Source organism: Camelus bactrianus, chromosome 10 (assembly GCF_048773025.1).
Source record: "Camelus bactrianus isolate YW-2024 breed Bactrian camel chromosome 10, ASM4877302v1, whole genome shotgun sequence".
NCBI lineage: Eukaryota > Metazoa > Chordata > Mammalia > Artiodactyla > Camelidae > Camelus > Camelus bactrianus.
Genome location: NC_133548.1, coordinates 45,965,718 through 46,109,896, shown reverse-complemented (window position 1 = coordinate 46,109,896; position 144,179 = coordinate 45,965,718). Strand labels below are relative to the sequence as shown.

General features: G+C 39.0%; 12 protein-coding genes and 3 pseudogenes across 12 annotated transcripts; 5 read left to right on the top strand and 10 right to left on the bottom strand.

Moving 5' to 3' along the window:
* The first annotated feature begins 591 nt into the window (after positions 1-591).
* LOC105067205 (olfactory receptor 51E1) lies at positions 592-10,484 on the top strand. Its single transcript, XM_010952681.3, has 2 exons — positions 592-1,143; positions 7,323-10,484. Exon 2 carries the CDS (start codon positions 7,365-7,367, stop codon positions 8,316-8,318), a length of 954 nt encoding a protein of 317 aa, XP_010950983.1. The 5' UTR covers positions 592-1,143; positions 7,323-7,364; the 3' UTR covers positions 8,319-10,484.
* Positions 10,485-12,096: 1,612 nt separating this feature from the next.
* LOC105067206 (olfactory receptor 51I2-like) lies at positions 12,097-13,107 on the bottom strand (annotated as a pseudogene).
* Positions 13,108-20,042: 6,935 nt separating this feature from the next.
* On the bottom strand, positions 20,043-21,118 carry LOC105067222 (olfactory receptor 51I2-like). The gene has a single exon (XM_010952698.3). The coding sequence runs from the start codon at positions 21,101-21,103 to the stop codon at positions 20,141-20,143; it is 963 nt and encodes a 320-aa protein (XP_010951000.1). The 5' UTR covers positions 21,104-21,118; the 3' UTR covers positions 20,043-20,140.
* Positions 21,119-28,550: 7,432 nt separating this feature from the next.
* LOC105067207 (olfactory receptor 51E2) lies at positions 28,551-29,561 on the bottom strand. Its single transcript, XM_010952682.3, has one exon. The coding sequence runs from the start codon at positions 29,559-29,561 to the stop codon at positions 28,599-28,601; it is 963 nt and encodes a 320-aa protein (XP_010950984.1). The 3' UTR covers positions 28,551-28,598.
* Positions 29,562-35,975: 6,414 nt separating this feature from the next.
* On the bottom strand, positions 35,976-36,920 carry LOC105067223 (olfactory receptor OR51C1-like). Its single transcript, XM_010952699.2, has one exon. It carries the CDS (start codon positions 36,918-36,920, stop codon positions 35,976-35,978), a length of 945 nt encoding a protein of 314 aa, XP_010951001.2.
* Positions 36,921-53,267: 16,347 nt separating this feature from the next.
* Positions 53,268-54,212, top strand: LOC105067224 (olfactory receptor OR51C1-like). The gene has a single exon (XM_010952700.2). It carries the CDS (start codon positions 53,268-53,270, stop codon positions 54,210-54,212), a length of 945 nt encoding a protein of 314 aa, XP_010951002.2.
* An 11,205-nt stretch (positions 54,213-65,417) lies between these two features.
* On the top strand, positions 65,418-66,367 carry LOC105067208 (olfactory receptor OR51C1-like). The gene is given in 2 exon segments (XM_010952684.2): positions 65,418-65,913; positions 65,916-66,367. Coding segments are annotated over 2 exon segments (948 nt in total).
* Positions 66,368-72,622: 6,255 nt separating this feature from the next.
* On the bottom strand, positions 72,623-73,571 carry LOC105067209 (olfactory receptor OR51C1-like; annotated as a pseudogene).
* Positions 73,572-77,663: 4,092 nt separating this feature from the next.
* On the bottom strand, positions 77,664-78,608 carry LOC105067225 (olfactory receptor OR51C1-like). Its single transcript, XM_010952701.2, has one exon. It carries the CDS (start codon positions 78,606-78,608, stop codon positions 77,664-77,666), a length of 945 nt encoding a protein of 314 aa, XP_010951003.2.
* Positions 78,609-88,274: 9,666 nt separating this feature from the next.
* LOC105067226 (olfactory receptor 51F1-like) lies at positions 88,275-89,234 on the bottom strand. The gene has a single exon (XM_010952702.2). It carries the CDS (start codon positions 89,232-89,234, stop codon positions 88,275-88,277), a length of 960 nt encoding a protein of 319 aa, XP_010951004.2.
* Positions 89,235-97,536: 8,302 nt separating this feature from the next.
* LOC105067227 (olfactory receptor 51F1-like) lies at positions 97,537-98,472 on the bottom strand. Its single transcript, XM_010952703.1, has one exon. The coding sequence runs from the start codon at positions 98,470-98,472 to the stop codon at positions 97,537-97,539; it is 936 nt and encodes a 311-aa protein (XP_010951005.1).
* A 13,193-nt stretch (positions 98,473-111,665) lies between these two features.
* OR52R1 (olfactory receptor family 52 subfamily R member 1) lies at positions 111,666-112,610 on the bottom strand. Its single transcript, XM_010952685.3, has one exon. The coding sequence runs from the start codon at positions 112,608-112,610 to the stop codon at positions 111,666-111,668; it is 945 nt and encodes a 314-aa protein (XP_010950987.1).
* Positions 112,611-125,493: 12,883 nt separating this feature from the next.
* On the top strand, positions 125,494-126,444 carry LOC105067211 (olfactory receptor 51F2). Its single transcript, XM_010952686.3, has one exon. It carries the CDS (start codon positions 125,494-125,496, stop codon positions 126,442-126,444), a length of 951 nt encoding a protein of 316 aa, XP_010950988.1.
* Positions 126,445-132,501: 6,057 nt separating this feature from the next.
* LOC105067229 (olfactory receptor 51A7-like) lies at positions 132,502-133,376 on the top strand (annotated as a pseudogene).
* Positions 133,377-138,435: 5,059 nt separating this feature from the next.
* OR51S1 (olfactory receptor family 51 subfamily S member 1) lies at positions 138,436-139,407 on the bottom strand. Its single transcript, XM_010952704.1, has one exon. It carries the CDS (start codon positions 139,405-139,407, stop codon positions 138,436-138,438), a length of 972 nt encoding a protein of 323 aa, XP_010951006.1.
* Positions 139,408-144,179: the final 4,772 nt, after the last annotated feature.

Below are 144,179 nucleotides of genomic sequence, written 5' to 3'. Positions count from 1 at the left end.
GTTGAAATGGCCCGATTTGACATTAATCTAATTTTGTGAGGCCGTGATAACCACTGCACTATGAAACTACATTGTCTAATTTTGGATAGCTTATGTCAGCATGCCGTGTGTTGTGAATTTAAAGCTTATAGTTGTGAAACTGGTCATTAAAAAATAGAGAGAAACCAACTAAAATTCACTTGGCCTTATTAAGAGACTTAAACAACTTATTTAAATATGTAAGTTATTTAGTGTCACATTCAAACTGTTCTCTAAACTCTCTAAAATGTTCCCTCACTATTTTTGCCCTTAAGAGAGAAACCAGATGGCATTGGTCTTAGACGGCTGCAGTCAGAGGGAGGGGAGGGTTAAGAAATCACATTCTGTTTCCTCAGTAAGAAGTCCAGAAACTCAAAGCCAGGGAGTGGAAGGTAGAGGCCGGGTCCCCGGGGATCCCTGTTATGAGTCAGCCAGACACAGGGCCCAGAGTCTGGGGGACACAGAAGGCGCATCCCTGGAGCTTCGGGGAAAGGCAGGTGGGGCCGTTGGAAGCCAGGCCAGCAGGGACCCAGGCAGGCGCCACCAGTGGAGAGAAGGGGGAGGCTAGAGAAAGCTTCAGGGAGGCCATGAGCTGGCATGTAATCATGGGGTCTCCCTGGATGCTTTTCCTTCCTTTCCCCTGGCTGAGTTCGATAGCCTGAGTAGAAACTTGGAGAAAAGCTCCTCCCAAAGGCCAAGGCCACACTAGTGAGTTTCTTCTAGCCTTTCTTCACTCATTCCCCCTAGCTTCGCATTGGGAGCTGCCATAAACGTCACAGCTCACACAGGGCCCATCTGGGGAGGGTTGTAGAGACCCCTCTACCCATGGCTCCGCCTTCCCCATTCCCCCAGGCACACCTTCCCAAGACACAGAAGCCAAGAAGGACACCAGACCCCCAGCTGGCTACAAGGGGTGCCTGCTGATAGACCCTCTGGGAAGCATCCTGCCGCCTAGCAGGGAGAAGCTGAAGGAGGGAGGAGGTAAGACAGAGAATAAATAACCCTGACCAGGGAGGCCCAAAGGAGGGGGTGGAGACAGAGAGGGCTGCTCTCCAGCGCAGCCTGCCAGACAGCTTCCGGAAGAGGACTGGAGAAAAGGGCCCCAGTGCCTTCGGTGCAGCTGAGGTGAGTACAGGAGGTTGGGGGGGGGGTCCAGCTGTGTGGGTTTCTTGCAGCTCGGGGTCCCTCTTTAGACCTGTTGAGTGAATGAGAAACCAGGACAGAAAGAACCAGAAAAGTACAAGGGCAGGGCCGGGGATGTGAAGGTGGCCCCTGACTCAAAGGACAGACAGACTCAGCAGTTTCTATGTTTGTGTGGTGAAGGGAAGCAGGGGTGGTGTTAGATGCTTCCTATGTGGTTTTCAAGAAACTTCCTAGTGATCAGGTTACTGGGTGCCCATCTAGAGCCTGGAAGGGGGTGACCTAAATGAAGGTGACAGGGACAGCGAACAGATGGGGCTGGGACTGGGCTAGAGTTGGACTAGGGTTCAGTGTGTGGACAGGGCTAGTCCCACCCAGGGCGTTAGTGCAGGCGAAGCTCAGTTTGTGTGCAGGGGTCAGACTGTAGCTTTTTTTCCCCTTTCTTTCTTTGACTTACAAAATCAATTTTTTTTTTTTTACTTCTGGTGTACAGCATAGTGATTCAGTTACACACACACACACACACACACACACACACACACACATTCTTTCTCATTACAGGTTACTACAAGCCATTGATTATAGTTCTGTGTGCTGTACAGTAGGACTTTGTTGTTTAGTTATTCTCAGACTATAGCTCTGTTTGGGGCATGGGCTCCAAGTGGGTTTGAACTCACTCTATACTTTGCATCAGGAGTCAGGCTGTGGCTGAGGCTGGGATTTAGCAATCTTCCCAGGGGGCTCTGACCCTGACCCAGTCTGGATCTAGGATGAGGGTTCCGTTTTCAGCCCATTTAAAAAGCGGATTTTGTGTCCACATGGTGATTTCCCCTGCCTTGCACTCTTTCAAACTGCATATCCCCCCTCCCCCTGCCCCCAATCCCTTCCCACTGAACCACTTGCAGCTTTTCAAACAAGGCATGTTCTCTTTCTCTCTGGGCCTTTGCATTTGCCGGAATGCACTTTTGAAAACAAATTAGATCAGGTCTACCGCTTAAATTCCCCAAGTCACTCAGAATTAAATCAAAGCTCCTTGCCCTGTCCTGCAGGCCCCTACGTGATCTGGCCCCTGCCCTCCCCTGACTTCATCTTCTACAACTCTCCTGTGATCTTGATACTCCAGCCACACTGGCCTTCTTTCTTCAGTGAACCCCCAGAACAGAAGACCTTTTTCTCTTACGTCCTCTGCCTACAACACTCTTTGCCTTGACCTTAGAATGGCTGGTGCTTTCTCATCACACTGTTTTATCCACTGTTTTTTCTCTAGTTTTGGGCACACAGTAGGCACTCAATACATTTCATTGTCTAACTAAATGCTGCTGTCCCCATGCCCCAGCCCTGCCCGATTAACTGTGCCTGGCCCTTCAAGTCTTGGCTCACATGTCACCTCTTCAGGGAAGCCCTTCGAGCCTGACAACTTTGTAAGCTACTGTCTGCTTTGCTCCTGAGGCCCTGGGACTTACCCCTGCCCTAGCATTTATCACAACATGTTATGGTAATGGCATACTTGTCTCAGTTTCTCCCCACCACTGGAGGGCTGATCTGTGACTTGTTTGCTCTGTGTCCCAGTCTCTCTGATGCTTAGCACAGAGTTGGGCGTACAGTAGTTATTTAATCAAGAATTGTTGAAAAAATCAGTGTATCAATCAAAGTCCCAGTGCATGTAGGCAATGGTCAGAGTAGCTCTGAAAGGTCCTGATACCTAGGTCAAACTTCGCAGGTGTGTGGGAATATTGTTGGCTCTGGTCCAGCTTGGGAAGTGGAGGAGGGTAGGGCTGGAGGCCTCACCCTGCCTTCTGTGAGCTAGAAATACACTCTCCCATCTTTCCATTCTCACTGTGGCCATTCTATAAAGAATGGCCAAGGCCCTGTAAGGGTTCATCTCCTCTATCAAATCCAAGCAAGGTGTGGGGGATAGACGATGCAGACGATCCAGGATGGATGTGATTCTGGGCCCACTGCCCTCATGGAGTGTTAAGGAAGGGGGTCCCTCCCTGTGAATGACGAGCTCTGATCATCCCTGCTGGCCACAGCATGGCCCCTGAAGTCTGCCTTCCCACTCTGTGCCTGGGAGTAAGAGCCAGAGGCTCCCAGGTATTCCTGGGCTTCCCTCCAAGGACATTTTCTTCCAGATGTTCCCACAGAGGCAGGCAGGGGCACCTGAGGCTCTCACCCCACTGATCCAGGCATGGAACATTCTGTGTGCTTAGCCTGATAATGGCAGTGACCATGGATCTCCTCTCACATTCCCTCTCTTCACGCCCCACACACTGAGCCCAAATGCAGAGAGCTGGTCAGGCGTCCTGAGCCCTAGAGAGGCCCTCTGGACTCATGGCTCTACAAATTTTGGATTCATTGGAATTAACATTGAAATAGTCCGTATAAAGCACTGATTCATTGTAAAGGAGACTGGGAGAGAGGCAGGGCTTGGCCTTGTGGAAAGCACATGGATTTGACACAGAGAGCTCTAACCAACTCTCACCATCCTCATCTGTCAAATGGGATTACTGATACCTCCTTGTATTGAGGCTTGTATTGTATAATAAGGAAGTACTCAGAAGAGGATAAAGCTTTTTACTTTCCACTGTGGGCTCTGCCCAAGTCACAGCCAGAGGAGTCGGGGCTGAAAAGGAAAGAGTCTTCAAGTCCCAGAGGGTCCTCTTTACAGCTCCCTTGGTTTGCCTTCCAAGGCTCTAGCTGGGCCAGGTGACTTACATACCAAGCCCTTCTTCTCCTCTGCCTCTTGGGCAGATCTGATTAGCTTTCAGGAGGTACAGCACATTAAAGGCAGTTCAAAGGGGAAATACACAGGCCTTGGAGCTGAACAGTCTAGGTCAAATTTCTGTTTTACCAGTCAACTGGTAAACCCTGGAAACATTTTTTTAACTCCTTGAGGGCCTCAGTTTTCTCACCTATAATATAGAGAAGATACATAGAAATCCTATTATGCAGAATTGTTCTTGGGTTAGGTACTCTTTATTCAGTGTCTGCATTCAACACTATAGGCATACAACGATTTCTGTTATAATCGTAAAACCGATAGGGCCCCTGTTGGGAGTGACCCTATTGTTCTCTTGACTCTGTCCCCCTGACTGCTTTTCCATGTCTCTGGGAAGAAGGGAGTTCAGAGAACTCGGGGGAAGGATATGAGGATGGACTGGTAAGGGGGCTGAGCTGGACAGGGGCCAGAGTCCTGGAGGCCACGGGGAAGGAATGAGGAAGATTTAAGGCCTCAAAGTGGATTTCTCGGTATCACTGGAGGCTTCTGTTCCCCCATCATCAAGAAAGGGCTAAGATGTCCTTCACAGTTCTCCAAGAAGCATTTCTGGGATTTGCTAAAATAGTGTGACTTTTTCAGAGGAAATTTCAAGCACAGAGAGCTATTCCCTGGGGGTTAAGGCAGTGAAGGCTTCCTAAAAATGAGAGAAAAAAGAAAAAAAAAACCTCTTTGTATATTTTTCCTGGATTATGTTTTGTTTTCAAAACAGAATGATTTAGCTCCAGTTTTCTTTGGAGTGCCAAATATTCTCTGGGTGCATGCGATGGCTTTAATTACCAACAGCTGCTCAGGCTGTCTGTCAAGTGGGAGACTGGGCTGCTTCAGGGCTGACAGACTGAAGGGTGATGCTTGGGTCCTGGACCTGGCTCCCCTCTCCATTCCTTCATTTCTCTCCTGCTGCTGCCTTCTGAGGTCCAGCCTGCTGTTACCTCCAGCGACAGTTGCCCACCTCATGCTGTCAAGGCGCCTTACTTCCAGGCCAGCTGCATCCTCCTCTCTTTGATTCCTGGTTATCTCCATATCAGTGCTTGGTCTCTGTCATTGTGAGAGACTGACTGCTAGTCAGATCTGTGTGGACACAGACACGGAGGGTTTGATATGTTTGAGAGAAAGCTAGGTGAACGCTTTTAGTGACTTTGGAATGATGAATCTGGATCACAAAAGTTAAGTCAGGCTTTCCCAAGTAGACTTGGGGTCAATAGTTTCGGAATCAATAGTAAACAAGGGGGTTTACTGAAGGGGAAGAGATAGTCCGGGGAGAGTATCTAGAACAAGAAGAGCTCTGAGGATACAATTCTGAGAGCATTATCATTTAAAAGTATGCTTCAGGGTCAAGGGGAGGAGGCTGAGGATCCAGAAAGACCTAGTGCTCGGAGATAGATGGGAAGCAGAAGGGGCAAGGAGAAGGTTTAAGAAGGAGGAAACTGATCACAGTGGCATACGCTACAGAGAGGTCAGTACAGAAGAGTTATGTGATGTTGATGACTTTGGCCTCTTAACCTGAAGTTCTTGGATAAGTCTGGCTCCTTATATCTTCTCCCTCGAGCAGTTTGAATTAAACTCTGTCACTCTCTGTTCTAAAACTCATGCTGCCAGTAATTCCCCTTTTGTGCCTGGTCTGAGGGGACCTCTGGGGGACAGCTCAGTGGTGGAGCAAAGATCATCAGTGTGTCCTGAGCCCAGTGAATGGTGTGAGCCCCTCCTGATGCTGGCCCTGAGCTCTTCTCCACACTCACCTGCTCTCTGGTAGCCCGTGCAGAATACCCTACCCTGGTTGTCAAGGGCCAGGTCTTAAGAACCAACCCTTTCTCTTTTCTTGCCAAGATAAAATTATCTTAAATATACTCTAGCAATAAATGTTACTATTTTCATAACGGGAAGAGGAGACAGCTAGTATATACATAGATAGTATGTATGTGAAATATACACATACACTGTGTGAGTAAATATATACAATTTATATAATCTAGTGAAAAGTAGGAGCATGTGAATATCTGTGAATGAAAGAAAGGGAAAAAAAGAGAGGAAGTTAGTTAACTCTATAGTTGTTTCATCAGAGAGATATGATCTGAGAAAATGCAAGTCTGACATTTTCTACCTCAGCAATTCCTACTTATATCCATCACCTTAATAGCCAGAGTCGGGGATACCAGAACCCTGGTACAGGATTTATTGTTCCTCCAGTGCTTCTGATACCATCATCTATCAGGTTTAGTCCTCGGTGTCAACCCCACTCTCTTAAGCTTGGTGAGTCTCCTAGAAACAGAGCTTGAAGTAGAAATTCTTGTTTAAAGGAGATATGAAGGACTACTGTCATGAGAAGAGGGGTGAGGGGAGTGGGATAGAGAAGGGAAAGAAAGCTAAGTAAGGCTGTGGTCTCAGCTGTACACCAGCTTCAGCTCTGGTTCCTCAGGAACACTGCATCACAGATTTGGTCCCACCCTGAGGCAAGGAGGCTAAGCCTTTGTACCTTTATGTCAGGCACTCATTGACCTCTAGATGTACCCTGGTAGGGAAAGCATAACTTTCTGGGTGCAGTGCCTCTCCTTTGATCTGGGGAAAGTGGGAACTATGAGCCTTTAGCATTCAACACTCACTGCAGATGAAACATAGATGCACTGACTTGATGAAGGGGATTTGGGTGGGACACCAACAGCACCCACTGCAGCCATTGTTCCTTTTATGATATAAACTAGGCGTTCTGGACAAGTGTAAGACTTTGGATGGACATTTGGCAAGAGTGAAATGTAGAGTTCAGGATGAAGTTAGTATGTCAGGTATTTTTATTGAATTAAAGTTTATCATCATTAAATAGATGTTAAGTTTTAGATTACATTAGAAATAACTACTAAAACCTTAGGTTAATGTTAAAGTTGGGGTTAGAGAGATCATTAGGAGCAGTGAAGAGGTTAGGTTTCAGTGTTAACTATGTTACTCTTAGAATTACTACATTGGACTGGGATTAGTCTTAAAGGTAGCCTAATGATAGATTTAGAATTACGGTTGATATTAAGCATAGGGGAGCATAAGTATAGGACAGGACAGAAGAAGTGATGGCTGTTTTTATCATCTAAGTCTGATGTGTACTTAGCCAATAACCTATCCTTGGTGAACTAAATGGTTTAAAATATGCTTAGAATTTTTGCCTTACTATTTCATTTGTTTTCGGGAGTAACTTTAGAGGTGGAGTTAGTAAGTAGGACTGGGTAAATATTCATTGGTCCTTCAGTTATGAAGGATGGCTAGGTTGAGTTTCGAATAGAATGAGTTTAGATAAGCAATGAAGTTAGAGTATGGGTCAGAGAACAGGTCATCAGGATGAAGAGAAATAAAAATGATACTGGAATTCTAGAGGATCTAATAATGGTTTATCTCTGTATTCCAGCCTCTACTCGTCAGGCACTGGTCACAGCTCAGCTTCTTCAATATGGTGGGCTCCAATGGCAATGAATCCAGTGCCACATATTTCATTCTAATAGGCCTCCCAGGCCTGGAAGAAGCTCAGTTCTGGTTGGCCTTCCCGCTGTGCTCCCTCTACCTTATTGCTGTGCTAGGTAACCTGACAATCATCTACATCGTGCGGACAGAACATAGCCTACATGAACCCATGTATATCTTTCTTTGCATGCTTTCTGGCCTTGATGTCCTCATCTCCACCTCATCTATGCCCAAAATGATGGCCATCTTCTGGTTCAACTCCACTACCATCCAGTTTGATGCTTGTCTGCTACAGATGTTTGCCATCCACTCCTTATCTGGCATGGAGTCCACGGTGCTGCTGGCCATGGCCTTTGACCGCTACGTGGCCATCTGCCACCCACTGCGCCATGCCACTGTGCTCACGTTGCCTCGTGTTATCAAGATTGGCATGGCTGCGGTGGTACGGGGTGCTGCGCTTATGGCACCCCTGCCTGTCTTCATCAAACGGCTGCCTTTCTGCCGCTCCAATATCCTTTCCCATTCCTACTGCCTCCACCAAGATGTCATGAAGCTGGCTTGTGCTGATATCCACATCAATATCATCTACGGCCTCATTGTCATCATCTCTGCCATTGGCCTGGACTCACTTCTCATCTCTTTGTCATATCTGCTTATCCTAAAGACTGTGTTGGGCTTGACACGTGAAGCCCAGGCAAAGGCATTTGGCACTTGTGTCTCTCATGTGTGTGCTGTTTTCATATTCTATGTGCCTTTCATTGGATTGTCCATGGTACACCGCTTTGGAAAACGGCATGACTCCCTCCTGCCCATCATCATGGCCAACACCTACCTGCTTGTTCCTCCTGTGCTCAACCCTATTGTCTATGGAGTGAAGACTAAGGAGATCCGGCAGCGCATCCTCCGTCTTTTCCACGTGACCACACATACTTCAGTTCCCTAGGTGGCAGGGATCAGATTTCTTTTTCATGCAAAGTCCTTCAATTCATTTTTTTAATATCAAGATTTTGGAAGACAGTATTAGGGAGAAAATTCTTAAAAACGCAACTGATCCTTCAAAGGTGAAACTGGTTGGAGAATCTCCATGTTGGTAGAACTGTATACTCTCAATCCCCATTTTTCAATATTATTTTTCCCTTTAGTTCTTTGAGGTAGTTGTGGTTGGAGGGTTATGATTTCCCACTTAACCTTTCAGTCCAATTCTTAAGTCCAAATCATTCAGACTATCACTTGCCCTGATAGTCCACAGCATTCTGAGATGAGGATGATGCATCTAAAGACCATTTACTACCAAAGGATTAAGCATGGCAAAAAATAAAATAATATAAGAATATAATACAGTTAGATAATCTGGCTTCAAACTATGCTTTCCTCTTCAGAATCTCCAACCACTTTGGAACTTAGGAAAGAGTCGTACCTAGATTTCCTTCTTCAAAATGACCTCTATAGAGAAAAAAAAAATTTCTTCTGAGTACCAGTTCTTAAGAAGAGGCTTAAAAGTAAATCCACAGGAAGATTATATTCATCTACATTAATGAAAGATGACACATGGTATTCTGAGAGTTAAACAGACCTTGGATGCTTTTCCTTATGTAATTTTCTTATCAACATTTTGATTTAGGTAGAAATATGATTAGTACCCTCATTGTACCAATGGGGAAATTGATGTTTGATGAGATCACTCAGGCTCAAAAAAAAAAAAAAAAAATTAAATCTTTTGACGCTCTAGCCATATTGTTAGGAGGGACTGTTAGACTAGTTGGGTAGTGAGTTAGACATTCCAGAGTTTTGCATTTTCTAGGGGAAGTATTTAAGTTCCTTTCTCACTCAGCCAGTATTGTATTTAGGAATTTCCTGTTAATGTTGCTGATGGCTTTAATCCCAATAGTTCCTGGTCTGTTTGCCATTGTATTTGTGTAGTAGCAACAGGAGTAATTTGCAATATGTAGTAGCAATATGAGTAATTTCCTAACAGCGGCTAGTTTGGGAAACAGTATAATCAGCAGTGGGCATTCACTGGATTTCTGGAGAGACACTTCATGGAGAGATGCAGCTGGGAAAATCTAGAAGCTCACAGTAAAAATGGCTGGGCTGCTTACCATAGACCAGGGAGTCAAGAGTAGGAAGCACTTTGAGACTAGCCAGGAAGCAAGGTGAAGGCAAGCATGGGTCCACAGAAAGAGAGTAGAGCATGTAAGTGGACACCATGTACTCTGAGGGCTCTGAGCTACCATGTAGGGGAAGCCTGTTGCATCAAGGTTCAGAGAAGAAGACCATAGGCGAGACCAATAATAATGACTGTGTCCTTGATAGCTGTACTTAGCATGAGTATGGTTCCGGAGGCTCACTCAGGAGCCCCACAAGCCAGGCACAGCACTTCCAGAAGGAAGCAGAATGGGGAGGAGGTAGCATTGGCACTACAGGAGTGCCATGGGAATGAATGGGGCAGAAATGAGATCTCCAGTCACAGGGGAGTGCTAGTCAGACCTAAAGAGAGGTAGGTAAGTGTGAGAAGCAGGTAGTAGAGTGGAGAGCATGGTGCATGGCCCGCCAGACTTTCTGGCCATAGCTAGTAGCACAGGGCTACTCAGTAGAAAGGCTATGGAGATTGAATACCCAGTTTCTTGAACTAGAATCCAGAAGATGAGAATTGTGACAGCGTGGAATCTGCTATGCCCAGGTGAGTGCTGGCTAGGAGAATGACGGACATAAACTAGACTCAGTGCTGGTCACTTTGAACTATGTGGAAGATCATATCAGTTCCCAGTAGTGCCCTGACACTGGGGTTGTAATAAAGAAACAGAATGAAAGAAGGGAGAGAAAGAGACAGATTTTTTTCTTATTAGGAAAGCAATATGTGATCACTGTAAAGAAAAATCTTAGATACTTCGAAAATATGAAATAAATAAAAATATAATAAAACTCCAATAAACTTGTCACCTGAAAAATACTGCTTTTTGGTGTTTATTCTTCCAGATTTTTAATAAATGCTTGTGTACATGCTTCTGTATGGACATAGGATGAATGTGTATATTCGTTTTATATTTGAAATTTTATTGGAGACACACATAGATGGATAATAAAGAGATAAATCAGACACATTTTACTTTTTTTTTTTTTCTGGGGATGCAGCCATTATCCTAGATTTCAAAAGGGATTCCAAGTCTATGATAGTTAATAAGCTCAGGATAAAGTTTCATGGGTTGGATCCTAAATGGGTTAATCATTTAGTGAATATAAACATACACACACATAAATCCTACCACCACCACCACCTTCCTGTGTTTCTCAATAAGTATTAAATACCAGACCCAGAGATAAAACTAGAGCAAGAATCTCCTAATTTCTAGACCAGATGTCTGGTCACTTACTTCATGAACACTCATCAGGTCACCGAGAAGGGCCTGGAATTAAGAACTCGAATAAGAGAGAGCGCTGCCTCTTTTAGGTGATTTGGCAGGCAGTTAGGGTATCTTCCGGACAAAGACCTTCATCATATATCTTTTACATGGGCATCCTTTTACCTTTCCCATTTTCTTTGTTTGGATATTCCTGTCTCTGCCTCTACCATCTCAGCTACTTGGACCTTTGCTGGGTGCTAGAGAAGTCTGAATGATAGGAACTCTCAGTCCGTAAGTCACTTGCTCATTTATTTTTGGTTTTATCTAGAAATGTTTCATAAACATGCCTTGTGTTCTCCATTCTGACTGCCAGCATCCTAGTCCAGAGACCTCTCTCTTGCTTGGACAGCTGTCAAAACCTCCATGCTGGTTATATTCCAGCATTGGTTTAGGATTTCAGAGTGGATGTTCATTGCTGATCTTTTAAACAAGGTACACTCAAAGTTCTTCTTGTCCATTCCCCTTGCATCTAATAGCTTTTTATCTTAGATTCAATCCAAAGGGAATGAAGCTGGTGCAGAACCAGATTATAATCTGCCTCTTCCATTCCTAAGGAAGCCAACAAAGAGGTAGGGCTTTTAAGAAGGTTGAAGAATGAAGGTATGGAGAATCTGGAGGAGATCTGAAGTGGACATAGAAGACGATGCAACTGTCACTGTCAGACTTTACTATGGAATCTGTCAAATAAGGGAGTCTCTTGGAGAACAGGACACTCCTGAGATGAGTGACAAGAAGTCAGTGCTGGGGCCAGTGGAATCCTATCGTCTGATCAATACATTTATTTATTCACTTGTTCAATACAAATTTATGGAAAAAATATAAAAATGCCTTTTTTGTGTTGTTCTTTTTTCCCTACATTTTTCTCTTTCTTAATTCTTACTTTGCGGAGAAAAACCCTACACATGTTCCAAGATGAAATAAAGAGCACTCTCTGTAGTAGAGGTTTCTCCAATCTTCCCAGGAAGGTTCTGGCAAGTACCAGTTTGCAATCCCTAGTAATCTCTTGCACAGAACTTTGTATGGTACGAATATGTCTAAATTCTGCTTGTGTATTTACATGCTTTATCCAGGCACAAGATGGTGAGTTCCTAGAAAGAAAGGGCCATGTTAAATATATTTCTCAGTCGTTAATCCTCAGCACTGCTTCCAGGACAAAGTAAACAGTGAACATACATTCATAACATGAACAAGCCTGATGGTCTTTCCATTGTATTAGCAAAGACTAGGAATTGTCAATACTTGCTGAGGGTAGCTGGTTCCTATGAGGCTACAGCAAGTGTCTTTTATGGTGCTCAGACCCTGTTATATTTCATAATTACATCAGCCTTGGTCTTTTCCCCTCAGGACCCTGAGCATGGCCTCCTTGATGGGCTTGGATTTGACACTGTAGATGATGGGGTTGAGCACAGAGGGCACCACCAGCTACACATAAGCAACAAAGGCATGTGTAACGGGGAGGCAGGTGCCTCCCAAAACGGTGGATCATGGACATGGTGATAACTGGAATAAAGAAGACACAGCCAGGATATGGGAAATACAGTTGTTGAGGGCCCAGATGTGCTCCCTGGGAGAAGCCAGTCCCATGACCATGTGCAGAATGAGACTGTAGGACAGGACAATGAGCAGGGATTCAATGCCCCCAGTGGACACAACCACACAGAGCCCATAGTGTATACTGATGCTGATGTCAGCACAGGCTCTCCTCATCACATCAAGGTGGAAACAGAATGAGTGGGACAGGAAGTTATTTCCTGGGCAGAAGTTAAGATGCTTAATCAAAAATGGCACAGGAAAGAGAGACAGGGTAGCATGGGCCACAATGGCCAGTCCAATACTGATGATGACACTATTTGTGAGGACAGCTGCATAGCGCAGGGGGTTGGAGATGGCCACGAAGCAGTCAAAGGACATGGCCAGGAGCACTGAGGACTCCACCACAGAGAAGAAGTGGAGGAAGAACATCTGGACCAGGCAGGCATTGAAGCCGATGAGCCGATGGTCAAACCAGAGCACAGCCAGGGTGGTGGGCATGGTGGACAAGGTGAGACCCACATCGGTGAGGGCCAGCATGGACAGGAAGTAGTACATGGGCTGGTGCAGGCTGGGGGTCCTCCTCACAGCCAAGAGGATCAGGCCGTTTCCAGTGAGGGCCACAGTGTACATGGAGGAGAAGGGGATGGAGATCCAGCCATGAATGGCTTCCAGCCCTGGGATGCCAATTATCAGGAAATCAGGGGGCCGGAAGAGGGAGATGTTGATGAAGGACTGGGAAGGGAGCATCCTCGGGATACGGATGAGGTCTGCAGATAGATGTGACCTCTTCAATCTGGGCAGACACTGAGAGGATCCAGGATGATAGGAAAGAACAATCTAGTATTGAATCCAAATTCTAAAAATCAAGCTCCATAACTGGTTATACCATTTACTGATATGTTCAAAACATAATAATAACAACAATTAAAATATTCACTGACTCCCTATTATGTTATATTCCAGGAACTATGCCAGTGCATTTGCCTAGATTGTCTCATTTCTTTTATGAACATAATAAATTTCTTTTGTAAGGCTGTTCCCTCTCATCTACAGCGCCTTAAGAGTCACATCACTACTACATAATCTTACCTATCCTGCAAAAGCTTATCATCCCCAATGTTGACACCTGGTATGAGCTGATGGCATGAAATTTCTCTCCAGGAAATAGTGATTGGAATTCAGAGAAACTAGTGATTGTCCACTTGCTGCCCAAATTGAGGACGTGCTATTTCCATGTGCATAGGGAGAAAAGGAGAATACCTCTTTGGAAAGAGAGGATAATGAATCAGATATGCAGAGAGAAGCAAGCATGAGAGTTCATGCAGTCCCACAGAGACAGAGTCTGAGGGAGTGAGAAGCTGCTTTTTTCCCCCTATGGAGATGGCTCTGTACTTCCTGAAACTGAGTCTTCCTAAAGTCACAATTTTTCTGGCTCTTGAATTTTGTATGATACACTTTTTTTTAATGAAATAGAAAATTGTACTACCCTTCAGTGACAATGCAAATGTTGAACAAAATCATTTACCAGGTAATTTTTCATCATACAGAATCTGATTATTTTAATAACAATGATAATAATATGTATGATACACTTTTGCTGTAGAATAAATTGCTTGATTTGTGCCTAAGTATTTTTGACTAGATTTCTCCATCTCAGAATCAACAGAGACTTTGGATAATACCATCTTCCCCGTCCCATTATACAGATGAGGAAACTGAGACTCAACTGTAGTGGTTGACCTCTGAATGAACAGCTCATATACTGTAGTCCTGGACATTGAATCCAGGTCTGTCTCATTCCAAATCCTTTGACCTTTTCTTTAGATGAGACAAAGTATGTAAAAAATTATCTCAGGTGCAAAGCACCATAGCCATGATTTTTGTTATCTTTACTGTATTGTCTAACACTTTACATTTCTCTAAATCTTTCACTACATATTATTCATTTAATCTCCACGATCATCCTGTGATGTAGACCCTGGAAAGATTACTACTCCTACTTCAGGGATAATGTAACTGATGTTCAGGGAAGTGACTGGTTTATGTTACTCCCTTTTTTAAAACACTTCAGTCATTCCCCAACGCACTTTGATAAAATAGTTGTGACGTGATATGTGATATATGTTGATACTGACCCATATCTTCCAGTACCAGCCTAACCCTCCACCCTCATCACATAGCAGACTACCTCTTGCTCAGTGTTCTTTAACCACACTGACCTTATTTCAGTCTATTAAATAAGCCAAGCTATTTCTTCACTTTGGGACTTTCATGTTCATTCCATACCCCACTCTTTGCTTTTTACATGGCTGACTCCTCATTCCTTAGATCTTAAGCATCATTTTCTCAGGCACCATTTGGGATGACCCTCACTAAGTAGGTGTCCTGAGCCACATATCCCACCCATTATCCTCACACCACACATTCTTAGTTTCCTTTATACCACTCAACACATTTTAACATTTTATGATTGCTCCTTTCCTTGAAATCTTTTGTTCTCTCTCACTAGACTGTAAGATCCATGAATACAGCAGCCATATGGTTTTATTTGCTGACACATGGCTCTTGCATTGTGCAGTACCCGGAACAGAGTAGATTCTCAGTCACTATTTGCTTTGTTGAATAAATAAATGGCAGGGTCAATAACCAAGTCTATAAACTCATGAAAGGAGAGGAAGTAAAAGAAAATTTCTGTTCCCCTATGCTCCAGATATTAGGATCGTGGCTGATTTTGAAGAGGTGGGTGGTTGAGGTCTTATCCCTGGCAATGATGCCTTATAGAATTGGAAACACGTTGGATTTATGGACGACAGGGCACAGAAGAAATCTCCAATAAAGTGTTTGGTTAAATTTCTGAAAAATAAATTCATAACAGGTCCACATGAATATCAAGTATTTGAGTCTATCCCTACCCTGCTTTGAGAAGTGTGATGGGGGCTCTCACAGACATATGTGTACTTACAACCTTACTATTGGATGATCTACATAGAATTAAAGCTAATGGATGTCTTTTAATCAACTCATTCAATCTGCCCAATGTGCCTTATTACATCTATGCTCTCCTTCCCAGTATTCAGTCCCTAATTCAATTGCTCATAATCTCGTCATCTCTCTTAGAGTTCCTTAGGGCAGCTGTTTGGCTGGTATTATTTCTCTCAGCATACACCACCACCTTCCTCTCTTTGCAGATTTTCCAAACTGCTTCAACCAGCTTAATTTTCGTAAGGTACCACATTGAAATCGGCACATTCCTGCCCCACTGAACTGTATAATCATCTCCTAGGCCAGTCCATCAGTGCATTCAGCCAGAGTTCTGCACCGTCACTTGGGTGCACATCCCTTCAAGGCTCTAGCACTAGAATCTCTGGGACAACTGCAAGGGCAGAGACCCCTGGTTCTCTCTCCATGGTTTGTAATTGCTGGAGGAGCGCTAACATACCTCATGAGGCAGATACAATGCACTTCAACTTACTTTAACGTAGAGGATTAGAGAAGAGGTTTCTGGATCCAGCTATGCCACTGTATTATTGCGTTATGCTTGTTATATAAGGTACATATTAGAGATTAGTCAAGTTTTGATGATCAGTGAATTCCCTCAGCTCTGAAACAATATTGTAAGATAGATGTAACTTTCTCCATGTATATCAATGAAGATCCTGAGGATTAGAAAAGTCAAATGTCTAGCAAGGAGACAGCACAGAATGATCTAAACTTGGTTCTGTTTGGTACAAAGTACCTTGTTCTTTCAAATAAACTGCACTGTTTGTCACAGATTGTACCTGGTGCCATGCATACTAAACATTGTCAGTTTCTCCTTTTGGTCCTCAATTTCCTCATCTGTAAAATCATGGAACTGGACTAGATTATCTATCTTTCTAATCCTGGCATTCTATGATTGCAAAACCTAGTGTTCCTGAAATAGACTTATTTTTACTTTCCCACCTCTTCACTTTTTTCTGTTTTTTTCCCCCCTCTGAATCTCCTTCCCCTAAGGTTTTCTTGCTCCTAACCTTTTGTTTTTGCTGAACAACCCTCCCCATGCCCAAATATTTTTTTTCTTTCCTCTGTTTGTCCACTCATGTGTCTTAGAAACCCCATTCAATCATTTACATGGTAATTTCAAATTTCTCTCTCAACTAGCTTGAGTTTGCCAAGAACAGTAATTCTGATTTATTTTGATAAGGCTCCCCTCAGCACAATGTATGGTAGGTACATCTTAGGAATTCAGTTGTTTTGGTGAATGAATGAGTGAATGAAAAATTCACTGGAGACGTCTGTGGACTATGCTCGCGTGTTGCCAAGCATGAACATTTCTGTTTTTCTAGAATGGAAGCCCAGAAGAGATTTAGGTACCCTTAACCATTACCACTTTGGATCACAATTTAGGCATCATTCCTAGAAACAGATTATGAGATTCTGTGCCCTCCTCTGAGCTAATCCATGAGCCACAGGAAGAGATTCTCCTTGATCTCTCCCTGATGCAAGACATGAAACCACCCGTGGGGATACTCAACACTCTCATCTCCATGTTTCTCTGCTACCTCTGCCTTCTGTCATTTCTTTCTCTTTGACTCTTATTTTGGAGGAGGAAAGGAGGAGGTGACAGAGGTGCCCCCCAGGACTCTGGACACAGAGAAAGACCTGAGTCTGAGCCCTGCTACTTACTCTGGCTCTTCCCCAGGCTGTTTGGTTGTACAATATCCTACAGAAGCCTGGGAAGACCCTGAAACCAAGATACACCCCTTTTATGCTGCTGTAGGGAAATGCACCAGTGTCTGGGGACAGCACCCAAAGCATTTGGGTCACAGACAATTACTCTCTGCTGAGCTTCATCCCTGGGATGGTGACATGCGATGGCAGGGTAAGGAAGATGGAAGAGACTGAAGGGAGCTCTGAAGAGAAAGGAAAACTCAGAGATTAGAGATGTGAGCAATTGTAACTCTCTGGAATGTGGAGACTCTGGCTTTCTAGCCCAGCCCTCTCTAAGATGTGCTCTCAACAGGTTTCAATGCTTCAGTGGCCCATCTATACCGTTCCCCTCATTTTTCAAAAGAGCATCTTTCTATTTGCTGGGAAGAGGCAGAGTTAGCCAACACTGGGGTGAGACTACTTGGGACTAATAAGTAGATCGAACATTCAGTAGGTCGTGAGAAGAGAAGTAATGTCTATGTCACAGAAGGAAAGGTGCTTTTCAAAAGAGCTCTCAAGAACTGAAGGAACATGGTGTTTGGACATGGATATTGAAATTACTGACCAAGGTTTTGGAGACCAGGAAGTGGTTAAGTCCTCTGAATGCCCAGGTAAGACATAAGCACACCAGAGGGCGAGGATAAAGTCCTCAAATACTAACCAGCCTGACACGTCAGTGAAGTTCTTACAGGTCTAGGGCTCTGTGTCCTGTTAGCATATCCCCTCTAAGGTAAAGGGCTGAATATTGCACCTTGTACTTCCTACGGTTAGCAAAGAGGCATAGCACCTTTTAATTTCCCTTGGATTTTAGAGATAAAACATTTACTGTTGGGAATAATTCTTTGATCCATTTATCAAGTGCACAGCAGGCTGTCGGTTTTGAGAGGGCATAGAGTGACAGACGGCTTTGCAGAAGGTCGTCTGTGATGCAAGAATCTAAGTCACTTTGGTCATTTAAGTTGGCCAAACCATGAGGCCAGTTGTATCTGTGAGAAATAAATATCTGTGAAGTCTCCATAAAGCCCCAATAGGATAGTTGCAGCACAGACTCCTAAGATTCCGGAGCAAGGCCATGCTGTCTCCAGCAGAGTTTTCTCTGTTCAAAAAGCAGGTGCTGGAATGTTACTGGACCCTAGTAGGGATTAACCCTCTGATCATGGGACATCACGTGACTGTGACTGAAATTAAGTATTTTTCTTCTTTTTATTTATCGATGGTCCATTTACAATGTTGCGCTAATTTATGGCGTACCACATCATGTTCCAGTCACACACACACACACACATGTATTCCATTTCACATTCTTTTCTTTACAGTTTACTACCAGATATTGAATAGAGTTCCCTGTGCTGTACAGCAGAAACTTGTTGTTTATCTATCTTATATATAGTAGTCAGTATCTGCAAATCTTAAGTTCCTGATTTATCCCTTCCCACCTCCTTTCCCCTCTAGTAACCATAAGTTTGTTTCCTATTTCTGTGAGTCTGTTTCTGTTTTGTAAATATGTTCATTTGTGTCTTTTTTTTTTTTTTAAAGATTCCACATATGAGTGATATCATATGGTATTTTTCTTTCTCTTTCTGGCTTACTTCACTTAGTATAACGATCACCAGGTCCATTACCTAATTTAATGGCTACTGTCAGGCCCACCCATGTCATCAGGGTGAGTACAGACAGCAACCATCAGTTACATTGGTACAAGATTAGCAGGCACCAGTGAGTTAACGTAAACAGGTGGCCTGCACTTCCTGCCACCTACTGCTTTTGCATCAATGCCTTTTCCTCAGCTTGCACGTGGGGTCTCATGGGACTCTCCCTACATCTAGCTGATAGAGGAGCAAGTGACCTGGTTGGGGTGTTTTAATACATTGGTTGAAGTAAAACAAACAATGCTGCCTCACTACAGCTTCATTCGGAGGTGGTCCTGAAGAACAGTGATAAGGCGTGGAAGAAAAAAATATTGGAAGATTGAAAACAAAAAAGTCTACGGAGGACATGTGAATGGCTGTATGAGAATGTAACTACAGTGTGAAACTCTGTATGTCTCACATTAATGCTCACGAGAGAGCCTCAACCCTAAAGGGAGCCCTGAACAACCAAGTAAAGAGGACGACTGGAGGACACACCTAGTGCTCAGCAAACTTCTGTCCTCACTCACCCAGTGTCTGCATAAAGGGCCCTTGATCTGAGTGGCCAGGGTGGCAGGGATGGAGGTGAGCAACCATCCAGTGGAATATACAGACATTGAGGTTTAGTTGTGTGTATCTCCCTCACTCTCTCCTCAGTCCCTAGGGTTGTTCATGCAGGTTAAGCAGTCCCACTTCCTGTGTCTGCTTCTCATGTGACACTGTGAAAGCTCCATTATGTTCCAATCTCCTAAATGCCTTCCTTGCACTCTTTTAACTCCTCCACATTCACCTTCCTAATTCGTACTGCACAGCTAAGCCTGTGCAACCTTTCACAGTGCAGTAGCCTTTCCACGGCTGACTTTTAAACAAAGAATGAAGGCCAAATGTTTCAATCAGATCTGAAAGGCCCCAACACGTCTCACCACTGTCCGTCATTCCTGCTCATCTCCCGTCATTCTCCCTCTGACACGCACACAGATTATGCGGAGCCACATCACCTTCCCACAAGCTCACCGGATAATCCCAAACCTCAGTTTTTTCATGTTTTATTATATATGCTCTCCCCTTGCCTACCTTTTCTGCCTGACAAATCCCCACTTACCTTTCAGCCTCCTTCTTATCTTACTCCTTTCTCATTTTCTCTTGGCAAAGCAGCAAACTCTCTTCTGGGTTCCTGTAGCACTTTGTGTGAACCTCTCACAGCCTTATTACACTTTGTTGTAATGGTGCATTTAGAAGCTTCTAGTCTTCCATGGAGGGAAGAGACTACATGTATGGTTCATTTTAATATTTCTTTTAATGAGCACAGATTCTTGCACCACTAAACACTAAAAAACAAGTTGAGGTTAATGATTGCAGGAAAGAATCAGGACTGTTTTTCACCCACAAGTCTGAGTCTGAGCATGGGCAATTGCTTCTCATTCTGTTGATAACCTGTCCGGGTCAGGGCTCTGAATAAGGGCCTTTTGGATATAAGATATGATAGTTTGGCTTCGTTTTCCTTCTTGGTTGCATCAGTCTTGCCTCTTGTCCCTCAGCACCCTGAGCATGGCCTCCCTGATGGGCTTGGATTTGACACTGTAGATGATGGGGTTGAGCACAGGGGGCACCACCAGATACACATAGGCAACCAGGGTATGTACAATGGGGGGCAGGTGCCTCCCAAAGCGGTGGATCATGGACACACTGATGACAGGGATGAAGAAAACCAGAACAGCTAAAATATGAGAAACACAAGTGTTGAGGGCCCTGGTGCGCTCCCTGGGAGAGGCCAGAGCCATCACTGTGTGAAGAATAAGGGTGTAGGACAGGACAATAAGCAACGAGTCTATACCCATCGTGGACAGAACTACATACAGCCCATAAATGATATTGACAGTAATGTCAGCACAGGCCCGTTTCATGACATCTGCATGGAAACAGAATGAGTGGGACAGGAGGATCTTGCCGGGGCAAAAGCTTAATCGCTTCAGTAAGAAGGGCAATGGGAAGAGGGACACAGTGGCTCGAGCTACAATGGCCAGTCCAATCCTAATGATGACACTATTTGTGAGGACAGCTGCATAGCGCAGGGGGTTGGAGATGGCCACGAAGCGGTCAAAGGACATGGCCAGGAGCACTGAGGACTCCACCACAGAGAAGAAGTGGAGGAAGAACATCTGGACCAGGCAGGCATTGAAGCCAATGAGCCGATGGTCAAACCAGAGCACAGTCAGGGTGGTGGGCATGGTGGACAAGGTGAGACCCACATCGGTGAGGGCCAGCATGGACAGGAAGTAGTACATGGGCTGGTGCAGGCTGGGGGTCCTCCTCACAGCCAAGAGGATCAGGCCGTTTCCAGTGAGGGCCGCAGTGTACATGGAGGAGAAGGGGATGGAGATCCAGCCATGAATGGCTTCCAGCCCTGGGATGCCAATTATCAGGAAATCAGGGGGCCGGAAGAGGGAGATGTTGATGAAGGACTGGGAAGGGAGCATCCTCGGGATACGGATGAGGTCTGCAGATAGATGTGACCTCTTCAATCTGGGCAGAAGAATAATACAAGACAAAAACATTGGAAAAACAGCTGTGATATTAGATGACATGGATTCACGCACAGTAGCAAATATGAAATGAGAAGGAGATCGAAAAATGTACTCCATCTAAAAAGAAACTAGGGGATAAGTATAACTTAAACCTATTGACTATGAAAGTATCATTTCATAGTGTGAAACACTGATCTCTTCACCTACTGAAGAAAGCTTTCTTTAAAAATATGAGATGAAAATAAAGAATCTAATAAAAACACTCTATTTTAAAGAAGAAGCAATGGCCTCATGGAAGTAAACTGCAAACATACTGCAGAAGCCTGAAGGGTTGACAGCACGGGCTTGTTATTATTTTTTGGATTGCCCCTTAAATCTCATTATTGAAACAAAAACATGTAAGTAAGCAAACAAAAGCCACTTTCAAGACAGGTCAAAAAAACGTAAGGGAAACAGCCACCTAAATATATTTTAGCAGAGACTTAAAACCCTCCAAAAATAGGTCTGTGTGCTTAAAAGAGCTTTGCTCTGAACCCTGGGGGCTGCAGTTGCGTTATTTCTAGCGAACATAATCGGCTCCCTCTGAAGGTAGGCATGATCTTCCCTCTCCTTGCCTTGCCTTCCCTTTTTCTCTCAGGGAGGGTGATTAGCATTGTGCCTCTCAAGTGGAGGACTGTCCATATTTTGTTAGAAGATTTTTAAAGTAAATCCAGTGAAGAAAAGTTGCTGACAGTGTCAGCTGGCACCTTCCATCCCTTCTCTCTCAGACACTACTTCTGAGAAAATATCAAAACTTGATGCAACTCATTCTACGCAAAGGTGAATAACAAACAGAGATGTTCAAACACAGATCTTGTGCAGCATATTTTGTAAAAATTAAAAGGGATAAAACAAGTTAAAGACAGGCAAAAATACTCTTTGAGATAAGGAATTATTCAGGAAAGAGGGAAATTCTGTATAATTTTTTAAATAAAGAAATTAAATAAATTATGAACCAAATTAAACTTCTTTGATATTAGAGTATAAAAATAGTTGATAATAAAAAAGAAAGTGAATGCCAGGTACAGAGTGAACTTGACATCCTCTCATGTCTTCCCTCTCTTGAAAGACTATGAGGGACATCTCTCCCTGGAAATGTGGTCTAAGATTGCAGTTCTTTGAGCTGTCAACTCCCGGACCCCAGGAAGGGTCTCTCTTTGAGACTCTCTTCTTCAAGCAAAGAATAGCACTGCTGTCTCCTATTGTCCAAAACTGGTTATTTCTCTTTCTTCTGCTTTATTTCTAGATCTTTCCCACTGATATCTCCATCTGAGGTGGAGGTGCTGGCAGCCATCCACCTGGGAAGTGGAGAAGAGGGTGTGCTGAGGGCCCAGGTTACTCACCCCGGCTGTTGTCACCGGCTGCTCTGCCACTCCATATCCTGCAAGGGCCCCGATGTCTCTGCAGCAGAGGGATTGAGTTTTATCCCACTGCAAAGGGATGGTTTGGGGCAGTGCCCATCTCGTGCCCATCTCTAGGGAAGGCCAGGCTTGAGCCACAGAGGAGTCACTCCACACAGGTCCCTGGGGGGTAGGGAGTTTAAACAAGTTGGGGCTAGTTTTTGGAATCAGGAAGTGGCTGGAGGAGCTAAACAATAAGGGGTAAAGAAGATGGAATCACAGAATCTACAATATCCCACCAAGTTTAAATTCTCTTCAAAGACTATCAACTTCACCAGTACATCTGCATTTGAAATCCTTCCAAGACAATTTTCCTGAAGTCAGCCTCCTCTGCGCCAGGCCCCAGGAGGAATCCTGCAGGATGAGCACCTGGGTTTTGTAGAGGGTAGGGGTATGGAGTGGTGTGTTGGGAGCCTAGTAGTGCTGGCCTAACCCAGCCAAAGGGAGTCAGGGAAGGCTTCCTAGAGGAAGTGGGGAGAAGGCAGACTTCCGAAAGGCCCACAGACCCTGTTCTAAACGCTCAGCCCTCGTGCTGGGCAGACTCCAGGACTCTAGGGCTTGCAGCTGCAGACTGGGGCTGACACGGATGCTGCCCGCACCCCAGTCCTGGGGCTGACCTGCAGCATCCAACAGATTCAAAAGGGAGGGAACTGAGTGGAAAGAATACGAACTACAGAGCCACTCAGAACTGGGCTTGAATTCTTCTCTATTTCTTGCTCAATTTCTTACCACGTACAAGGTCCATGTCCCTTCTTTCTCGCTTTCTTGAGAGTTTTACTCCAGAGCTCTGGCCTTAGCTTATTCCTAAATCAGTCTGGACTACAGTCATTCACCTGGAACTGCTTTCTGTGAACACATTTGGCTTTTCTCCTCCTCGATTCTAGCTGCACTCTCCCAGCCGAAATGGGTCCAGCCTGTCTACCTTTCTCCTCTGAAGGTGATAAGTAAACTTGAGAAAAATTAGTCAACTTAGACATCTTGTATCAAAACAAATTCACGGTTATTAACCTGAGCTGAGACTTTAGCAGCACTCCAAAATTCTTTTCCTTTCAATTTTTAAATTGTCCCCATTCTTCTCAAGCTCTTTATCCAACCTGCCAGCTCAATTCTCAGTAACTAATTAGTTAACGTATTAAAAAATACACATTGGGCATAAATTCTGGCACCAGCTGGGAGAATTGGTGGTGATCATCACTGGAAAGAATCTCAGATATGTGATGCTGGTAATCCCTGGTAATAAATATTGAGAGTACATCTCTCTTTCCAATAAAAAAAAAAAAAAAAGCCTGGGGAAATCTCTATCCCCCTCTAAACAAACAAACTTGTGCTCTGTCCTTATTTCTTGTCATTCCAGTCTTAAGTAAATGAAGTGCTACTCAGAGATGGGGGCTAAATGTAATTATTAGGGGGGTGGGGGCTGTCCTGCTTAAAGGGCAACGTCAGGCTCTTTGGCTCTCGGGGGAATGGCTACCCAAACTGGTGCCATCCACTGTCCAGGCCAACATAAACACGGCTGGGAACAGGGCAGCGCTTTTATGGCTCTCAGTCCCTGGAGATCCTTTTTCACTGGGAAAGATACTCTCACTACAGTGAGCACTTGCCTGAGACCCAGAGGCCTCTCACGGCTGGGGCTGCCTGGGACCACCTCTGTGAGCTGACTCAGCAACTCAAGCACCCAGAGGCCTTCTTCCTGGGAGCCCTTCCAGATCACTGGGAACCAGAAGGCAAACACTCTCCCAGGATCTTCATCTGCGTGAACACGGAATAAGCAATGGCCATAAACCCCGTTTAGTTTGCCACCTTCTAGAATGTGACAACTTTGAAAACTACGGCTTTTGTGTTTGTCTTCTTCCTAAAGGAAGTCATTTCAATCTGGTCAGAATCTCATTTAAATCCCACCTTCTCCACCCACCACACTCCCTTCCTTTTTCCCATCTCCCAATCTTAGTCCTGTTACTGGTGTTAAAGACGAGAGAGAGAGAGAGAGAGAGAGAGAGAGAGAGAGAGAGAGAGAGAGAGAGAGAGAGAGAAAGAGAGAGAGAGAGAAAAGCCCAGTTCTTAAATTCCAGCTCCCAGGCTAGTGTGACTAGCTGAGTGTTTAAAAAAGATCTGTATGGTTTGCTTGCCAAAGGCAGAAACCCACATTTCTGTCCCCTCAATATACCGGTGAGGCAGGGATTATTATTCACCCCCTCCATGATGATAATGAGTATTTACTGAGTTCATACTATGTGTTAAACACTGTGCTAAGCATTGCACATGGGTTATTGCCCACAATCCTCACAAAAGCACTGAGGGTAGACACTATCATTGCCCCTAATAAACCCGTGAGGAAAACGAGCCTCAGAGAGTGAGCTAACTTGATGGGTCACAGAAATGGTTTGCTCTTTCTGTTGGACTGGCCTTCCTTTCAGAGAGCCCGTGAATACCTCCTCAGTGGAAAATCCCCAATCTTTGAGAGCAGGTTGAATTTTTGGAAAGAGCTATAACTGGCAGAAGCAGGGGTTAGGAGGTTGAGTTGATAAATGCCATGTTTCAGTAAACAGCAGGTGTGGCCTCAGGAAAGGGGGTTGATTTTCTCAAGTGGATCAAAAAGCAGTTCCCAAGGAGTCCCTGGAGAGTTTTTGCCTTGGAGCCCCTTTGGAATTGTTCCTGGCTTCTTAATATTCAGAGTATATAAGATTTAGAAGAAGATGGAGTTAGGGTTTATCTAATTTAATCACCATGTTTTACAGAGTACATTCAAAAAGGTGATATAGTTTAGACAAGGTTTCCCACTAAGTGGCAGAACAGGAGTTCTGAACTAAACCCCATCCCAAGGCTCTGCCCTCCTCTCAACACTGAGGATTAAATACCTTCTTCTTTGAGATATTTTTAAAAAACCTTAATAATATGTTTTCTTTAACCCAGTGTACCTAAAATGCAATCATTTCAACATGTTCTTGTTTATAAAACTGATGATGAGTTATTTTATTCTTTCTTTGGTGATTACTTATTATGGTAAAACATACATAACATAAAATTTACCATTCTAACAATTTTTTTAGGTGTATATTTCAGTGCAATTAAGTCTACTCACATTGTTGTTCAACCATCACCACTATCCATTTCTAGAACTTTCTCATCATTCCAAACTGAGACTCTGCACCCATTAAACAATACCTCCTCATTTCCCTTCCCCTCAGCTCCTGGTAACCTCTATTCTACTTTCTGTCTCAATGAATGCGCCTGTTTTAAGTACTGTATATAAGTGGAATCATACAACATATGTCCTTTTGGGTCTGGCTTATTTCACTTAGCATCATGTTCTAAAGGTTCATCCATGCTGTCAAATGTGTCAGAATTTTATTATTTTAATGGCTGAATTATATTCCATTGTATGTATTTACTACATTTTGTTTCTCCTTTCATCTGTTGATAAACACTTGGGTTGTTTCCACCTTTTTGGCTACTGTGAATAGTGCTGCTAATGAATATTTGCATATCAGTCTTTGGACTACTTTTAAAAAATGAAAATTTTAGGGCAGAAGGAGGAGTAGGGGAGACAGATAGAACATGACTAAGTTGGACTGCAGTGAGGTACAGTGAGGGATTTAGGCACAAGAGATACGCACTTTATAAAATTGGTAATCTAGCCATGTTCTTAGGTGTATGGAAGGAGGCGGGAGGGTGTGACTTGAGGTAGAATAATGCACAGGAAGATAAAAGAGGATGGAAGTTGTGGCAAGACACAGAGGGGATCAGTCTCATAAAACGAGGCTCCTGACCTCATTATTTGGGGTGAGGAGGCCCAGTGCCTGCAGGGAGCACGAGCACCCCTACTTTCCTTTAGGACAGTCACCGCTACCACCCACGGCTCTTTCTCCCAGCCCTGGTCCATCTGCGTTGATCAGCCTCATGACTTTGAAGGCTGTTTTACTGCCTCTGAGCAGGGAGTCACAATGGGATGCTCACAGATACCTATGCTAGGAGGGCCCTTTTCCAGGAGAGAGGTTAAAAGTCTGAGGACCCCTCTCCTAAGAAAGAGCCCGCAGGTGGGAGTCTCCCCCATGGTTTATCCACCCTAGTCTCCCACCCAACATTTGCTCAGTGATTGAGGTCAGATTTAAGCTTCTTATCAGACCTGCTTAACAATACAATGGGAACAGCCCATCTTGAGAAAAGATTCATTCAAATTCTCTCACTGGTGGGAAAGAAGACCAAGGAACCCTCTCACATCTCCAAATCTGAGTTTATGGGACTCTATAAACGTGAAAGCAATAGGTGTAACACTTGGTAAAATTTAGAATAAGATTCATAATATGTCATACCTAAGTTAAAACTCAGACATTGGAAATGTCTGACAGATACAGAATACACTAAATGGAAACACGATGGAGCGGATGTAAGTAATAAATAGACAAAAATATTCTCCCTTCATCTGGAAAGCAGCAACCTGTAGAACACGCAAGGTGGCTGTGCAACATGAAGAATAACTTGGATTTGTTACTCTCAACACGAATACAGTCATTCATCTCGTAAGGCAGACAGAAGAGAGAAAACAAAATTTGCACAGACTGTGGAAATAAGTGCCAGATGTTAAACAGGAAACAATAGATCATGGACATTAAATAACTGTATTTGGTTATGAAATTTAATTTCAAATCATGGCACAGCACCACAAACTCTGTGACTTAGTTTTCTCACTAATGTAAACCTCGTTTCTCTCACTGGTGTGTGGGGCAGAAATTGTACCTACCCGGTAAAGTTGTTGTAAAGATCAGGCAAAACCTATAAAGCACTTATAGTCCTGGGACATTGCAAGCACTCAAAATATATTCAATAGCATTATTATTTAGGGCTTAAATTCCCAGATAACAAAGAGGAAAACAACAGTGAGGTCTGTGACAAGCCCTGGCTTATGTAAATTATCAGTTTCATTTTTTCCATTTTAAAAGTTGTACATCTTAACCAAACAAGACCTCCATAATAATAACAAAAATTAGAAGGAAGAAACAGAACTAAGTCACTAGCAATTTGAGCACATTTCCTTTAAGGCATAGGTTGTTTTTCAAGTTAGTTTCAATCACGTGTTCTTGTTTTTCTTAACATTATATGTATATTTCATTTTATAGCAGAGTCTTTAAAAGCCACATAATATTTGTTTAATATAGATCATTTCACATAATATTCCATTAAATGAATGGACCATACTTGAGCTTACTATTCTTTACTTTTATAGATCACACCTTAGGATTTCTAATATAGAACTACTCTAAATAATGGTATAACTGATATATTTTATGAAAAACTTTTCTGCATTTAGGGATATTTTGTTAGAATAAATTTTCAAAAATGAGATTACAGCATTAGAGTATGTAACTTTAAAAAAGTTCTTGCTAGTGGGGAGGGTGTAGCTCAGTGGTAGAGTGCGTGCTTAGCATGCATGAGGTCGTGGGTTCAATCCCAGTACCTCCATTAGAACTAAATAAATAAACCTAATTACCTCTCCCTCTAGCCTGCCAAAAAGAAAAAAAAAACAAAATAAAAAGTTCTTGCTGTATTTTGCCAATTATACCATCAGCTGTGATTGTCAAGGATATATGTTTCAACACAAGCTCCTTTTTCATTGTGATTTTTTTATTAATGAAAACTGCTAATTTAATAGACAGAATGTTACCTAATTATTGTTGTAATACAGGTTTCCTGTATTACTAGTCAAAGAGAACAGTCTGTCCCTTGTTTCAAAGCCAACTGTACTTCTTGTTACTCTTCTTCATGTTCTTTTACTACTTACTGGGCAATAGTGGATTTTCTAATTTAAGATTTTTATACAATAAAGATATCAACAGCATTGTGACCTGTGGAAAAGAACTATGGCAGCCTCAAAAATTTCACCCCAAGCAGAAGTATTTGGAGGCAAAATCAGAGAAAAGCACTGATGTGCTTATGGGCAACTGGGATTAAGCCAGCATTAGGAAGTCATTATATCCATTCATTAAGGATAAGAGTAAGAGGAGTGGTAAGGATCACTTGCCTCCCACAGCCTGAAAGTTCTTGTAACAGCTGATCTTAAACATAGCTAGCATCCGAGTCCTGATCTGTTTGGTCTTGACACCATAAATGATGGGGTTGATCACAGGAGGCAGAAGTAGACAGACATCACCCATGAGAACATGAACAATGGGATCAAGGCTGTTTCCTAAACAGTGCACCACTGAGAGGCCAATGAGAGGCACACAGAAGGCCAGTACCACAACAACATGTGACACACAGGTTCCAAAGGCTTTGGCCCGCTCTGACTTGGATGGCAGTTGTAGAACTGTTTGTATAATCAGAAAATAGGACAAAGAGATAAACAGAGCATCCACACCCATGACCAGCAGAATGGCAGTAAGACCATAGACCACGTTGGGCAGTGTGTCTGCATAGGCCAACTTCATTACATCCTGGTGCACACAGTAGGAATGTGAGAGCACACTGGAGTGGCAGAAGGCTAGCCGTTTGATGAGCAGAGGCAGAGGGATAAAGAAGAGGAATCCACGGGCCATGGCCACCATGCTGATCTGGGCTGTCACCATATTGTTGAGCACGGCAGCATGGTGCAGTGGATGGCAGATGGCTACATAACGGTCAAAGGCCATGGCTAGCAGGATGGTGGACTCAGTGGCTGTGAGAGCATGAATAAAAAACATCTGGGCCATGCAGGCATCAAAGGTAATCTCCCGGGAATCAAACCAGAAGAGGGCAAGGATCTTGGGCATGGTGGATGTGGACAAGGCCAGGTCAATGGCTGCCAGCATGCAGAGAAAGAGGTACATGGGAGCGTGCAGGCTGTGCTCTGTCCTCACGATGAAGACCACGAGGCAGTTTCCAAACACTGCCACGGCATACATAGAAAGCAGGGGGAAGCCTATCCAGAAATGAGCTTCTTCTAGTCCTGGGATACCAATAAGCACAAAGGTGGTATGTGTAAAGTTGCAGGGACTCATAGCTGGCACCGAGAAGGGGGCACTGGAGAGGGTGAGGTCACACTGGCAGTCTGCTAGCCTGCTAGGACATGAAGCACAGTCAGAGAGTCCAGCCCTGGACCCTGGTTGCTGAACGCACCTTAGCTCTCCCTCCCCTACTCTTTCCTCCCACTCTTCCAAGTCATTTGGGCTCTCTCATAAGCTCTGAAGCCTTCTGGTAAAGGGGGAAATGACAGCCAAAATTCATTTATCACCACTACTCTCAAGGTTCACTTACATTTATAAAAGGGAACCTGGAGAGAACAATGATTCTCCCCAAATCTATCCATCCCAAGTTCCGCAGACTCCTTGTCCTGGCCCATACCTTCACTGTCTAGATAGTGGGTGGCCTTTTTCTCAGATAGGTGGTAAGTGATACCTTACTAGGAACCTCTTCCGGATAGGCTGTGTCCTCCTCCCTTCTCTCCCCTCCCCTCCCCTTCTCTATCACCCATTTGTTCTGTAAGCATTTACTTATAGGACCAACCATAGACAAGGCTATTTGCTAGATGCTGATGATGTGGTCAAAGACACATCTTTTGCCCTTCTGATGCCGACTCGGGTAAAAGATAGACAAGTAACAAAATTATTAAAATCTTGGGATAAGTGTTAGCAAAAGATGTGCATATAATGCATGGGAGGGGGAGAGGCACAATCAGAGGAAACATCCCCCCAAAAAGATGATCCTTCCTTATAGTCTTGAAACATGAGTAGAAATTAAACAGATAGAGAAGGGAATAAAAGGAGTACCAAACAGAGGAGACAGGAGGGGTTTTGTTTTTGTTTTTGCAAATTTTCAGGATTTCAGGTCCCCAGGTCTAAGGTCAGCGAGAGAGGAAAGAAACACAGCCATGATTTAAAAAACAAAACAAAAACTAAGGAAGAAAGGCCAAGAGACAATCTCTTGAGGTAAAAAGGAAACTCATCTAGGGCTATTGAATGCAAGGCAGTAGCTCCCACCAGTGACTTCCCTGCAGATGAAAGCACTGGCAGGACCCTAGCTGCCTGGCATGGCCCTGTGCAGGCTCCTCTCTCTGCTCCTGGTTGGTGGGTTCCTCCACGCTTAAAGGCCGCCTCCAAGGCCACTCCCATTGCCCCAGAGAGAGCTTGATTAGCGTCCTGCTACTCCTAGAGCTCTATTTTTCCTGGAACCTCTCCAACGAGTCATTTATGTTAGGGGAGACATTTCTTTTTCTGGAAGCCCAGTGTGGCTGTGGCTCTGCCTCACCCAAACCCGACCTGCAGCTCTGGCCACCACAAGCTCTTTCCTTGATAGGCTCCCTAGGTGCCCTGGTATTTAGAGTTAATTGTCTCTAAACAGCCAAGGGCTTGACTTCTAGAAGAGGTTTTGAATCCTGGGAATAAACTCTGCAGTGGTGTTCAGGCTAACCTGTTCATCCCCCTAGGATTCTTCTTCACTCCTAACCTGGGTTCTTACTGCAACTGGGACATGCTCTCCTATTTGGCCATAGAGGAGAGGGTTTGGAGACCAGTAGTCTTAATAACATGACAAAATGAGAACTAGACATTTTGACTGGATTATCCTCATCTTGGATAAGCAAGGAAGAAGAGATCCAGGGTTCAAAGGTCACAAAATTCACGCCTCTGACTACTATTTGTTCTCCATTCTCAGAACATGTGCAAAGATATTACAGCTATTTTCCTTGATAGATATTAGATCCCAGATTTGGCCCTCAGCTGCTGTCAGGGAATGAAAAGCCTTTTTCAGAGGCAGATAATTATGGGCACAGAAGGTAGCAGGGGGAGCACAGTAATTAACACACTTCCCCTTCCTCAAGGCCTCTTGCCCACGCTCCTGCAGCAGCACTGGCAGACATAAGGGTCTGTGTTGGCCTTAGAGTCAGATACCTTCCTGAGTCTTCTGTCCCCAGGGCATCTTTTCTGCTTTGCTGGTAGCAGTCTAAGACTTTGGGCCATCATCTCATCTTCCCACTTACCTATCCCAGAAGACCTCATGTTTCCCTCCCATGTGGCCAGGCCCTCTGCCTAGAGTGAGCCCCGGCCAGTTCAGCTTCTCTTTGGGTCTGGATGTGGCTGCTGCATTTATTCTCACTTGCCTTTCTGGATGTTTGTTAATGCTCTGGAACATTTCTTCTCGGGCAATGAAGACGTGAAGGGGTGGCAAGGGCTTCCCCCTATCCTGCCAGGAGGCAGTTTGTGAGGTCTTCGAGGTCCCTTAGGATGGCAGGGACCTTGGGCTGCTGGGCCCCAGTGAGTGTGCATTCACTTGAGTTCGGTGCGGTCCTGATGAGATGCAGCTGAAGCTGGCTCTCCCCTTTAGGCACAGGTCTATTTATAACGCTGCCCATGAAGCCCATGGGGACAGGCTGTGGTAATATGGACTGAGGACCCCGGGGCTTGGCAGATAGGGTGTAGTATCTTCATGGCCACTTGTGTGTCACTCCCATGGGCTTCCCCTATTTCAGTCTTGGGGTGGGGGGCAGGCAATCACCAACGGCCCGCTGCCTCTGCCGCCACTCCCACACTTGCTCATGTAGGATTGTCACCAGTCTGTGTCCGCTCCTCCAAGTAACTCAAATGCCCTGTTAGCCACAGTGATGAGTGTTTTTTCTCATTAGCCACTTTGCTAGACACAACAGTCAACGTGAGTATAGTTACATCCTCGGGCTCTAGGAGTTCACATCCTTTTCACCCAGATGAGTACTCAAAATAGTTCAAAATAAGTTCATGCACTTCCTCAACTTTTCTTTTCCCAGATTTTCTTTCAGCTAATGCAACAGACCTTGAGGTAGGGAAGCCACTGTTCATTGCACCTGTGTTACAGATAAAGAACACATGACACAGAGGCTCTGTGCTTAGATCACATAGTTAATGAGTGATAATACTGCTCAGAGAACCCAGTATTCTGACTATTCATTCACATTCGACAAATATTTATCAAGCGCCTACAATGTAATGAGAAAAACAGACACCACACACACAAATCCCCACCCTCTTGGAGTGTTCTGGTAAGGAAGACAGACAGTAAATGGAGTTAACATAAAAAGTGAAATAAGATGTTAGGTAGTCTTAAGGAGAAAGAACAAAGGGATGAAGGAAACAGATGAATATCAAGGGGGTAGCTGAAATTTTAAATGAAGTTGTCAGTGAAGGCTGAGCATACTGAAGACATCTGAGGAGAAGCCAGAGGCAGTGAGACTTATTTCCATGGAGATATCTGACGAAGATCATTCCAGGAAGAAGGAACAGGAAGTACAAAGTTCCTGAGAAGGGGGTGTGCAAGGTGATTTAGAACACCGAGGAGGCCACTGTGCCTCAGGGGAGAGAGCAAGGGCAAGAGTGGTGGGGAGACAGAATCAGGGAGGTAATGGGGAACTGGATCATGTAAGTCTTACAGGACACTGAGGATTTTCACTTGGACTCTGAATTCAAGTAGTGGGACAGCGGCCATGTGTCTACCACTACTCTGGCTTTTAGGAAAGTCTCCAGTTAGTTGTGAACTTGTCCACTTGGGTCAGAGATGACATTTTCTTTGCAATCCCCCCTTCCCCAAGTGTCCAAATTACACACTCCCTTGGAATGGAAGCTTGCTAGTTTCTAGGAATGTTGGACAGGGACAGGGAGGTTAGTGTGGTTGGGGGTGAGGTGGGGGAGGACCATCTGTAGCAGCAGTGTGATTGTCTTGGCTGTCTGGCTTAAGACTGAAGTTCTATCTTCTCTTTCCCAAGTTTGGGACTCTGAGTACTTCATCCTTCTTCTCTAGCTGGAGCCCCTCTTTCTCTTTTTCTCTTCCCTTTCTCCATACCCCATCGTATATCATGTATAGAGACAGACAGACAAAAATGCAGTCTGTAAGTTCACATCATCTGAAATTTCACTCATTTTCAGTGGTGAAGAAGACATGCTCCCTGGTCTTGAGAAGTGGGCAGAGTCTGTTGTGGGGAGACTGGTTACAGTAGAGTCTGGGAGGGGATGTCATGAGGAAGACACATTGGTGCTTCAGGGGCACCTGGAAATGACACCAGACAGACTTGAGAAGTCATTAAAAAGTCTCTAAGGAAAGTAATTTCTAAGTCAGAAAGGAGAGCATGAGGGTGCTACAGGTGGAGGCAACAGCTTGTACAAAGGCTTGAGAATGAGGCAGAACAATCAGAGTTAAGGAAATGCCAGTTATTTGTCGTGCCTGGAGCACTGCTTAGAGGGGATGCAGTGAGGCTTGAGAGATAAATAGAGTCAGGCCATCCAGAGATTCTATTATTTTTCAATGTGGCAAGCCTTGTTTTAGGGTCTGGAAGATAGCATAAATGAAACAAAGTCCTTATTCTCAAAGACCTTTCCTTGTAATGGAGACTAGAAAAGAAATAAATAGGTATGTATGTAATATGTTGAGGAGGGGTTGTAAGTGCTAAAAGTTAAAACAAGGTGGGTAAGGAAGAGAGTGAATGCAGGCAGGAATTAGTGGAGAGGTGCTGCTGTCGTTTTTAGTTTTTATAGTGTAAAGGGCCCTTTAATGAGAGGACACGTAAACATGGAGCGAGCCTGCATGAAGTGAGGCAGTAAGCCATGTGGGCATCTGGAGAAAGACGTCCCAGGCAGGGAGAACAGCGAGTGCAAAGTCTGAAGGTGAAGCCTGCTGGGTGAGCATAAGGAAATATTTTGGAGGCTAGTGTGGGTGTAGCAGAGTGAATAAAGGGGAGAGTAGTAGGAGATGAAGTCGCGATGATGGAGAGCAGTCAGAACACATACATCCTTATAAGAGAGTATAATGACTGTGAATTTTCCCTCAGTAAGACAGGAGGCCACTGGGACATGCTGAACAGAGGAAGTGACACGATCTGTCTTGTGTATAAAAATACTCTAACTACGATGGGGGAACTAGACTGTACTGCAAAGCAAAAGTGGATGAGATGACCAAAAATGAGAATATAACAAAGGAAAAAATAGGTCTGAGAACAAAGTCCTGGACATTACAACATACAAAGATCAGGTCTTTGACGACTGATAATAATTGAGACTGAAAATTTTACTGTTGAATATGTTGAGGATTTTGACATCATCCTTATTATTAAGTGACTGGTACTGTAGTCACTTAATAAATTCCCTGTATAAATGAACGACTACTTCTGCTTCCTTGATGGATCTGAAACCAGCTACAGAGCCTGTCTTTACTGAGTGATACCAACGTGTCATTGAAATATGTCTTTAAAACTTTGAGATTTATTGGATATACCCAGATTGGAAAAAATAATTAAGCTGCTGGATTAAGCCATTACATGAAATATATGCCAGAGCTTTTAAAACTTCTAAGCAAATAACACAAATCGTAATTCTTTTCTAATTCTAGTCATTTTTCAGTTTCTGCTGGGGCAGAAAGCTGATGGAGCAAGGAGAGTATAGCTCAATGGTAGAGTGCGTGCTTAGCATGCACGAGGTCCCAAGTTTGATCCCCCGTACCTCTGTTTAAAAAAACAAAAACAAACAAAGAAAACCTAATTGCCTCCCTCCCTCAATCAATCAATCAATCAATCAAAGAAAGTTTATGGAGGGTGAAGAGAAATTCTAGAATATGCTTAGTTGGGAAAGACCATCAGGTAGAAATATATTTGTGAGGTTTAAAGATTTTGTTTTGAGCTTTTCCTCCATAAATTGGTTGAAAATTTCTAGAGGACAGAGTTTTAGTTTTTGTTTGCTTCTTCGATCAAATTATGTCTCCCAGTACAAATTAATTAATGTATAAATATACATTACAGTGCATATATATGTTTATATTATATATAAATACAGTATATAGATAATATATATAGTTTATATGCAGCAATACAGCATTAAATTTAAGAGTGGGTGGACCCTGGGGTCAGTTTGCATGGATGTGAACTCTGTCACCTACTAGCTGATTAAGCAAGTTACTTAACACTTGTGTGCTTCAATATTCTCATTGGTAATACAAGTAACTACCTTATGAAGTTGTTTTGAATATAAAATGTGTTTATATATAAAAAACAGAACTATGACCAGTCAAAGGAAATAATAAATGTTAGCTAAAATTATTATTACTGTTAGAAAATAGTACCTATTTCTCAAAAAGGAATGACATTTTCATAATGTGTCATTCTAACTGCTGTGAAGTGGATGAAGTAAGAAGAGAAAGGGTAATGGCAGGATAAACAACAGCTCAGAACAAACAGTGGTTGGGAAGACAACCTCCAGACTTAGAGTTAGGCTGCTCATTCCTCCCATTCTTATGTCTCTCGTCTCTTCATCTGTAAAATACAGGGATCAGTCAAGCTAATTTTCTAAACATATTCCAGCTTTGATTTTAAATATTTGCATCCTTAGCTTCAGCAATCACCAGATTTATTTTTCAATGGGTAGATAATATGACCTGACAGAGACCATCTCTAGAATTCTGTGACTCTACGTGTCTTTGGAATGGAGAATTTTTATCACAGCTTTGCGTATCTGTTTGGTCTTCACACTGTAGATGATGGGGTTCATTACAGGGGGGATCAGCAGGTAAGTGTTAGCAATCATAGTATGTACGTAGGCTGGGACTCGTTTCCCAAATCTGTGAACAAAGGACAGACTGATCAATGGAATATAGAAAACAGCAACAGCCCCAATATGGGAGATGCACGTGCTGAAGCCCTTCTTCCTGTCTTCTGGGGATGCGATGCTGAGGACAATCTTAGTAATCAAAACATAAGAAACAGGGATGAGGATTGAGTCCACACCAACGGTAGAGATCATGGCTGTCAACCCGACTGCATTGTTGATCCTGGTGTCTGTGCACGAGAGCTTCATCACATCGGGGTGGAAGCAGTAGGAGTGGTGGAGTACGTGGCTGCGGCAGAAGGACAGTCTTGTAAGAAGTGCTACCATTGGTGTCAGTGTTAGTGTCCCCCTGATGACAATTGCCACTCCAATTTGAGTTATTCTGGAGTCAGTTAAAATGGTGGCATACCTGAGGGGATTAGAGATGGCCACAAATCGATCAAAGGCCATGGCCAACAGCACTGAAGATTCCATGACAGTGAAGAGTTTAATAAAGAACATCTGTGACAAGCAGGCATTAAAGCTGATCTCCCCGGCATTGAACCAGAATATCCCCAACATGGTGACCAGAGTGGATACGGACAAGCCAAGGTCAGTGGTGGACAGCATGGAGAGGAAATAATACATAGGTTCATGAAGGCTGGGCTGGGTGACAATGGCATAGAGAATCAGGCTGTTTCCTGAGAGAGCGATTACATAGAGAAAGCAGAAGGGAGCAGAGATCCAGGTGTGGAAGGCTTCCAGCCCAGGAACACCAGTCAGCAGGAAAATAATGGATGAGGATGAGGTATTCTGGAAGTTTGACATGCTGGATTAAAAGTATGGAATTCAAAGATGAAATTTTGGAACAATCAAGAAAACCTACATTCAAAAAATGAATCCAATTACAAATAATTTTATTCAACCAAACACTAACGAAAGATGAGTATCTAGATACTATATGAATATGAGTGGCTCATTTAAATTTATAAAATAATTGTAAGATGTCAACTGCTGTAGTAGGTATCCTCAAAAAATGTTTTTAGTTTTGCATTTGCTCCTGCCCACAATTTTTCTTTCCTGAGGCCCTTTCCTGGTAGCTAGGTTTATACTATGTGATCTTTCTTCCTATTTCTTTAACCAGTGATAACTGGACTAAGAAAAGACACTTTACTCAAATTTGGCCAATCATATTCCATCCTCTCTGGAGTATTCAAAGTGTGATAAAGAGGTAGCAGGTTAGTTTTTCTGTATAGCTGGGATCAGAGAAAAATAGACTGGGGTTATGGGATGGCAATAGTACATTGGCCATGAAAACAGAAAGTAGAGAAATTTGCAGATAATTTGGGAAGCCAGAAAATACTGAGAATGAGATACTTATAATGCAAATCAACACTTATGAAGTGACAATAAATGGCTCAGGCACCAGCGCAGTCATGTGCAGGTGCCTACAGTATCTAATCTTTAAAGTCACCTGGCAGTACAGCACCTGAGGTTACAGTTGCGAGAGATGGAGAATGAGACATCTACAGAGGTCTCTGCTCCCCACTTTATATAACGTGCTGTCACGTTCAAATGTATTCTTTCTTCAGTACGCTTGGAGACTAGTTTTTCTCCAGAACACAGTTTCTCCATTTTGTTAAGACATACTTCTCAGGACATACCTAACAGAATGTTATTGTTTTGCTTTGGAGGGGGATATACAACATTATTGCAAACAGCATATTTCTTTTTTCCTTTAGCAGAGAATTGTAGACTAGGCAGATGGGTCTGTATGAGTGGGAAGAGGGGATCCAGGGGAAAACAGAGATTGGGGCTATAGCTGAAGAGGGCTCAACCAGTGAGAAGTATTCAATGCTAAGGTAACTGTTCCTCAGGGGAACCTAACTGTTTCCAGACCACATGACTTCATTCAAAGCGCCATCTCAAAAATTCCCTAAATAAGTCTCTTACTTTTAAAGAATTAGGAAAATTTTAATTCAAATTAATGGGAAATAAGAGAAAAAATAAATCAGTGAACTGAGTTGACCAAATAAGTGAACTATAACTTCAGCATCTCCAGTTTAGAGTAATGAGAGTATCCTCAGAGAAACAATGAAATTACTGTCAGAAATGCATTATCAAACCTCAACATAGAAAGAAGAGCTAACAGAAAGGGAACATTTAATAAGAAAAGGAGCATTTTTTGACACTGCTTCCAATGCTTATTTATTGAGTGTCATGAATTCAACCAACATTACATAGGAACAAAGCAGATATAGTCTTGCCCAACTGGCATGCATTTCCAATTAATTGTGAAAGTTTGGTAAGTTGATAAGGTTGATAAGGTGAAAGGCTGATAAGTTCTATTAGTGATTTCATAAATAGATTGATTTCTGAAAAACATTTTTAGTAGCTCTACTTAGTCTTTTGAAAATAATGTTGATCAGAAAGATACACTAAAAATCTAGTAAGTAAATGATACTTAAGCTAATATAAAATAATGGATTCACTGCTCACTTTCCACAAGTCTTTGACCTGTTTATTTATTATTAATTCACAGAACCTGGGACTCAGTTCTTAAAGTTACCAGCTTCTGGGGATTACTGGGAGGCAGGGTAATTACGAAAAAGGGAGCTTTTCAATTCTGTGTACAAAAAGTCTGGGGTATTTGGAGAAGAAGCCTTTCCCAGGAAATCAGTGCTTGAAAGATTGCTACGTTTTGGGTAAGTCGAGGTGAAAAATTCAGGGCTTTTCAAATGGCATATGTGAAAGTGTTGAGCTAGAATGTACTTGTAATATGTCTTCCTTGACTCTTGCCTTACACTCTCAGAGACATTTAGCAAGCACCTACTCTGTGCATGGTGCTGTGCTAAAAGCTAAGACAACACAAACAAAAGCCCTCTTAAAGAGTTTATAATCAAGTAAGGGAGAAAGAATGGTACTGTTTATAAATAACTTCAATATCCAGTGTATAATGATGAATAAAAAGTTATGGGAATGCAGAAGGCCTTCATATATGTCAGTTTTTCCTGTCACAATGACTTTCATGATCATATGTAATGACTGAGTTGTAATTTTTGCCACTGAGTTCTGGGAAACTATGTAAGAGAGCAGTTTAAAAAACTGCTGTCTGAACAATTTCTCTTTCATCTTAACTTCTTCATGGCTCTGCTTACATTATTGCATCAAACAATTTATTCATTGCTTATTGTCATACTTTTTGTCAGTTTTTAAAATTCCTTTTGTTGCTGAGTGATTGGAAGAAAAGTACAGGTTGAAATGATCTATGCTGAGCTGGCAGAAGAGAGCTCCCTCAAATTCCTTCCTCTCCATTGGTCTACAACCATGGATACCTTCCTGCACCCCTTCATCATCCATGCTGGGCTCAGACACAGGGTTTACTTTATTCCTTTTCATAGCCGATAACACCATCTAAGCTCTTGATCATTCATCGAAAACACTTTGTTCATTTCAACATCAACTGGGAGCTCACTGTGTATTGTGTCAGCACGGAGGGTATGAAGCAAGTCAGATGACAGTGGTCTGGAGCCTGAGACAATCAGAGAGATGGTCAGGACCTCACCTTTGTAAGGCTGAAAACCTTGTCTTTAGTAAGAGCCTGGTGACCCTTATGCAAATGAAAAATGAAAAATTACCAATGTTGAAACCCTAACTACATGCCAGGAACTGTATTAGGCACAACACGTATCAGAGGAATCAGAGACAAGAAATGCTGCTAGTTGTAGAGTGCACAAGGATGAAACATTCCTAAATGATAGTTAAGACAGAAATAGTGTGGCGTGACAGATTCTGAGTGCATATATACATGAATGTGTTTGGCTGTGTGTTGAGAGGAATTAGTTCCAAGAAATCTTAACAGAGTAGGTGAATTATAACTGTGTAAAGTTTGATGGGTGAGTATGAGTTCACAAGGATGGAAAGCAGGAAAGAGGTATTTTTGAGGTAGAAATGACATGAGCAGAGGCTGAATGGAATAATAACAACTCAATCTGTTAGATGACCACAGAAAATCATTGTGCTGGAGCCTTAAATGTGAAGCTGGGTGCTGTGGAGGTGAAACAAGAGAGGCCAGGGTGTGCGAGCCCAGGGCATGAAGATCTTGAAATTCCACGGAAAGGATAAGGAACTTAGATTTTAGTTTTAGAACATCAAAAGTCAAGCATTTCCAAATATTTTACGAGTAAGTAAATAAATCATTCTTCATCTTGTCTAATTTAACTCCAACAAAATTCCTTTCCTTCTTTAGTATCTTATTTAGTACCATTGACTCTCTTTCTGAAATCTACAGTACTTGAGTTCTACCCCATCTTGTTAATGAAAGCTTCCTACACTTTTACATAGATATTTTCAACACATCCAATTCAACCAAGATTTATTGAATATCTTTCATAATTGGCCATTGTGCTTAGCTAGTGAGGGAAATAAGACATAAACGCTGTTTCTCCCCCAATTTCCTGCCATATATTTTATAATGAAAAAAATGTACTTTGAGGGATAGTCTGCTTTTGCTTATTATTTCTTCACCTTCAGCAGCAAGCTGGATTCTTTCTCTAATAACTGTCAGAGCATTCTCCAGCTGATGTCACCAAGTCCAAAAGTTTATTTTCAGATTTGTTTTCCTCTCCTTCATCAGAAATTTTTACAGTGTTGACCACCTCCCTCTTTGAAACTTTCTCCTTTATTAGCTTCAATGACAGTAATTCTGTAGGTTTCTCCCCTGTTTATCGAATAATATTCTTGTTCTTTGTCTTTCAATTGTGATGTTCTTTGGGAGTCTGTTTTTCTTCCAAGAAGTTTCTCTTCTTTCTTGCTCTCCATATATTCTCCTTGGGATATATTTGTTATTCCCATGGCTTTAAATAGCACTTAGACCCAGATGATTCACAAACCTGAAATCTAATTATGGCTTCTCCTGAGTTCTATATTTCAAAAGTTAATGCAATCTTTGAAGCTGTGGCAAGATTTCTAGGCTTAAACTTGAAGGCAGTAATGAATCATGGAACTAGAGTGAAGCAATCAAATTGATGATTCATAAAAATAACTGGTAGCAGTTAGGAGAACCAATCAAAGCTCTCTCCTTAGTGCCAGTGAATAAAAAGTGAATAAACTATCCCCGAGGGGCATCTCCACTCATATACTCTCAGACACCTCAACCTCAATAGGAACAAACAGAATTCCTCCCATTCCAAACCTGGCTCTCCCCTCCATGCTTCATTTGTTGTTAAATGACATCAATTTGTAGCAAATCATCTACTTAGAATTGCCTCCCTCATGTACACACACTTCACACACTTCTCTCCCTCTCTTTCATCCCCTACACACACATAGTCATTAACTTTGTATTGATTCTGCTACTGAAATGTCAGAAACTAGAACCTTCAGGAGACCTATATATGAAGGCTAAGTAATTGCATTCTGGTTGGTAGTGGGTCCTTGTAGCTGTATTTCATTACACTTTTGTTAAATTTCATTATACTTTTGCTCAAGAATAAAGGAGAACTAATGGGTATTATTAGGGGAAGCACAAAAATTCCCCCAAGCTACTCTTTTGTGCAGCCATCACCAATGTATCTGTTCAATCCATCCTCTCCAATTCCTGTACAACCTTCATTTTCTCATAAGCTATAGTCTCTCAACTAATTTTCTGGTCCACTTAGACCACAGTGATGCTCTTCTCTCATTGCACTGCCATGAACTGTAACTTGTGGCTATGTCTTTAACTGCTGAATTAGACCATTTGGCATTATCAACATTGTCCTAGCCATTGTCAATGGTATGGCTCTGGTATGTGTGATTGATGTGGGTTCAGATCCTTGCTCAAACACTAACTAGTTTTGAGACCTTGTACAGTGATAATAACAAGAAGTATTACTCATAATAATAGCTACCATTTATTGGAATTTGTTCTATGAATGTTACTTTGCTAAGACCTTTATAAACATTCTATCTTTTCATTCTTACTACAGTACCAGGTGGCAAGTATTATTACATTCACTCTAAATTCGCTTTTCTGATAAGGAAATGGAGCATCAGAGAAGTTATGAAACATTCAGGATCACATACAACTAGTGGATACAGTAACTGGGTTTCTAGACCCATTTCTCTTTAATTCCAATGCTCACGCTCTCACAATTGTTTCACTGAAACTTAAAAGTAGTGTAAACTTAGTTTGATTCAGTTTCCTTCTCTATGAGGTAGAATACGCACTGTGCTTAGTTCAGTATCTGGCATGCAGATGTTGAAAACTGTTTTTGTTTTTTTTTTTTCATTTTTAGTAAGAATCACTGGGCTTAGAAATGGGATTTTCAGCCCCTGAAAACCTCCTCCATTTTCTTGAGCACCAAACTACTAACCATGATAAATATATTAACAATTGATTGTCACTGGACTAACAATGAGATATCCAACCCACACCAGGCAGAAAAAAATGCCCATTCTCTACAGATTTCCAGAGAATAAATAATTTTACAAATTCCACCATTGGCATCAGCCCACTATCCCATTATCTAATCTAATTCTGCACAGTGTGAGGAAACTTCTCTGTGGGTAAGAAGGTTCAGCTTGTCTGGAGTTGAGCTTTTCCACTGAAAAAAAAAAAAAAGATTTTACTTACAAGGCCCATACAGCACTTTTTCTGTCCCTCTCAGGCTGTCTCAGAGCACTGAGGAGGCTTTAGATGCCAGGGGAGCTTATGAGGAGACTTATTCCAAGCCTTGCTGGAGACAGTGACAGAGCCGAGAGGCCAGTTCCCGGTGCGGGTGTCACTCACTGTGTCTCCAGGGTACGGGGGTTCCCAGAAGACTTCTTTTGCCTCATACTGTCTTTTTATATCTGTTGCATTATGCAATTGCTTGTTGTAGCCATGTGCTTTAGAGGCTGATGTAATTTTTGTCCTTGTGTCCTTTTATTGAAGGACTTACTGTAAAAAGAGTTTTGGGGTATAAGTCACATACCATACATTCCCCCATTTAAAGTGCATGATTTAATAGGTTCTAGTAAATTCAGAGTTGCACAACAACCATCATCACAGTCTAATTTTAGAAAAATTTCATCACCTCCAAAAGAAACCCCAGACCCACCTGCAGTCACTCTGAAGGGGATTTTTAAAACTGAAATATTACAAGAGATTGCTAAAAGGTATTGCCTGTTGTGAGTGTAAGTCACCCTCCACCCGTAACCCTTAGTATCTATCGTTAACAGCAGTCCTGTTTCATCAACCTGCTTGTGCTTCTTCGAAGCCTCTCTTACAACTAAGAAAAAAATAACTTATTGATCTACATATACTCAATAAATATTTCATAGGAGTGTCCTATATTCCAAATATCATGCTAAGTGCTAGAGATAAAAAGAAAAGAATACAACATAGTTCTTACTGTCCAGGGTCTTCTAGTTTAGTGTAGAAAACAGACAGGTTAACTGATAATTACCAACACAGATAGCCAATGATAAGATTATCTCAGAGGTTGCAAGGAGTGCTTGGTGAATACAGCAGACAAAAATCTTAGCATATCATTTAAGTGGGCAGGAAATAAAGTTTATCTAATTTTTCACTATTCAACCAACTTTCTGTTTTTAAGTCCCAGCCCACAAGGTGGAAGAAAATTAATCACAGTAATCTGGGGCTTTCCCTACTTGTTTTCAAATTTGGAGGATCTTACACCATGCATCCGATGTACATCTGATGTGGGGTGAACGCTGCCTCATTTGGCCGTTAGTAATTGGTACCCACAGATTGTTATGGACTGTCCATCTTCTCTATTTATGATGCCTTTAGATCCTCAGATATTTCCAGCATTTCTGGACCATTCTTGAGCATATGGGCCTTAGAATCATCCTCAATTTCTATCTCTTACATTCTGTATACAAGTTATTGGCAAACCACACAAATATCTTTGAAAACATAACCAGAATTTAATCACTCTCCATCACCTCCAAAAAGTGCCTCCCTTATCCGAGTCATAATTATCTGTTATTTGGATAATTTTAGTCATTTCTTAATCATTCTTCCATCCCCACCACCAAGTCTATTTCCCCACAGAAAATGTCTTGGCCTGAATTATTTTATTTTTTATAATGTAACCAAAGCAACAACAGTAATATTTAATTATGCATTCTATGTCCAAGATACTATGTCAAATATTCATGGTAGGCAAGATAATGGCCCCCAAAGACAACCACATCCTACTGCTTGAAATCTGTGAATATGTTACTTTTACATGGCAGAAAGGACTTTGCAGATGTGATTAAAGTTGAAGCTCTTGAAATGGAAGATTATCCTGGATTATCTGGGTGAGTCCAATTTAATCATTTGAGTCCTAAAAAGTGGAGAACCAGAGAGATGGCAGCATGGGAAGGGCTTGATGGCCTGGAAGGTGGTGGAAGGAGACAGTGAGCTACAGAATGTAGGCAGCCTCTACAAAGAGAAAAGGCCAGGGTACTGATCCTCCCCTCGACCTTCTGGAAAAGACTGCTGATGCCTTGATTTTACCTCAATGAGACTCATGTTAGACTTCTGACCTACACAACTAAAATATGATAAATTTGATAGAAGAATCCGCTATTACTTTGATTTACGCAGTTACCAAAGGTTACAGGGTTTAAGTAATTTACTCTGGTCTCTCAGTTAATAAATGGCACAACTAGTATTCATAGTCTGGGCTATCAAAGACCCTTAAAGGTGTAAAACTTATTTGCTGGAGAATTTTCACGTGACCATTCATCCACCACTAATCCAACAAGCTGTTCTAAACCTATAGCATGCGTGCATGCCTAAGTGCCAGAGTGGATGTTAACATGTTGTCACTTGTGTATGTTTATATTTTGCATATGAAGTTTTGTTCTGTTGTGTCTCCTCACAGTGAACTCCTTGAGACCTTTGAAGACAATTTCTCTAGCAGGCTGGGCAAATTCTAGGGCAGTGACTGCTTTCCCACCAGTCTCAGAAACTATTTGACCATGACCACAATTGTTTTTCCCCTGTACAAAAAAATGATACTTTTCTCTCAGAGTGATAGAGTTACTATAGCAGTATCAAGTGCATTCTTGGCCAGAGCGTGGTGCATTCACATGAGCTGGTGTGCGTACTGGCAAAGCACTGACCCGCACACTGGTGCACATGCTTCCAAAATATGGCCCTTCCCACTGCCCTCCTCTCACGCCAGCCTAGCAGACTTGCAGCTGGCAATTGGATCCAACTTTCTGAAAACCTGAGCAAAACCTCCCTCAATAAAATCAACTGCAACAGGAATATGCAGTTAGCAATGTGTCAATACCAGTAACATTGATCCCAGGAAACATACCAGTCTGGGATGTCACTGGACTTCATATTAATGTTTCCCAAACTTTTACCCAAACAGGAAGAGCAGAATTAGAAACAAAAAAATTGTGCCATAGGTACTTGCAAGAAACTGTTTTTTAGTGTTAAAATTTTCCTACAGTAAACAATAAAATACTCTTACCTATCAAATCAGCAAATATTTTTTAAACATAATACACAGTGTTGTGTTGCTGTGTTAGGGTGTACTAAGCACTACTTTACAATATTTGTATAAACTTTACGGAAGTGAATTTTCTATTATACTATTGCTTTAAAGTGTCCATAATATTCCATTTCTAGAAATTTATCTAAAGAAAAAAAAACATCAGAAATGCAGGCCACGGTTTACGTAGGGGAACACTTACTATGGCATTATTCACACTAGTAAAAATTGTAGGTAATTCTCAATGTGCAGAAATAAAGTATTTATATCCAGTCATAGGGTGTTATGCAACCTTTAAAATTCAGGTGTGTAGCAGCTGATATGGAAGGTCATCCTGAATCAGGAAACGAGAAAGCAGGAATCGGGGCTGAGAGTTTTACAAGGCAGTAAACACTGTAAGTTCTGAAACAGAGTGTCTGAGACAGCAGCAAGATGCCAGAAGCAAATCGGGTAATCCGGAGCTAATGTACTCAAACTGTAGAAATAAACTTAAAAGCAAGCGAACTATAATAACAACAGCAAAGCCTGGTTGCTGCATCAGTGATTGCTCCATTTAGGCCACTATTCACAAGAAGTATTAAGGTCCTACAAGGCCTAGCGGCCCTCCATGGTCTGGTGAAGGTCTCATTTTCCTCCTGGATTCAGCCATATCAAATTAGTTCTCCCTTGCTGATTTGGCCAACATTAACCATTCAATTTTAGTGGATAAAGAACTGCAGCTCTTCCTCTTTTCTATCAACTTCTTCGGGCTGTTCCTCTTATTCCTATTTATTTCATTCCTCTCTGCTCCCATCATGTCTTGTACATTCTTCCATCAACATTCTTTATTCATTGGTCATTACAAAAATATCATATGCACACTATACACATTATTGAACGACTGGAGGATGTAACATTGCCCCAGGTATTGCAAAGTCTAGTGGAGGTTACAATTATGTGGGAAATTACAATACTGTGTTACAACTACTCTAAAGGGGGAATTAATAGAGATTTTTGCTACTAAAAAACTAATAATGCAACCAAGCAGGAACCTGTGGGGCCTTCCCAGGACGGACGCCTACCCCATATCTTCTGCCCTAGCTCCTCTCTGAAGTACCCAGATAATAAAATCTCATATCTATTTCCTGAGTTTTCCAGATGCTAAAAACAATCAAAAAATGGAAGAAGTTAACTTCTTAAGAATCGTGAACACGTGGCCCCCAGACCTTCTGGTGCCTAGGGGTTGATCCTGTTGACCCCCTATTACCTCAACATCAACCAATCACAGAATTATGCACAAGCTGATCACGTATCCTGCAACCCCTCTCCCTTACCTGGTCTTTAAATATGCTTTGCTGAAACCCATCAGGAAGTCTGGAGCCTCTCAGGCATGAGCCACCCCGTCCTTCACAGCTGGCCCTGCAATAAACCTTTCTTTGCTCCAAACTCCGACGTTTTAGTTTCTTTGGCCTCACAGTGCATGGGGCACACGAACTTGCATTCAGTAACAATGCAGTAACTTGCCTTCAGTGTTGGCATTACCTGAAAGCTTGTTAAAACTGCAGAACATCAGATGTACTGAATTATATTCTGTATTTTTGCAAGATACCTAAAGGGACTCATGAGACATTCACATTTGAGAAGCACTGATGCAAAGGTGTTGGGACAATCTAGCCCCATTTGATCAAGGGAGGCTAACCAAATATAATTGCTAAAATGAGATTTTAGGAAATGAGAAGAAATCTGCCCCCCTCCCCCAGGGAGCCAAGGATGAGGGCGGGAGAGTCGGGGGTAGAGTGAGGAGACAATAGAAGGTTAAGGAAATGTTGCAGCCACAGGCAACAGCTGTGCTGTTTATCCCATATGAAGGCTGACCACAATATTAGGAAACCATGAAGCAGGACAACTAAAAAACAAACCCCAACAAGACAAAAACAAAGCAAAATTTCTTTTAAAAACAGCACAAACACACCACATTCAGCTTCCATTAAGGTTTCTTTAAATTTGAAATCAGAACATCTAGGAAGAAAAACTATTTTAACACAAATGTAAATTTTATGCCAATATAAAATAAAATTTCTTTTGAATTGCATTTGAGGCAGAATTTCAGAATTAGTAAACACCTTAACACTACCTAGGAGAACAGAATGAGTAGACCAAGAAAAGCACTCCATGTTCAGGGAACTGAAGATGTGTTCAGTAGGGTTGAAGCGAAAAGAGTAGAAAGACAGTGCTTTCAGGACTGAACTCTAAATGGGTAGATGACTGCAGAGAAGATATTTAAAATATTCAAGTCCTGGGATAGGTCAATTAGAAAAGACACTCTACCTGTCAGAAGGAACATTGGTTATTATGGCCTTTGTGTATCCACTGATTATTAGACCTGAGCTGATGAATAGCTTAAATCCCTTGGGTTTGTGCTGGAAAAGAGCCTGAGGTTCTACTAACTGTGTTCCATCTCCTGCAGCCCTGCTTATGGACCAAAGCTCTGAAGACTGGAATCCTTAGCAAGACCAGCAGGATTTCCACATTTATATCCCTATTACAGCCTTTTATGCCAAGCAACATATTTAATTAATTATTGTTCTTGAAATTTATCAACCCTCTCAGTTCACCACAAATTGTCAAAGGCTGTACTAAATGGACAAGGCTGAAAGCAACTTCTGAGTTTTCACAATTTAAACAGAAGTTGTCTAACATGGTTAACATCTTCGCCACAGTGATAAATATACTGGTGTCAGTTTTAGGCCAGTTATCACAAAAGCCTAGTGGCTTTGTAAGCTAGCAAGGGACACACAAGGTACTCACAAAGTTTTGTGGTCTTTGGTTGTTTTCTCTCTCTCTGTTTTTAATACTTTTTTCTTTAGATACATTTTAGGTTCACAACAAATTGAGTGGACGGTACAGAGATTTCCCATATATTTCCTGTCCCAACACATAAGCATTGTCTCCATATCAACATCCCCCACCAGAGTGCTTCATTTCTTACAACTGATGAACCTACACTGACACATCATTATCACTCAAAGTCCATAGTTTACATTAGGGTTCACTCTTGATGTTGTGTAGTCTACAGTTATGGACCAATGCATAAAAATGACATGTATCCGACATTATAGCACCATACAGAGTATTTTCACTGTCCTAAAAATCCTCTACCTATTAATTCCTCCCTTCCCTCAAACCCTAGTCACTAATCTTTTTATTGTCTCCAATAGTTTGCCTTTTCCAGAATGTCATATAGTTGGAATCATATGGTATGGAGCCTTTTTTTCTGACTTCTTCCAATCAGTAGTAAATATGCATTTCGGTTTCCTTCATGTCTTTTCATGGCTTGGCAGCTAATTTCCCTTTAGCACTGAAAATATTCCATTGTTTATTCATTCACCTACTAACGGGCATCTTGATTGCTTCCAAGTTTTGGCAATTATGAATAAAGCAGCTGTAAACATCCACGTGTAGTTTTTGTGTAGACATAAGTTTTCAACTCTTTTGGGTGTATGTTAAGGAGTACAACTGCTAGATTGTATGGTATGAGTATGTTTAGTTTTGTAAGACCCACCAAACTGGCTTCTAAAGTGGCTGTATCACTTTGTATTACCATCAACAATAAATGGGATTTCCTGTTGCTCCAAACCCACCCCAGAATATGATGACAATGTTAAGGATTCTGGATATTCTAATAGGTGTAGTGGTATCTCATTGTCTTCATTTCACTTCCTTGATGACATATGTGAAGCATGTTTTCACATGCTTGTTTGCTGAGTTGCTTCTTGTAAGCTGCACAGGGGTAAACTTGCTCTTGAATGAGAACTACAATCATAATCAATCTGCAGAATTCTCCTCGGGGGAAGGCAGAGAAGTTAGACTGAAAAGAAATTGCCTTTCATAGTCTGTTGTTTGAGGCACAAAGGGTTAGCAGGACACAGCGCTATAGAGTTTTCTCCTAGGAATTTGTTTTTCTGCTGGGTAAATGGTTCTCACCTGGCAGCTCCTGGGCTTCTTATAAACTCTCTAAATCTGAGAGTTCTCTCATTCCTGAGAACTGCCTATGAATTCTGGCAAAAGATAATCTCTTCGGAGATGGTTTACAGGGACAGGACTGATCAGACACTGTTTCCCCAGCCTTAGGTCAGAAGACCTTTCTGCTTGTAAGTTTGTTTGGTTGAGATACTCTCTTTTGCTTTAAAAGACTCTTGGCTGCTGCTGCCTGGGATGACTTTCAAAGAGCAGAGGGCAGGATCAAATGACCTTATATTCCAGACCCAAGAAGTCTTCTTCGCATGAGGTCAGTGTTTTAGTGTATTGAAGTCTTTTCTGAATACATCAGGTACTGTATAATCTTCAGATAGCTTATAAAACCAATAGTTTGGAGGAAGTTAGCAAACTCAGTTGTACGTATTAAATAGATTCATATATTATATATATTCATATATCAATTTAAAAACAATTGCTGTATTGCATGTGTTCATTCATTCCAAATTTTAAAAATATTCTTTTTAAATAAGAATTGATAAAGCATACCATTTGAAGTCAGAGAGAATGCTTGGGTTTGCCATTGTTACAGAGATAAATGTGAGAAAGTAACATGATTCTTCTAAGCTTTGGTTTTCTACTCTTAGCCTCAATGTCCTCATCAGTGAAAGAGAGCTAAAAAATACCCAGTGCATCTGTGGTAGTGATGGGTGTGAAGCTCTGTAGTGGGAGTGATCTATTTACATGTTCTTGGCGGTCTGTTACAAGGATGTTTAAGTCATAGCCCTTGCCTTGGAAGAATTCTCCATGAGGAAGAAAGAGACATTTAAATATAGCTTTCTATGAGTAGTTATTTAATATCTGCTCATTAATTTTAGTGCAAGAACATCCAATAACATTTAGTTTAAGAATAATAGAATTAAAGGGGAAAGCTATTCCTGCCCACAAGCTTTTCTAATAGAGTTCCCTGAATTAGAATAGTTTTACTTTCTTTCCCTTTGATTATACCAGTTGGAAAAAAGATACCCATAAGAAGCTTGTAGAAGAGTGGAAAGAAAGATTCAGAAAATGATGTAAACTGTTTGGCACATAGAAGGCATTCAAATATTATCACCATTGTTAAGGAGAAGGACACTTGGATAAAAGAGCATTGAACTTTAGAGCCTGCTTCTGTTACCGAACCAAATTTGGGTCTGGGTTTTGGTGAAGGAAAGTGCAGTATTTATTGCAGAGTACCAAGCAAGGAGCTCAGAACACCCAAACTCCCCCAATGCATTTCAGCAAAGATTTATAAAGACAAGGTGAGGGCTAGGTGTCCTAGGGCCTGTGATCAGCTCATGCACAATTGTCTGATTGGTTGATGGTGAGGTAATGATGTCACAGGAGTTAATGATCAATCCTTAGGCGCCAGTAAGTCTAGGGGCTACGTGCTCATGTCATCAAGTAGTTAATTTCTTCCATTTGATGGGGTTTCTAGCATCTGTAAACAACTCAGGAAATGTGCGTCAGATACTACTATCTGGGTACTTCACAGAGAATATAAAGCAGAGGATATGGGGAGGGGTCTGTCCCAGGAAGGCCCCACAGGGTCCTGTTCAGTTACAGTTTATGATTTAAATGTCCTTACAACTTCATCCAGAAATATTTGTTTTTTATCACCAGATCTAAGTTTGAGCAAAGTCCAAGTATCAAAGATAAACACCAGATTAATCAGAAAATTGTTAGTTTATCTCCTGTATAAAAATATAACAATATGGTTACATGAACTTTACTTCCAATTTGAAGGGGCCATATATCAGGAACCACAATATATGCCTGATACTAAGTGTCTAGGGTCTATCACACTTATTAGATGCAATTCATTCATTTGTACTCTTAGACACTCTTAGTCCCTGTTGTGCCAGGCATTTTTCCTGTCTCTGAGATGAAAGGTCTGAGAAAAACTGATGAGGTCCTTGCATGTTCCTGGGGGTCATTTGCACCTTAGTGGCCGTGTCTCTGCAGTCTCATTAGGAGGTGCTACTCTGGCTTTTCCTTAAATACTGCTATTCCTTGGGGCCTTTTTTTTTTTTTTTTCCAGACCTTGCTTCTTTTAGATTTGATTACTCTAGGATATATATATATATATATATTAAATAAATATATATATATATATATTTTTTTTTTAACCACTCCTGTGACTTCAACCCAGGCATCAGTTTGACAACTCTCAAGCCTTCCTTTGTTGGGAATGCAAAGGTAAGTACATATTTCAATTCCTGCAAGTCCCAGGTGAAAAAGTAAGGCTTGTCTTCTGAGGTCCAAGAGCTGGATCAAACCCATGGGTTTTATTTTGTTATGCATTTCCTCTCAATTCAAAATTTCTAGCCATTAATTTTTTTCAAAGTCAGTCCTCAAGAGGTTTCCTACATTGAACATTTTTCTCTTCTCAAATGTCCTCTTTATCACACGCCCTGTAACCAATTATTCCCACTCAAGTTGAAGCCACTCCCTGTTCACTCAGGAGCTGGAATGAAACTCGCCAAATTAACCTATACTTAGATATTTTTTTCCCTGAGTCATGTACAGGCCTTCTTGGAATACTAGGTCTAATTCTAACTCTGTTCATGGCACACAGGCATTTTGTCTGTTTTTTTTTTTACGTATTTATTGAAATAATGCATGCATGAATGAGAGAAAGAGGATATGCACATACTTTAAAAACCAAGCATTCTTTCTATAGTTAAAAATTGGGTGTTAGAAAACTTAGGACAAAAACCAGTATAGAGGAACTTCTTTGATCCTACAGATTCCTTGATCTGGGTGAGTACATGCTGATATCCTGAAACAGATTGTTCAGTCATATCCTTTGTCTGACTGGAGATGCATCCAGCCTCAGTGAGGCCTTTTGAGGGACCACACCCCCACCTCCAAACCCCTGAATTCATTTTCAATGTCCTTTTGTATATTTGAATATTTTGAATATTAAGAATCTTACTCAGATAATTCTGGTCCAATTATCTGTTAGCTTGCAGTGAATTCCTTTGTTCTTACTAAGTTGACTTAAGCTCTGCTTCTTCATGGAGAATTCCCCTTAAACATATCAGGTTTACAGCTGCTACTTCAATAAATGCTTTCCCAACTATCACCTACTGTAGTCTATTTGCAAAGATTGAATTGGTTCTTTCATAGTATTTCATTTTTATCAAGAGCTTTTGCATATCTAATTCAAACAGAAGTTTTTTTCCTGTAAAATATTTATTAGTATCTCACTATACTATTTTCATTGGTATGCAAGGACTTTAAACTCTTAAGGACCTCTTCAGGGTTTCTGCCTTGGAAAGTGAGAAGTGAAGAGCAGGGTGAAATGTGTTGTCCTAGATTTGTGCAGGAATGCCCTACCTGTCCATGACCCTAGAATCACAGAAGTGGGACATAACTTAGCATTCTCTAATCTAACCTCCTCTTTTATGAATGTATATGAATGCATACTGAAGCCTAGAGATAACAAGTGGGACTTACTGAAACCCAGGTGTCCTCATACAACTTAGTGCTCTGTCTCTTCCCCTAGTTCTAGTTCTTTCAAGATTAACTCCAAATCTAAGAAAGGAATAACTAGGTGTGCACTTCCACTGAAGACCAGGACAAGGTTCACTAGTGATCCTAAACTGTATATGTAGAAGAGAGTGAAAACATTTCTTCCCTATTTTTTGTAGGAAGTACTCCTCTTCCTAAGGGACATCTACTTCCTTCACTCATCATGCCATCCTTCAACCAGAGCATTTTCTACCCTGCAGTCTTCTTTCTTACTGGCATCCCTGGTTTTGAAACTTACCACGCCTGGATCTCCATCCCATTCTGTTGTCTCTATACCACTGCCATCTCAGGGAATGGCATGATTTTGTTTGTCATCATCAGTGAGTCGAGCCTTCATGAACCCATGTACTATTTCCTTTCCATGCTGTCCTTCATGGACCTAGGGCTGTGCCTTTCCACATTGGTCACTATGGTGGGTATTTTCTGGTTCAATGCTCGAGAAATCAGCTTTGATGCCTGCATTGGTCAAATGTTCTTTATTCATGGTTTCACATTCATGGAGTCCTCAGTGCTCCTGGCAATGGCCTTTGACCGCTTCATTGCCATCTGTAACCCACTGAGATATGCCACAATCTTAACCAATTCAAGGATCATCAAAGTGGGCTTTGCAGTCGTTATTAGGGGGACAGTGGCTCTTGTGCCTTTACTCCTGCTCCTTAAGCATCTGTCCTTCTGCCAAAGTCATGTTCTGCACCATTCATACTGTTTCCACCCTGATGTGATGAAGCTTTCATGCACAGACACCAAGATCAACAGTGCATTTGGTCTGGCCATTGTCATCTCTACTGCTGCCTTGGATGCCATCTTGATTCTCCTCTCCTATGTTCTGATCATCCACGCTGTGCTCAGCATTGCCTCCCCAGAACATCGGAAAAAGGCCTTTGGTACCTGTGTCTCACACATAAGTGCTGTTGCCATCTTCTACATCCCCATGATCAGCTTGTCACTGGTGCACAGATTTGGGAAGAATGCCCCTCCCCTTGTGCATACTCTCATTGCCAATGTTTATCTTCTCATCCCTCCTGTAATGAATCCCATAATCTACAGTGTGAAGACAAAGCAAATTCGTAATACCATGCTCAAAATATTCCTTTCTAAGCTAATTTAGGACATTTTTCAGTGTATTTTTTTTTACATTGTCTTCTCTGACTGACATTTGATCATTCACTAATGTGAGTTACCACTGTATGCAGAAAAAGTCTGTCTATACATGCTTTCATTCTTCTGATGATCCAGTAACTTACTATTTACAGAGTTCTAGACTGAATTTTTTGAGAACAGGGACTATGTCTTGTGTACCTATAACCCTATCAGACTACTGTATCTGGCGCAGACCAGGACCATGGTTAAAACATGTCTGCAAAGTGGACAAATTAATTCATAAATTGGAGTCCAAATAGTCTCACCACCTCTAGGGTATGTAGCTATCAAGGTATGTTTGATATAATTTAGATCGGTAGGAAAGTCTAGGTTTTAGTAATTCTTACAGATATTGGTAATGATTGCTATTCCCCAAAATAGATTATTTGTGACTCAGGAACATGGACAACACTAAGCAAGAAGAAATGTGAATTAATTGGGAGTTCAAGATTTGCAGATACTAGCTAATATACATAAAGTAGATAAACAAGTTTATACTGTCTAGCACAGGGAACTATATTCAATATCTTGTAGTAACTCATGGTGAAAAAGAATACGAAAACAAATAAATGTATGTTCCTATATGATTGAAGTATTGTGCTGTACAGCAGAAACTGACACAACATTGTAAACTGACTATACTTCAATAAAAATATATAAAAAAGGATACTTTTCTAAATTTTAAAGTTCATCAGACCCTTTGGTAGATGTACTGATATTTAAGGATCTAATGTCTAGTGATTCATCTTCTAAGTATGTGTGTGCTAGGGGAAAGTGGGCAGGAGCGCAGTGGTGTGGTAGTGATACATCGTTATATACTGCAATGGTAATCTGGAAAGGACTTAGACATTTACTTCAGAATATTGATAAATAAGATATGAACTATCATGCAACAAGCTAAATACTGATATAGATATGAATGATATATTAAAAGATAGATTAGTCTTCAATGTACTTTTATCACTGTTGTGTGTATATTTCATGATCAATATACACAAGGGTATAAGTATATACTCATAACATATATGTTACAAAGGTATAGAAAGACATGTTCCAAATGTCAAAATTACTTATATGCTGATAGTTGAATATTAGTTTATTTACACTTTAAAAAAACTTTCTTATACTTTAAAAATGCTCAATAATGAAGTTTTTGTTGTTGCTTTTTAACTGCAGATAATAAAATTATCGATTCCCATTTAACAACTTCATGAAACCACACTTTTTTGTTCGTCATCTCCCAGGCTCTTCATTCCTGTGGGTCCTCACAGTCTGTCTTCATACTACCAATTGGATACATTTATGACACCCACTTACCATTGGCATCCTTCACTGTTCTCAGTGTGGTCCAGCACCAGGGCATCAGAACCACTTGAAATTCTTTTTTAAAGTGCAGATTCTTCAACTCCACCCCAGAACTACTTAAGCAGAAACTTTTCAGATGGAGCACAAGAATCTGCATTTTAACAAGCTACCTATAGGTTATCATGCATATTAGAGTACCACTCTTGTAAGATGTTTTCACTTCTGAATAACACCATAAATATTTTGTCCATAGACTTCAATCATTTCATTCAGTCTCTGACTGAAATAGCCACCTGCTTTTATTTATTCAAATTTTTTTAAAAAATATTTTTATTTTATTATTTTTTGCTGGTATTGCTCTTTCTCTTTCTTCTAGGTGCTATTAAGAAATCTTTTTTTATAGTCAGGTCTCTTTTCCCTGATTGATTTGATACTACATTATTTTTCTTCCAGGTTATAGAGAAATAATTGATGTGCAGCACTGCAGAAGTTTAAAGTTCACATCATAATAATATAACATACATACATCATGAGATGATTACTGCAGTAAGTTTAGTAATAAATATCATCATCTCATATAGACACATTAAAGAAACAAAAAATATTTTCCCTTGTGATGAGAACTCAGGATTTCTCTCTTAACAACTTTCATAGATGACATACAGCAGTGTTCATTATATTTATCATGTTGTACATTACATCCCTCATACTTATTTATCTTATAATTGGAAGTTTGTACTTTTGACTACCTTCATCCAATCCCCTCATCCCCCATCCCTGCATCTGGTGACCACAAATCTGATCTCTTTTTCTATGGGACTATTTGTTTTTGAAGTATAATTACCTACAACATTATGTTAGTTCCTGTTACACAGCACAGTGATTTGATAGTTTTATAAATTTCAAAATAATCACCATGATAAGTCTAGTTACCATCTGTCACCACACAAAGATATTACATAATTATTGACTAAACTGTACGTTTCCCCATACTGTACATTTCATACCTGTGACTCATTTATTTTGTATCTGAAATCTCCCTCACCTATTTCTTAGTCTCCTTCATCTATTTCTCTCCTCTGAACACCTGAACCACCTCCCTCTGGCAGCCACCTGTTTGTTCTCTTTATCTATGACTCTGTTTCTGTTTCATTATGTTTGTTCATTTACTTTGTTTTTTAGATTCTACATATAAATGAAATCATACTGTATTTATCTTTCTCTGACTTATTTCACTTAACATAATGCTCTCTAGGTGCTTCCACGTGTGGCAAATGGCAAGACTTAACCCTTTTTTATGGCTGAGTAATATTCAATTATATATATATCACATCTTCTTTATCCACTCAAATATTAATGGGCACTTTGGTTGCTTCCACATCTTGGCTATTATAAATAATGTTTCAATGAACATAGGGGTGCATGTAGCTTTTCAAATTAGTGTTTTTGTTTTCTCTGGATAAATACCCAGGAGTGGAATTGCTGGATCATGTGACAGTTCTATTTTTAACTTATTGGATTAATCTCTATATTGTTTTCTATAATGGCTGCACCAATTTACATTTCCACCATTACATGAGGGTTCCCTTTTCTCCACATCCTCTCCAACACTTGCTAGTTCTTGTCTTTTTGATAATAGCCATTCTGACAAGTCTGAGGTGGTATTTCATTGTGGGTTTGATTTGCATTTCCCTGATGATTAGACATGTTGCGCATCTCTGCATGTGCCTATTGGCCTGTGTGTCTTCTTTGGGAAAATATCTGTACAGGACCTCAGCCCATTTTTTAATTGGGTTGTTTGTTTTTTGATGTTGAGTTGTATAAACTGTATGTATATTTTGGATATTAACCCCTTGCAGAATATATTGTTTGCAAATATCTTCTATCATTCAGTAGGAGGCCTTTTTTGTATTGGTAGGTTTCCTCACTGTGCAAAAGCTTTTAGTTTGATGTGGTACCAGTTGTTTATTTTTTCTTATATTTCCCTTGCCTGAGGAGCCATATCCAAAAAAATATTGCTAAGACCAATGCCAAAGAGTGTACTGCCTATAATTCGGGTAGAAATGAAATGGTTCCAGGTCTCACATTTAAGTCTTTAATTCACTGTGAATTTATTTTTTTTATAGAGTAAGAAAGTAATCCAGCTTGATTCTTTTACATGTAACTGCCCAATTTTCTCAGCACTGCTTTCTGAAAATACTATCTTTTCCTCATTGTAAATTCCTACCTCCTTTGTCATAGATTAAATGCCCAAATAATTGTGGATTCATTTCTGGGCTCTTTATTATGTTCCATTGATCTATGTGTCTGTTTTGTGCCATACCATACTGTTTTGATTAAGCCCCACTGGCCTTCAAAGCCAAATGTTTTGCGGGCTCATCTTCCCAGCACAGGACGCTGATGTGGGGCTCAGACCCCATGCTCCTTGGGAGAACCTCTGCATCTGTACTTATCTTCCCATCTGTGGGTCACCCACTGGGGGTGTGGGTCTTAACTATACCACGCCCCCAGCACTCCCACACTCCTTTGGTTCCTTCTTGATATCCTTTAGTTGTAGAAGAGCTTGTCTGCAAGTATTCAGGTGGTTCTTATTGATAGTTGTTCTGTAAATTGTAATTTTGCTGTGCCTGGAGGAGGAGGTGAGCTCAGGGTCTTCCTATTCCTCCATCTTGGTTATGCTTGATTTGAAACTTTTTGAAAACAGGCATTATCCTTTGGGGATTGATATATCTTGCACAGACCCAATCACAGTGCTTTGTTAATAACGGCTAACTTAAAAAAACTTATTAAATTAAATTTATTTTTGTATAACTTTGTACATATTCTAATATATTTGGAACACCTTCATTTTGGCAAACACTATGGGAAGTACTTAGAGTGAAACAGTGAACAAGGAAGACATGGTCTCCATTCTCAAGGAATAACTATCTGACTATACATACCTAAATTGAAATAATGTTTCAAACAGCTGTTTCTTATGCATGATACTGTATACATGTCATTGTACCAGATACTAAGAGGAGTCATAGTTAGTGGTCTCTTTCTATAGGAAGAGCATGAAATAGAGGGAAAATCACCAACCTAGGAAACTCTTAGCCCGATGAGAACAATTAGTTTCTAGAAATTTACTATTTAACAGAAGGGACATAATTCACATTCAAGTCCAAGCAATAAAAACATAAATACAATGATTCAAATTTCATAAATGCTCAGTAAAATTTCAAAAATGGAGAATTTAAAGGTAGGGCAACCATGTTGTTTAGTGTGTTTTAAAATAAATGTGTTAAAGAATGCTCTCATGAAAGCTATACCATTAACTTATGCTGTAATAAGAATGGTGAGTGACTCAAGAAGTATGAATTACATATAATTTTATATAATACAGTCATGCATACATCAGCACAATCCATTTTAAAGTATATTACTTTTCTTTCTTTATAAAATGACAACAATTCACAGAAAACTACGTAAGTATACTTTTTTTTCCCTTTTATTCTTTCAGGCAATACTTTTCACTTTTCTATGAGCTATGTTTTTCTGCGAATTCAATATCATCAAATAGAGAGGTCTGTACATTTTTACAGCTTTTGCTTTTATTTATAGACCCTAGGAAACAATGCTTGTTCAAGATTGTCTGAGCCACACAGATATAGAAAACAAACTTCTGGTTACTGGGGGGAAGGAGAGGGATGGAGGGATAAATTGAGAGTCTGGGATTTGCAGATACTACTATATAAATAAATAGATAAACAACAAGGTACCTACTGTATAGTGCAGGGAACTATATTCAATGACTTGTGCTAGCCTATAATGAAAAAGAATAGGAAAACTAATATACATATATATATGCATGTATAAATGAATCACTATGCTGTACACTAGAAACTAACACAACATTGTAAACTGACTATATAAATAATAAAAAGAAAAGATAAAATGTTTAACCTAGTAACTGACTATTGACTTGTAATTTTAATGAAAATATATTAAAGATTTTGGCTAACTTTGTAAATGCTATTGGAATATGTAAAAGAGCCAAAATAATACAGGATGTGGTGACTCAAGTAATTTTTAACTATTCTTTTACATTATTTGTTAGTTAATATGATTTATATTAATTCATCTAATCTTTAAAAGAACCGTAGAAGTTATGTACTACTTATGTATCGTGGGGCCAACTGGCATCCTTCAAAGTCCAATGATCCCCATTCCTGGGCTCTCAGATGTCTGCCTGCGCCTCCTCAACAGATAAAGTACATTCTATACTGGGCATGTTTGCCCTAACAAACTAACAGCCCTAGGTAATGCCTAATCTCACAATAGCTCAGGCTGGTTAGTTTCAGCCCACCTTATGAGAGTCATAAACCCCACCAGCCCTTCATAGACCCTAAATTTCTTGCCTCACCTACAACCAGAGAATTGTGCATGCATGCAGACCCCAACCCCGTGTGTTCACCAATGCCTTACCCATAATAAAAGACCTCAACAACCTACCCTCGGTGCTCACACGGGCACCTCTCATCTGTGTGGCCTGCTGCTGTCTGTGGCAGGGTACCCCTAATAAACTTTTCCTTCCACTTTCTGTCTCTGGTAAATCCTTTTTTTGCCTGTGACACTGGCCTGCCTTGTCCCATGACATGTATTTCCTCGGTTCTAAGCTGTACAATTATATACTTCTTATAATCAATGGCATGTTAGCTTAATTGGCTGTGAGGGTCTTTTATTCTAGTGATACATAAACGAATGATGAATCATACAATAAATTTGATGAAATATGAAAAAAAATTGAGTTAATGCTGAAAATAATCGCATGGTTAATCTGATGCAGAATTTGGAAGAGTAAGTGATGAAGTGTTTGGCTGAGATTATATGAGCTTGTTGAGGTTCTGTTTGAGAATGTTTCCTAAATTTGTGTTTCTGTATAACAGATATTGTTGCTTAGAAGGAAAACACTATATTCTTATCATTCAGTTGATACTGCACCACACAGGGAACTGCAGTATATTATGGAGCCTCAAATACGAAGCCTGAATGCTTCAGTTGTTTCACGAGAATATGTAGAAATGTGTTTTTCTAGGAAAGAGAAAGATTAAATTTCATACTAAGCAATTTCTATTACATTATTTAGACTCAAATGTTTTAGAATGCCTGTAAGATCTTTTGCAACATGGATCCTGCCTCCTGGTTTAGTTTCACTGGCCACATGCACTCTGATCTGCACCCAGGGGTCCAGGCAGGCTGAATATATTATTAGTCACTTTTGTTTTTCCCAGACTCTGTTCTTCCTTGTCTCCTGACAAACTTGGTGCTGACCTTCCTGCAGGATAAATACTTCTCTTCGATGCATTCACCATAAACATGTCCTGTTGTGATTATCAAGTTTTATGTCTGTTTCTTCACTGGGCTTTGAGCATTTAGAGATAAGTGACTCTGTTCTAGTCTCTGCATTCCTGGTGGAAAACTCTAGAATGTGACAGGTACTTAATGTGTTTTATGAAAGAATTAGTGATGTTTTTAAAAAAAGAAATGGGACGTTGTATTAAAAACGTACAAAATTCAGCCATGTGATGTTGGAGGCTGATATATTTATCAGCTGGGTGCAGGGATGGTGTAGGGATCGGGAGTGAGCTCAGGCATACAGCAGGTGGTTTTCTCTGGAATTTTTACCCTCAAATTCACTTTTAACAAACTTTTACCAGGATACAAGGTCAAAGAACTATAATATCAGTCCTTGCATGTAAATGACAAAAGTAATTGTAATAAAATAGAAAGGAAAGGAAGCTCTGAAGTAGAATGAACCCTTGGGAAACCTTATACCCTGGGGGACGCAAGAAAGTCCACCAGGAGTTTTCTGATTAACAAATTGCACACAGCCTGCATCACAGCTCCTTATACAGGCAATCTACCCCTGAGTAGTAAACCTCCCAGCTCCCCAGGCCCTTTCCTGGCAAATGGCAGGAAAAGAACACACCTCCATACTTTGTAAGTAAAACTACTGCATTCAGGGAAAATATCAGACTCTACACACACTGGTTTCTTTAAGAATGAGGAAGATTTTATTAACTGCAAAAAGCTTTCAGGATGCCTAGAGAAAGTTGTGGAGAGCTCATTCCTGAAATCTGTATCATTAGGGACATAATATTCTGACTGATGGTGTTCAATTGATCCATGGGCCATATGTCTTGCTGTTTAGAATGATTTGTTAGCATGCGAGTTTTCTGGTTAATTGTGAGTCTTCTGGTTAGCTGTGCCACATTTCAAAACCATGTCTAAGGCCATCTGGCATTACTATCACCATTCATTACCAGCATCACACTCATCCTCATCTACCATCATTAAATATCTCCCAAGTACTAGTCAGCAGATTAAATGCTTTGCAAATGCTATCTTACTTAATCCTTACAAATTAATACTATTGGTAAGCTACCGATTTCACAGAAGCAGACTCTAATGTAAAATGCTCATTTGGAAAACTTAATTTAGTTTTGGGCAGAGGCAGCATTTAAACAAACCTAGGTTTGCCTGACCCAACAACCATATTAACAACTTTCTGTAGTCAGAGGAGAGATAAGCCAAGGTAGTCCAGCACAGAACCTGCAGCATGTTCTTACAATGGGACTGGACTATTACCTTCATATAAGGTGCGAATTACCACCAACAAATGGAAGGGGACACATAAAAGTTTACTCTACAGTACCAGGACACAGTCTTCCATTGAAAACACCCAATGTGCATGTGCACGCGTGCCTGCACACACACACCAGTCATTTTGTGGGAATGAAGGAGGTTCAGTGAGTTTCCATTGTCAGTTTACAACTCTTGGATTTAATTTATATCAAGAAATATATATTTTCTTCCCACACTGCACAATCCAGTATTGGTAATATAATGATGAATAAGAAATGATTCACCTTCCAGTCAGTTATTTCATTTGGAGAGACATATTTTCAAATAACTCACAATGGAATAACCACGGTTCTAGATGTTTAAATAAAAACGGATATGACTCTAGAAGGAGTAATTTCTTCTGACTTGATTTGGAGAAGATGTTGCCACCAAATGTTTTCTAGTGTAACCATTTAATGTTTAAATGTAAATAAATGAAATGTTCAATTTATAAATGGAGCAAATAATGAGTCTAAAGATTTAGGCTAATTCAAAGGGTAGAAGGTACATGAATTAAGCAAAGCACAGCGATTTGAAAGAACTTGCTGTGTTTGGTAGTTTGGTGAAGTAGAAAAAGCCAAGGCTGACTATGTCAAAAGGTTCCTGGGGCAGGAAAGAGGACTGGTGGCAGTTAAAGTAGGTTGGGAAGATCCTTGACTGCTATGATAAACAGAGTTCTGACTTCATGCTGGAGGCAATGAAGAGCTCTATGTGAGGAGTGACATGAAGATGTATTTTTGAGAGATCACTTTGTCATCAATATGGAGAAAGTTTGGAAACACTTGAAATTTGGGGCAGGGAAATTACTTACGAGAATATTGCTAGGTTCCTGCAAAACAAATGATTGTTATGTAAAGTACTGGTGATGGAGCTGGAGGATAAGGATAGTCAGTCAAAGGATACTGCAGAAGATGAACCTATAAACATCTGGAGATTAGATGGCCTAGACAGTTATGGTAGGCAGAATTCTAAAAGAAGCCTCAAGATTCCTGCCTCTTATGGACTTGTCTAGTATAAAAACCCATCTTTTGAGTCTGAGTGGACCTATGAATGTAATGGGATATTGCTTCTCTTACTACATTACATTTATGGCAAAGGGAGATCACAGGTGTTAGTAAGGTCCATGACTACTTGACTTTGAGTTAACAAAAAATGAGATTATACTGGGTGGGCCTAACCTAATCATGTATGCCTTTAAAAGAGAGAAAAAGCAGTGGAGAGAGCAGTTAGATTAGAAAAGGCAAGATGTGATATTGTGAGAGGTCCACATGGGTGAGACTGAGCGTAGTCTCTGGGAGCTAGGACCAATCCCCAGTTACCAGCCAGCAAGAAAATGGAGACCTGAATCCTATACCACAAGGAACTCACTTCTGCCAACAACCTGAATGAGTCTGGAAGAGGACTCTGAGCTCCAGATGAGAACATAGGCTTAGCTGAAACCTCGTAAGTATGTTTCAGTAAAAAAGAAGTCAGATTTCCACTCTAGGTATGACTCATTAAAGAGGTGTAAACCCTTTAAGAGACAAATGAGGAAGGAGAAACATGCAACAGGGAGTCAGGGTTAATAAGAAAGGGTTTCTTTCTCCCTCACTCCTTCGCTCCCTCCCTCTTTCTTTTTTCTTCCCTTCCTCCCTCTCTCCTTCTTTCAATCCCTCATTCTCTCCCTCCTTTTCCTTTTTCTTTAACAAATTGTTTAGGTTGAGGAAGAAGTTGGAATATTTACAGACTGTGATAGTGCTGCAAATAAAGGGAATACAAATTCAAAAAAAAAAAGAAGGAAAAATTGTTGGGATTATATCAAAGTACAAAAAGATTTACATATTCATTATTTAACTAGTGTTTAGAAAAAGTCCACATTCCTTACCCTTTAAATGGTGATAATTCCATACTGGATTCCTGTTACCTTTATACACCACCTTTTAACACTTTATATCTCACAGTGTAGTGGCATTTTGAAAATATGTGAAATTCGGATGTGCTTAGAATTTTTTCCTGGTGATTTTTACCTATCAACTTCTGCACAAGTAATCTTCCTGTTCTCAAGGAAGCCTTTTTTTTTTTTGACACCTCCCCACCACAACTTTCTAATATATAATATTTTCACCTCTTCTCTCAGCTATCAGATAATAAGATACATGGATAAGTGGGGAGGGGTATGCAAATAGAAGTGGTGAAGGGAGGGAAATGACCATATTACATTTTAACTTTAATTTTTAAGTGATAATAGCTAGTATTTGGTGAACTTTTGCATCATTGTTAAGTACCCTCCTGAGCTTTTCACATACATTAACTAACTTAGTCCTCACAATCATCCCCTGGGTAATATATATCATTATTAGTTTAGAGATGGAGAAATTCAGGCACACCAGTTTATTATCATGTGAGTAACTCAGCCAATAAATACTTTCATCCATGTTTGAATACATCAAAGTTTAGAATATGCAATCCTAAAACTTGATTTAATATGCCAAAAAGTTAACATCAAAATAGTCCCATAATATTTACTTTAGAGACCCTCTATACTCAAATCAGTCTATTTGTAATTGGAATAATTGTCTTGATTGCTTATAATCTTTTTGTGGTATGAAAATTAATTAGGTACATTTCAAGTTATGATGTTGCAAATAGACTGTATGTTTATACAAGATATTATCACAACCACTAGTAGGGGCTCAACAAATGTTAGTTATTTATTCAGATTGAAGATATTCAACCTGATTGAAAGTATCCAGGAGATGAAGAGAGGATTTCTTTTGGGGGCCAAGAGACGCTAACTTCCTTTATTTACTATATCAGATTCACTGCATATACTGTTTGCTATTCATCTAAAATTTCACTCATCTCTATAGACAGATTTCAACAAATATTTAATCATTTTCTACCACATGAAGTCAGGAAGTTGATGGGTACAATCTCACTCAACAGACATGTGAATTTAAATAAAATGGGTTGTTATGAAACTTGTTTGCATACAAATTCTGTATCCTCCCGTAATTGTTCATTTTCTGTCTTTTGCTCCTTTATTAGATGTGATCTTAGTTTTCTTTTTTTAATTGATCTTCATGAGCTCTTTATATAATACAGATTTTTTCTTTGATAAATGTTTACTTGTTGAAATAATTAATTTCATGTTGATTGCATAATAAATACAGTTTATAACTGCAGAACACTCAGATTAAGATTCTTCAGTTTGTGTTCAATTATGTCAGCTTTCAAAAATGCCACATACTCGTCCATTATTTTCCTGCTGACTGGTGTTCCTGGGCTGGAAGCCTTCCACACCTGGATCTCTGTTCCCTTCTGCTTTCTCTATGTAATCGCTCTCTCAGGAAACAGCCTGATTCTCTATGCCATTGTCACCCAGCCCAGCCTTCATGAACCTATGTATTATTTCCTCTCCATGCTGTCCACCACTGACCTTGGCTTGTCCGTATCCACTCTGGTCACCATGTTGGGGATATTCTGGTTCAATGCCAGGGAGATCAGCTTTAATGCCTGCTTGTCACAGATGTTTTTTATTCAACTCTTCACTGTCATGGAATCGTCAGTGCTGTTGGCCATGGCCTTTGATCGATTTGTGGCCATTTCTAATCCTCTTAGATATGCCTCTATCTTAACTGATCTTAAAATAGCACAGATTGCAGTAGCAATCGTCACCAGGGGGACACTAATACTGACTCCTATGGTGGTGCTTCTTAATGACTGTCCTTCTGCCGCTGTCACGTGCTCCACCACTCCTACTGCTTCCACCCCGATGTGATGAAGCTCTCGTGCACAGACACCAGGATCAATAGTGCAGTTGGACTGACAGCCCTGATCACCACTGCTGGGGTGGACTCAATCTTCATTATTGTTTCTTATCTTTTGATTATCAAGATTGTCCTCAGCATCGCATCCCCAGAAGACAGGAAGAAGGGCTTCAGCACGTGCATCTCCCATATTGGGGCTGTTGCTGTTTTCTATATTCCATTGATCAGTCTGTCCCTTGTTCACAGATTTGGGAAATGGGCCCCACCTTATGTACACACTCTGATTGCAAATGCCTACCTGCTGATCCCCCCTGTAATGAGCCCCATCATCTATAGTGTGAAGACCAAACAGATATGCAAAGCTGTGATAAAAATTCTCCATCCCAGTGCAACAAAGAACTAGATGGGTTTTTCAATTTTTTCTAGTCCTGAGCATTGTATAGATGAGCAAAATGTCATTTATAGAAGCCAAAATGTTGAGACTCATGCTTGAAATAAAAGCATACCAAAATATCACTTTCGTTTTAAGTAAGAAGACTCTGGGCCAAAAGATACAAATTTAGGCTGGAAATTGTCTATTACTGTTTTCCTCAGAAAACCACAATTATTTAATATTTCTTAATTCAAGATGAAAGATTTATAATGATAAAGATAACCGATGACCCAGTTTTGGTTTCAAATGAATTAATTGTGTTTTTATTTTTGTTTTTGTAAGACAAAGATGGGAATAAAAAGGGTATTAATCATAAACTACCAAATTTTATCATCTAAATCTGCAAGTATGACTGGCATTGTCCATGGTTATGCAATTGTTCCAGATATTTTTACTTTTCTTTTTTTCCTCTGGCATCTCTGACCTTTAATAAAATAGCCAATATCATCATCAATATATGTTTTACTGCCTTGCCCATAATCTAAACTCTCTTGTCAAATATTTTTACTTTTCCCCAACTCTTCAGGAAAGATTTATACCACAATCATTCTGAGAAAATAACTGCTTAATTCAACTCCAATCTGTATAGTTTCTTCAGAAGTACTGTCATCATGCTTAATGCTTAATAAATCTGTTCTTAGTTTTAGCGAGTATCATCTAGAAATAAAGTAAATTTCTTTGAAGTCCCAAGTTCATCAGGAACCAAATGCAGACATAGTTTAATTTGATTGGATTTATGTTGCTATATCGGACCCTCCCCTCAAGGAGAGCTGAAGTGGGTACGATTAGTCATGCTCCAGACAGGAAAACAGAACATATACCTGTGGTTAACACTGGGAGTATTTAATCCAAGGAAGTGGATAAATAGGTATTAGAGGACTGAAAGGGCACAGAGGGAACACAGACATAATACCGAGATAGTAACTGCAGGATGTCACTTCCATCTTTAAGTCTATGAAAACAAAGAGATGAATCTGAGGTTATGAAAACCTAGAAGCTTGGTGGAGGGTCTCCCCAGAGTTGACACTCAGACCTGTGATGAGAAGGTACTGCCCTGCTGGATGCAGTATCTCAGAAGTTCACAGGACAGACCACATGGAGCCAAGACCCAAACCTCTGTGGCGAGGGCACTTTTTAAATGGAACTTATGCCTCAGGAGTAGTACTGGGTGTCAGACTCCTGAAAAGGGGCCCACTGGTGTCAGGGTCTGTTTCTTCCAAGGGAGCATGATGAGATTGGTGCTGGAAGTGTGGGAAAGATTAAAACTAGAAACTGGACCCCCATGCCAGTCTGCAAAGACTTATTGTTGTCATGGCAATGCGAGGAACAGCAAGCAAACCTAAGGAGATATTTGTCCTTCTAGTAGATTCCTGCCTCCTTCCAGCATCCTCCAATCAATAGAATACAGCAGGGAGCCCAGCTGGCAGACAATGAGTGTGGTTTATGATAGCCTGCCTTCTTAGCAGCAGCACAGCATAAAGAACGGTGGTTTTAGAACAGAGGTACAATATCTTCATAGCCAGCACAGTGGGGCAATGTGCGTGCAACACAATTAAGCTTGACATGGCCATTACGAGATTTTTCTTAATTATTCTCATCTGAACTGATAATAACAACAGTATCTATTAACTATAGATAGACAAGTGTTTCTACAGTTTACCAAGCATTTCTACATACAGCCTTCTGGAATGCTGCTAATTAAAAATTTTCAGGAAACATTAAATTTGAAGTATTCTTTAGACTAAATGGACCTGATATATACAGAACATTCTATTCAACAGAGGCAGAATACATATTCTTCTCAAGCACAGGAGGAACATTCTCCAGGATAAGTCATATGTTCGCTTGTTTATATAAAACGAGTCTTAAAAAATTACCTGTCAGCCCTGCTAGAGATTCTAAGGATTTCTCAGACTTTTTGTGTGGGTGTGACTGCTCACACAGTTTGTTTCTTGGGGATGGGAGGGGGATGATTCTTAAGGCTGTACACCTTTTCTTGATCCTGCAGAGCCGGGCTGAGTGCTGCTGGCCTCCCATTTGCTCTCCCTAGGGTAGTGCTGATAGTTCAACTCTGTGTGCCTTCTCCCAGTCCTGCAGAGTCCAGCCAGCTTTCTGTGTGTGCTCACTGGTCATCCATAAAACCCTGCACTCTCCACCCGTGGGGTCGCACACAGGGAGCTAGCTATGGAGGATGTGTGGTAAGGCACATGGAGCAATGGACAGAGCCTATTGATCAGGCAGAAGGTCTGAAGTGAGGCATCCCCGGGCTTCCTAGTGGAGTCTGCAAAGTGGTTAATAGGATCTGCATCCTATTGGAACTTCTGTGAGTTCCAATCCCTGGCTGCTGTGCTCCCAGCTCTCCCTGTCCCTCAGTCATGCAGGTCACCTCAGTATCTTGGGTGGGGTGAGAAACACATGGGTCTCTTTGGAAGCACCTTGCATAGGCAGGGGATCCAGGTTCTCCCCTGCTACTTTCCCCTGTGGAAGAGGGGATCTCTCCTGGCACTGAGTTCTGCTTCTTTGGGGTAGTGTGATGCAGGTAAAATGAAACTGTTCTCTTCTTCAATGCCTCTATTCTTGGACTTTTTTCTCTGGAACTTCTCCATTGAACTCCCAGACTCCCACAAAGATACTTTTGTCTGTAGAGAATACAGACTTGTAGTTACCGGGGGGTGGAGGGTGGGAAGGGATAGCCTGGGATTTCAAAATTGTAGAATAGATAAACAAGATTACACTGTATAGCACAGGGAAATATACACAAAATGTTACGATAACTCAGAGAAAAAAATGTGACAATGAGTGTATATATGTCCATGAATGACTGAAAAACTGTGCTGAACACTGGAATTTGACACATTGTAAAATGATTATAAATCAATAAAAAATGTTAAAAAAAGATACTTTTGTCTGTAGGTATTTATCAAAATCAGTGATTTTTGGAGGGAGTATGGTAGAAAACTCCTATTCCACCCTTCTGCTCACATTCATAGTCTTGACCCAGGGCTATGTTGTCTTTCTGGAACTCTGAAATAATATAGTATTAAGAGACCTGGAACAATAGGGTATCCACAGAGCATCACACTGGACCACTCTATGATGAAATGATAAAATCATGCTAATCATGCAGCGTGGATAAGGAGTAGCTAGTAACACACACAGTCCAGAGGCTGGCTGGCAAGCCTGCAAAAACAGAGGCCTGCCACATCAGTAAAACTTTTAGTGGCCCAGTGTCTGAGCTATGCCAGGACATCTCTTGAACAGTAAAGGGCAAATATTGTGTCTTGCCTTCCAGCCCCAAGGATGCACAATGCTTAGTGGGCCCCTTCAGGTTCTAGAGGCCTACACACTGACTGCTTCTCTCCCCATGTCTCTGCACACATTATTCGGTATGCCCTAGCTGTCTGACACTGAACTTTCCTTGAATACCTCAGACATTTGTACATATTTCTGTGAACCAATTAGTTTATTTGGGTACGTTCCTTCTGAGTAAAGGTGGAAGCTCTAAGTATTTGCAGACCTAAGGACTATGGCTGGTTAAGAAATCAGGCTCTGGTCTAATCATGTCCCAACGTGTGAAGACAGTTTTCAGCAGCTCTGCTCTCCCCTACCTCTCCCCCACATTTAGGTTTCTAGTGCATAAGTGAAGGTACGCTTAGATATGCCACATGTGTAACTCTGATACTCCAAAAATATCCTGGGTTTAATATTCTATCACTTAATTCTAATGTTAAAGAGAGAGAGAGAGAGAGAGAGAGAGAGAGAGAGTGTGTGTGTGTGTGTGTGTGTATGTATACATGTTGCTATTTCCTGTTAATTCATAGCCCCTCTGAAATGATGTATCTAGGAATTCTACACTGCGATCTTCTGTATATTTAAGATTTTCTGTTCATATTTTCATGGATATTGCTTCTATTTTCTACAGATCTACTGCCCTCAGTATTGTGAGGAAGGGGACATCCTGTCGTGGGGAAGGAAAATATACTATTAGCTCTTCGTCTGCGCATAGAGGCTCTCTGTTCCCCCTGGATATTGCCAATGAGTTAAGGTGCAGACCTGCCTCAGTTGGCAGAACCATTTGCATTCACTTTTCCTACCTTTAAGCAAATTTCTCTGTGGCCTAGAATATGACACAAAGAGAGCCAGGTTAGGGTTAGAGGGACAGAAGTGAAATGACTGAATATTTTAATGGAGTTCTCCAATCCAATAGCCCGGAACTCAGACTATCCCTTAGAGTAACTTCCACTTCCCCTTCAGTATTCTCTTGTACATATTTTGGGCTACAGTTTCATCTACCAATGTTATTTTATTTTTGTTCTATCTTTCATGGATTGGCCGAATTTACAGATCACTGATTATGCATGTATTTATAGTCTGGTGTTACTATTAATTTAATCTTTATTTCGAGCACATTTTCTTCTTTTTCTAGAGCGAGAGCAGTTTGGACATGTGCACTTTCTCTACCTCTCTTATATAATCTCCAATCTTCTTTTTTTGAAAAACATAACTGTTTTATTGTGACACAATTCACAAACAATACAACTTACCTATTTAATATGTAAAAGTTCAATGGCTTTTAGTATATTCACAGAGTTGTGAAACTATCACCACAGTAAATTTTAGATCATTTTATAATCCACAATGGAAACCCTACCCATGAGCGGTTACATCTCAATACCTTCCATCCCCCACAACCCTAGGCAACCACTAATCTACTCTGTGTATCTGTAGATTTGCCTATACTGAACGTTTCATATAAATGAATTAATATAGTATGTAGTCTTTTGTTACTGGCTTTTTTTAATTAGCATAGTATTTTCAAGGTTCATCCATTTGTAGTTAAGTGTAAATACTTCACTCTTCTTCGTTGGAAAGTAATAATCTACTCTATGAATATATCAAGCTATAGATAGGCATTTTTTAGTTGATGGACATTTGGGTGGCAGCACCATTTGTTGAAAACAATTTTTCCTCATTGAACTTTCTTGATACCTGTGTCAAAAATCAATTGACAAGAAATGTGATATCTTATTTTTGTACTCTCAATTTTATTTCATTGAACTACATGTCTGTCCTATGCCAGTATTACACTATCTGGATTATTGGAGCTGTGTAGTACATTTTGAAATTTTTAAGTGTGAACCCTTCAACTTTGCTGCCTTTTCAAGATGACTTTTGCTATTCTTGGTGCCTTAAAATTCCATACATATTTTGAGAGCAGTCTGTCAATTTAGGTAAAGAAACAAACTTGAATTTTGATAGAGATTTCACTGTACCTAAGAATCAATTTGGGAAGTATAGCCATATTAACCACATTAAGTCTTAAAATCCATAAACATGGCATATCTTTTTATTTCTTTATGATTTCCTTAATTTCTTTGAGCAGTGTTTTTGTGTACAATGTTCTCATTGGGTAAGTTTTGTACCTCCTTGGCTAAATTTATTTCCAAGTATTTTTATTATTTTTGATGCTATTGTAAATGATTATTTTCTTAATTTTACATTTGGATTTTTCTTTTTTAGTGTATAAAAATACAATAATTTTTTAATACATTGATCTTGTTTTCTGCAACTTTGCTGAAGTCATTTATTAGTTTTAAGAATTTTTAAAATAGATTTCTCAGGATATTCTATACAAAAAAAGCAGATCATTTGCAACAACATGGATGGACTTGGAGGACATTATGCTAAGTAAAATAAGTCAGATCAAGTAAGACAAATACTGTATGATAACACTTATATGTAGAATTTAAAAAATACAACAAGCTAGTGTATACAACAAAAAAAGAAACAGACTAAGGGATACAGAGAACAAACTAGTGATTACTAGTGTGGAGAGGGAAGGGGTAAGGGAAAAAATAGGGGTAGGGGATTAAGAGGTACAAACTATTATGTATAAAATGAGCTACAAGGTATATTGTACAACATGGGGAATATAACCAATATTATATAATAACTATAAATGGAGTATAACCTTTAAAAACTGAATCACTCTATTGCACACCTATTATTTATATAATATTGTACATCAACTATACTTCAGTAATAAATATAAAAAATCTAAAAATTAAAAATATAAATTTCCACCAAACCACATCCCCCACCCACCCCACCCAACTTTCTGTGTTTTTTGATTTCCAGTCACGGATAGAAGAGATCATATTGATTAAACATCAGGTCTTAGAAGTGATAACTAAGGAGTAGCTTTTATTGCAGAGTTGTTAAGAGTCAGACTTCAGATCGCTTGGGGAAGAAGACTTTTTTAATGGCCCTAAGGATCTGCTTGGTTTTTACACTATAGATAATGGGATTCATCACTGGCGGAATAAGCAAGTACACATTGGCCATGAGAGTGTACACATAAGGGGGTGCCTTTTTCACACACCTGTGGACAAAGCACAAGCTGATGAAAGGGATGTAGAAGATGTTAACAGCACGTATGTGGGAGACACAAGTGCTAAAGGCCTTATGCTGCTCCTCTGGGGAAGCGGAGCTCAGGACGATATTAATAATCAGGATATAGGAGAGAAGGATAAAGATGGAGTCCACTCCTGCGGTAACTATGAGGGCAGTAAGTCCTAAAACATTGTTGATCTTATTGTCAGAGCATGAGAGCTGGATTATATAAGAATGGAAACAGTAAGACTGATGGAGCACACAGCTTTTGCAGAAGGACAGACATTTAAGAAGCAGAGCCAGAGGCATTAGGATCACTGCCCCTCTGACAAGGATGGCAAACCACACCTTCATGATTCTGAAATCAGTCAAAATGTTTGTGTATCTCAGTGGATTACAAATAGCAAAGAAGTGGTCAAAGGTCATCGCCAGGAGCACTGAAGACTCCATGACAGTAAAAAGTTGAATGAAGAATGTCTGGGCAACACAGGCATTGAAACTGATCTATCTTGCATGGAACCAGAATATGCCCAGCATAGTGACCAGCGTTGAAATACACAATCCCGGATCAATGGTTGAGCGCATAGAGAGGAAATAGTACATAGGTTCATGGAGACATGCCTCAATGATGATGACCAATAGGATTACGCCATTCCCAAGAGGGCAATTATGTAGAGACAGCAGAAGGGGATGGAGATCCAGGCATGGGCAGCTTCTAGTCCCGGAACTCCGTCAGGAAAAAGATCAGAGAAGAGGAAGTGATGTTAGGATAAAGTGACATGATGGCTATGGAAGAATAATGGTGCTGAAATCAAATACCCTAGAATGAGAAATGAAAACATCATTCAGCAATTTCATTGTGATTTTTATTAACTGCCATTTGATAAATCAAATTGGAGTTTATTCCTAGGATGCTAACCTCTCTTTCTTGCTCCTCAGTTTTTATTTTCTTTTTGCTGTATTAAACTTCCCCTCCAAAATTCTTGTTTCCTGATTCACAATAGAGAACAGAGCTTTTTTTTTCTTTTCAATCTCAGGGGTACTTTTTGTCATTTTCCACTTTGATCCTAAGCATTGTCCCCCATTTTTGTGCTCCAAACACAGAGGGAGAATTGGATCAATATAATTCAAAAATACAAAGAATTTAATGGAGATCTCAAAAATTATATTAGTTTTGAAAAATAAGATTTATTATTTAATTAAAAAATACATGTGTTAGAATATTTGTGTTAATACTAGCACATTATCATGGAACTTTATCATACATTTAAAAAATATATAGTCTTTTTAGGAAGTAATTTTATTTAAGGAAATAATTTTACCCACATCAAAATATCCTATTCATTATTTCTTGGCCAATTGATCTTACCCCGTCTTGCTAAGGTTGTTTCTAATCTATGGTTACATTTCTGCTCTTGATTTTCTTTTTCTTTTCATATGTGTTGTCACTGTGGTTGTGTTGATACGTAAGTGTTAAAGAAAATTCTTTGTAACTTCACCTTTAGCAATTAGTCCATTCAGAGGCAACTGAATTAAATTTCAGGGCTAAGAGTGAACTGGGTATGCACAGACCTGATATTAGATCCTTCCCTCTCCAGTCTAGTGTTGTTGGAATCATTGCCACCCTTTACTTGCCTACAGCCTCAGAACAGTACACTTACAGAGCCTGTCTTCATCAAAGTAAATGACACATTTGAGCTTTCATCTCCACCGAGGGCGGGGGGGGGGGGGGCAACTGAAATGAGACTTATTGTTATGTAGATGAGGTCCTGGATACATGTTCTTCTCTTTCCTTTCTCCTTTCTCATATTGACTGAACTCTTTGATCTAGTCCCCTTATACACCAGAAGGTCTTGCTAAGATCTTCACTAAGTCAATCTGGTGGTGCTCTATTCTTAAGTTTCTTCTCTTTGGCTTCTTGAAGACGGGAGGATTTCGTCATAGTCCCAATCATTGGCTGGAATCCCACTGGTCACTTATGAACATTCAGAACCACAATGCTCCAACTGTTTGTTGTGAGGAATATACTCCTGCAGCTGTGTTATACCTACGCAATTTTACTTCCTTAGTGAAATATTCTGGCTCCAAATCTTAGTTTGGGACACCTCTAGTGAATACATGTAGTGTTGCTGTCTACATTTCTTTTTTAATCTCCAGCTTTTATTACTACCCAGTCTCAATTTTTATTCCTCTTATAGGCTACTGGGATCCCAGCATACCTTATGTCTGAGGATACTCAGCTTGGGTTCAGAAGAGATACGTCTTTAGTCTTGTCATTTAATGTTAATGTTAAGGTGATTGAATTAGATCATCTCCATTATTGTTTCCTTATTCTATGCAATTGCAGTTGAAAAAGACATCACAGAAACGTGCTTGTAGACATTACTTAGTATCTTAAATATATGAAATATAGGCCCCCGCCTGAAGGCTCTAGAGAATAAGCCATGGGCTGAACTGATAAACAAGGTGTGAGAAATGTCACGTAGCTGGCCGGATAAGAGATGGCCTATTTAATGTATCCAGTATGGACAGCTGGATAGCCAATGACAGGTAAGATCCTCAGAGGAGGACAACCTAAAACAGGCACAGCCGGCTGGTTAAGAGATGGCCTACTTAATGAAGTTTCGTGATGAACTTTAAAACAATCTGTCCTTGATATGTAACATCCTATGCTTACTGCAGTAGCCTGGGAGCCTAATAGATCAAGATTATTAACATTGTTATAACTTAGATGGTATGTGAGGCATCGTGCATGTCCTACATAAACCCTTTTACAAGAATCAGTAAACAGAGAACTGCTTCGCTTCTCTCCGCACGGTGTTCGTGTGTACATGATATCACGCTGACGTGAGAGGTTATAGAAAGAGCCCTAAGCAGAAAATTTCAAGTGCATGTTTTAGTGATTATAGAATAGTTACTGATGATAAGGTCATTCATGTTCCATTGACTTCATAATTATCTGACTGAAAGTATATTAAGTGAAATTAAATCAAAATCTCAACTCAGTTTTCTGGCCTCATTCAAAAGTTAATATGCAAAATTTTTCAAATCAGAGGACTTAGAATATTTTTGATCAAATTTTCTCCCTGGTAAATTGGAGATGATAATACTTACAGTTACTTTGAAAGGAAGCTAAGACACATCATTTGTAGAATCCCACAATGCGTCCCATACTATGTGCTTTAAGTGAATTATCTCATTTAATGTAAAAATCATATTTCTTATAAAATTGAAGTTTTTCATCCAAGAAAGTAAAAGCTAGAGAGATAAACTTTGCAATATTTCATGCAGTGGAAAAACTAGGCCTTGAATCCCATTTTTGTAAATTCAAAATCTGTTAAAAGTTCCACCATGGTACATATCAGTGCTTCCCCAAGATAGTAAAATTGGTAGAACAACATTAAAAAAAAAACTTTCATGTTATATATACATGTGAATTAGTAAAATGTCTAGTATTCATGTGATTTTTTTTCTTCAACAGCCATACGCTATCATCTTTCCTTATCTCTATACAGTCATATGAATGCATAGGTATTATCATTTCAAACACTTGATATGTTTTTTACATCCTGATTTTTGTTGCTCTACTTAAAACTTATTTCCTGTCAACATTTAAGGGAGATGGAAAAGCATGATTTCCTTACATGCTAAATTAGTAAGATGCTGGTAAAATTTACAAGGTATAGTGTATAATGAGACCTACTGGAATCTTAGATTTGAACTGAAAAAAAGATAACACATTTTATTTACAAACTAGAAAGAGACACGGACATAGAAAACAAACTATGAAGAAGAGAGAGGGGGGAGGCATAAATTTGGAGTTTGGGATTAACACATACACACCACTATATATAAAACAGATAAACAAGGACCTACTGTATAGCACAGGGAACTATATTCAATTTCTTGTAATAAGCTATAATGGAAAAGACTCTGAAAATACATGTGTATATATATGCATGTATGTATATGTATAACTGAATCGATTTGCTGTACACCTGAAACTAACATTATAAATCAACTACATTTCAATAAAAATAAAATTAAAAAAGAAAATTATATTAAAAAAAGAAAATCAAGACTTTTTTTTAATTTAGGGAATTTACAGCCTTGTGGAAACTATAATAATTATATACAAGTGTATAGTCAAAAACACTTGAAGGCAAAAAAGATATAGATAGAGCACTATAAAAGGCAAATTATGAGAATGAGAGATCAGATGTCATTGGAGTAATCGTGGAAAATTTAATAGAGAAGATATTTAAAGATGACCCTTGACACATAGGTAGAGTTTCCAGTTGTAGTAGTAGGTGTTGGGGTTAAAGTGGCATCAATAGTAAAGCACACCATTAGGAAAATTGCACGTACATGACAGAGCAGTTAGCGGACAGATTTTCTTAGACTTACAAAACATGTGAAGAGAGAAATAGGTAGATTAAACTTTAAAGGAAAGTTGAACCCTAACTGCGGAGGACTTCATCATAGATGGGAGTTTTTGCTTCGTTTAGTTGGTGTATAAGAAACAACCATGAAAGAGATACCTACTAGTTTGTTTTAAAATTTTATTTGAGCTGGATATTTGGAAAATTAGTTCATAGTGAGTGATGGGTACTTTTGGGCAGAAATAGAATAGAGATGAGAGTTTGGTTAGTCATCTATAGGAACAAGTTAATGGAGAAGTAGTGAATCTCTGAATTAATATTTTAGTGGTAGAAAAGCTAAGATTGCTTTAGGTGGAATTAACTAAATTGTGGAGATGTTCAAACTGGATAATGTCTAGCTCCACCCAACTCTAAAATTGTACAGGTTTCTAACTCCAATTTGTGGTAAATTTTCAATGACTTTGAAATAGGTCATTATGGGAGCAGAACTGTTAAATACGAAGTCCATTGGAACATACAAGTTTCAGCATAGCTTTCTGAATCTGCTTTGTTTTTACGCTATAGATGATGGGGTTCATCACAGGGGGAACGAGCAAGTATACATTAGCAATAAGTGTGGGCACGTAGCGTGGAACATGTTTTCCAAATCTGTGAACAAAAGACAGGCTGATCAGAGGAATGTAAAATATGGCCACAGCAGTGATATGAGAAATGCAAGCGCTGAAGGCTTTTTTCCTCTCCTCTGGGGATGCGATGTTGAGAACTGAGCGAATAATCAAGATGTAGGAGAGCAGGATAAAGACAGAGTCCACTCCAGCAGTAGAGATAATTGCAGTTAATCCAAACGCACTATTAATCTTTGTATCTGAACATGAGAGCTTCATCACATCAGGGTGGAAGCAGTAGGAGTGATGGAGCACATGACTGTGGCAGAATGATAGACACTTAAGAAGCAGGACTAGTGGTGTTAGAACGACTGTCCCTCTGGTGATAACTGCTAAACCAATCTGTGCGATCCTTGTGTGCGTTAGAATGGTGGCGTATCTCAAGGGGTTACAAATGGCCACAAAGCGATCAAAGGCCATAGCCAGGAGCACCGAAGATTCCATGAAAGTGAAAAGGTGAATGAAGAACATCTGTGATAAGCAAGCATTGAAGCTGATTTCCCGGGCATTGACCCAGAATATTCCCAGTACCGTCACCAGTGTGGAGATGCATAAGCCAATGTCGGTGGTGGACAACATGAAGAGGAAATAGTACATGGGCTCATGGAGGCTTGGCTCAGTGAGGACTACGAACAGGATCAAGAAATTTCCAGAAAGGGCAGTTATATAGAGGCAGCCGAAGGGGATGGAGATCCAGACATGGGCCCATTCAAGTCCAGGAGCCCCAGTCAAGAGGAAAGTAGGGAAAGTGGAATTATGGAAAATTGTCATTATGCTGCAGGAGCAGAATTCTCTTGTAAGAGCTTGACTTTCTAAATTTAGAATTTTAAAATTATTTTTATTTGAAATTAAATGTACATTTAGTAAAGTGCACAAGACTTTAGAGTACAGCTCAGTTAAGTTTGGCATCTATACACACTAGTGTAACCACTTCTGAGATCAACTATAAATTATTACCACTAACCAAGAAGACCTCATCCTCATCCATGTCCCCTTTTATAGTAACCATTGGTCTGACTTCTATTACCATAATTTCTGTTCTTGATCTTGATGTAAATGGAATCATGCAGTGTATACTATTTGCATCTTGCTTTTTTTTCACTCAATATCATGTCTGTGAAATTCATCACTGAAATAAGATATTTATTGGAGTTCAATTTAATTTCATTTTACTTAGCTAAATCTATTTGGTGTTTATCACTTATTATCCTGTACCCTTACCAGTATTTTCTATTACATTTTAAATTTTCAACTGGATTATAAACTGATGCTTATTAATGAGGACTCGTTAGAATAAAAGGTTAATTTTAGCTTATCTCTGTCTTGTAGATTTCTTCGCTCATAGTAAATATTCAATATGTATTTACTAATTGATTTGTATTTCATTTGCTCTTCCTGAAATATTCTATTTAACCATGAGCAGGACTTGGCCTAAGAGAATAATTGACTAATTCTGCCTTGGACCTTTAGAATTATTAAACTCAGAATCTAAGTGAAAAATCATTGTAACTTTGCAGGGAAACATCTCTTTTTCAGGGATTACATATACCTAAGACTCCACCCTAGATAATGTCAGTTCATCCTTTCTCATTACATTTTTTTATTAAAGGGAACTAGAGGGAAGATGCTTCGGGTCCCGTGAATCTGAAGCTTGATATTCTTGAATTGTAACATTAAAATACTGCCTTGCTTACCACTATGGGGCTGCCTGGGTTGTGGTAAAAATCAACAAGGAAAATAATAATAATCTTTTGTAACATGTATACCCTGGTCCTTAATCTGGCCTTTGATCTCTTATAGGGTTACTCAGATATATAACATTATGTGAATGTTAAGACCATACCCTATACAATGTTTTAAGTATTTTATATAGATTATTTCACTTGAGCCTATGGCAAACCTAAAAGAGAGAGGTTTTTATTACAGATAAAAATAAAGAGAAATTTAAAAGTTAGGATAAATTGCCAAATGTAAAATCTGAAAGGGATGACATTAGGAATGAGAAAATTAAGACTTTAGAGCCTGTGCTATTAAAAACTACACTACATTTTCTAATGAAAATAATAATTATAATAATGATGATATAATTCTACTTCAACAATGATATAATTCTCTATTAATAAACAAGGCAAATATGTTAGAGATATCTATGTAAATCTCTTATTTGACATTTCTATGGTTCAGAGTTCAAACAGTTTTATTTCTGGATTGTATATGTTTTGTATGATATTTAAATAAATGAATGCAGCTTAATTTTAGCAAATAGGAAATTCTTAAGCATAACATGAGATGCTCTAATTGAAATTAATCTGCAGTGGACATAACATTTTTATAAAAATAAAGCTATTGCTCAAAATACATTTTTAACTTCTTTAAGTCTTCTGTAGTTCCTTTGGATGCCATCTAAGATCATTTCCACTAAGTAGGCCCATTTTAATACAATTTTATCATCTAATTAGCTACATAACTTACAGATTTAGTTAAAAATCAGCATCCTTATTTCTCCAAACATGTTACTTATTTCTACATACTTTCAATTCCATAGCATTCCATGGACAATCCTTTTTATTCATTTATTTTACTACTTTAAAATATTTAATTCATCCCAGGCTAACCTCTTAAATATCAGACCCATATGTTTACCTCTTTGATTTCTCCACTAAAATGTCTCAAGGTAACTCAAGCGCAAAATTACCGCACCTGCATTAGTCCACAGAGCCCCCGCAGCGTGTGTATTCTGCTTTTTCCCGTTTTGATTGATAGCTCTATGGCTCAATTGTAGGTCTACAGATCTACGCTAGCCTGATGTATCAGGTTGCCAAATTCAGAAATATGAATGTATTCTCACCTCCCATGTGTTGATCATCGATATCTGTCTGTACTGCAATTCTTTCTAATTTATACAGTGTATCACTCTTAGAGTTTTCCTAAGATTTTAAGTAGACTTTCATTATAAAGTATCTTTAACCAGTACTTCCTGAAACAGTCTCTCCCAATTTCTATCAAATTCTCAAAAAAGGGGAAAAGGAATAGACCAAAGAAATATCAATGTTAAACTGATAGGTAGCCTTCTTCCAGAATGTTTTTAGAGTGATTAACTGCTCCAAACTAAGGAATATGGAGATGAATTAAGTTAAAACATAGGATAGCACTTAACACCTTTACCATAGTCTACACTCAGGAATCCAGAGTCTACACCAAAATAAAAAGAGGCATCTCTTTCTATAAGATGCCTAACTATAAAGTGACCCAGAGCATTCTCCTTGCACCAGACATCTCACCTCAAGAAAAACAGGCAAAGATAATGGTGCGAGGGGTAGCATTAGTAGAGACACACTGAATTTTGAAATATTCGCTCAAGTACATCTTTGTCAGCAGAAGAGGAAACAGAATAATTCTGGCAACAGCACAATTTTGGAATTTAGGTTTTAATTTCCTCCATTATTTCAAAGTGGCAAAGAACTAGACGATGTTAGTGGCATGGGTGTTACTTAGTGAAACTGCAGGCTTCTAGAAACTGGAAATCAGATCAGAAAGTGCACTCTACATAATCATACTTGTGACACAGCAGCCATGAGCAAGCCCCATGAAGAGTTTATTGAAAAACTAGGTGTGACAGACCTTGCTTTCTGCTAGGGAGTGTATAAAGGAAAATATATGCTAGCATAAAATCTTTAAAATATTGCATACAAATTAAAAGGGAAGAGCATCTGGAAAAGTCAAAGTATAAGCATATATGAACATTTAATAATGTCTGTAAACCACACAGCACATTCCTTATTACATCATAAAGACTCGGTCATCATCAAAGATGTTAAAATCCCTGTAGAACTGAGAAGAAAATACCCTAAGGTAACTCAGACAATAGCACTGTATAGCATTATTAAAGAAAAAAATTGGGGAAAAAGGCCAAAATAATGAGATACTACAAATATAATGAATTAAAGCAAATATTAGATACAATCAAAAGCAGAATTGAGGTACAGTAATTTAAATCAGTTCAATTAGGAGAATATATTTGAAAACTCTCCCATAATGCAAAGGAGTAAATAATAAAAAGAAAACAATGAGACAATTATATTTGTGAAGGGCAAAAAGTGAAAAGACAACATACAGATAATCGCCATCCCTGGAAAAACAAACCAAAACAAGTGGAAGAAAAATGACTGTTCCAAAAGAAGACTGTGGGGTCTGGAGCCTAAAAGAGCTCATTGTGTTCCAAGTTAAATCAGATGAAAACACATTCAAACATTCGACTTACCCGATTAAAAACAAAATGTATACATTTTCTGAATTTAGGAAAAGAGTCTGTGCAATGTTACAAGTTACTTACATGGAGGTGAAGCAGTGACTGTCGTTTGATTATGTTGAAGGGAGGCACTGCCGTCTCAATGTCTGGGACCTGAAATATGAAGTAGGTGAAAGGTTGGAAGACTGATGAGAGGATAGTTTTAATTGTTCTTAGAGAGAAGAAAAATTAATATTGGGCCAGATTCTTTGCTAGATATCTCTACACTGTTACTTTAATGGCACCATGAAATAGGCAGTGACTGACATTCCTTGTTTTCAGGTGAGCTGACTTATGTTCAGAGAAAAGAAATTATTGAAGGTTCCCATCAGTAGATATAATGGAGCCAGTGTGTGAGTCCAGATCTGTCTGACTCTAAAGGTATGGTCATTTTCCTGTGCCATACTGGCCCTTATGTTCAAAATAAAAAAGATAAATCAGATTGCTGCAGACTTAGGACACCATATGCAATAAATATGCTGCAGTAAATGTAAACCAATTAGAAATGTAAGTTAAACAATAGTGAGGTTATGTCAATGACTGTATTTTGAGGTTTGACTATTGTATGTATCAAGAAATATATATATGTGTGTGTGTGTGTGTGTGTTCTATATATATATAGAACAGTTTTTACCATCATTAACTAAACTAAACTAAAGTGAAACATCTATACAGGATTTGGGATTTCTGAATAGGCATCAGGGTCAAAAAAGTAAATAAAAGAGTGGGAATTAAGAATAACCAGGAGCTCAGAGGGCTTGAAGATAAAGTACCAGGGGTAAGTGGGAAAAGTCTTACTGTTCAAAATCTGGAAAATTAGAAGGAATACAAATAGAGATGTTGATGGAGCAAATGCCACAAGACTAGGTGAATTATTGTCTTTAACTTCACTTCCAAGAAAAGTCTTCCCTTTGTTTAGCTAAGCTAAGCTACTCATGATGCAGCTTAGAGTCATCAGACAGATTTTATTAGAGACAGGAGCAAGTACTGTTTCTGATCTGAAAACTGCTGCTTGACTTGGCCTTTAGATGAGAGGAAAGACTTCTTTTACTCTTACTTAGAGTGGGTATATGAAGATCACCCATTTACCTCTATGAATGGAGAATTTTTATATGGAATCTTGATGGTGTAGTCATTTACCCAACTGGGATAAACACACTCTAGGGGGATTTCTTCTTTAGTGCTTTGCCTCCCTGGCTCCAGATTACTTATCTGGCATCAAGGAATGTGGATGCTAAGACAGGTGAAAAAGAACCAAACAAAGAAAAATAAACATAATGATGCAGTAACTCTCTGTTTACATGTTTTAATTAAAAATGAAATTGAACTGTTACTTTGAACATAGATACTGCATTTAAGATGACGATCTGGTATTTTCCTCTTGGTTTTTATTCTGTGTACTTCTTGTAAAGAATCTATAGATTTTTACGTACAACTAAGTGAATGCTTTGAAAGTATCTCCAGGTAATAACATAGTACCACGTACACAGTGTATATGCATTGTTTGTTAAAACGAAAACATGTATCCTACAATTCAGAAGCAAGGAGTAAAACAGAATCACAAGTCAAGGGGCACCAGAGGGGTAGCCCTTTCAATACAAGAAGAAAGATTTGGCAACAGCGTGACTCAAGTGGAAGCAACTTTCAGAAAAAAAATAGGTTGGTTCTCAAGGATTATATTAATTAACATCTGTATAGTGATTATTCTTTTCCAAGTAATTTCAAGTACATTATCTTATTTAGTCTTAGTTATTTAGGCTAAAACATATTTTTTTCTTTTTCTGACATGTACTGGTAGACACAGTTGATCAAACAGAAATTTAAACAGAAACATGTCCAGGTCAGAGGATCAACTGGTCAAGTGTTTTCAAAGAAGAAAAACTTTGAATCACCTTGCATCCTTCATTATCAGAAATAATTTCACTCATCAACAGGATTTGTTTCTTAATGAAACCAAATAAGTTTGGTTTCAGACTTGCTGACTTTGAGGTATTAATTGGGCATGTGGGTTATTATGGTAAAAAGACATGGTTAAAAATACTTCATGAGAATACATGTTTTTAGAGAGTATGCTTTATTTATTTTTACACATAGTAGGTGTAGATAAATATTCACCAAATGAATAAATGATGGACAAATAAATGTATATTTTTGTGAAAATTAGTTTTCAGTAATGGATTTCTTTCCTGTCTGTCCAACACAACATAGGACAATGAGTACAGAAACATAGATTTAAGCTACTACAGACATTCTGTAGTTGCTTTTTGCATATTTTGGTTAATTCTCATAAATTGTCCCAGACTAAGAATTATTAGTTTCCTTAAAGTTTAATGGTGTGTAGCATTATTTGTTATTAGCATCAAAGTATTTAGTATTAAATTGAGTTCATAAAAGAGTAATTGTCAGAATAAGTAATTATTTAACATAATAAACATGAAAATTTTATAAGAATATAAATTATATGCAAGGGATATTTTATTATTTCTGTGCCTAACAAAGTAACTTTTTTTTTATCTTGATTACCTTTCAATCTTTGCTTCAAAATATCTGAAGCCATCTCTCTTGGCCTATGGAGTGCTAATAACATGTTTACACGCCGTAATTTTATGTAACTGCTCTGTTATTTATCAGTGATTTTGTAATCTTTGATACTTTGGCCTTGAGCAGTTTCGCTAAAAGGGAAACTTTTGACTACATTCTTTTGTTTAGCCAATCATTTAATCCCCAGGATCTTGACTTTGCTTTAAAGACATCTGTCTCTAATTGAATGTTCTTAATGCACTCTGTTGGATAAAGAGTGGGTGTTAGAGTGATGTTGGGTAGTCCTTTGGCAAAATATTCTCCCTTTTCTGACAGCAGCCTTAGACACAGAGGTGGGCCCAATACTCTGCGCTTGTACACATGACTGATGAGTAGTAGAGACTTTTGATACCTGACTCCAGCAGGACCAATGAGATGCTTCCTAATGAGTATTTTCAACATATTTCAAAATAATTTCTGGGTTATGGAAAAGCTGCAAAAATAATTCTAAAATTTTCATATATTCTTCACTCTGCTACTCCGTTTCCTGAGTGTTTGAAGCTTCAAGAGAGGCACATGCAGACCGGGAAGTGGCAGATGGTTAAATGTCTCCTGAGCACATGCTCTGGTTTCTCTTGTTTCAAGGTTTGGTGGTTTGGTTCCACCTTGTACTATCCTACATATTTGCCTCTTATTTTGACAGATGTGCTGGTGATTAAAATGTGCCTTTGACATTTGAGATTAGGATGAACAATGGTCCTAGCTGCTGTGCTTTTAAACCCATCACAGTCCAAGGAAGCCACACTTCCCACAAGCAGCTTCCAGCCAATGGTTGAGGGTGGCCAGGAAACTAAGGCAGGTCCAGTCCTGGAACACACAGGACTCCGCTGACAGGTGACTTTGACTTGTGGATACCCAGTAGCCGTGGCTAATTCTGTTTAGAACTGCACTATAGTCTAAGATGTTTCATTCTACCAAAACTTACTCTTATCTCTCCTTCACCCAAGGTCAAGCTCATATCAGAGTATAACAGTTCTTCTAAGCCTCTTTCTCATCCATCCATTCTTGTCTTCTTTTTGTTATGCTACCTAGCTAGCCCTTTTTAGCTGGTTGTCTGTTTTGCCCCAGGGATGACATGCTCAATTAACCATCTCTACAACTTCTTGCATGTTAAACTCTCTTGTCTGCCCTTTGGACTTTGTTGGTTCTCACCATCACAGCCCTCTGGGTTTTGGTGATGAACCACTGCTGTCTGGCCTCTATTATGTCAAGACTTCACCATATGCATGGATATTAATGAGCCTGGATCTGTGACTGCAACTCCTACGGTCATCCCCGGTCAGACGAGGAGAGCCACTGCTTAACTTCTTAGTACGCTGGGATAATTTTCACAGGTCACTCCTAATAGCCTTAGTGAATTGTGTGTCCTTTGGGCCCTGTCATGGAAGTCATCTGAGGGTGAGTGTTCTGACCTATGTGATCTATCCATCCCAGCTTGCTCACTTTCCTCAGCCACTTTATTCTGTTGGTTGAAGAATGATTCATAGAAGTAGAACTATGAATACAATGTAGGTTAAAGCTAAAGAAGAAAGAATGTGGTATTTTAGAGTGAGAAGTGGCATAATTGAACATGGGGTTAACCTGCTGCATCAGAGGAATGGTGACAATAAAAGCCTATTTGTAAAACTGGCTAATGAAGTAGGTAAGTAAGCATCTTACTTCAAGGCTGAGAAACATCAACTAGATCCATCCTTCTGCAGGAAACATTTTGATGGATTTTTTTTTTCACAAATTGATCAGATAAATCAATTGAATAGAGAGAAAAGACAGAGAAAACAACAGGTACACATAAATCAATCAGGACATCCACAGCGTATGGAAAAACAGTGAAAACAATGTTATGACTTCACATTCATACAGCTGTTCTTCCTTCCTTGTCCCTTTCTTATTTCTACCTGTGACCTATGGGATGAGATACCCAGATCTTCAAGGCTCTCTTATGAGCATCTTGTTAATGATGCTCCCTTGAGCTAATGTGATTTATTAGAATGTTAATTTAATAAACATATTTCAAGTCCACTAGACATACTAAGTCAGGCATTAGCCTAGTCCCTTTAATGGCTCACACTCAGTGGCATGTATATGTCGTATCCTAGACATTTGGTTGACCAAGACAACCCAAGCTAAATAAAATTGTCTAAGTTTTGTTGGCACCTCATAGAAGTTCCCCAATACTTTTCTCCTTGCCCATCATCTTGTTTTCATGCTCAGTTCCAGCCAGATGTTTCCAAAGATATCTAGATTCTTTTCTTTAAAGCTAGGAGTACCTTTATAATGCTGTAGTGTTATGAGAATCTCAAAACAAAATCCCTCAACTTTAATATTCTGATGCATTCTCTCTTTCTGAAGCAACTAACAGGCATGTACAATTGCCAGAACAAAAGTTCCCCACATTTACAATTCAGGGAGCACAGCCGAATTTCTAAACCAAATCTACAAATCAATTCTTTATAAAATAGTATTGTTCAAACAAGAGATGTTCCCTAAGCAACTAATGAATTCCCTAAGCAACTAATGAAAATCTTATAATCTAATTTCACCTGGAAGGATCTGATGGATAGAGAAAACAAAAGGATAAAAGAAAAAAAAGATTTTGTGTTTTCCTATTTTTCAGTGTTATGTCCAGATAGGGTGTATGAATTTAAAATTCAGGAGAGCATTCCTCTATGAAGAGTAACATGGTGACACAACAGTACTTTACGTTTTCCCACAGTTACTTCCAAAGTACTCTTCTCCTCCATTTATCTTGGGGAACATTTTAAACTCAGATGGCAACACAGACAAGGGGTATAATCTTGTATTATCAACTATCACAACACTTCATACATTGTTTTGTAACATTTTCGCCTACATCACTACTTTCACACATTAGACTTCAAGCTTCTTGAGTGCAAGGGATTACATTTTCTGGACATTCTAATTTCTATTGCTTCTCACAAGGCCAAACATAAGATAGACCCCCCAGTCACTAGTGTGCTAGTAAACTGAAGCTTAAAACAAAGAGACAAAACTCTTCATTTGTCGTGTTTATCAATTCCCACGGTTGTAAATGCTGATTTCAAGCTGCCAATATGACATCACTGAACACAGAGTTGAGAAGAGATGCCCACTGTGTCTTCCTGCAAGCAGGTGTGAGCTGGCTCCAGCACACTGCTGCCCCCAGTGCTGTGGGATTCATGAAGCCCCCCTCCTACCAATGACCACTGTGCCAACTGCAATAAAACTGATGTGACTCTCATCAGGTTTGTATCTCCTTTTTCCTTTGAATTTTTCTACCATTTTTGGCAACTGAGTTTTAAGGATCTGTCTGTTACTATGGTTACTATAGTTACTATAGGTATTATATTTATTATTTCATTATTATTATTTTCCTGTTTCCCTGATTGGACTGTAAAATCCTGACTATATACATATATTTCATGACTAAAACACAAAAATGCTTACTAAATATTTGTTGAATAAGTGAAAAAAATGAGAAAAAATTTCTAATATTCAGTAACATACCAGGATTGCTTTTGTACAGTGAAAGCCACTTCTATCATGTTTTCCTCAAACTTAATCATCTCTGTTTATTTTTTAAGGAGAAACCTGAGTATAGCCTTGCAAATCTGTTTTGTTTTTACACTGTAGATGATGGGGTTGAGCACAGGGGGCAAGAGCAGGTATACATTGGCCATCATCGAATGGACCGCTTTGGGGGCTGACTGGCCATAGCGATGCACCAAGGACAAGCTCATCATGGGAATGTAGAAAATAGCAACTGCTCCAATGTGGGAGACACAGGTGCTAAAGGCCTTGTGTCGTTCTTCAGGGGCGGCAATACTGAGGACAGAGCGAATGATCAAGATGTAAGACAGGACGATGCATGGTATATCTACTCCTGTGGTCAGGATGAGATCAATTAACCCACACATGCTATTGGCCCGAGTATCTGAACATGCTAATTTAATCACATCTGGATGATAGCAGTAGGAATGGGAAAGGACATTCACTCCACAAAAATTGAGGGGTTTAAGGAGCAAAAGTAGTGGTAATATTAATGTGACTGTGCGCATAATCATTAAGAGGCCCATCTGAATGATTCTGTAATTAGTGAGTTTGGTAGCGTACCTCAGGGGATCACAAATTGCCACGTAGCGGTCAAAGGCCATAGCCACCAGCACCCCAGATTCTATGAAGGTAAGTCCATGAAGAAAAAACATCTGGATAATGCAGGTATCTAGACTGATTTCACAAGCATCAAACCAGAGGATACCTAACGTTGTTGACATTGTAGAAAGAGTCAAGCCCAAGTCAGCAGCTGACAGCATAGAGAGGAAATAGTACATAGGCTCATGGAGATTCTGCTGGGTAATGATGACAAGCAGGATCATGCTGTTTCCAGAGAGCGCAGTGGCATAAAGACAGCAGAAAGGAATGGAGATCCAGGCATGGACAAACTCTAGGCCAGGAATGCCGGTCAATAAGAAAGTCAGAAATTTAGATGTCAAGTTACCTAAGATCTCCTTGTTGTTCCAAATTTGTACCATTTCTCTTCACGATGCTCACCTCCTATAGAAATAGTAAATTATGTTGTTATATAAAAATATCTAGATAAATTTTCTTTTGATTAGGAGCACTATTTAAAGTTATAGATAAGTACTTTGTCATTGTGAAAGCTCTCAGTCAAACTCTATTACATGTATACAGGTATATAAATAAACATTTTACTCTGAAATTCAAGGAAAATATGTTAATATAATTTTATACACTTTGATGATAATTACATTTTATATTGACAGAATTTTAAGCTTCATCAGATCATAAGATTAAATGAATAAAGAATTAGTTAAGAAAAATCAATACACTCAATTTTGAATACACCGTGTATGAAATGACTAGAAGTAATTCACCTAAAGATATCCATTACTCTTCAGTGCGCATGTGGGTGTGAATCTCCAGGCAAACATCTCCAGATTTTTGCTGGTAATATACATTTGGGAGTTATCATTCTAAGTGCCATTTTTAATCCAATAGTGTGGGTGAATACCTTCAGAGAGTAGATTTATAAGAGAAAACTAGTAAAGATGGAAATCTGCAGCAATTATTGGAAAAGACTATATACACTAAAGCAAGATGAGACTAGACAGCTTTCCAGAAACCACTAAAATCAAGAGAGCATGGTGCCATGACTGGGTGTTACATGAACAACAGTGCTGAATTGCTTGAGTGGTCACGTCTTCTGAGGATCGAAAATTTCAAATGTTACTAAGAGCAGACTAGTGACCCTATGACACAGGAAAAACAAAAACAAAATCAAAAACACGTGAAGTCCGGTGATGAAAGCTGAGGAACTGCTACAGGGGCTTGAAGAATGAATGGAAAAGTAAGTAGTGTATATTATTTTTGGAAACATATCAGTGAATGCAAGAACAATAAGCCATGACTAAAGAAGACCATAAGGTGGATGGAAGATTCTCATAAGACTGGGAAGACTTAGAGAAACGTACATATTTTTAAACTGAGATTAAAGATATGGTACATACTGAGAGATTAAAATATAGAATGACAGGGGTTAACTGGTATAGAAAAGTCCATGAGAAAGCAGGTGACTGAATAGATGATAGAGCATGACAGTAATTAGACCTCACAAAGATGAGGGCCAACATCTGCACTGACACTAGAGGTGGCAGGTTGGTGGAAGCTTCTCTGAGGGAAATGTCACTCAGGGCTACTTGTTTTGTGTGTGTGTGTGTTTTTTTTATAGTTTTTAAAATTGTGGTCAAATTCACCTAACATAAAGTTTACTACCCTAACCATTTTTAAGTGTACAGTCCAGTGGATTTAAATACATTAATAATGTTATGCAACCTTCACCATTATCCATCTCCATAACTCCTTATCTTGCAAAACTGAAACTCCATAGCCATTAAGCAACAACTCCTCATTCTCCCCTTTCCCTATCCCCTGGCAACCACCATTCTACTTTCTGTCTCTATGATTTTGACTACTCTACGTATCTCATATACATGGAATCATAGAGTATTTATTCTTTTGTCACTGGCTTATCTCAATACCATGTCGTCAAGAGTACCCAGATCACAGCGTATGTTAGAATTTCCTTCCTTTTAAACCAGTGCCTACTTTTTTCCTCCATGAATTATTAGAAGGAAATTTACTGCAGAAGGGCTATGAAGGTAATGGGGGCTGGTTTGAGGATGAGAGAGGTTTTTAGTAGACACAGCAGAGAATAAAAGAGGCAGTTGACTCAATGCACTCAGAAATGTTACAAATGTTATAGAGTCTTATTCAATTAAAATATAAAAAATAATTTTGAAGTAGTAAATTTACATTGTTATAATAAATTCTAGGAAGGTTTAAAATCAAATAATAGCAGTATTTGTTATTATACTATTATTTTTCAATCAAGCTTTTTAAAATACTAGGTAGAGTTTACTTCCTGAGAGTGAATTCCCTGTAACAAGTATACATGTTACCATTCCCTTCATGCTCGTTTTCTACAGTTCCCTTTTAATTGCCGGTTTCCAGGGTTCACTTCAATCTGAGAAAAAAAAAAACACTGTAATACTTAACTATAAACTAGAAGAGTTCAGCCATCTGTGTGTTATATGGAAGAGGTAAAACCTAATGTTATCTGCCTTTCTTTAGCTCCTATGAATATTTATGAATAGATAACAAAGCACAAAATCAACAGAATGAACACCTTTCTCTTGTTTCTTACCAGTTTTACGTGCAAAGAGAAGCCTTCTCTGTCTTCAACAGCAGAGAGAGAATGAGCTATAGCTCTGGCGCCACTGATTTTATAGGAAAGCGGAGTTAATCTATGGGGCCATTGGTAAAATGTGAATCTCCCTGGGGCTGCAGACAGAGAATACCAAAATCCTCCTCTCTCCATCTATTAATACAGGACAGTGCTGTGTGATCTCGGAAGGGATCTGGCTATTAACTCAAGTGACCAGTGGTCCACAGGGACAATAATACAAAGCAAAATAAACCAAATAATCTGTATAAATGGAAAGCTTAGACATTGTTCTAGGCACTGGGGAATAGAGAGATTCATGTCATTATGTCTAGATTATCAGTGTGCTAGGAAGACAGGAAAGCAAACCAGTGTTCACTGGAATAATCATGGCGACAACGAAGAGAGAAGAAACATGCACTTCAGTCTCCTAGCCTGTTTTTACACTACCACACTGATCCAGAGGGAGGACGATACATCCTCTCCCAAATCCATCTCTGTTCAGCCACCTACTTGCTTTTCCCGGCAAATGGGTCAGCTCCTGATATATTAATTGGACCCAATTTTGCTAGTGGCTGCAGTCACTATAGGTAGATGATGAGGTCTCATGTGCATGTGTTCTTGCTCTCTTACTTGCTATTTTCCAGAAGTAGTAAGTTTAAGGATAGAGACCCCTGGGGGAATTTGGTTGTCCTTGTCAATGTGGCCAGGAGAGTAATGAATGCAGACTACTGTACAGTCCTAGCAATTCTAGATCCATAGGAAAGGTAAAAAATCCACACCCAAACATTGTGTGCCTCTCCTACAGAGAAGCCCCACACTGGCAGAGAGAGTCATATATTTGCCTAGATATCCATAAATCCACTAATGTGTTCCCCACTTAGATATTTGTCTTTAATGTCTATTTGGCTATTGTTCCTGTGTCTCCTTGTGTGAGAACTCTTTATGGCAGAAAGTGTGAGGGTTTCAATTCAAGCACTATAGCTCTACTTGGAACCTCCAACAAATGTCTGGACTGATACTTCAACAATAAAAATGAACTAAGAGCAAATCATGTTTGAAATTTAATGAGTCAGTGTTAAAGAATGAAAAGTTGTCCCACTATTGCCTTTAAAGAGCTTAGAATCTAACTATGGTTTCCACCCACATCCTTCTGTTACGGACAGATTATAAAATAATAAAATAGGGCCTGGTTACCCCTGCTTTCTTGAGCCCTTGTGTAATCCTCTGATCTTGAATGTGGGTAGGTCCTATACTTATTTTAACCAGTAAAACATGGCAAAGGTGACAGGATATTATTTCTGTGCTTCTGTTACATAAAGCCTGGTTTTAATGAAGCAAGCTGTCATGTAGGGTGGGCCCACATGGCAGAGAACTGAAGGCTGTCTTCAGCCAACAACCAGCTAGCAACTCAGTGTGGCCCCTCTAGCCAGCAGTCAGCAAGAACTGAGTTCCTCAGTCCAGCTGGCCATGAGGAACTAACGGAATCCTGCCAACAATCATGTGATCTTGAAAGCATATTCTTCCCTAGTCGAGCCTCAGAAGAGACCGTGGCCCCAATGACATCTTGACTACATCCTTGCAGAGTACTCAGCTCAGCTGTGCCCAGACTCTGGACTGGCAGAAACTCTGAGATAAACATTTTTACTTCTTTTAAGCCACTGCGTTTGTGGTAATTTGTGATGCAGCTATAGATAACTTCTACTTAGATAGATAACCAAATCTGTTTTGGTTGTTGCGTACTCTCTTTTGTTGCTAATGAGTGTAGAAACACTAACATACAGTGACATTTACTCCTGCCCTGTGTGACATGCCACGACTCTTCATTGAGACTTTGATGTGATTGGAGGACAAAGACTGTGCACTTCACACTTTACACACCATCTAAACGCCCACAACACATCTGGTACATCATAGGAAGAAAATAATGATTTGTTGGATTGTAAATAAAATTTTGATAGAAAGAAAATAACATCCATTCATCAAATTATGCATTTCATTAACGCACTGCTCAATGATTTATCATACATAACAGTTACCCAGCCAAATATACGGAATAGAGGCCAGTGAGTTTGGTTTTCTTTCTTTCTTTTTTTCTGTAAGGACTAGATAGTACATATTTTAGGCTTTTTCAGGCCATAGAGTTTTCTGTCTTAACTACTTAATTTTGATGTTATAGCATGATATAGCCAAAGACTATTCTGAACTGGCGTGGTTCAAATTAAGCTTCATTTATAAAACAGATGGCGGCCAGGTTTGGCCTGCAGGCCAGATTTTGCCAATTCTGGTATACATCCTTCCTAGATATCCTCTAGTACCCCATCCCCAGCCACATCCCATTAGCTATCCCCTCCTTCTACACCAGAAGTAACTATTATCCTGACTTTCAACACCTTAGAATGGGTTAGCTTATAATTTTTATTTACAAAATAATAAAATATAAGTATATAAATTGAGTAATGCAGTATGTATGCTTTTGTTTCTGGCTCATTTCACATTATCTTTATGAGACTTCTCAATGCTGTGTGTTGGAAGTGTTCATTATTTAAAATATTCTTGTAATTGTATGAACACACCAAAAATTGTCAATTTTTCCTTTTCTGGACACTTTCATTGTGTTCAGGTTTTGGTTATAAATAATGCTGCTAGGAAGATTATTATATTTTTTGAGCACACATATATGCATTTCTATTGGTTATATTCTATGAGTATAATTTCTGGGCCAACTTTGAGACACTATCAAATAGTTTTTGAAAGAGTTTGTACTAATTTACATTCATACCAACATGTGAGAGTTCCCACTGATTCATATCTTTACCAGTATTTGGTGGTATCTGTATTTTTAATGTTAGCAATTTCTGGAGCTTTAGAGCCTATCTGATTTTGGTATTAATTGGTTCACATTTTCCTAATGATGTCAGACATGTTTTCATGTGTTTAACTGCACTTTGCATCTAGTTTCTTACGAAGTGCCCATTCCAAACTTTACCCCATTTTTCTGTTGGCTTGCTTGATTTTTATTATTGATTTTATAGAGTTCTTTATACATATAGTACACAAATCCTCTTTTTAATATTCACTTTCTTGAAAGTGTCCTTTGATGGACAGAATGTCCTGTTTTCATTTAGAGCAAGCTAGGCTTCTTTATACACACACACACACACACACACACACATATACACACACACACATACACACACACACACACACACACACATATATACACATATTTTTAGTGCCTTATATGTTATGTTAAAGAAATATTTGCTTAGTCCAACAACTTAAATACATTGTCCAATGTTATCTATAGGAACTTTATATCTTTTATTGTTTGCATTCAAATCTGTAATCCCTTTGGAACAGATCTTTGTTTATGGTATGAGGTGAGGGTCAAGTTTATTTTCTGTACATGAATATAAAATTAACTCAGCAATTTTCAATGGAGAGACCATGTTTTCTCCACTGGTCTATGGTTCCATATTTATTACAAATAGTGTCCATTTATGTAGTGTGTCTGTTTTGGACTCTATTATGCTTTAATTCTCCATTTTTCTAATTCTGGGCAAAAAAACCACATTATCATAATCATTGTAGCTTTGCAAAAGTTCTGATATTGACTAGGGTAAGATTTAAAACTTTATTTTTAAATTTTCATTATGAATTTTAGAACAACTAGTTAACACACACACACACATCCCAATCCACACAGAAATTCCGAAGTTTTGGTGGGACTGTACTGAACCATCTTGGGGAGAATATTTCATAATACTTCAAAGTACTGAATCAGTCAATCCATGAATATGGTTTATACCTCCATTTACTCAGGATTTCTGTAGTTTCAATGCTGTTTTATAGTTTTCAGAGTAGAGGTGCTTTATACCTTTGTGAGGTTTACTCTTTGGTGTTTGGTTTTTCATGTATTTTAAATGGTAACACTTTAAATCTACTCTTCTAAGTGTTAGTGAAAAATATGAAAAATACTCTGTATGGTGATGTATCATAAGACTTGCTAACTCCATTTTAATTTAAAAGTTTATTTGTTGATTTTTTTTTGTATTCTATACAATCTATCAGGTTTTCTATAAGTAATAGTATTTATATTTCTTCTTTGTTTTCTGTTTATTCTGTGTGTGTGTTATTTTCCTTTGTGTGGTTACACTGGCTGGGTCCTTCTCTGCAATGATGAATAAAATTGGTTTTATAAAACTCATTAGGGAGTGTTCCTTATTTTCCTATTCTCAAAGAGTTTATGTGAAGTTGGAACCTATATATTAGAGATTAAAGCCAATTGTTCTGTCAGTTTATTTCTGTCTGTCTTCCCTTCTTCTGTCCTGCCCTTCCCTCTCTCCCTCCCTTTTTCATTCTTTTCTTCATTTTCCTTTCTTCTTTCTTCCTTCCTATTTTTATGTCTTTTAATTTTTGTCTTTTTAATCGTATTTATTGTTGGATAATTTTAAAATAAATTTTTGTACTAACATTTACTATTTTGTTTCATTTTTCTCCTTTCTGGGGAGTTCTTAACTTTTTTCCCCCTAAATTCTAGAGATAGATACTTAAATAATTTGTTTTCAGACTTTTTATTTCCTAATATATGCATTTTCTACTAAAATCTTCTCTATAAGCCCAGTTTTAGCTTTATCTACAAATTTTTTATTTGTTGAAGAAGAAATGGCAAGGAGAAGAGGACGCAGACTTTATGACAGAAAAGAAACACATAAAAAGGTGAGATTTCGCTTGTGGAGGGTGAAAATGAGGTAAGGTATGTACTGAACCTGCCAGGTGCTGATCAGAGTACATAATTAATACATAAATACATCAGTGTACATAATTAATGTTACAGTTCTACTAATTTATCATCTCTATGTACCACTGTTCAATCTGACTACGACTTTTGGGAAAATTTAACAAAGTAAAAAATTAATATTTACAGTAAGCTCAGAAATGCTACTATGCTCTTAAACTCAACGAGCTACATACACATCACCTTGAGATGTAAATTTTTCTACAAGATATAGAATAAGGCACAAAAAATATCTTTCCTTTAGTGCATTATTTCATACTCTTCCTCCAATTTTGTCCTCCCTTCACGTATCTTATATCTTATGTTAGAGGATTTTTTGTGAGGGGATAAAAGGGAGTGTATTTAGAAACTGGATATTGTCAGGAGAGACAAGAAGTCACTAAATTTTACTACCAATTCTGTCTTCTACTTTGAGCTCTTGAGATCTTGTGATCTTCATTATCTTCTCTTGAGGACTTAAGGATTTGAGCCTGTACTAGAATCACAGAATCCATTTTAAGTCCAACAATACTAGATCATAATACCAGAACTGCAGACTCCCTATGTATGAACTAGGACAGATGGGAAATTTACCTAGCATTAAGGGAGTGAAGACTACTACAAAGTAGTCCAAACTAACAACACAAGACTATAGCATTTCTTGAAGGTTACCTCAAATCAGAAGAATAAAGGGAGAATGTTTTTCTCCAGGGCACAATGAATGTTCCTTAAAAGTGAATCTAATAAAACTTCCCAATTCCAGTTGACCATTCTTTAAGCTTCCATATTTTAACTTTGACTAGCACAAATATTACTTCATAATCTCACATAAAACCTCTCTTCTCCCTTCCACTATCACACAGACCCCTTACTCCACCTATACAAACCACATACAATTCCTTCGTGTATCAGGCTATCTATATTTAATTGACTTCACAGCGTTGTACCTTTGGCCTGGAAGGTTTTCACATTTTTATGTGTTACATATTCTTCTTAGTTCAAGTAATCACCTCCTTTAAGAATTCTTTAAGTCTCCAACATGATCTAGATATTTTCTTCAGTGTCTATATGGCCTCTTGGATATAATTATGTGACAATAGTTCACCTCCATTGTTGTTATTATATATTTAATTTTATGTCCTTTCCAGTAGATTGCATGAACTATTTGAGAGGACAAGGATATTCTTATGTGATTTTGTATTAGTTACCACAACTAGGAAAAAGCCTAATGTTACTCAATAAAATATGGAAAGAAAGAAGGAAAAGAGGAAGGAAGGAAGACTATCTCTAGACCATTGCATGGTCAAACTGGCTAGTCTGTGTTTGGAAACAGCCTGCAGAAAGCTTTACGGATTTGTTTGGTCTTCACACTATATATAATAGGGTTCAGCACTGGGGGAAATAGGAAATGGAGATTTGACATCAGTGTATGGATATACGGAGGAGCTTTATGCCCAAATCGATGTACCAAAGCCAGGATGACCCAGGGGATATAGAAGATGGCAACAGCACCAATGTGAGAGATGCAGGTGCCAAAAGCCTTTTGCCTCTCCTCTGGAGAGGCGACGCTGAGGATGGACTTTATGATCAGCACATAGGAGAGTAAAATGCAGGGAACATCTATACCCGATGTCAGAATGAGAGCAACAAAGCCACAGATGCAGTTAACTTTGATACTTGAGCAAGAACACTTAATCACATCAGGGTGGTAGCAATAGGAGTGAGAAAGCATATTAGGACCACAGAAGGACAACCCCTTAAGGAGCAGGAGCAAGGGCATCAGGATGATCAGCATTCGTACAAAAATCACCACACCAGCTTTGATAATTCTAGAGTTGGTTAGAATCACAGCATACCTTAGGGGGTTGCAGATGGCAACAAAGCGGTCAAAAGCCATGGCCAAAAGCACAGAGGACTCCATGAGGGTGAATCCATGCAGGAAGAACATCTGCACAATGCAGGCATCTAGGCTGATGATCCTAGCATTGAACCAGAGGACACCCAGTGTTGTGGGAAGAGAGGAAACAGTGATGCCTATGTCAGTGGTGGAGAGCATGGAGAGGAAATAGTACATGGGCTCATGGAGGCTGGAGTCTGTGATCACTACATACAGAATGGTGCTGTTCCCCAAGAGGGCAATAGTGCAAAGGCAGCAAAAAGGGATGGAAACCCAGATGTGAAAAGCTTCTAGCCCTGGAACTCCAGTCAGGAAGAAAGTTGGGGGAGTGGAATTACCAGCGGATAGCATGGTAGGCTGAATGAAATGGCACTCCCCTTCAGTAAGTTCCTGCAATGACACATTTCATTGGGTCAAAGCTACTTTCTGGCAGATATTTTGATAACTGGTTTAATTACTATACATCATGTAGTCCTTATAGGGCTAGAGGTAGCTCTTATTTGTCATCTTCATTTTACAGATAAGTTTCAGGTAGGTTACATTAATTCATTAAACAAGAGTAGAAGACAAGTCTTTTGATTCAAAGCTCTCACTCTTTCTACTATATCATGCTTGTCACATGTTATGAACAGCAGGGCTGAAAGTAAGACATTTGCCTTGGCTATGGAATATAAGGAAGGTGCTAAAAACTCAGCAATTGGGTAAAGAGCACTTTTAAGAAATACTTTAAAAAGTCAAAACCAATGCAAAAAGTCCATGACAAACAGAACACCGAAACTCTATGTAATGATCAGAACTGTGCCAAACCACACTAGAGTCTAAGGCAAAATTAAAAATGTACACTCCTCTATACATGTTTTTATGTATTTTTTAATATTTAATGTTCTCTAGAACAATCACATAATATGAAAAAATATTGAAAAAATTGAAAATCAATTGTGTTAAACCTTACAACATGATTTTAAGTGTAAACATTTGACTTATACCATAACAGAATTATTTTACCTCAGCTAAAGTTAATTAAAAATTATTTAGAATTCTCACATAGTCAAGTGAAAATTTCCAATATAGGAGTTTTCTCAATTGAAAAATGAGATAAGCAAAAAAGTAGATTTAAAAATATATTATTGATAAGCTTGCTTCCATTAAAACTAGGGGTTCATATTTTTTCTTTTGCCTGAGGCTGTAATATGACTTGGTGTGGCACTGGTCTTTATTTAAACTTTTGATGTTTTATTGATCATGGATCTAAAAATTTGATTAAAATATTGCATTAAAATATTACTTTTCATATTACTGCAGGTTTTGATGTCCCCCTAAATTTTGCATTCCCCTCCCTGCAGCCTTGGCCTTTGGCAGTTGCTGTCCTTGGTGTGTCTCCCCATTCCAGCATGAATGAGGCCAAGAAGTATTTTCATGATTCTGAGTTTCAGGGGAAAGTTTCAATACTCATTAGTATTTTAAACTTCTAGAGAGTTGCTAAAGGACTTTTTTTTTTCTCAAACACTCACTCCTATTTCCATCTTCTTTCCCGCTATTCCACAAAAGCTAGAAAGGCATAAAAGAGATAATCTTTCTCCTTCAAATTTCTACTCCAACTTTCCCCACTTCCCCATGACCTTAACACTTTCCCCCCACACCCTCTCCTCTTTTCTTCATCTCCTTACCCTGCTACTCACTGGAGGAAGAAGTTACTTTGCCCTCACAGGACCCTATCAGAGAGACCAGAAGTGAAAACTCCCAAGCTGATGGAACTGCTTCCTGAGATGCTTGGTTGGGGAGATTACAATTTCAGCCCTTCCTGGATGAAGCAAAGAGCCATTCAAATGGCTTTTTCCCAGATGACTGACTTCTTAAGAGCAGAATCCTTGGCCCCAGTGGGGCCTCCTAACCCATCCCAGAGAAAATGCATGGATTTCCTTAGGCGCTTCATACACTTGAGGAAAACCCCATTACAGTAACATTCTCGTGCAGACATTAACCAGATCTTTCCTGCTGTGGATTACACCCTCTGAAGGAGAAAGGGAAAGAAGCAAAGTAACTGTAACTGAGTATTAACACAGGAGGGCACAGGGAGAGATTTATTACATCTATGATCTAATGTTCCTGCTTTAGCCTCTCATTCTTTTCATGGTGCATTAAAAGAAAGAATCATTAACAGAAGGAAGTAAGCACTTAGTAAATATTTTTCCATGAATTAAAGAAGGAGAAAAAGGGACAGAAAAAGGCCAGAGGAAATCATGAAAGCAAGTTTTTAATACATATAATTTGGGGGCATTTTCTGAAATAATCCTAACTCATTTTTTATTAGCCACTATATGCTATATTTTATGACTTAATGAATTCATCCATTTGTGCCCGTTTTAGTTGACAAATTTAATGTAGTACGAATGGTAGATATTTACTATGTGCTGCCCTGTTCTGAAAGCAAGGCCTAAGAATGAGGAAAACAGACACATTAAATTTACTTAATCCAACTTTTGTTTCAGTATGTTGAAATGGGGAGATTATCCTGGATTATCCAGATGGACCCAGTGTAATCAATCACAAGGGTTCTTGTAAGAAAGAGGCAGGCAGGTCAGAGCTGGAGTAGGACATATGACTATGGAAGGAGAGACTGGAGATTTGTAAGGAAGAGGACACAAGCTAAGAAATGCAGACAACTTCTAGAAATTGGAAAAGGAGGGGAAGCAGATTTTCCCCTGGAGCCTCCAGAAGAACTAAGACTCTGCTGAAATCTTTTTTTTAATCCCAAAGGATTAATTTCAGACCTTAACCTCCAAAACTGTAAGATAATACATTTGTGTTGTTTTAAGCCACAGAGTTTATACTAATGCATGGTAATTTGTTAAGCAGTGAGAGGATGCTAATTCAGAACCCACCCACAGCCAGCATAAGGTCTCAGGCATGTAGTCCAGGCCGCTGTGGATCCCTCAGCCCAGGTAGATGCCAGCAGAGCACAAGCGTGAATCATCTCCACTGATGCCAGTCACCCGCCGACCACTGACTTCTTGACCCAAAGAAACATAAGCAATAATATAATTTTTTTTTAGCTCTTGGGTTTTGAAAAGGTTTGTTTTCCAGCATTAGATAACTGAGATACATCTTTTGCCCTCACTCTTATGTGTCATATCTCTGTTACTCTGAAGGTAACCAAGTGCCCTTTCTGCTGCTGGCACACTACACTGCTTTGAGCACCTAAAACTCAGATGTCTCCTTTTTTAACCATCTTTTCCTGACACTTTTCCTGATGCTAATTGGAGATCAGGCTTAAAACACCAAGAAAGAATGGACTATATGAGTTATTTAAAAATGTAACATTTGTTAAGAGTTATATACTTTACAAAGTATTTTTCATATTTAATTATATCAGTTAATCCACAAAATAATCCTATACAATTTGTTTATAATTATCACTCTCATTTAACAGATGAGGACACAGACGAGGACACTGAAGTCCAAGTGTGTTAAAGCAATATGCTCAAGTTTATACAGCTGGTAAACTGTAAAGCTTGAATTTAATATGAAATTTTTTCCACTTAGTCACTGCTCCTTATCACATCCAATGGAGCGCACACTTCAAAGGAATAGCAACAAATATAAACAATATAATTTTCCTTTTTTGCTGTCACTTCATTAGTTCATTTTGAAAGTACAACCATTTTGAAATCTTGACAGATTAATATTTAAATCTTAACTCTGTCATCACTAGTTATGTGACATTGGGCATGTTATTTGTCTCAATAATAAAATATGAATAATAATATGACTATTATGAAGATTGAGACAAAGTCTGTACAACATTTTAACACAGTGCTTGACCCATGGATGATGTTCAATGAATGGGGGACTTATCTGGGTAGAACTTTCTAAAAACTGATATTTTTGTCATTACACTTGAAGTATTTAAAATATTTTAGTTGTGGCTTAAATAAAATTATATATCTATATATATGTGTGTGTGTATGTGTGTGTGTGTGTGTGTATACTGTTTAATATGGTCTGACACACAGTAAAACTAAAAAAATAAATGTCATTTGTTCTTATTGCTAGTTTGAAAAAAGAAACAAGAACTGAATTTTCTGGTTTCTTTACTCCTTTCATTTTTTTTATCTCCTTCTCCTAGAAGACAGGAACTTTTAAAAACGTAATACACCCAGATTTATGGTATGAGGAACTATCTAAATGAGTAAGCAAGGATTTGTTCATCTTGTAGATATTCTACCCAAGTTCACTATTACTAGGGACTTTAATAGTTGATTCATTTTAAGGATCTACTCATGCTCTTTAATTACTGAACCAGACAGAACAAAGTTTAATACTTGGGCTGATGGGATTGGGTAAAATATAGAGGAGGAAAAAAACTATAATATGAAGATACTCTTCAAAATCTATTTGGCCTCATGAGCTGAAAGGTCACTCAGTAGGGAAATATGCAATATTTTGTACCATTCTTTGGACTTAGTGTGTATTTCTGATTAACTAACAGATTTTTTTCTTTCTGATAATACTTTACCTGCTTTTGAAATTCAGACTTTTCAAATTATCAGTTGTATGTCATCATCAGCCAGATTACATGATTTTAATTAGCATTTTGATGATTATCGTTGTAAATCAGGAATAGCTGTGTATAACATCTCCAATTTCCTTACCAAATATTTTCCTTTCAAATTCTGCAAATAGAATGTGACTTTAAACTAAACAAAGAGCCTCATGAGATGGCAAATGAACCAGGAGATAATCATACTAATGTGTAAGAAAGAGTTTTCAGAAGTTTACTCAAAATTTCAAAATCATTCCCTGATCCCTTGGGATTTGCTTTCTCAATGGTTTAGTTTCCTTTACCTTCTAACAGATCCGTTCAGGGACATGTATCTGGATCAAGGGCTCCAGTTCATTCGGGAGGTGCTAGGGATTCACCTGGGAAAACTGTATTAAGAATGACAACTTCCTGCTACCTGGCAATAAAGTGTTTTAATTACTTTTCTCAAAGCTTCTCCCTGATCCTCATGGACCTGAGGGAATGGAACAAGGCTCCTTGGGATTCAACAGAGAGCCCTAGCCGGAGAATCACTCATATTTCCTCTCCCTGCTTGGGCATGTATGGAAGTGCCAGGCTGTATTAGTCTCCAGGACAGGAAGGCACAGTCAGAGCTGCAGATCCAAGCTCCTGGAAAGATGACAGCTGAGACTCAAAAAAGATGAAGGCAGATCGGGATTCTGTCTGCATTCTGGATCTGACTCCAACAGGAGAGACAGTTGTTTGGTCAATTCAGAACGTAATGCCAACGGTCCTTCCAAAATCTTAGGGGTCCTGCCTGGTTCCTGCCTCTGACTCTCATAACTGATGACAATTAAATGAGCTGGACTTGAGAGTAGCTCAAGGGATTCCTTAAGCAGGATAACATTATCTCAATCCCTGTTCCCTCTCAGTTTTCCCATCAATGCAAGGCAGTAAGACCTAACTGATAGAAAACTGTTGTGAAATAGATGAGACAGTAACATGAGTGTAGAAAGTATCTTAGAAGCCAAATCTATGAGGGCTACTGTGTCTCCCCCCACCCCATCTCAATCTGGCTCTACAGATGGAGAGAATCTGCTCAGCAACCTCTCAGGCAGATAGATTTGGGGTGTGGCTTCCTCTGGGCAGTACGGGGGTTCAGTGAAAGTGAGTGCTGCCTCCCTAGCTCACCATGTCTTGTTTCAGAAACATTACATCAGAGTTCTTAATCTTCCTTTGAACAGATTTTCCTGGGTGAGAGGCCTCCCACATCTGGCTCTCAATTCCCTTCTTCCTTCTAAGCACAGTGTGATCCTATTGGTGGTGATTCCAGAGCCACGCCTTAATAAGCACGTGTCTTATTTCCTCTCCATGCTGTCCACTGCTGACCTGGCACTGTCTCTCTCCACAATGCCTCAATGTCCCTTCGTTCAACACTCATAAAATCACCTAGCTGCATGAATCATCCAGCTCTTCTTCCTCTGCAGCTCTGACTTTACAGAACCCTCACTACTTAGGACAATGGCCATGGACCTTGGACCGCTCTGCTGCCATCTGCAGATCCCTCTGATAAGCCACCATGTGGCAGACTTTACAATTCTAAAGATTGATAATATCAATTGTCCTTAGAATGTGCATCAGCCTCTGTTCATCTCATTTTCTCATTAAGAGGCTGTCATTTTGCAAAGTCAATGTCCTTTCTCATTCTTATTGCTTCCACTCTGATGTGCTTAAGGTAGCATGTTCTGATTCGAGGATGAACAGGTATGGAGGATTAAGTGTTCTCACTCTGATCACAAGGGTTGATCCACCATATGCTGTCCTCTCCTACATCCCAATCATCTGCTCTGTAGTCAAGGTCACTTTCTTGGAGGCACTGAATAAAGCCTTAGCACACGTCTCCCACGTTGGGGCAGCTGTAGTCTTCTCTGTTTCCTGGGTGTTCTTTCGGTTGTCCCTGGGTTTTTCCACAGGCTTCATCAACTGTCCACTCACTCTTGTTCAACTTTCATTCCCATGGTCCCTGTGCTGAACACCATCATATACAATGTGACAACTAAACAAATCCACAGGGCCATTCTCAAGCTCTTCCCAACAAAACTGGGAGATGTTTGATGGAGGCTACTCTTCCTGAATTTAATTGCCTCACTTTTTCAAGATGAGCTTTCCTTTCCTCTCCTTAAAAGTAGATTTCTCTGCTGGGATCAGTCTAATTTAGTTGTTCTCTCTGCTGCTTTTCTTCCCCACATTGACCCATGTTTCTTCTCTACCATTAAAAACAGCAATGGTCACTGAACACCCACTCTGTTCAAGTTCTGCATTTAGCTCTTAAGCTCATGCTTTTATTTAGCTCAAACCATAGCTCTTTCAAATGAGTACTCATAATCCCAATTTAGAAATGAAATAATTTTGTTTATCTATTCTACAATTTTGTATAGCACAGGGATATATACACAAAATGTTATGATAACTCACAGAGAAAAAAATGTGCCAATGAGTGTGTATATGTCCATGAATGACTGAAAAATTGTGCTGAACACTGGAATTTGACACAACATTGTAAAATGATTATAAATCAATAAAAAATGTTAAAAAAAAAGAAATGAAATAATTAAGGGACTAGGATTTTAAATATCTTGCTTAAGGAAAAAAACCTGAGATTTGGATACAGGTCTATTGATTCTAATTTCTGTGCACTTCCTGGATATCACGTTGCCTCTAAATGCAGATGACACAGTTAATGTCACAGTTTAAGGACAGCGGGACATCCAGTTCTACTCCTGGAACACTTCACAGGTATACTGCATACTAGGCAATCCTGGATAAAAGACACTATAATCCTTTCCGTTCTCGATCTTCTTTATTCCTTCTGCTTTTTCAGAACAATTGTGCTAACAGATATTTATTTCTGAGTAGAACAGGCTATAACGAGACAGCTGGAGAACTTGAGCTTCCACTGTGGGGCAATCTTTTACTGACCTTTGGAGAAATCCATGGTTCCAGTTGCTGACAGAAAAGAAAGTAAGGATAAAGCAGACCTGGCAGAGTAGAGGCAGTTATAGCAGTTGATTCTATGGGTTTGGAACTAATAACAAGGACAGGATTTTAGGGTGGAAGTAAGAGGATCTCCACCATGAAAGCTGGCAGGGTCAGGAAGAAATGCACGTTGATACAAGTAGTCAGTGTAAGCCACATCAAAGAGGGGGGCTGTTTGTCACAACAGCCCTCACATAGCTGAATAGAACAGGAAACAGATCCAGAATTGGGAATCCTCCCACCTTGAAAAGACATAAGAAGTTGGTGGAGGCCTAGTCTACACTGGTGGCACCAGGGGAAGATTATCATTGGAGGAGGAACCTATCCTCTGAAGAGACTAACCAAGTCATAAACACATTATTTTTGAGGAGACTGGGAGTTACGAGAACTGAGTCATTAGAAAATTGTCTGAACAGGAAACCACTTATCATATGTTAATAAATACACATATTTTTCCTAAATTAAACCTTTAAAATGTGTTACGTTTTCTCCTGATGGCAGTGTTTATAAATCACAGACTCAGATTTATGGAATGAAGAATAAACACTTCAAACATAAAGTCTCCAAATGGAAATGAGTCACAGCAGTACTACATTAACCCTTGTCCTTTTTTTCCACATAAAAGTTAATTTGGTCTAAAGAAATTATTTTTCACTATGCCTATGGATATATTAAATCACTCTTCTCTTTTACATACATTTGATTAAAATAAATTGGAAAGCTCAAGAAAATGGGAAAGAGAGAGAGAGAAAAAGGACACCTCACTCCATCAGCTAATCCTTCTCCTTGTGCTTGATTTAATCCTTTGTTGTTGTTGTTGTTGTTGTTGTTGTTGTTGTTGTTGTTGTTGTTGTTGTTACCTTGGTCATATGTTGACTAGACAGTCTTTTATCTTCATTTTAACAAAAATGTAATTTTATTTTATTTTGCTTTTTTTAAAAATTGAAGCATAGTTGATTTACAATGTTGTCTGTTTCTGGTGTACAGCACAGTGAGTCAAGTTATCATATATATATTCTCTTTCATTTTAATTTTTATTACAGGTTATTCCAAGCTATTGAATATATATATATATATATTCAAAACATATATATATATGTTTTATTCAATATATATATATAACAACAGCAGGACCTTGTTGTTTATCTATTTTGTATATAGTAGTTTGTATATGTTAATCCCAAACTCCTAATTTATCCCTCCCCCTTCCTTTTCCCTTTGGTAATCATAAGCTTATTTTCCATGTCTGTGAGTCTATTTCTGTTTTGTAACTAAGTTCATTTGTGTCATTATTTTTTTAGATTCCACTCTATTTAATTCTTTATAGCCTGCTAAGTCTGTTTCCTGATTTCACCCTGATCTGGAGGCAGCATTATCTGTTAAGGTTTCTTTTTCCCTCGGATCCTAGTTTCTGTCTGAGTCCCAGCAGGACAAGTTCTCACCCTGAATTTGCCTGGGATCCATATAAGCATGTATATATATGACTGAAACATTATGCTGTACACCAGAAATTGACACATGTAACTGACATTGTTACTTCAATTGTACTGTACTTCCACTGTTACTTTTCATTACAAATTTCAGTTACTTTTCATTGTTACTTTCACTGTTACTTTAATTGTAACTTCAATTAAAAAACACACACACACAGTAGAGGATTTCTGTCCTGCAAGTTAAAACCTAAGCTCCTAGGTGACATCAAGCCTGTGTTTGCTCTTAGCCTCATTCCTCTCCATAGCCACTATGCTATGGTATTCTGTCCCTATCACCTCCCCACTGGCCTTGGTCCTCTTTTAAAACCCATATGAGATCTACAATAGAGCTGGCGCATTCCAGAAACAGAAATGGATACATACTTCTTTTTACAACTTTTCCTTGTGAGACATTTTGTACAACAGGGGTGTCATTAATGTGGGCTACCCTATAAATTTCTCCTCAGAGCTATAAGATCCGTAGCTGATTTCTTAGAAAGGGTCAAGTTCTACCTAGGAGATCTGTTTTTCTGTTGCTGTTATTTATTTGTTCGTTGATCTCCCCCAGCCCCCTACCACACACACACTTTCTGGCTCTGCTATCTATACATTCTGGCTCAGAAATACACTCAAGGATATTACTTAGATTATTTGGTTTCTGTTTCCTCATCTACAAAATGTAACTGGATAATTATAGCTACCTGTACATATATGCACCTGCAGTGATGCAAAGGAGTGTAAGAAATGTTGGGGCTGGTATCTGGAGGGCTTCCAGAAACCGAAGAGTTCAAATCTTTTCCTTGATGGTCCATACCTAAGATAGACACGTTGATAATCAGAACCCAAAGGCTGAGACTCCAGGTTTATCTGGGATGGGGATGGGGCAAAGGCTGTGCTCTGCAAAGTCAGGCATCGTACCTCTTCAGGCCTTTCCTTCCTCCTCCGGCCCCGGGAGTTCTAGATTTAGAAGCTAGAGAATTAGGCAGTGACTTCAGGATTAGAAGACAGAATTAACATTAAAACACACAATCAGTTCATTAGGGTGTTTAGGCCATGAGTGTGATGACAGCAGATTTTACCAGGTGTTCTGAGAGCATAGAGAAGGGGTTTTTAGGATGAGCTATGAAATTTTAATCTCTATAATCCCAGCACCAGGTGTTCTGAGAGCATAGAGAAGGGGTTTTTAGGATGAGCTATGAAATTTTAATCTCTATAATCCCAGCACCAAGTGTTCTTGTTTTGAAATTAGTCTAAAACTGTGCTCTGAGAGCCTGACTTGCTCTTAGCAAGGTTTAAAAACTATGAGAAGCTGACCTGCCAGGGACTGCTTTTCTTAAGTTCCATCTGGCCTCTCTCAGTCACTATGTCACATTGGAGAGAAGGGAGGCACTGTGATGACTCTGCCCACCTTGTAAGTGGGAAATTGAGCCCCTCACTCAAAGTGCTCACTGGGTAGTTTTCACAAATGACTACAGACAAGCTTGAGTTTAGTTACAAATGTAATGTCCTGGATCCACTGTTTCTTAAGGTGTGATAAAGACAATCATCCATTTTCATTGATTCAGAATACTTAAGGATGTTTTGAATTGTGACATACTTGCATAGCTTAAGTACTCAGGTTTTACACTGGGGCTGGCATTGTAGATACGCAGGGTGCTTATTTTCATTGTCTCCTACTATTTAGATGCTGTAATGGACAGTTTATCTTCTCTATTCCCATCCCTTACAGAATGGTGCAGATAATTGTTCAGTAAATATTTCTTGAATAGAAATTTAAACTGTAATTTTAAACATTTCATATTTGTTAATAAAAAGAAGTGAGTGAGGGAATATTGTTATTTATATTTTATAGCAAACTTATCTCATTTGACAAACATCTTTCAAAATTCCCATGGGGATAATGGAAGGAGCCCTTAGGACTGAAAAGTCTGGTACCTAGTTTTGGAGGAATGAGGGGAAAATGGACCTGCAAATGCCATCTTGTGCTCCATAGTGGAATTGTTGGGACAATGGTATCAAACACGTAAAAACTCATTCATTTAACATAACTAGTTTTTTGGGTTGTTTTGTTTTGTGTTGTTTTGTTTTGTTTTGTTTTTGTAGTGAGCTAGGTTTGGGGAAAGAATAGTAAACAATTATGCCAGGCTTTCATAGAATTTATATTCAAGTCAAAGGAACAGATAATAAATAAATATTTAAATAATTACATATTGTGCTAAGATAGGGAGGAACTCAAATATTTGTGTTAAAAGACAATTGTAAGCGGCAGCATCTAGTTGAGATACACAGGTTAAAACACATTTCACTGATAAGGTGGTACAGCTGAGACCTAACGGATAATGACAGGGATACAGAATGTCCTAGAAAAGAACAATGTGAGGAAGTGGAATGATTAAGAGCCAAGCCCTAAGACAGATAAGAGGTTGATACATTTGGAAGTAAAAGTCTAGAAGGGCTGAAGCTAAGGAGAATGGTAACAATATACCAATTGAGGTATTTTGAAAAAATAAAATATACTACTGAGCATTAATAGGAAATGAACTATTCTTATGTGCAACAGTATGGACGAATCTGAAAAGCTTTATACTAGGCGAGACACCAGAGTCAAATCCTAGTGAGAGAAAACAATCATCTATAGAGAAAGAAATCAGATCAAGATTTGCCTGCTTGGGATGGAGAGGGGTGGGTGTCTGACTACAAAGAGGCAACAAAAATCTTTCTGAAGTGATGGAAATTTTCTGTATCTTAATTAGGCTGGTAGCCACACAGACATTTACATGTATCAGAACTCATTAAAGTGATGTACTAATATATCTGCATTTTATTGTCACAAGTTAAGACACAAAGCTAATTTTCAAAAGAAAAAGATACGCAATCATTAACTGATTTGCTGATAAGGGTATCATGGTTTCTTGCAACTTTAAAATTTGGGAATTTTGAAAATGCTCCTTTAGAATACCTATTCACTTCTATGGGCATTTTTAGGTTCCAACAGCTGTTCCTTCTGGGAAAAGCACACATATTCCTGATTTCTCTTAAAACACCTTCATTTGATGTTGGTTTTAATAACAAAAGATCCTGAATTCTGGAACCTTCTTCACCATTGACTTTGACAAGAGAGTGGTGAGTGCAGATAAAAACACAAATGCAATGACTGTGATAGACACGTTTATTATCTTGCTTGTGCTGATGGTATTGGGTGTATACGTATGTTCAAACTCATCAAAATGTATGCATTAAATATGTGTAACTACTTGCATGTTAAGTACAGCTCAATAAAGTTCAAAAAACAAAAAAACAATAAAGGAAGGATATGTAGTTTTCTAAAACAGGTTAAAATTTTAATTTAAAAGGAAATTGAATATTAACAAATAATAAAATTTCTAGTGACTTTCTTATGAAGTTTAACCATATGATATAGTTATCTTCAGAGGAGACTCTTTTTCCTTATTCTTTTTGAAAACTTCTTCATTTGAAATTCATTGTTACCAGGGAATCAAATTATGCCAAGAGAGACCACCATTTAGCCTACCTAATTCTCTCTGTTAATAGTCTCAAGAAGTTGTGACTCTGGCAGCAATTTTACATCTAGATTTTCAAACCTTTCTGAAATTTATTCCAGAGTTCCTCCCGCTCTCAGAATGCCCACTGCACTCTGTTAGGCTTCAGCATGGAATGAACTTCTTCTACACACTTTTGTTGTTATTTCAATTACTTTTTCTCATACTGAAATTAAACATCAATTAAGGATAATTTTTAAAAATATATAAAGGTGCAAAAGCAAATTAAAATAGAACAAATCTCACTACTACTATTAGTTATTTTTAGAATTAGGATGTATTTTCCAAAACTTTTTCTATGCATATATATTCCTTTTTTAGAATTGGCATCAGCTGTATGGGCAATTTTTAAAATTTCATATTATATCTTGATCATTTTCACATCTTGAGATACTTTTTGCAAATGTAGCAGTTACATGATACATGACATTCAATTGCTCATTATTTCATCTGGTTTCTTATAGATTGATATTTAAATGTTTTCCTTTTTTTTTATAAATTATGGGTCTTTACATGTCTTTGTATATTTTTTCTAAAATTCTATTTTTATACAGAAATAAAGATGGGGAAATATATGACTTTTAAACTGTGTTAATGGAAATTTCTTAATTCCTTTTATACCAACTTATACTTCTACCAACAATGTAGAAATAATTTTTCACCTTAGCGGTCTGTGGAATATGATATTCTTTTCAAATCTTCACTAATTTGATAGGTGAATATGTCTTTTACCGTCTTCTTGTGATAATGAACGTAGGTCAACTTTGCATCCATTATTAATCACTTCTCTTAGAGAATTCTTGTTCTGGGTATCCTGAGAATTGTTCCTCTTGCTTCAGGAGGGTTGCTGACCTCTAAGCCAGTTGGTCACAGAGATGACTTTGTGACAATGTGTGACAGCCTGGCAGACTTTCTGCATTTATGTCCCCAGATCAGTGGGGCAAATGGGGTGGCTGAGGCTCTGTGCTGCTTGACTCAGGGGTCTTTTTTACAACATCCTTGAATAACCCTGTCCCTGATCTGTTTGGTTCTAACTCCATAGATGATGGGGTTAAGCATGGGAGGTACCAGTACATAGAAATTAGCCAACAAGACTTGTACCACACGGGGCACATGATGTCCAAAGCGGTGGGTGAGGAACGTAAAGAGGGCCGGGATATAAAAAGCCAAGATGACACAGATATGGGAAGCACATGTGCCAAAAGCCTTAAGCCGGGCTTCACCGGAGGGCAACCACAGCACAGTTCTCAAAATCATCACATAGGATACACTGATGACAATCATATCAGAGCCAACCACAGAGAAGGCCACAAAGAGCCCATACGCATGATTTACTCTAGTATCAGCACACACCAACTTCAGCACAGCCATGTGCTCACAGTAGGACTGCGGAATGATCTGGTTAGAGCAGAACGGCATCCTGGAAACCATAAAGCAGAAAGGACTCACCCACAGAAGCCCTCTCATCATCACAACTGCCCCCAATTTACCCACTACAGATGGAGTCAGGATACTAGAGTGACGGAGTGGGAGGCAGATAGCCACATAACGGTCCAAGGCCATAGCCATGAGCACCCCAGACTCTACAGAAGAAAATGCATGGATGAAGAACACCTGGATGAGACAGGCATGGTACTCAATCTCATGAGTGTGAAACCAGAGTATGGCAAGCATTTTAGGTTGGGTGGAAGTGGAGAGGACCAGGTCAGTAATAGCTAGCATGGCCAGAAAGAAGTACATGGGCTCGTGCAATGTGTGATCAGTTCGGATTATATGAAGGACAGTGATATTGCCCACTGTAGCCACAACATACATGACACAGAATGGAAAGGCAATCCAAAATTGAGACTCCTTGAGTCCTGGAATCCCAAGCAGGATGAAGGACACAGGATGAGAAGAGCTGTTCCCTGAAGCCAACATCACAGGATGGTTAATTTTTCTCCATTGGGAAGGTAACCTACTCTTTGCAGATGATAATAAAAAAAAAAATCATTGTTATTGTTTATAATCTTTTGGATGGAATAATTGAATAGTAGGCAACCAGGTTTAATGGTAAACAAGAATCATTTCAACTATTTTAATAAATAAAATTTCACAATATAAAATGACGCTATTCTTTATTCTTTATTCATATTCACGTCCTTCAAAACATACTAGCTGCAAGTGCAATATTTTACAAGAATCAATATTTTTTTGAAAGTAGAATCTGCTAAAGGAAAACCATCTAAATAATGTTGTGGTAAGTCTTTTCCTTTCACTCTGTTTAGAACTAACAACTGATGTGTTTAACCTTTCCCATAGGTCCTTTCATCCCTTGGGAATCCGTGACTCAGAGAAGGAGTTGGCGTATTACACCACGCTGAGGAACCCGTTCCTAGTGGACCTGGGCTCCGTAGGTGTGGGGAACAGCAACTTGCCTGTGCTCTTCTAGCTGGGAGAGGGCTCCTACATCTCCAAAGGGGATAATCATCTCCCAGCATCTCCCTGCTGATGGGCTCTGAGACTCCCAAAGCCAGGGACCCCACTGTCTCCTAGAAGTCCCCTGGAGGAGGGCTAGACTGTGCCTTCTTTCTCTATCCTTGCAGGGCTGGCTGACCTTGGGGAGGTGGGGCTGGTTAGAGGCTGGGTCAGGCCTTGACCCCATGTGCCCTCTCTTTCTTGGGACTTCACAGCCACACTTGGACTGACCAGCATTGTAGGTGTTCATAATCTGAATGTGTTTCAGATTTTTACAGAAGAGTCCCTTTGTCCCCTTCCATAGAGATATACACATAGATACAAAGACAGACATCCAGATGAGACAGTTAGAGATGTAAAACAACAGGGTCTATGCTGTGGCCTCCTGCGTCTGAATTAAACAAAACAACAACAAAACCTTTGGGCAATTTTTCAGGGTAGGAAGTCAGTTTGAAAAACACTCTGGCTTAAAGGTCCTAGCCTTTTTCTGATTTTCCCTAGATTTATAATGTTGTGAGAAAAATGAAGTTCAGACCTTATAAGTTTTGATCTCAATTGGAAACTTTACCATCCTACCTAGATAATAGATATTGGTTTGCTCAAAACAAATACTCCCATCTAAGGTATGGTGAAAATTCAGCAACACACACATTATCTGGGGGCTAGGGTTTTGTTTTATCCTCTTCTGCCTGTGCTGGTCTTCCCAAACAGTCATAAATTCTGTTTGAGCCAAAGCTTCCCTCCCTCCCTCCTTTTTGCCTCCTATATGTCACCCTCCACTTGTGAGGATATAGTCACTGAGGCTCAGGGGTACCTGGAAAAGCATACTTGGACCGTACTCACTCCTGCACTGGGCACTGGTAAAGATGTTAGCTAAAGACACAATTTACCAAAGTGCTTAATAATCTCTTTGATAAATTCTGGAAGATATTGCTATTTTTGTAGATATAACACTATATGCTTCTACATTTTGTTGTTTCTAACTCTTACAAAGCCTCTGCATCCTTATTTTACAATGAGGAGAATAGAGCTCAGAACAGTTACATGATTTGCCCAAGACCATATAATAACTTAGTGCCAAGTGCATAACTCTACAGCCAGTGCTATTGGTGGTACTCACCACTATCTCTGGTAGAAAATGATTGACTGGAACAATCATTCTGGAATACTCACTCTGGTTGTGTAAAACAGAGACTGTTGCCCTATCATGAAAAAGGCAAATACAGAGGAGACCTCCAAAATTATATACTGCATTACAGATAGATCTGCATTTGAACCTGGAACACCTGCTACATCATTGGACTGGATGCCTCTGTCCAGGTTGGTCTTCTAGCATCTCTGGGTATAGGCTACTTTTTCTAGGATGGCATCTTTATTGGCCTCTGCCCAGAGCCTGAATAGAGAACTCACCTGTTCTCCAAACACTTTTTGCGGTGGTGAATCTCTTCCCAACCAGGGTTCAGCTACTCAGATAAGCAGCCCCTCTACAAAGCCAGTTTCTCTTCCCTGCTTCATCTATATCTCAGGCTCTCCAATAGCCTTTTCACAAACCAAAAGCCTCCCCATAAGAGATGCCTCATACCATTCTGATTTTCCACTCTCAGATTTTCTTTCTTGGAAGACAAGGGAGAAGCAGAGCTGACCTGAGAACCAAATCTGAAGTGGGAGATGGGGGCCCTGGAGAGATACCTCTCTTTCCTCTCTGCACTTTATTCTGCCTTCCCATGCAATCTAGTGTCTTCCAAATCATTCATTATGTGGAAAATACCCATCAGTTCAATCCACATTGTTCAAGGCTGAAGGGATAAAGAGTAAGATGAGTTGAGATCTTGCTAAGGAATAGCCTCAGGGAAAATTAGACTGTTTTCTTACTTTGGGGTATCTAATACTAAGGCATAGAACAATAATGCAGGAGCAGGGTTCAGACCCGACCTCCTTCATAGAAGGATTGTGTATGGGGCAGTCTTCCTGCTTTTCTGGAGTGTCCCTGGAAGACACACTACAAACAGCAAATCTTTTTCCCATCTCAGGATGAAGCTCAGCAGTCATGGGACCCTGTACCTGGAGCCCCCAGTGAGTCAGGCAGTTATGCACTCTGCACACCTTGTGTTCCAGTTCCTGGAAGCCTCTGTGAGTCCTACTGCTCTCTGGGATGGGCAGAGATGAGAGATAATGAGGTACAGGGAACCACTAACTGTCGGCACTGCTTCATCTCTCATCAAGTCCAGCATGACCACAAGTAGCTATAAATTGCTCCTGGGATTCAGCTTTTAGCAGAGACCATCCATTAGAGCCTATTTAAAATCCTGTTCAAGTCTAGCCTTTCCCTTCCCCCAAGCATTAATTCTCTCCCTCCTCCTAGGTCCCAGTGCCTCACACTCAAACTGGCTTCCTCTGAGACTGGGGGCCAAAGCTGGAAGCATTAACCCTAAGTTTTCTCTTTCCATCGTACACACAAATACAAAAGCATGGGATTTGAATGCATGTTTAAGAATGTATGTTGTTGAGATTACATGAGCGTAAGTTTATCTGTCTGCATGTATTTTATTGTTAGTCAGAGTATGTATATTTACGATTGAAGGGATATTTTGCACAATGCGGAAGCGTTCATTTATCATGCGTGTTAATGTGTATACTGAGAGATACTAGTATATATGTGTGCAAAGGACTAGATTTGTTTTAGAATGTATGTGTATAATTTATATACATGTGCAAGTATGAATAATTATTTGCATGAAATATACATATCTAGTGTGATACCAGGGCTCTGTGAGAGCAAGGTCACTGATACATGTGGACAAAAAAATGTTGCCTTTCATTTCAGTAAACAAAGACTGTTGTCTGCCATTCAGCCATCAGTCAATGCAGTCCACCTCCTCGGTACTACTAAGATGTACCCTGAGGGCAATTTGGAAAGAGAAAAACAGGATATTGGCCCTAGACAGTTAAGACGCATAGCAAAGGAATAATTTCAATTAGTCCAGAATCTTGCATCTTCCCATACATAGTCAGGCACTAAAATCATGAACTTGAGATACCTGTTCTTTGTGACTAGCGGTAATCTTTTGATGTTTGACTACATGGTTGTTTTTGTTGTTGTTGTTGTTGTTTCAGCAAAAACTATATATACTGGCTTCTCCTTTACCTCCTAAAACAGTTCCTCAGAGCTGAGAGGCTTTATCCAGGGCTACAATTCTCAGTAATGCTACTAAATATATGAGAAATCACAGTATTGCACCACCCCAAAATTCATATGTTGATATTCTAACCCCCAGTACCTCAGAATGTGACCTCATTTGGAAATACGGTCATTGCAGACGTAATTAATTAAGAAGAGGTCATACTGGAGTAGAGTGGGTTCCTAATCCAATGACTGCTGTCCTTATAAAAAGGGTAAATTTGGACACAGATACGCAGACAAAGGGAATGGCATGTAGACATGAAGGCAGAGATCAAGGTAATGTGTTTATAAGCCCAGATTGCCAGCAAATCACTAAAAGCTAGGAAGAGAGGCAAGGAACAGATTTTCCTTCACAGCTGACAGAGGGTATCAGCCCTGCTCATACCTTAATCTTGAACTTCTAAGCCCCCAAACTGTGACATAATAAATTCTGTTGTTTAAACCAGTTTGTGGTACTTTATTACAGTAGCCCTCATAAACTAATATAACAATAAATGTATTTTTTCCATTATTCTAAATAATCATCTATAAATAATTCATATAACATGAGCCAGTGGATTTTTAAATATAGTTCTAATGAAACTGTTCATCTAGATGGGAACCCTAAGGATATATTTGCCTAGGGTATCACATATCCTAGGAGTTACCTTGTATTTATGTAAGGATAGATCAATACATTGTTGAAAAAAATTATAAAGAAAACTGAAATAGCCCCAAACATAATTAATTGATTCTCAACAGATAAATCCATGCACTTCAGTGACAGGAAAATATCTTTTTGGGGCTAGAACAATTGGATATCTGTATGAAAAACAAAATAAACCTTCACTCCTACCTCAATGAAAAAAAATCTTTATTGAGATATAACATAAACCTAAATTTGAAAGATAAAACTATAAAGATTCCAAAGAAAAAAACTAAGATAATATTGTCATGAACTTGAAGAAAGCAAACATTTCACAGCCAGGACACAAAAGGGATTTTAAAGAAAAAAAACCCCTGAACGTCATGAAAATAAAAACCAACCTACTACTATCAAAAGATACAAAAGCCACAGATGAAGAAAATATTCACAATGCACAGATCTGAAAAACAAAATCCCATAATTAATAGAGAGACAAAGCTCACATTAAAATTTTAAGCTTCTGATTTAAAGAGGCATTTCATTAAAGAGAAATAAATGAATGTCTAATGCACGTATGAAAAGGTGCTTGAAATTATTATTCATTAGAGAAATGAAAATTCAAACCACAATGGGATACCAATATAAAGTCATTAGAATAACTAAAATGCAATACACTGACAACACTAAGTATTGGCAAAAAAATGTGGGGCAGTTGGAGCATTCATGCACTGAGTACAGACACATCAGGAATCTTTTTGGCAATTTGTAATAAAGTTGAGCATCTTTTTGACCAAGCAGTTCCACTTCAAGTCGCATACCCCAAATAAATGATTTATATTTACATCAAAAATGTCAGAGAATGTTTGTAGTAGCTGTATACGTAACAGCTAAAACCTGGAAACTCAAAATCTGTCTGTTGGAGATTAGTTAAACAGATTCTGCAACACGTATTCAATAAAATACTACTCAGTAAAGAAGGGAAAAAAAGTAAAGAACTGGAACAAAAGTATTTGTGGAAATAACACTGTGGAATTTCAAAGTGCCAAGGATAAAGGATGGAGCTTTAAAATAGGGAAAAGATCATACGCAAAGGAAAGCTATTAAGTTTAGGTTTAGTCTACTCAGGCCTAGTAATGAGTAGGTGAGATTTGTTTAATAATTTCTACACTCCAGGTTGGCTCTAAAGGTTTAAAAATTATATATTTATGTATTCTCTACAACAACCGAATGAAGTAGTTTATCAGCACCCTTACTTTACAGGTACAGAAACCAAGGCACAGAAAGGTTTAAAGTTTTACAAAGTAGACATACAGAACCAGAATTTTATCTCTAGTCTTATTTCACTACATTAAGCTAAACCTAAAAACGTTCAGAGAAAATTATTTAAAGCCTAACAATTCTATATCCAGCCAACCTATTAATGAAGTATTAAAGGAAGAAAAAGAGAGAGAGAGAGGAAGATTTTAGATAGGTAGGAACACACATAAAATGTATCATTTATGCAACACATCCATTTTTTTCTGAATAAAATTGGATTATGCGCTTCAGCAAAATGAAGCAGATATCCAATAAAGTTCAACAATAGATAACAATTCATAATCAAGTAGAAACTACTCAGAGGTGTCATGTAATCTCAGGGAAGCAGCAATCCAACGTCTTGAAAATGTATAATATATTAAAGTCTTGCACAAAATATGACTTCAAAGCAGACACAATGTCAGAAATTCAGGATTCAGATCCCATCCCAGACCTACTGAGTCAGAATTTTCATTTTAACAAGATCTTGAGGTTATTTGTATGCTCATTAAATTTTGCAAGCAATTAATTACCATTACCAATAAAGACAGTAAGGCATTGGTGAGATGGTATAGAAAGCTTGTCTGTATCCTGTGAGGGGACAGAATGGAAGAGAATTTGAACTCCAGAGAAAACAGAAATTTGTCCCAGAAAACCACGGTCCAGTGTAAATTAGACAGAAATTTAATGTAAATATGGACAACTGAATGAGAAAAAGGAAAGAACTGATTTTATTTTGTTGAAAGGATGCCTTGTCTTACAATGACATGTGTTTAGTGATGTAGAATGATATGTCATCCTTTTTTCAAGTCACACCAAGTATTCTAGATTCTGTGTTAAGTAATGTTTATCTAATCATATTTCAATCAAAATTTATTTGCTTTAAAGTTCAAACAACTGAAACACAACTATGTTATATTTAATCACAGCTAGAAGGCTATACGTAAATTTATATACCTATTCAGGGAAATAATCACACTGTAGATGATGAAATTTGGGGATGGAGAAAGGAGAGAGGTGTAAGGGCATTTCCTGCATAGCAGTGAATAGAATCTAAAGTTAATGGGGAAAAAATGTTTATATATTCATGGATATTCTACAAAGATCGTAAAATAATTAAAAAGGAGATGGGAAACATATTATTTAGACCTGCTTCATTCTAGTGTGGTGAGTCTCCAGGGAAATTCTAGTCTTTACCTCTAGGATTATGCTGCTCGCTGGTTGGTCATCTGATTATATTCTCTCCAAGCCCCAAGGGTCTCTTGGCAGCAGGGCTGACTCACATGCTGGGCTCCTCAGAAGGCCATATCCAAGAGCCACCCACTACATACTTGCAGGGTGGTAGTGGAAAGGACAAGTCTCCCTCTGTTGGGAACCAGGTAAGGTGCTAGAACCAGAAAGGAGACCAAGGAGAAGGACTGATGAGAGCTAACCTGGAGGGCAAGGGATAGAGCAGAGGGGGGACAGGAAGAGGGGAGGCAAAGGACTGTAAATCAGAGATAGAGGAGTAGATATCAGGAAGAGGGGTTCAGAGTGACAGGCTCAAGTTGAAGTTGTGCGAATGAAATGAGACATCAGCAAGGCGTTTACAAACTAATATTTCTCTACAGGAGAAAGCATCAAAGTCAGTTATGTCAAGGAAAGGGAGTGGATTGCTGTGATTCTGTGTGGCCCAAATTTGATATTTGTTGTATATTTTATTGTTGTTTCACTCAGCTTTTAATTTTAACTGATTTCTGTATTTTCTTATTTTCTATTTTCTGAGTTCTTTCACTTGGCATCAGCTCCATCTTTGTACTAGATCCTCATATCTAAGCTTTCAAATAGCACTCTTAATAGAAACTTTTTATGTTTAGAAAGAAGTACTTCAAACACATCTTGGCAATTAACTATCACAGAAACAACTGGATATACACAGACCAGGGATACTTGTATAAGTCCAGGGTTACAGATGAGCAATCTTAGATGGGAATAGTTTACTAAGGTCCTACCTCTCATCAATGTCAGTTTAGAAACAAGGACTTCTGCCTTTATCTTTATTAATATGCTGGGTCGGAATAATACATCCCAATGTCCCCCATTCCCTTCATGACCAAAACCTCTGGGTGTACAAATTTATTTACTTTATTGTTCCTCTTCCCAGCTCTCTCACCATCTATCCAACCATAGGCTGTCACCAATTAAATGACAGATACACAATCTAGACTGAAGCAGATGCAGGAGTGTTCTTTGATCTTGCCTTCTACCTTCTAATGCATATGTGGCATCTTATATTTCTTATTATTTTGTTTACACATATCTTTGTAATCAGTTGTATTTAAGTTGACGTAGTGTTCTGTTTCAATGTTTTACTTAGTCACTTTGATTTCATCTTCTTAAAGAAGGCACTCCCTAAAAAAAATACCATAAAAGCAATTCCCTTCTTTATTCTATTATTAATTATTATAGCCTTTTTTTGGCCTTGAAATTCTTAATCCAAATGGAGAGACATGTGAAATAGTGTTTTTTTATATTCTTATAAATTGTTAGCCAATTGATCGAGCACTATTTATCACATATCAGGTTTTTTTCTATTGATATAAGATGTCATTGTCATTTTATTCTTAACCTTTATTTACATTTTTAGAAATACTACTCTTTTCTGGGGATATATATTTTTAAAACTTTGATTATTACATTTTGTTCATTATAATAACTTTATATTACATTTTGATATATTAAAGGATATCACTTCTCTTCTTTGTTTTCTATTATACTGAATATATTTTCACATTTAGAACCTAATACATTTTAGAATCCATCTGTCACTATTCACTGAAAATGATTGTATGTTATTGATTGATAATGATTTGAAATTATGACAGGGTTAATGGGAGAATTTACATTTTTTTCACTATTGAGTATTCATTATTATTTTCAGGAAAGGAATAAAGGACTTTATATTCTTTAGTAAATTTGAACAGACCTCCCCTATCTCTGCCAAACACAAACTTTTGTTATACCAATGTATTCTACAGTTTTCTGGCTATTGTAAATAAATCCTTATTTTCATAAAATTTCATCAGTGTTGTTTAATTTTTGTGAACAGAAAAAGCTATTAATTTGTGACACTGATCTTCTATGCAATCACTTTGGTAGACTCTACTTTAAGAATGTGCAGTCTATTCTTTTGGATTTTTCAAGTAAAAAATCAACTAAAACCTAAATACATTTTTGTTTCTTTTCAAAGGTAACTCTATCTCCTTTTATTTATTTGTCTTTTTCATTTACTAAGACTGTTTCATAAAATGCTGAATAGTAGTTGTGTTAGTAGATATTGCTGGGGCTCAGGGCAGACCACCCCAAAATATGATAGAATATGGCTTATTGAATTTTGAATTAAAGTTACTTAAGAAACAGCCAATACAAGAAGGACACGTTAATCCTCTTCTTTCTTTCTAAAAGCAGGAAACAAATCTGTCATGTAGAGAAACATCCTTATCACTAGAGAAGGCTACACAGACAAACCTTATTACTTCCTTATGAATTTGCTACTCCAAAACCAAACTCTGTTTAGATTCTTCACTAATTAAGCACCGAAGCCCAAGGTTCTTTATCTTGGCAATTTCTCACAAATCTGTTGTCTTTGTCTAAAGAGTATGAAGCTGCCTGCTTTGGCCACTTCTTAGGTTCCATTTCTATGAGACTTCCATACATACAAATTAAATTCTTTTTTCACTTGTTAATCTGTCTGGTTTCAATTCAATTATTAGACTAGTCGAAAGAACTCAGTAATGACAGGGGGAAATTTTCCTTTATCTTTTCACTTATTTTAATAAAAATTGCTTTTCATATGTCAACAGTAAATGTTTGCTCCAAATTTCTGAAAGATACCTTTCATTTGGAAACTTATTTTCTTCCTAAACATTAAAAAAATTATCATGAATTACCATTGCATTTTCTGATTTTTTCCTCATCTCTTGAGAAAATCACGTTTTGCCCCCTTTACTCTGCTGGTGTAGTCATATCATGGATAGATTTCTTAAGATGACTAATTTCTTCATTCATAAGACAAAGTCTCCTGTGTCAAAGTGCAATATTCTTTAAAAGCACAGTTGCATCTAGCTGGCAAAAAAATTATATATAATGTTTGTATATGTCATCCTAAGTAATTAGATGAATAACTTTCCATCTTTTTTTTTTCTCCTGGTTGCAAAACATATGCTGATTTGTTTGTGAGACATAGGTACTCTTTGAATTTTTTTCCAGTTTTATTGAAATACAATTAACATACATCACTGCATAAATTTAAAATGTACTTTACATCTTTTCATATGCTCTAGAATAGGGTTTCTCAACCTCTGCTCTATTGACATTTGAGGCTGGATAATCTTTGCTGTCTTGTGTATTTTTCGATGTAAGCCTCCCTGGCCTCTACCACTAGATGCCAGTAGCATTCCTTCCCCAGTTGTGACAAAAACTGTCTCCAGGCATTGCCAAATGACCCTGCGGCTCAAAATCTCCTCTATTCTGCTCTACTAGAATTTGTATAGAATAGAAATACTCTACTTTTTTCTTTAAGTTTGGTTTTGTGGGAGTTTTTCCTGTCATTACCATTTCTTCTACTCTGAATTTGCTTTCCTGGGCTAGTTTGGTGATTAATGTTTTCCTATAAATTATCTATTTTATATCTACTGACAAATACAGAATTATACTATGCATACTGCTCTGATACAAAGTTTTATTTTGCTATACTTTTGTTTTCTTTTTCACTTCTTGTCCAGTTAATCATGCTTTTTCTAAAATTTCTTGACCTCTCTTGAAAAAAGCTCACATACTTTATTTTTAAATAATCACCTTTGGTTTTATTGTTAACTCATTCATTTGTGCTTTTTTATCTTTATTAATTGCTTCTTTTTTATTAATTGCTTATTTTGACATTTATTTAAATATTTTTCTAGCATCTTAAGTTGAAAACATAAAAAATAATATTTTATATCTTTGTTTTCTAATAAATGTATATTCTTCAGCCTATACATTGTACTCCAGTGCCTTGCCTCACAGGATCTGGTATCTGTTTCTCAAACTTTTATTAAGTTTGAAAGACTGTTTTTCTCACTTACATTTTCCTAGCACAGAGAAGATCCTTAATAAATGAATGCTACTGCTACTGTTTTGCAGCCCTTGTTATTTTATATTTATAACAAATTATTACTATTTGTAGGTTAACTTAATTGTTCAAATTATATAGTATGAAGATCAAAAATGGATTATTTTGTGTTTAAATAGAGCAGGAAGAAGAAGGAGAGATATTACAGGTTGAATAGAAAAGACTTGGTAATTTATTGGGAGTGGTGACGATTAGAAAAAAGAACAGGATAACTTTCAGAGCTTTTAGTTAGATAACTGGCTAATTTTTGTGAAAAATTATAAACTTTATATAGAATATTTAGGAAAAAGAACAATTATTGGGGAAAATGATCTATTTGGTTTTCAATATATTGAATTTGATTTAATCATGAGAAATCCATACAGCTGTGTTCAGAAGAAAGTTCCATCTTCAGGTACCTGGACACTGGAGCTGGTTTTCAGATATTTATTAGAAATTTATCATTAAATTGGTGAAAAATGAAGCTGTAAAAATGGGTGAGATATTTTTTTAAATGGCTTGAGAGTGGGCAAAGTGCAGATACCTGAAGGATACCATATTTAAGGTTCTTTTGCCGGGGGAAGGGGGAAAAAATGATAGAAACTTATGCCATGTAATAACACACACGGAGAGAAAATTTCCAGAAGGAAAGTATCATCAGCACAATATGTAAGTGGTGGATAAATGAGATGGTCACTAAAATGAGTCAACTGCATTTGACAGTTCTGCTTTGGTGTCATTTTCCATAGTGGCTGTATCCTCAACATCTAGTTCTCTGGGCCCCTTGTAAACAGATTATTCACGATGAGATTCCTTTCCTGAGAAACCTAAACAGCTTCATATCTGTACAAGTCACACAGAAATAACATCTAAAACTTAGGACTCTACTCCAGAAATGCCACATTGACCACAATGTATCTCGGAAAGCAAACACCTGAAAACCGCCAGGGACCTTCCTCAGACTGTAGAGATTCCTCCTATGCATGTCTCAGCCTCACTGAATGAAGGCACTGGGGTCATAGCTGCAGATTCCAACTTCAGCTCTTCAACTGCATAGCTACACAATTTGGGGCAAATTACTTAATCACTTTAAACATCAGCTTCCCCGTATGTATATTTGGGATGATATTTGCAGTACTTAATTGGATAGTTATGATTATTGGATCAGATTATGGATATGAAGATAATTGGATCTGGCACATAATATGTGTTCAAGAAATGCTAGCTATTAGAGTTCTTTGTGTTTCGCAGTAAACCGATGCTATTCATTAAAGTGAAGTGCTTACTGAAATGTGATAAAATAATGACAAGGTTTGCCTTTTTCTTTCTTTCTCTCTTTCTTTCTTACTTTCTCTCTCTCTTTCTTTCTTTTCCTTCACCTTTGTTATATATGTGGTTTCTCTCAATATCTGCTATCTTTATAAAAACTTGGGGGATTATTTAACTGTTGAGTCTTGGTTTTGTCATATGCAAAACATATATACTCTAGGAGTTAGAATATGGATAAAATTATGTAATGCATACAAATATTTGTCAATAATACAGGGAACTCCTGACAAATCAGGGCTATACTTATTTTTCTTAGGGTGATTCTTTGGACCACCCTGTCATTACATAGACATGTGTATCTTGAGGATGTCCTGACATCCTTCTGGATATATCCCAGGAAAGCCTCATAATATTCACATTTCAATTGTGAGCTGCTTTTTCAGTGCTTTATTCCAGGATCAATAAATTATTTTCAAAAAAAATACTGGAAACCAGATTTATCAGCATATTGTTTAGGTATTCTACTGGGGACTTCTGAAGTCAATTAAATCCAATGGATAATTTAAAATTGTGGTATTTGTTGCCAAAAAAGACAACTAGAGATGTAAGAAAATTTGATGTGAAACAATTCAGGGACTCCTCCCTTCTCAACAAATGAGAAATACTGAGACAGAAAAAGAGGCTTGCAGTTCTAGACAATTCAGAGAATAGGAAAGTTCTTGGAGAATCAGCAATAGTAATTCAGTGAATCCCAGAGTGCCAGAAAGATGGTCTAAGTGACAAGCTGCATTTTCATCATGTGTTAAGTTTAATTATTCAAATATCTCTGTCTTCCCAGTACCTCACTATGCTGGTCCTCAACAATACCAGTGCTCAGCCTCTGGCCTTCCTCTTGACGGGTATTCCAGGCCTGAGAGCAGTCCAGGTCTGGATCTCCATTCCTTTTTGTCTCCTGTATGCCATCGCCCTGGCTGGGAACAGCATGATCCTGTTGGTGGTCCTCCATGAACAGAGCCTCCATGAGCCCATGTATTACTTCCTCTCTATGCTTTCAGCCACAGACCTGAGCTTGTCCCTGTGCACACTTTGCACTACCCTTGGTGTCTTCTGGTTTGAAGCCCGAGAGATCAACCTAAACGCCTGCATCGCTCAGATGTTCTTTCTCCATGGATTTACTTTCATGGAGTCAGGGGTTCTTCTGGCCATGGCCTTTGATCGTTTTGTGGCCATCTGTGACCCACTGAGATACACGACCATCCTCACCAATGCCAGGATTGCCCAGATTGGGGTGAGCATGGCAATAAGGAATGTTGCTGTCATGTTGCCAGTTGTGCTCTGGGTCAAGCGGCTATCCTTCTGCAGTTCTATGGTCCTTTCACATTCTTACTGCTACCATGTTGATCTCATTCAACTCTCATGCACAGACAACAGAATCAACAGCATCCTTGGTCTGTTTGCACTCTTCTCCACAACAGGGTTTGACTGTCCTTGCATCTTGCTCTCCTATGTCCTGATCATCCGGTCTGTCCTCAGCATTGCTTCCTTAGAGGGGCGGCAGAAAGCCTTCAACACCTGCATATCCCACATCAGTGCTGTTGCTATCTTCTACATCCCTCTCATCAGCCTGTCTCTTGTCCATCGCTATGGCCATTCAGCACCTCCATTTGTCCATACCATCATGGCCAATATCTTCTTGCTCATTCCTCCTGTGCTCAACCCTATCATCTACAGTGTGAAAACTAAGCAGATTCAAAAGGCTATTATCAAGGCCTTAATTCAGAAGAGGTTCCAAATCTAATCTTTAGTTATCTCAGAGTAAGTCCATTTATGAGTGAGTGCTTTGGTAGAATAGGGTAATTGTCCCCAAAGTGCCTAGATATGCCTCCAACAGTCCAGATTCTGCAACTTATAGGTTGTATGATATTTGCTTAGGTCCCCTTTCAGTTAAGCCCATATTAATACCACCTAAACTATAATTTTGTTTTCAAGATAAAGTGAAATAATATAAGTTAAAAACTATTTATATTTGCAGGTAGTACGAGACCTGAATAAAATATTCATTCGGACTCTGTACACAATTATAACAATCCAGATTTAACGTAGGAAACTCTGTTAACAAGACAGCTGTTATTTTCTGAATGATGTACAAAAAGCACTTTAATTAATTGGATTTTTTTCTTAAAACTCTCAATTCTCTGCATGCTTCTGAAATATACATACTATAGAGTGAATCCTAAAATACACATGAATGTAATTTAACATTGGATCTTACGTAGGCCAAGTTATTTCTGCCCTTTATTATGTGTAGGGTCATATCCAATGTAAATAGAAAGGGCCATATAAAGTGTTCTGGATCTGGCACTTAGCTGAACGTTAAGCTTGTAATGCCGTTACTAACATCCCAGGAGTGAGGATCACACTGTTTTCTCAACATTTTCCCCAGATTAGCCTTGGCAAAAGGGAGTTGCTCATGCCTTCTCTCTCTCTCTCTGCCATGATGACTTCACCTGTGCCCCAGGCGACCAGCAGTGGTATAGCTAAGGCTGGGTGATATTTACATGTTGGTTCTTTCCACTTGGTTGTTGAGTTCCTCCACTGGGGTGAGTACTGTTTGGTGGGTAGTAGTATGAGATAAAAAGATTTTCACCCTTTATGACCACTTCAATATGTACTTCATGTACATCTTCTACAGACTTCCTTGTTTCTCTTTCAAATTTGCTAGTTCCATACCTGATCAACTATCCAAACCTTTCACTAAAGTACAGAAGCCCGTGCATATCCACATACATCAGACAGCCTCTCTTTTCACAAAAAGTTGACAACCAAGAGTACTGTACATTATGAGGATTTTCCTTCACTGTTCTTTTTATTGGCCACAATGTGTGGGGCTGTTGTGACGTCATATTCTATTTTTGGTTAACACCAACTTGCCCACCAATCCAGCCAGAAACCAAGCCTGAATATTTATCTTCTCTTCTAACAACTTATTGGGAACCTCCAGTAAGGCTATGGATGTGAAATAATGGAGAAGCATCCATATAAAAGTGATAGGTTCCATGGGATTCTGGAATAACTATTCACATTATTTATTTGTGCTTTTGTGATATTGTACTTTGCCCTTCCTATCATAACAGTTTAAATTTCACAGATGTGGTAACATGAGATTTTCCCTAGCTACTAAATGTAATATTGCCAGTTACATACTTAGGCATCTATGGAATAAGCACAGGCAGAGCTAAGAATCATTGGGTTTACTATGAGATAAACTTCGTCCAGAATTCCATTAATCTTGCTTCAATAAACTCATGCTTTAACCAAAAAAGAGCAGGATGGTATGTCTGGGTGCCTATTATCAGTGAGAGATCATATCCTATATCCAGCAGTCCTCAAAGACTCTGAGTATTCTCCTTTGCCCAGTGAGCCAGCACATTTGGAAATGGACATATTTCCATGGATATTTTTTGTTTCATATTTACAGTGGCACTGCAGGTTATTTCATCAAGGGAACTAAGGCTCATGTGTAATTGATGGACACTGGGTATGTCAAGTGACTTAAATCTTTAAATAGGCTAAGGAACCACATTGTTCAGTTAGAGTGGATGATGTCAGTCTGACGCTCAGAAGTTCTCTATTTTAAATGTATTTCAAGTAACACCCTAGTCACTGTCCACTGAGCTTATCTGCAGGAATGCTATCATCTAATGGAACAGATCACTATGGGCACTGACACTGTGATTGTCATTCTAGCCTTGCTACTCTCAACAGTAATTACTTACCTTACTTCTGATTGTTAAGTACTACCATGTGGTCTGAAAATCCATCTATTCTCATTGTTACTAGGGAGTTTTTCCATAGAAGCAGCTTTCACTGCCAAGCCCAGTCTACAGAGAACAGCAACTACTGAATTATTCAAAGATGTCAGACACTCTCTTACAAATGCATTCTTTGTTGCTTAAGTGAAGGAATGCCCTCTCTTTCCTTCCAGAGAAAATAATCATGTGATAAATTATCTGGCCCTCCATGATACATCCATTCTAACATGTCTACCTCCTTGAGATTTCTGTATGATGCCAACCAGATATGGCATCTCTATCTAATTTTCTATAGGCAATCATCATGTTAAAGCTTCAAGCAACCATCTCAAGAGTGCATTATCACAGTAGGCAGGTTTCCTTGATATAATAGTGAACTCCAATCATGGATGAGTGTCCTCATGTCAATAAATTCCTCTCCATGTCAATTTATATTCATGCCACCAGCCATTTCCTCTACTGTCTCAGATCTAACACCTTTAAAATATGCTTCTACAAATGTTCATTAATTCAATTAGGTAAGATTCTGTAACGCCTTTAGTGGTTAAGCCATTTTCTTCCAAACTGTAATAACATTTCCCTGCTCATGCTTTGCTGAGATCTGACTGCTTAGTGGCTTGGGTACAATGAGAAGTGATCTTGCATAGGAAAAATACTATCTTGAAAGGCACTGTATTCAGGCTTGGTTTTGTAAGGTATTCAGACAAGACAAAATAAATATCCTTTGTAAAATGATGAGAGTTTTTTTGGATGGCATGAGACATTGAAAGGTTTCAAGATTTTGGGGCTTATTCACTCAAATGCCATTGGGGTTATGAGTACATAAAGTTTACAGAAGTGGGCTCAGAAAGATTGCTGAGAGCAATTTCTTTTATGAGAACTATTTGTCATTGTTAAATTCATAGCCTTTTACACTAAAATAATAATATTAACAATAAGTGGAAAAGAGGAATCAGGGAAAGAAGAAATGAAACAGGAGGGACTGGGGCAGCAATGTGAATTGGAAGGATAATATAGGAGGAAGATAATACATTTTATTTCATTTTTTACCTGAATTTACCTACATTTACTTAGATAAATGGACCCTTTACTTAAATTAAGCCCCTCTAGGGCCAGAGTTCTCATAGCTATCTTCCCTGAAAAAACAAACAAACAAAGAAGCAGTTTTTTTCTAGTACCAGCTGCTTTTCCTCCTGGTCCCATTTTGTGACCTGGAGACCAATGAATTTTGAACTCAGAATAATGCAGACATCTGTCAAAAAGTGCTGGGAGGAAGTAACATAGATGAACTTGAGCCATATAATTCCATTATGATCCTGAACTGATAAGTACATCAAGGTTAGACATTTGTATTATTTTATCCAATGTATTTAACGGAATATACATTTTGGGGGGGAGAAGTGGAAAACCAAAATTAATAATTTACGGGTCTCTTTTCTTTAAGTTTCTGCCTGACCTAATTTGATGACTGCAGCCCTCACCTCCAGCATACCCCCTCTTCTACTAACTTGAATACATTGTTGGCTTATCAAAGTTGATTCATTTATATCTGTTATACCATTTCAGGAGTAAGATGTTTTGCTAGATCTTATTTTCTACTCTCTGCCTGAAAATCGTATGTCCTCCTATAACCATATTACCAGAATTACACCTTTTGTTTACTTCCAGTTTGCAAAGTTGAGAACTGGATAAAAACTGATTTCCTCTTCTACACCTGAGGGTCCAAGATACCAGACTGCTTGCAACCCTCGGCTTTCTGTTCTATAAAGTCAAATGCTTTTGGTTGTCAATAAAGGTGAAGGACTGAATATAAGACAATGAAAAAAAGAGGATTTTATGATAAATTTGAGAGCTTGTGAACAACTTAAATGCATTCACAATAAAAATAAAATTGGACATTGTGATGACCAAAGAAAACACCTCTGAGAGCAGAATTCCATATACGGTCTGTGATAGTCTCACACCAAGTCTGCTAAAGCATACACTTAATTTTGGAGCCATGGGTTGCCTTACCAATATCTGAGACTGGCTGTCCCCATAGCCCACACTTCATGTGGGAAGACAGTCACAAGAGTTAAACCTATGACTGTGAGGCAGAGCCTGCACTCTGCATTTTCTTAGGAGAGCACCTTATTGACAGACAGTGATGAAGCAAGTGGAGTCGTTATTCCCAGGGACACAGGTGTCTGTTCATTCTCAGGAGGGTGTGCCTGTGCTAGAGAAGAGTATAAGAGTATAAATAAGGGTGCAGATTCCCAACAGGGTGCTGAAGTGAAGAAACTGCAGAACCCGAGTCATTTGAAACCTCTCCACTGCTGCTCTGGGATATGACAACCAGGAGCCTGGTAGGTGTCCTAGAGACTGAAATTGACCTTCCTTAAGATGATCTTATGTTTCCATAGAAAAAAGCCTGCAATTTATAGACATTAACCCTATACCTTTCAGAGGGCTGGAGGTGAAGATGTTTCACGGGTTCTCCAGTCTAAGAGATCAAGCTACATTTGGGACAGCATTGACTACTGGTAAGATTAGGGTCTGTATGTGGGATGGGGATACATCTTTGTATTTGCATGATAAGCATAGTGGGAAAAAATGTTATTAACAGTAAGTCATTTATTTAGTTAGCCGAGTTAGGTTGGGAGCTTGTCAAGAAAAGCCACAGACATGGAACTTTGGAAATGACCTGTTTTGAAGGGACTCATCGAGTAAGAATGGACAATGTTCTATCCCTTTTCTCTGTATCTGAATCCCACTCCTCTGACAAGGACATGGGCAGATTGTCAGCTGCACCACTGGGGCTTTTCTGGTCTAAAGCTGTTAAAAGCAGAGTTACCCAAGGTGTCAGTGATGCTGACACCAGGGTTATGAGTGGGATCACGTCTGAATACCAGAGATAAGAACTGAATGGGTCACCAACCTAACGGTAGACACAGAGAAGCCAAGAGCAATGGGAAAGAAATTCAATAACAAGGAGAGAAGAGCAAACACTGTAGCTATTCTGAGCAGCACCAGTAGCAATTGCATGGAAAGGATGTGAGTGCTTTAGGCATCTACAAGTGACAACTGTGGTATGTGCTACACGTTAAAGGAACATTAACCACATTTGAAAGGCTGAGACAAAAGGGAAACTCAGCACTGTGGCAGATCAATTTTATATTTTCACACACATGTTCCATGAACAATAACACAAGATTTAGGCTTCCTTTAACTCCTGCTACTACAGCATCTGTGGTTTGTATGAGTACACGACCATTGACCACTTTCATGATGTTAAGAGCTTTTCCAGATTACAATATATTCCAACTTACTTTACGTGATGCATAAACTTCAAAAAGTGGTGATTTAAAAAAAGGTTAATAGAAAGACTCACAGACATAGAAAACAAACTATGGTTACCAAGGGGGAAAAGGGGAAAGGATAAATTAGGAGTTTGGGATTAACAGATACACACTACTATATATAAAATAGATAAATAACAAGGACCTTCTGTATAGCACAGGGAAATACACTCAATTTCTTGTAATAAGCTATAAAGGAAAAGAGTCTGAAAATATGTGTATATATGTATGTATACATATAACTGAATTATTTTGCTGTACATCTGAAACTAATATTCTAAATCAACTATGATTCATTAAAAAATAAAATTAAAAACAGAGGGAAAAAAGGTTAATAAAGCACCTCATTACTTCTGTAGAGTTGTTTAGAGGTATGTCAGGGAATAAAGACAGACTTGAAGATTGTAAAGGTCTTAAATAAATATCATGAAGAAACTGTTTAAATCTACTCCATATTTTTCTTCATATAGAAAAAGTTATATTACATTATTACTTGACACCTAAATGTGAGCGATGGTGAATTTAACTGACAATTGAAATTAGTTGTGCTCAGTACATATAACTAAGAGAATTTCTGTTTGTTGTTGATGTTATTTATCTACCAGGAGCAGATAAATAAGAGACCTTTTTTTTTTTACTTTTTAACTTTTTAATCTTCTAAAAATCACACAAGCAGTACATCATTTAATAAGAGATCTATTTATGATGTTTCCTCTCAATACCTCGGAAGTTGCAATCTCTCCATTCTTGTTGATCAGGATTCCAGGGCTTGAGCATATGCACGTTTGGGTCTCCATCCCTATCTGCCTCATGTACCTCATGGCCATCTGGGGCAACTCCACCATCCTTTGTCATCAGGACGGAGCCTTCCCTGCATGAGCCCATGTACTATTTTCTCTCCATGCTGGCCCTGTCTGACCTGGGCTTGTCTTTCTCCTCTCTTCCCACCATGCTAAGGATCTTCTAGTTCAATGCCATGGGAATTTCTGCTGATGCCTGCAACGCCCAGGAATTTCTCATCCATGGATTCACAGACATGGAGTCCTCGGTGCTCCTGATCATGTCCTTTGATCGCTTTGTAGCCATTTGCAACCCCCTGAGATACAGCTTCATCCTTACCAGCTCCAGAGTTTTGCAAACTGGGCTGGCATTTACTATTAAAAGTGTTCTTCTATTTCTTCCCCTTTCTTTCACTTTAAAGAGACTCAGATACTGTAATAAATGCCTGTTATCACAATCCTACTGCCTCCACCAGGATGTCATGAAACTTGCCTGCTCTGACAACAGAGTTAACTTTTACTATGGTCTGTTTGTTGCACTCTGTGATGTCAGGCAGCGTGTTTACTAGGGTCTCCTATGTGTTTATTTTCAAGACTGCAGTTGGGATTGCATCCCATGGGAAACGGCTTAAAGCCCTAAACACCAGTGTCTCCCACATCTGTGCGGTGCTCATCTTCTATGTGTCCATCATCACCTTGGCTACTATTCATCAATTTGCCAAGCATAAGTCCCCTTTGGCCATGATTCTGATAGCTGATGTATTCTTGCTGGTACCAACCCATGGAAGAAAGAGCAAATAGATCTCAACAGGAATTAGATATCCTCTAAACCATCCACTCTGATAGCTTAGTCCTGTCAACCAGGAGGCAAGATATGTGGAAAAGCTCTCTGGACACAGACAAAAAAAAAAAACCAACAAAACAGTCCTCTGGTTTCAGCTTTGCCATTTCCTGGCTGTGGGTCTTGAGAAAATTACTTGCTATGTATCATGTATTTTGATTATTTCATGTGTACTTCAAAATTAAAAAAAGAATTTCTTCTTTCTGCATTGTATAGATCAATCAGTTAATGTTTTTTTAAAGCTATACAATACAAATACGGTCTTCAGCAAGGTTTGCTTGGACAAGATATTTAGATGACTTCAAATTATCTTCAAAATGGGAAGATATGGCAAAACCAGTTCTATTTCCCCACATGGAAATACTCAGCAGGAACGCACTGACAAGTGGCTGGCCCCTTAAGTTAGCACAGCTCCTACTAATCACAGTCTGAGCGTGCACTTGCTCCACTTGTTTTATTATCACTTCCTCCTCTACGGTATTTGGATTTATGATCCCTGTTAGGAATTCTTAATCTTTCTCTCCTTCTCCTACTCCAACCCTCTCGCTCTCAATCTGTCTCTCTCTGTCTCATACACACACACACACACACACACACACACACTCTTAAACTCTGGGTACAAGTCTGGCAGGCTTTGTTAATCTGTGGGACCAACCCAGAGATCTGGGATTTGCAAAGTTTTTCCTGGTCTGCACTTTCATCCAACTTCTGTGTATCACAGTTACATTTTGTATACACTTAGAAGTTTTCTTGCTAGTATTTATATTCTCCCATGTGCTGTTAGAGGAAAAAGAATGTTTCTTCCCAAAATTTATCAGTTAAATTGATGTGGAATGATTTTCAGGGAGAACAGTGCCCCCTGATGTCATGCAGTGGTAACAGCAACCAGTAGACAGCAAGGATTCAAGGGGATTGATGTGGATGTGGCCAGTGACTAGGAGTGAGGACCAGGAAAGAGTAGTTGAAACCCTGCTGTGGAAGAGTTATTTGCTCCCCTCACCTAGTGAAGTAATAAACACATGGAGGCAGCCAGCGATTCTGCTTTCAGTTCATCCACCACTGAGCTACAAAGGTCCACCCAAAAGTGCTTTCGGCAGGTCACAGGTTGCAGATTTCTGTCTATATGAGGTGGTAGGACCTTAAAGAAACTTCCAGCTGTAAAGTTCTTTATTGAGATTGAGTATGCATACAACATTTAAACATAGCTATTTTAATTTCATTTTTAATTTCCCCAAACTACCATTTGTTGAATAACTCTTATGTTCAGACACTAGGATTCAGGGGACTGATTTTATGAAATCTTCATTATACCCATTTTATAAATATGGGACAATCCATGTCAAACCACACAGGAATAGTGGCCTGAATTCAAAACCAGGCCTGTGTGACTCCAAACTCTGTTTACATCACTCTACCCTCAGTAAATAAATAGGAAATTGGGGGTAGGTTTTCCTCCAGGAGGAGGAAAGAGTGAACTTTGGGAAAAGAAGGGTTTCTCAGAGACCTCATCCCTATTGCCTCAAGACCAAGCAGCTTCTCCATTCAACAATTTTAAGAAGTCTTCTGTAGTAGGGGCTTTTGATTAGGGTGAATCTGAAAATAAATTGTTTCATAACTAATTTTATAGACTTGGGGCATTCTTAATTTCTCAGCCTCAGTATTCTCATTCATGAAATGGACAGACTAACTTATCTGATTAGTTTAATAAGAGACTATATAATGTACCTTGCAGGAAAGCTTGATGTAATATGGAGGTATAGCTATTCTGTGTTCCTAGAATTATGTCCTAATATATCATTGTGTATTCTTGTCTTGGCACTATGTGGATTCAATCTGTTACTTTTCATTTAAAATGTGTTCTTCTATAATTATAAGAAAACAAGGATTGGTCAACTAATCTTCGGCAAAGGAGGCAAGAATATACAATGGAATAAAGACAGTCTCTTCAGCAAATGGTGTTGGGAAAACTGGGCAGCAGCATGTAAAGCAATGAAGCTAGAACACTCCCTTACACCATACACAAAAATAAACTCAAAATGGATCAAAGACTTAAACATAAGACAAGATACAATAAACCCCTAGAAGAAAATATAGGCAAGACATTATCTGACATACATCTCAAAAATGTTCTCCTAGAACAGTCTACTCAAGCAACAGAAATAAAAGCAAGAATAAACAAATGGGACCTAATGAAACTTACAAGCTTCTGCACAGCAAAGGAAACCATAAGTAAAACAAAAAGACAACCTACGGAATGGGAGAAAATTTTTGCAAATGAAACCAACAAAGGCTTGATCTCCAGAACATACAAACAGCTCATATGACTTAATGAGAAACAACCAAACAACCTAATCCAAAAATGGGTAGAAGACCTAAACAAGCAATTCTCCAAGGAAGACATACAAATGATCAATAGGCACATGAAAAAATGCTCAGTATCACTAATTATCAGAGAAATGCAAATCAGAACTACAATGAGGTATCACCTCACACCAGTCAGAATGGCCATCATTCAAGAATCCACAAATGACAAATGCTGGAGAGGCTGTGGAGAAAGGGGAACCCTCCTACACTGCTGGTGGGAATGCATTTTGGTGCAGCCACTGTGGAAAACAGTATGAAGATTCCTAAAAAGACTAGGAATAGACTTACCATATGACCCAGGAATCCCACTCCTGGGCATATATCCAGAAGGAACACTACTTCAGGATGACACCTGCACCCCAATGTTCATAACAGCACTATTTACAATAGCCAAGACATAGAGACAGCCTAAATGTCCATCAACAGATGACTGGATAAAGAAGAGGTGGTATATGTATACAATGGACTACTACTCAGCCATAAGAATCGACAACATAATGCCATTTGCAGCAACATGGATGCTCCTGGGGAATGTCATTCTAAGTGAAGTAAGCCAGAAAGAGAAAGAAAAATACCATATGAGATTGCTCATATGTGGAATCTAAAACAAACAAACAAACAAACAAAGCATAAATACAAAACAGAAATAGACTCATAGACATAGAATACAAACTTGTGGTTGGCAAGGGGGCGGAGGGTGGGAAGGGATAGACTGGGATTTCAAAATTGTAGAATAGATAAGCAAGACTATACTGTATAGCACAGGGAAATATATACAAGATCTTATGGTAGCTCATGGAGAAAAAAATGTGATAATGAATATATGTATGTTCATGTATAACTGAAAAATTGTGCTCTACACTTGAATTTGATACAACATTGTAAAATGATTATAAATCAATAAAAGTGTTAAAAAAAAGAAAACAAGGATATTTCAGTTGTTCAACACGTTAGACATTATGATTGTGTTAGTGCATGCTGACAAAGAATGTAATAGGATTCATTAAGTACGCTTACTAAAAATTAATAAAATTGGAATACTAATGAACTATTTAAAGTTATAAAGTTTACCCAAAGATCTAGCGCCAACCATTCTTCAAATAGGTGAAACACTAATGCCATTTATATTAAAATGAGAAACAACATTTCAATGCTCACTCAAACTTTCATAATAGGTTGGAGATTCCAATGAAATGAATAAAATAAGAAAATGAAATAATTTATATGAGTATTAGGGGAAAGTTACCAATCACCTGTTTTTACTTATGAATGCTAACTGCAAATAAAATCCAAAAATTAAGAAAATACTACTATTATGTTTATGACAATTTGGTAAAGTATATATTAATGCAAGATAAAAGATGTTTTTCTCAATCTAGCAATATATATATGGAGAGAGAAGAAGGGAATGTCTTATTTACAGTAGCAACACAATCATACATTTAAAAACTACACAGATAAATTTAACTATGTGAATAATTTTACTGAAAAGTAAAAAATAGGTGTTAATAACTAAAACACCTATTAAATTCTTCAACATGAAAACTTTCATAAATGCTGATTCCCTTATATTTAATCTATAAAAATAATGTAATTCTTGTTAGTTTTCCAAAGCTCTTGTTTGTTTTGTGAGGTATCTCTTTATACCACATATTAACTAAATCTATTAACTAAATCACGCTATGAGGCTATTCTAACAGATCAGTGATGTGTATGTATGTATATATCTCATGTGTGTGTATACGCACATATATCATGCTCCATAAAAAGATCTCTAAAGCCAAGTCTATATGCACAGACACATCTAAAAGATGACATGCATGGTATTTTATTTCAGTGAGAAAAAGATAATGTATTTAATAGAAGATGCTGCCACTAGTACATAATTGTCTTGGTTAATATAACTTGGACTCCTGACACAGAAAGACTTAGAGGTAAAAACTATTATAATGATTCTAGAAAAAAAAAATCGTAAGAGAATATATGTAGAACATACGGGTCAAAGATACTTGTCTTAAAAGAGACATATGAAACACAAAAATTATAAAGAAATATAAATGTAGATTTGATTACGTAAAACTATATTTACTTGAAATTTGGTTGCTTAAATAATGACAAAGGCAAATACTCTATTGGCAAAGATTAAAACTAGGACATCTTGCACATTTGTTTTTAAACCATAAACAATCCAATAGAAAAATGGGTGAAGGATTTTTGAAGAGGCTATTCATAGAGGAGGAAATAAAATAACCAGTAGATATGTGAAAGACACTCATTGATACTATTAGGGAAATATGACACAAAGTAAAATGAGATTATTCTCACTATGAAAATTTAAGAATAGGGGTATTGGTGAATTTTGGTGGATATGCAGAAAAAGGTACACTCTCACACACTTGAAGGATAGTGACAAGACCTAGATTCTGGCCCTTTTGATGCCCGGCATCTGTGGTATAAAAGTGGGTACATTCTCTGGGGCTTGTTAAGTTTTCATCAATGAGCACATGCATGCTTCTAGGGGCAGGTAGATATATTGGCGTATATGCATTCTGGTGCACCTGAATGACCATTTCATGCATGATAAAATGAGTTCTCAGTCACAGAAACCTTTGAATCCGGTAGCCCTGAGCCACCAAGCGTGAAGGAACACCCTCCTCACTGAACACAACCCACCTTCCTGGGCTGCAGCCTCTTGAGTATCCTCTGTCTCATCTCCCTCAACTTGACACTATAGAGAACAGGGTTTATCAATGGAGGAAGCAGGAAGTGGACATAGGAGAGAAGAGTGTGAGCAGGCTGAGGGACTGGCACCCGAAGACGGCCGATGAGTGCCAGGAGGATCATGGGCACGTAGAAGAGAGGCACTGCACAGAGGTGGGCAGCACAGGTTTGGCCAGCCTTCCAGCGATCCCCACTGGATCCCAAACCTTGTAACACTCTGCCAATTAGGCCATAGGAGAGAAAAATAAGCATGGGGTCCAACGCCATGGCTGACAGGACCACAAAGAGGCTGTAGACTGCACCCCATGCTCCGGGGCAGGCCAGACGGACCACACCTGGGTGCAAGCAGTAGGAATGGGTCAGGACCTGTGGACGGCAGTAGGGCATGTGGGCCAGGAGGAATGGCAGGGGCAGATGGAGACCCAGACATCGGAAAGCAATGGCCAGGCAGATCTTGCTAACGATGCCACTGGTGAGGAGTGTTGGGAAGTGGAGAGGGCGGCAGATGGCCAGTGCCCGATCTAAGGCCATGGTGAGTAACATAGAGGACTCCATGACAGAAAAGACATGGATGAAGAACATCTGTAGGAGGCAAGCTGAGGCAGGGACAGCATGAGCATCTGCAAGAGCAAGACCCAGCAGGGTGGGCATCAGGACTGCGGTCAAGCCAACATCAGACACACTGAGAAGGAAGAGGAAAAAGTACATTGGGCGGTGTAGCGCGGGCTCCAGGGCAATGATCCAGAGGATAGCACCATTGCCCAGGGCAGAGAGAAGGTAGACAGTGAGGAGGGCTATCGCCCACCAGGAGGGTACAGCTGACAGGCCCGGCATGCCCACCAACAGGAAGGTGGGGGCCATTGAAGTGCTGGTATTGGGAGCTGACTGGGTGAGGAATGTAGACATAGTTCAGGGTCCCACTTTGAACTGTGCAACCTGAAAACTGATTAGAAAGACATACTTAATCTTATGACATATTTGCATAATGCTTTCGAAAACAGCCTGCCTCCTTCCTCTCCTGCCCCAGACATAACATACACACACACATTCCCTCCTTTCACACACAGACATTCTAATAACTAGACTGCTGTCATCCCTTGCCTTGGAGCTTTTTCTATAGCTGTCCTCAAAACTCTTGAATTGTTTTCCCATTGTCCTCAACCCTGTTTTTCCTGTTATCTTTTCCCTAACTTACCTCCTCCCTTAATCGCAAACACGGGGGAGGGGGTCTATACTCCTATAGACACATTTTTCTACTCCTCCCAGTCCCAGGCAATCTGACTTTTGAGCTGATTTAACACATTCACATTTCAATGTTAATTGCTCTCATTAAGGTCACCAATTACTCCTTTATTACTAAATCAAAGGTAGTCACCTTTCCTAAACTGATCATTTTCTCAATGACTGCTGGCTGCTATGAATATACACTTTTCCTTTTCTTTTTCCTCAGTGGTATTCCTCTTGACTTCAACTAAACTTTATAAATTGATGAATCACAAATATATTCCCTGATCATTCTATATTTATCTCATCCAAATTTCTACTTGGATGTCAGAAGCATTTTAAATTCAGTAATACAGAACAGATCTTAACAGATGCATCTTTAAACCTCTTCCAGTTTTCTCAGTTAGGAGGCAGTGGTGGGAAAATTACAACAACAACCAAAAAATATATATGCATAATAATAAGAAACATATTTTGGTTCCCTAAATCAGTTGGTGGCATTACCACTCAACAATTTTCCAGAATAAGAGCCTCATAATTAGACTCTTTTCACATTTAATATCCAAATATTATTTATAATTTCAACAAGGACTGGACACACACTATAGTCAGATCTCCCTCCTTTAGTTAAATATTCAAAAAGTTAAAACTGAAATTCCAGACAAAAGGACCATGAAATTGTGATGTGGGAAAGAGCAAAATAAAAACATGCTACATTATATTCTTAGGGGATGCTATGGATATAAATTAACTCTAAACATTCACTGGAAAACTCTAAATGCACATATCCTAAAACATGAAGTGAAGTATTTTAAAATAAAATGTAATAACTTTTAAACTATAAAAGGAAAATATTAAAAGATGTATAAATAGAAACAAATATTCATTTCTGGTATGATGAAGTGCGGAGGTTGAAACATCCTCTCTCCAAAAAAGCAACTATAAAACTGGGAAAACTGTCACTAATATAATTTCAGCACTCTGAAATCCATCAGAGATATAAGCCTATTCATGAAGACTACTGAATATTGGGAAATAACCACCATGTTCTTGGCTTTCTGGCCTGGGGTTGCTCTCATCATCCCCACTGCCTTCAGTTGTCAGCAGTCACCAGACAGGGAAAGCCGACAGCTTTGGTCTAGCTGCCTGAGCTGGCTTCCCTGACTTGGAGCTTGCCAATTAGTGTGGTGATCTTGGTGGTGAGCAAAAAGGGAGGACCAGATGTTCTACCACCCAGAGCCAGTGGTCTTCTTTGGGGCAAGCTGTGGATCATCAGAGTAACTGGAAATTTAACAAGGAGTTCTGGCAAAATGGCACATGAAATTCCAACCATTTCCAACCACTGGAACCATAATTCCAAAAATTACAAAGTACATGGGCTAAAAAATCCTCACAAAAAGCAGACACTGTTGTACAGAGTAGAAAAAAAAAGACTAACTATATTCTGCACACAGGAAACACATATGGATTCCAAGATATATGTAAATAAGAGGAAAGTAAAAGAATGGAAAAACATACATCATGCCAACAATAACCATAAAAGAGCTGGAGTGGCTATACCAATATCAGATAAAAAGACTCAAGACAGAAAATATTATTAAATGAAGAAAGACATTTCATTATGAAATAAGGTCAATATCTCTAAGATACAATAATTGTAAATGTATATACAATAATACTGTTTTATTATTTTCTAATCAAATTTTTTATTATTTTAGCATACTGTCCTCCAGGATGTTGTTGCATAAGCCTGTCATAGAAGGACAAATGCTGCATGATTCTACTTATATAAAGTATATTAATAGCCAAACTCAGAGAAACAGAGAGGAGAATGGTGGTCCCAGATTCTGGGGGTGGGGGAAACAGGAAATTTTTGTTTAATGAGAATCAATTTTCAGTCATGCAAGATGAAAAAATTCTAAAAATCTTCTGTGCAACACTGTGCCTAGAGTTACCAAGTTAAAAAAATTTTAAGAGGTTAGATCTCATGTTAACTGTTTTACAATAATAAAATAATTTCACAGCAAAAAGAAAAAATCTAATGTAACCATGGTACCTTATATGAGGTTGAAAGATAATGGGAAACAATGGAAGAGTGTGTCCCAGAATTAGACAATATTTGCGGCTTACATTACTGAAAAACATTTAGAATTTGAAATTTATTAAGAAAAAAACTATGAACAAAAGATGGGCAATATCATGTCAAATCTGGCAAAATCTGATTTTTTTCATATAATAATATATACAAATGCTAAACAAATGTATAAAATCAATCTCAGTGGTTACTAAAGGAATACACATTTAAAAATAACAAGACACTTCTTAACCCATCATGTGGGATAAATAAAATTTGATAAAACTATATTCTGTAAAAGATATTAAAAGATTGTTCTTAATCAAGGTTGTCTAGATTATAAAACAAGGTAGCCCTTTTGGGAACAATTTGGCAGAACCCATTAAACAAGAAATCTGCTTGGTTTGGCAATTCTAGTTTTTTAAATACTGATCAGAGAGAAAGGCTCTCATGTTTAAAGAGGCATAAAAATAGATTTTTGTTGTCAAGGGGAAACAATTCTTTATAATTCTTCATATTAGTTCTGATAACTAATCAGGGAGATGGCCATGATGCACGACAATCTTAATAGTTAGGAATGAAGATACATTGCTAAGTTAAAAAATGCATAATAGTGATTTATGCATTATGGTATCATACATGTTTTATAAGTCTCCTAAAGTATTCTATCTCCCAAATAGCTACATTTGTACTTAAGTGCCTAGAGGTGCTAGAAGGATTTGCATTAAATTGATTTGACTAAAGAAGTAACGGCTAGGGAAAAGGGAATAATGCTGAATTGAGGATAGAATTCAGAGATGACTTTAGCCTTACCCCAAATTCTTTATTTTTTCTTGGAAAGACATATTCTCCTATCAAATGAGTAACTGTCAATTACTCAGTAAACTCCATTGTCTCATCTCAAATATTTTTCCCGAATCCAATTCTTTCACTCATCGACATGGCTGTGGCCTTTGCTGAGGGCTTTATCTCCACTAGTTTCCGGGCTATCAACTCTTCTGCATTTTAATCCCTCCTCTGCAGAGATCCCACGGTGTTATTTCTAATTTGCAATCTGATAATGTGGCTGTGGTGTCTTTCCTTAAACCCAGCTGGTTTTCCACTGCTTCAAAATAAAGTCCACACCTTTATTTGCCATAGAAACCCCTTCACCATCTGGCTCCAGACAACCTTTACTGTTTAATCTGTTTTGACTCATGCATCTTAGCTTTCCAGAACTCCTGTAATTCCTCAGATATGTCACTGATTTTCAGACCATCAAAAATACATTTTGTAAGTGGAATTTCTTTCTCTGTATCATCATACCTCACATGCATTCTGCCACAGATATTGTTTTCCTCTTCCCTGAACCCCTGCTGACCATCTCTCCTCCCAGGCCCTGGGATTGAGCGCTACAGAATTAGAAAGGCTTCAGTAAGTGGCCAATGTGAGAGGAATTCCTAAAAGTTGGGTCACAGGGGATAAACCACAGTAGGAAGAAATGGCTAAGAGACTGAACTTATCTCCAAGGTGGTGATTGCCTTTCCATTTCCCGAGAGACCCCATTTGTCTCCGTATTAACCTTGACTGTCCTGAAAGAGGTATCTTCAGTGCTGAGCACCCCGCAAATCTGCTGGAGACAGGTAGTATGTCTCATGGATAACTACCTAACAAAGTAAGAGATTACATCAGATACATTATGAAATGTGAATATGCAAGAGATCTGGGCATATAGGAAGCATTAAAAAAAAGCATAACATGTGGGGTTGAGGAATAAAACAATTCAGGGAATAGAAATGATTTGGTAAATTACAGAGCCTAAATCTAGGTAATCATCTCCCTGTTCTTAGTCTCAGATCTTTGTAGGTTATTGTAATATAAGGCAGTGATCAGTTCTGCTGCTCCCTATTTTCAGATTTTTCCTCATACTGTGTCTTTGACGAGGACACTGATGGGGTTCACTTCTGCCCTGAAGAATCTGGGGGAAAGGACACCAGCAGATTACCAGTAGTGCAAGACAGGCAGAAAACCAGCCCATGTATAAGGGATAGAAGATATCACTACTGAATTTTTTGAGGTTCCCCAAGTTCCACCATCCAGAGATTTGGGCCACCAATAGCTTAAAACTATACTGTATTAATTTTAAGACATTGCTCGGTAATCATATTTGGTCTGCAAAGTCTGTTGCAAGTGACTTCCTAGTAAATGTTAGAGTCCTTTATGTCTAGACTGCAAGATTTTAATCCAGTCCCAAATACTGCATGCTGGTTCATCATCCTTGCCTTTGAACCAACAGTTATCTCCACCTCCTCTCCATTTTCCATCTCAGGAAGCAATTTATTCCTACTAGAACTCAGGTGCTACCAGTTCCCACAGGCCTGCTAATATATTTCCCCTCCAG

Excerpts from the sequence above, each read along its gene's own strand:
- LOC105067211 (XM_010952686.3), top strand. The coding sequence starts at position 125,494 with ATGCTGGTCCTCAACAATACCAGTGCTCAGCCTCTGGCCTTCCTCTTG.
- LOC105067222 (XM_010952698.3), bottom strand. The coding sequence starts at position 21,103 with ATGCTCCCTTCCCAGTCCTTCATCAACATCTCCCTCTTCCGGCCCCCT.
- LOC105067226 (XM_010952702.2), bottom strand. The coding sequence starts at position 89,234 with ATGGTACAAATTTGGAACAACAAGGAGATCTTAGGTAACTTGACATCT.
- OR52R1 (XM_010952685.3), bottom strand. The coding sequence starts at position 112,610 with ATGTTGGCTTCAGGGAACAGCTCTTCTCATCCTGTGTCCTTCATCCTG.
- LOC105067224 (XM_010952700.2), top strand. The coding sequence starts at position 53,268 with ATGCCATCCTTCAACCAGAGCATTTTCTACCCTGCAGTCTTCTTTCTT.
- OR51S1 (XM_010952704.1), bottom strand. The coding sequence starts at position 139,407 with ATGTCTACATTCCTCACCCAGTCAGCTCCCAATACCAGCACTTCAATG.
- LOC105067223 (XM_010952699.2), bottom strand. The coding sequence starts at position 36,920 with ATGTCAAACTTCCAGAATACCTCATCCTCATCCATTATTTTCCTGCTG.
- LOC105067205 (XM_010952681.3), top strand. The coding sequence starts at position 7,365 with ATGGTGGGCTCCAATGGCAATGAATCCAGTGCCACATATTTCATTCTA.
- LOC105067225 (XM_010952701.2), bottom strand. The coding sequence starts at position 78,608 with ATGACAATTTTCCATAATTCCACTTTCCCTACTTTCCTCTTGACTGGG.
- LOC105067227 (XM_010952703.1), bottom strand. The coding sequence starts at position 98,472 with ATGCTATCCGCTGGTAATTCCACTCCCCCAACTTTCTTCCTGACTGGA.
- LOC105067207 (XM_010952682.3), bottom strand. The coding sequence starts at position 29,561 with ATGAGTCCCTGCAACTTTACACATACCACCTTTGTGCTTATTGGTATC.